This window comes from Seriola dumerili, unplaced genomic scaffold (genome assembly GCF_002260705.1).
Source record: "Seriola dumerili isolate Sdu_G_001 unplaced genomic scaffold, Sdu_1.0 BDQW01000052.1, whole genome shotgun sequence".
NCBI classification, from domain to species: domain Eukaryota; kingdom Metazoa; phylum Chordata; class Actinopteri; order Carangiformes; family Carangidae; genus Seriola; species Seriola dumerili.
Genome location: NW_019174307.1, coordinates 13,629,342 through 13,773,520, shown reverse-complemented (window position 1 = coordinate 13,773,520; position 144,179 = coordinate 13,629,342). Strand labels below are relative to the sequence as shown.

The following is a 144,179-nucleotide window of genomic DNA, read 5'->3' as shown; positions in this document are numbered from 1 at the left end:
TCCAAGGTCACAGCTCACATACAGCATACAAATGTACACATCTTGAAGAGCACTTAAAGCACACACACAGGAATTCTTTCCTATATGAAATCAACACACCCTTCCACCTGCAGATTAGCAACTGTAATATGGGAGGTTGTTTTTCAGTACGTGCATCAGTAGTTTCTTCACTGGAACTGAGCCGACCATTTATTTACCAGATAATTAATTCATACTTGGCAAATGATGCACTTCAAAAGACTTAAACATTTTAAACATGTTTAATACACACTGCTGTGTAGCTGTTAATTAGCCACAGGTAAAGTCTACATCTAAACCTCCAAGGACTCAATTGAAAGTGTTTATGAAGTCATATGCCAACTTAGGGAAAAAGTGCCGAAACCCTGTGGGAACACTTTAGGGTGAAAAAAAAAATCCATTTAAAAGAATACTCTCACCGAAAAATATACCAGCACATTCATTTCCATAGCAGCTCAACAACTTGAAACTCCTCAAAATGACAACAGCTAATATATATGAAAATGAACACAGGCTAATTTAGTAAGCTGGGAATGGAATTGATTAGGTGTCAACTTTTATCAGCATCAGCTCATATTTGTCCCAAAGTGTGGATGAAAAGAAATTTTTTTTTAATTGTCTTCACAGATGACTGAGATGCAGGAACGCATGTAACAAGAAATCCTTTATCCACGAGCTCATTAGGATCACACAGCATAGATTTCACAAGGCATGAAGAAGTAGAAAATGTGCAGTACACACACACACACTTATGTATCTTGATCATCCAAATAAATTCTGAATGTTTTGCCATTAAATCTGCAAAGGGGCTTGCCTTCTGTCACTTCAATGTAAAGTGAATAAGATGAGATGGTATTACAAAAGTGGCAAGACTTAAAATGCAATACACAGTCAAAGGCAAGTATGCTATTTTATGTACTGTATTGTGCAGTATAAAAAGAACTCATACATCTGGGAGTAATGAAAAACTTGAGTGACAGCATAAGCATTATATGTATTCTGGGAATGTTTATGATTTATTTTACAATTCATATAAATCCACATAGTGCTTCATCGTGAAACAGTGACTACATTTGACAGTACAGTGCTGGTATATTACTGGTTATTCTGGAGTGTATTTAAACTGGGAATATGTCCACAATGAGCAATAGAGAACAGCTTGATAGCATCTTGAAAATGATTGCAAGTCACATTCCTGTGCTGTTCCTCCTCTACTAAACCAAAGGTGTCTTTAATGGAGACCTCTACTAAACAAAAGCCTGGGGTTGACTGAAATCAGCGCTTAAGCTGTCTATAGTGGGTGAGGAATGTGTCTTAGTGTCAGCTGAAGGAAACAAAGAATGACCCCTATTAAAGACGAAACACAAATGCATCAGCCATGTTGGGCACTGCATCAGTCCAGTGGAAAAAGACTATCTAACGACGCTTATATGAAAATATTGTCCTGTTACATGAGATAAGGATACAACTGTCACTGAATGAGCTGCAGTGAATCCTCCTTGGTCCCCTCTCCCATCAACCCTGCCCTCAGGAATCAGAGAGACACTTTCTTTACACAGAGGTACCATGAGGGACTTCTGTATGGACAGACGTAAAAAACACTGCCTTGCAGCTATGGCACTGGTCCATGAAATGACTGTCAAAGCCTGCGGCTATTTTACTACCTTCCTTGGAGACTCTTGAGGCCCCAGTTTTCTGTGACGCCAACTTACTCTGCTTCAACCTGATGGAAAAATTGCATATATCATATCTTCCTGTCTGCCAGAGTATGCCACGCCATGAGTGTTTTCATGATCGCTGCAGTAATGCAAGACGTGGGCAGAACTCATAAATGTCAGATTCTGTTTAGCCAATCTGAGTATATGAGTGAGGCTCTTTGTGGGCTGAGCCTTAGCAGAGTGCTGCAGAGAGACTTTTTAAAAGCTCAGCCTCCTGCCCCTGCTCCTTATAAATAACAACAATTTGCACACTCATATGAAAAACATTCGGCCCATTTCAGTGGACTGTGGCCAAGATGATGATGCTAACAAACAAATTAGACAAAGAAGAACAACTCTGAATGTGTGGTAAAGATACCACACACGTTATCAGTGAAGAGCATTAATGACACCAAACTGTATAATACCATAACCTATAAATTATTCAGATATTATGAGACACCTGGGGACTGATTCCAATTCACATATTTCATTATCTGGAAGGTGTCCACACAATGATCAATGACATCACAGCCAACATGATTGAATGTAATTGGATTATTAATGACTAATTTGTTTGTTTTAATTAGTATTTTATACAATTGAAAGATTTTCTATTTGAAGTGTATTTTCTTGTTTTGTCTGTTTTATCATTTGTTCATTTTTATGCTGATGCAGATAACATACGGGCATTAAAGGCTTTTCAAATGGTAAGAGATCTTCTGGTCTTTTTTCCATTTTTGTAAGAGGTTTACTTTCTTTTGAGGGATAGATTCATCACAAGTCTTTGGCAAACAATAATAACCCTGCAGGCTAACCTGTCCTCCACCCAGCTTGGGCAAACTGCTTGAATCAATAAACCCTGTTTTTCTAAAGCCCATACAACTTTATATCACTGAAAGCCTGTGTCCTCACACACCATCTGTGAAAAAGTTTTCCTCTGAAGCCATTACACTATCTATCTAATGCATATTTTAAGTAACGACGTTGCAGAATGACAGATGGAGGGAGGTGGCTGACAAGAACAAGTCTGTGAAATCTCAGGGAGACATTAAAAGCATGAAATCAATGGCCAAACACAAAGAGAAAATAGAAGCAAAAGCATTCTGGATAATTTGAATTGAGAAACAACTCAAAAGATTTGGCAATTTTATGCCTTTTACACCACTTAGTAAACTGTGTCCCACATTATTTCTCAATGTTTACACAAAACTGTGTTGCATATTACCCAATGTGTCTTATTACTGAAAACAACCCAAAATAAATGTTGAGTTTTTAGGTTGTGATCACAGAATTGTTTTTTATGAGTTTTCAGAAAATGCCTTTGTCGTTATTCTGATCACATAATTATCTTTTAGGACTCAACAGAAAATGTCTGTCATTCTTTGTCAGAGCAGAGAAGCTGAAGACAAAGGTTATTCACATTGCTAAAAGTATTCAAACAGTTTTAGCACCAGGAAGAGGCAAGCTGACAGGAGCTTTTATTGCTGTAATCTTTCCCTCCATCAACACCCAGCCATTCAATTTAAATCCACAATGTAGAGCTGAGACATAGTCTATGAGGTGACACACAGACTGTAAATGAATACACACATGAATAACTGTTCTTTACCCATATGAGCTATGCGCCATCTAGTGTTAAAAAGCAATAACTGTCTTATTTTGAAGGCGGAAGTGTGACTGCAGAAGATGGGCCAAAGTGTTATCAAGCTAACCACTGAAAGCTAGAGTAATACCGGAAGTGTTTTCAAAACTTCAAAAGTTGCCTCCAGAAAAAAAAAACAAAAAAACAGAACAAAACAAAAGCAAAAAGCAGTCACAAATTTATTGAGCTATCCCACAGACCTTATAGTTAAATTGACTGACTACACTGCCTGTTTCACTACCTTAATTTTTCAGCCTCCAATATAGGCTACACAGTAGGCTACAACCACCTTTAGGGCAACCCTTCCGTTTTCTGGTAAATATTTTTGCTATCCACATATCAGCATTTCAGCTGTATTTTGGAAGACTACATTATTTGTTGATATATAATAAGAAGACGTGTTGGGGCTATTTGTGGCTTTTCACTATTTCGTCACTTTCACTTTTACTTTGAAAGTTATCAGCGGACGTCGTGCTTTACCTAGTGTTTAACTTGACCTGGAGTTAGCCTCCTGGCTCCATGCAGACAGTAACAGCAGTGACAGCATGGCTTACAGTGCGAAAATCGGTCCGTCCATCCTGAGCAGCGATCTGTCCTGTCTGGGCAGCGAATGTGTGCGGATGATGGAGTGCGGGGCAGATTACCTGCACCTCGACGTCATGGACGGGTCAGTTTATGGTACTTCTTTGGATAAACTAGCATGCTAACGACTAGCAAGCCGGTTGGAAGTTCAGTGCCAGAGAGCTAAAGTTGGCTAACATCAACAAGCTAAGTTAGCTTGCCAGAAGTTAAGCTGACTGGAGCCGATGTTTATGTAACTGGATTTTTTCTGGCTTAAGTGTGTCAGAGGAAGAGACTTTCCAAACGTCGAGATGTCAAACATCATACTGTGTTCCGAGTCATAACAGCTGTAGCCCTTTTGCCTGCTGATGAAGACACATTTTACCTTCCTCTACACTTACGCAAGGCGTTACTGTTTATGCAAGATGAGACGTTTTCACAACAGCTGCTAGTTAAATGTTTGGTTTTGTTTCCTTTTAAAGGCACTTTGTCCCCAATATCACATTTGGCCATCCCATGGTGGAGTGCCTAAGGAAGTCAGTAGGCCAAGACCCTTTCTTTGGTGAGAAATAAAACCACCCACACACACACACACACAGACACACAACACATTCTACAAACCATAACCCAATTATTCCATTGAACTGAATTGAATTATGAATGCCTCTGCTGTGTGGGGGAGTACAGTGTTAAGACATTGTTAATGTTGCAGACATGCATATGATGGTGTCTCGGCCGGAGCAATGGGTGAAGCCCATGGCTGCAGCAGGAGCCAACCAGTACACATTCCACTTGGAGGCCACTACCAACCCTGGAAACCTCATCAAGGAAATAAAAGAGAGTGGCATGAAGGTGAGAAAACAATCCTGCACTCCAAGAGGCAGAGTTGAATTCCAGCTCCAGAGTGTGTATCGTAAAGTCTCACTAATGAAGAGAGTAACTACGTAATGCATCTTTAGATGTATTTAAGAAGTAGAAACCACATATTAGGAAAGCTTGTCTGAATAGACAATGCGTATTGGTACAAGATGATACTGACAGGAAAATTTAAAATATTGGCATCAACTGAAAACGTGAGTCCACTGTGTTTTAGGATGACTCATTAACACTGTGTTAATATTGTAGGTGGGTTTGGCCATAAAGCCTGGTACAACAGTTGAAGAGCTGGCACCTTGGGCTAACCACATCGACATGGCTCTGGTCATGACTGTGGAACCTGGCTTTGGAGGACAGAAGTTCATGGAGGACATGATGCCTAAGGTAAGGACAAACTGCAGTTAGAGGAAATATCAAAACAGGAACTTTAAGCACAACCACAACTAGGCTTCAAAGCTTACAATACAGCCAATCAGCATCAATTTAACATAACAAACATGCCATCGTACTTATGGAGAAAAAAAGGAAATTGACCTCTGTGACATGAAGGGATAAACTACTGGCCAGTTCTCTTTTGAGCCACTGTAATTACAGATTCATGTATCATTCATTGCATCTGAAACAGTTTCTGTAAGGCAATGACAAAGAGATTAGGCAGCTGGTGGATGATCTGCAACCAGGATATGAAGTGCAAAGCAGAGCTCCCTTCAGTCAAAGTAACTGTGGGATAGATCAGATGAGTTTTTATAAACAATTATATCTTAACAAGATGATTATTATGTACCTGTTTCACACAGGAGACGTTCTAAATTAAAGACTAACTTTAATCTATTAAATTACTCTAAAATTAAAGACTAAAATCACATAAATGTCAGGTAAAGTTTGACTTTCACAATGATGTGAGACTCACTGTCCATAAACATTTTTGCTAAACCACAGAAATACATAAAGTTACATTTCAGTGCTCTCTTTTTTCCCTTTCGTCTCTCTTGCGGTGACTATGTAGAAGTCTGTTGAATGTCTATAACTGCTTGCAGCCCTGATAGAAGCATCTGTTTACCAAAGCCTGGTAGTTTTGTCTGACTAGTGTTCCAATCTGGTTGAGGACATCTGTGCTTTAATCTGTAGCACTGTGTCTCTTTGCAGTGAACTAATATGTGAAAAGTTTGTTGTAGAAATGGTGTTAGGTCGATTTTGATCTCTTTGTTTTTGTCACCAGGTGAGCTGGCTGCGGAGTCAGTTCCCTTCGTTAGACATTGAAGTAGATGGAGGGGTTGGCCCCGACAGCATTCACAAGTGTGCAGAGGTGAGGACTACAAACAGTACAGCCTATTCAAATAACCACATAAAAACTCTTAATTGGATTTTTTTTTAGGTAATCTCATGCTGTGTGTATTCTCATATTTGCCCCAGGCTGGAGCCAACATGATAGTGTCAGGCAGCGCTGTGATAGGCAGCGACGACCCTCGTTCTGTCATCGGTCTTCTGCGCACCGTGGTGGCCGAAGCAATCCAGAAACGCTCGCTGGACCGCTGAGATGTCCTCTTTGTGGAGATCCCCACGGCAGCACTCTACCAGCCTGTCCAAGCACCACACCACAGCAGCCAGTGGAACAGACTCAATACGGACATTTCTGGGGTAGAGGTCGGGGGTCACAGTCAGAGCAGTGGGCTTCTGTGGAGGTGTGGGTGCAGTTTGCCAAATCTAAAACACTTTAATATGAGTGAAGCTGCATCGTGCCTCTACAAACTGTTTGAACTTCATCCTGTCCTGCTACAGTCTCTCCTCTCTGAACAGTTTAGTCAAAGTGAGTGTCATCATTTTGAGACTGGAATCTTATGCTGATTTCTCATCTGTAAACATTCCTGAATATTGTTTTGCCTTATACTGTAAATTGTGAGTATAAATTAATCATGGCAATAACATGGCACAAGGAGCACTGTGGCAAATCATTTTTTGAATTCCATCTGAAATGATGTTTCATACATCATAACTGTTTTTGCTCTTTCACTGTTTTGTTGAAATGGACCATTCCCAAAAATCTTCCTGTGCTACTGAGCAAAAATATTGTACACTACTAAATTCAATGAGATTTTGTTTTTGCAGATTAAAGAAACTCATAGGAAGTGATGTGTATATTATTTGCAGTTTGACCTTCAATGTGATTGAGACCAAATTTGAAAAAAAAGGGTGCAGAAATTAAACAAGACAAATTGTATATAATATATACACAGCAAAGTACTGAATTACACCTGGAGATCATTTCTCTTTAGGTTGGTTAATGCTAGCGTGTCTGTGTTACAGGCTACTGCTAGTTCTGACTGGATGAGGTAGACTGATTATCTATTGACATTAAATAATCTTGATAATATAATCCAGAGTAAGGATGTGTGTTGGAAAATACTGTATGCAGTATTAAGTAAAAATGACAAACAAACCTGCCTAATTACATGCAGGAAAGATTTAAGAAAACAGTAAACATGAATTATATGTTATCTGCATGAGTACTGAGTACAGCCTCTCTGTTCTCAAAACAGCCTCAGTTCTTTGTGGATTCAACAAGATGTTGGAAATATTCCTTTGAGATTCGGGTTCATGTTGACACGATTGCATCACATCATTTCTGCAGATTTGTCAGCCGCACATTCATGCTGCTAATCTTCTGTTCTACCACATCCCAGAGGTGTTCTATTGGAGTCAGATCTGGTGACTGTGGAAGCCACTGAAGTACACTGAACTCATTGTCATGGTGCATTATCGTGCTGGAAGTAGCCATTAGAAGATGGTAAATTGTGATCATAAAAGAATGCACATAGTCAGCAGCAATACTCAGATTGAGGCTATGGCATTCAAACAATGTTTTGTTAGTATTAAAGGGCCCAAAAATGTGCCAAGAAAACATTCCCCTCACCATTATACCACCACCACCAGCCTAGACTGTTGACACAAGGCAGGTTTTCTGCTCACCACAGTACCCACTCTGTCAGCCCAAACCCTTCTGGCCATTCTCCTCTGACCTCTCTCATCAACATCATTCTATACATCTAACCTGTAGCATCAGAGGTAAATATTGTGCATAAATACTTGATTGCATTTATTTGTAATCTATATTGTAGTAATATAGTTCATTGATATATTTTATTTAGAAAACATATAATGATCTTCTAAAATATAATGCATAGCCGTAGATTAAACTGCCCAGCGGAATGCTGTATGCTCTATGAAGCTGTGTTGCAGACTTTTAGCGCAATTTCCTTCTTCATACACTAGATGGCGAATTTGGACAAAAACACCAAATAAGGGGATTCCTAATCAGAGTAATAAATCATAGAAAGAATTCGTAAGCATATATTATTAATTTGTAAGCATGACGAATATTACACAGCACTAGATTTTATAAACAGGTGTAATGTATAACGCATCCGCCCTCCATGGTGTGAACAGCGTCACTAACATTGCAACAGAGAATTGGCCACAGAATGAGTGCTACTGAGAAAATGGTTTTGCCAAAATAATTGAAAGCAAATGGTCCTGTCTGTCTATGTGCATACTTACACATGCCCTGTTTTACATGTTCTCCCTTTTCTCACAAACTTTTACCACCTAGTCAATTTATATTAAAACATTCATAAAGTTGTGTTGTTATTAGTCACGCGAATCACGTGCGGTAATGGTGTCACATTGAGTTGGAATAGGGAGAACTGCAAGTTTATGAGCGGGTCTCATTTTGAGGAATCAATATGTAATATTGCATTTGTTGAGCCAGACTGGGATGTGGAGCACTCTTCCTCAGGACACCAAGGAAGACTAAAGACATATCTACAGTATCTCTCATGTCTTTGTCTGCTGAAGGAAACCTTCGTGTCAATGAGAATCACCCATGACATACTTCAAACTGCAAGCAGCTCGCTCTCAATAATGCAGTACATGTCTTGGAGGCAGTTCACAGACTGTTGAAATATTGATGCCTAAAATCTGTATTTTCATTTCAACGTGACATATAATGGCGATAATGTCATCATTTTAGGTCATTGGATCATTGCATATGTGCACATATAGGTTCACAAAGGGTATGTGCACATGGCAACAGAGTTTGTGTATGATACATGCATTTGTACATTGTGAGGCAATCTCCTGTGACCGATTTCTGTTCTAATAGATGATGACAGCCGTTTTGTCTGCCTGTGTCACTGCTGCTTTGCACAGACAGGGACACAATTCAGTGTGCGGGAGTAGTCAGCACCTACACATGCTCCACACTCCTTAAGCCATGTCGCAGTCTCATTATCAGTTAATTGACAGTTGCTTCACTCTCCAGATTATCTTGCACTGTTTACACACCATTTGTTGATTGATTTAAAAAATAATAAATCCAGAGAGAGAGAGAAAGAGAGAGAGAGATGTGAGTAGCAGCAATTGTGACAATGAAAGAATTAGTGTATGGAAGATGCTTACACCCGCACAGACACACACATGCATACTTCACATGCTGGGCACTAACTTATACATCAAAGTCACTCGAGAGACTTCCTGCTCTAATGCCATGACAACCACATCCACAGGTACTGTCATTTGTGGTTAAAAGCAGTAATACATTGGGGATGGCAGACACTGAGTAAAATGGTTAGAGATCCATCAGCACTTGACCTATTCTCACTGGTCAAGTGTATGAGTTGCCTACATCATTCACAGCCTGTCACGGGGTGTGTCCATAAGAAAGCTTAGAACACACATGCACACACACACACAGGGGAAAGATAGAAAGAGAGAGAATGAGAGGGAGAGAGAGAGAGATACTGAAAGTCCAGAAAAGATTTTACACCAAAAATGAATCAGACAGCCATCATGTAGAGCTTTTGATCTTCAGAGCGCTGCCTTCAGGGAATGTCTCAGTCCCTGGCAGAGGTGTGTGCAGACTTCAACAGAGTACTACGGTGTGTACAACCACGCAGTAGAGGCAGTCAGATCACCTAACAGCAGGTCCCTCCAGAGTCCGCCTTGTTAGACTGCAGGGGCTACGTCTCACCCACAGGAACACAAACCACTACAGGGAGCAGCTACACTTAGTTTGAATAGTGTAAAATCCACATCTGCAAATTTTACACCAGGGTCTCAGTGAGCATTATGATACCAGTACCCTTAACCATATTCATGATCATGAGAGATGAATCACTGGATAAGGAGCACTTATATTATATGCTGTCAAATATTCAATGGGCTCATCCAAAGATACTATGTGAAGCAGCTGTCCCAGAGGAACGTGGTTTTTATGTTTCCTCTCTTTTTTTTTTCTTCTCTTGCACTTGCTGCCATTTATTTGGTGCCATCTATTCCCTGCTGCATTCTCTTTGCCTCCATGATTCACCCTTCCCCCTCTCTGGAATCATTATTTAGTAGAATTATATCTTTCTGCTTCTCTCCTCATCTTCAGCACTAAAGGCACATTAGTGAACTCGCTTTGCCTGCTCCTGCTCATTCATAATTACTTGGCATCCCACAGGAGAACAACATGCACATCACTGATTAGCTCGCTGTTTTTACCACCTTTACTTATGCATAAAGGCCTCATCTGATTGAGTGTGCATAGCCTTATTAACAATTAAAAAACAACTTGCTTAGAATAACATTACAAAAGATCTCTTTGCTCTTCCCTGCAGCAAGGTGGTTGACTGTACAGTACAGGCTGTAGATTGCCACATATTGCACATATACCCATGGCGCCCAGAGAATGATCCATAAAGCTTAAGTGTAGCCTCACTATAAGGATCACATTTGTGGCTTTAAATCATATTGGCTTGAACTATCAAGTTTCAATACTTGAGTACAAAAACATGACACTGTACCTACTAAACATCAGCATATTAAAGGAACAGTGTGAACGATTTAGTGGCATCTAGCGGTGAGGTTGAAGATAGCAAACAAAAGAATACCCCTCCCCTCGCCTCTCTCTTTGAAAACGTGTAGGAGAACCTACGGTGGCCTTCAGGTAATGTGAAAAAGAGAATGGCCCTCCCTAGAGCCAGTGATTGGTTTGTCCATTCTGGGTTACTGTAGAAACATGGCGGTGCAACATGGCAACCTTACAGAGCTGCTAATGTCACTGTGGACTAATCTTGTTTAGAAATGACTTCAGGACTAGTAACTTCCCTCCATCCGCTCTTGTTCACAGAAGCTACATTTAAAATTACCACTACTCCCTTAGATGTTTAAAAGTCCTACTTGCTTTGACCAAGCTCAAGATTAGCTTTAGTAGAACAGGTCAAGATGAAATGGACTTGGCTAAACTTTCTTGAGTAATGATGAATCTTGCAAGGTTAATGTACCTATCGGGTATTAAATCTTCATTTAAATTCTCAATAAAACAAATAAAACAACAAATGCCAGGAACAGTTTATTAGGTTCTTGTGAATCTCTAGGCTTCTGCAGGTCCTCAGAGACTAGAGAGACTAAATGCAGGGGTCCCACAGGAATGTTGCCGTAGTAGCAACCTTAGCATCAGTATACTTCATCTTAGACAGAATCAGTGGAAGTGAACACACACAAATTTTGAGTATATCAATTATGGATGAGATGAGAATAGTCCAACGTGTGTGTTTGTAAATTTGTGCATGTTTTTAATTCATAATGAATGATATGGGACCATAGTGTTTTTGTTGTTTGGATGTCAGTACGTGTCTTGTGTGTTTTGTGCTGCATGTGAATCATGTGACTTGCCTGGAGTTTCCATCATAATTATCAGCAAGCTCTTGACAATTTTTTTCCCTCCATAACCAGCTTTAACTAACAGGCCCTTAATATAAACTATTGATTCTCTTCTTTTTTCCCAGTAGAACTTGCACAGACCACACTGGTCCAAAGATTACTGACTGCTGCTGATACATCAGTGGAAAATTGTAGTGTCATTTTCTGCAGTACAGGTGGTACAGTGCTTCTCCTCCTGCATTTATTGCTGACTTAAGATTACCTCCAAGGGTGTGGGTTTGAACATGGATGGTAGGTACATGTCCCTAGAAATGTTTTGGGAGGATAAAATTGCCCCTACCAAAATATGACTAAACTCGTTTGCAATATGTTTGGAATTAACTCATATTACATCATTCCAATGTGCCCTCCAAGAAGCAACTGATTTAGGCATTCTAACATTTGATTGCCTTACTATACTATAGCTTTTTATGACTTACTATACTATGACTTTTTAAGATGTACTATACTATGACTTTTTATGACTTATTATACTATGACGTTTTATGCATTACTGTACTATGACTTTGAATGCCTTACTATACAATCACGTTGTTATGCCTTACTATATTATGATGTTTTTTCACATTTTTATGCCCTACCATACTATGACGTTGTTTGATGTTTTTATGACTTACCATACTATGACATTTTGATTACATTTTATGCCCTACCATCCCATGTTTTTATGTCTTACTATACTATGACGTATTTTTTGTCTTAATATACTATGATACTTTTTAATGTTTTGATGCATTACTATACAATGACGTTTTTATGCCTTACTATATTGTGACGTTTTTTCACATTTTTATGCCAACTATACAATGAGATTTTTTTAGTATTTTTATGCCTAACTACGCTATGACCATTTTTGCCTTACTATACTATGATGTTTTTTAATGTTTTTATGCCTCACTATACTATGATGTATTTTCACATTTTATGCCTCACTATACTATGACATACTTTCACATTTTTATGCCTTACTATACTGTAACGTTTTATTGACTTTTTCATGCCTCCTGATACTATGACATATTCTTGCATTTCTATGCCTTACTGTACTATGAAGTTTTTTTCACATTGTTATGCCTTACTATACTATAATATATATTTGTATTTTTTTTTTACTATACTGTGACTTTTTTTTAATGTTTTTATGCCTCACTATACTATGACATATTTTCACATTTTTATGCCTTACTTTACTATGATGTTTTTTTCACATTTTATGCCTTACTATACTATGACATTTTTTTGACATTTTCATGCCTCACTATACTATGATGTATTTTTGTTTTGTGTTTTTTATGCCTTATTATCGTATGACGTTTTTTAATGCATTTATGCTTCAGTATACTATGATGTATTTTCACATCTTTATGCCATACTACACTATGACGTTTTTTGGCATTTTTATGCCTAACTATACTATGACCCTTTTTGCCTTACTATACTATGACGTTTTTTGCGGTTTTCATGCCTCACTATACTATGATGTATTTTTGTGTTTTTATGCCTTACTATACTATGATGTGTTTTCACATTTTCATGCCTTATTATACTATGATGTTTTTTGGCATTTTAATGCTTTACTGTACTTTGACCATTCTTACATTACTATACTATGATGTTTTTTGACGTTTTCATGCCTTACTATACGATGATGTATTTTTATGTTTTTATGCATTGCTAAAATATGATGTTTTTTTGGCATTTTTATGCTTTATTATACTATGTTGTTTTTTCACTTTTTTGTGCTTAAATACTATGACCATTTTTGCCTAACGATACGACGTTTCTTTAAGTTTTTAAAGCCTGTCTATACTACGAAGTCTATTAAGAATTTATGCCTTGCTATACTATGACGTGTTTTGCGATTTTATGCCTTACTATACTATGACGTTTTTTCCCATTTTTATGCCTTACTATACTATGACGTTTTTTGCCTTACTATACTATGACATTTTTACACATTTTTATGCCTTACTATACTATGACATTTTTTCCCATTTTTACGCCTTACTATACTATGACGTTTTTACACATTTTTATGCCTTGCTATACTATGTTTTTTGCGATTTTATGCCTTACTATACGATGATGTTTTTTCCCATTTTTATGCCTTGCTGTACTATGAAGTTTTTTCCCATTTTTATGCCTTACTATACTTTGACGTTTTTACACATTTTTATGCCTTACTATACTATGACGTTATTTGCGATTTTATGCCTTACTATACTATGATGTCTTTCCCCATTTTTATGCCTTACTATACTATGACGTTTTTTGCGATTTTATGCCTTACTATACTATGATGTTTTTTCACATTTTTATGCCTAACTATACTATGACCATTTTTGACTTACTATACTATGACGTTTTTACACATTTTTATGCCTTACTATACTATGACGTTTTTTTTGCGATTTTATGCCTTACTATACTATGACGTTTTTTCCCATTTTTAGGCCTTACTATACTATGACGCTTTTTGCCTTACTATACTATGATGTTTTTACACATTTTTATGCCTTACTATACTATGACGTTTTTTGCGATTTTACGCCTTACTAAACTATGATGTTTTTTCCCATTTTTATGCCTTACTATACTATGACATTTTTTCACATTTTTATGCCTAACTATACTATGACCATTTTTGACTTACTATACTATGACGTTTTTACACATTTTTATGCCTTATTATACTATGATGTTTTTTGATGTTTTCATGCCTTACTAAACTATGATGCATTTTTGCGTTTTTATTCCTTATTATACAATGACGTGTTTTCCCATTTTCATACCTTACTATACTATGACGATTTTTGGAATTTTTATTTCTAACTATACTCTGACCATTCTTGCCTTACTATACTATGACGTTTTTTCGCATTTTTATGCCTTACTATACTATGACGTTTTTTGACGTGTTCATGCCTTACTATACTATGACGTTTTTTGCCTTACTATACTATGATGTTTCTATACATTTTCATGCCTCACCATTCTATGACGTTTTTTGCGATTTTATGCCTAACTATACTATGACCATTATTGCCTTACTATACTATGACGTTTTTTTCGATTTTATGCCTTACTATACCATGACGTTTTTTCCCATTTTTATGCCTTACTATTCTGTGATGTTTTTTGCGATTTTGTGCCTTACTATACTATGACGTTTTTTGCCTTACTATACTATGATGTTTTTACACATTTTTATGCCTTACTATACTATGACATTTTTTGACGTTTTCATACCCTAGTATACAATGATGTATTTTTGCATTTTTATGCCTATACTATGACGTATTTTAATGTTTTTATGCCTCACTATACTATGACGCATTTACACATTCTTATGCCTTACTATACTATAACCTTTTGTTGGCATTTTTATGCCTAACTATACTATGACCATCCTTACCTTAATATACTATGAGGTTTTTTGCGATTTTATGACTTACTATACTATAACGTTTTTTCCCATTTTTATGCCCTACTATACTATGAGGTTTTTTTGCGATTTTATGACTTACTATACTATGATGTTTTTTCCAATTTTTATGCCTTACTATACTATGACGTTTTTTTGCGATTTTATGACTTACTATATTATGACGTTTTCTCACATTTTTATGCCTAACTATACTATGACCATTTTTGACTTACTATACTATGACAGTTTTACACATTTTTATGTCTCACTATAGTATGACGCATTTTCACATTCTTATGCCTCACTATACTATGACCTTTTTTTGGCATTTTTATGCCTAACTATACCATGACGTTTTTTCCAATTTTTATGCCTTACTATACTATCATTTTTTTTGCGATTTTATGCCTTACTATTCTATGACGTTTTTTCCCATTTTTATGCCTTAATATACTATGACGTTTTTTGCCTTACTATACTATGACGTTTTTTCCCATTTTTATGCCTTACTATACTATGTCGTTTTTTCCCATTTTTATGCCTTGCTATACTATGACTTTTTTACACATTTTTATACCTTAATATACTATGAGGTTTTTTGCGATTTTATGACTTACTATACTTTGACGTTTTTTCCCATTTTCATGCCCTATTATACTATGACGTTTTTTCGCATTTTTATGCCTAACTATACTGTGACCATTTTTGACTTACTATACTATGACGTTTTTACACATTTTTATGCCTTACTATACTATGACGTTTTTTGCGATTTTATGCCTTACTATACTATGATGTATTTTTTAGTTTTCATGAATTACTAAAATATGACATTTTTTGGCATTTTTATGACTTATTATACTATGACGTTTTTTTCGCATTTTTATGCCTAAATACTATGACCATCTTTAACTTACTATGCTATGACGTTTTTAGACATTTTTATGCCTTACTATACTATGACGTTTTTTGTGATTTTATGCCTTACTAAACTATGATGTTTTATGACTTACTATACTTTGACGTTTTTTCCCATTTTCATGCCCTATTATACTATGACGTTTTCTCACATTTTTATGCCTAACTATACTATGACCACTTTTTAACTTACTATACTATGACAGTTTTACACATTTTTATGTCTCACTATACTATGACGCATTTTCACATTCTTATGCCTCACTATACTATAACCTTTTTTTGGCATTTTTATGCCTAACTATACTATGACCATCCTTACCTTAATATACTATGAGGTTTTTTGCGATTTTATGACTTACTATACTATGACGTTTTTTCCCATTTTTATGCCCTATTATACTATGACGTTTTTTCGCATTTTTATGCCTAACTATACTGTGACCATTTTTGACTTAATATACTATGAGGTTTTTTGCGATTTTATGACTTACTATACTATGACGTTTTTTCCAATTTTTATGCCTTACTATACTATGACGTTTTTTTGCGATTTTATGACTTACTATACTATGACGTTTTTTCCAATTTTTATGCCTTACTATACTATGACGTTTTTTTGTGATGTTATGACTTACTATATTATGACGTTTTTTCACATTTTTATGCCTAACTATACTATGACCATTTTTGACTTACCATACTATGACGTTTTTACACATTTTTATGCCCTTTTATACTATGATGTTTTTTGATGTTTTCATGCCTTACTATACTATGATGCATTTTTGCGTTTTTATTCCTTATTATACTATGACGTGTTTTCCCATTTTCATACCTTACTATACTATGACGTTTTTTGGCATTTTTTGCCTTACTATATTATGACGTTTTTTGACGTTTTCATGCCTTACTATACTATGACGTTTATTCCCATTTTTATGCCTTACTATTCTGTGACGTTTTTTGATGTTTTCATGCCTTACTATACTATGACATTTTTGGACGTTTTCATGCCTTAGTATACAATGATGTATTTTTGCATTTTTATGCCTATACTATGACGTATTTTAACGTTTTTATGCCTCACTATACTATGACGCATTTTCACATTCTTATGCCTCACTATACTATAACCTTTTCTTGGCATTTTTATGCCTAACTATACTATGACGTTTTTTCCCATTTTTATGCCTTACTATACTATGACGTTTTTTGCGATTTTATGCCTTACTATTCTATGACGTTTTTTCCCATTTTTATGCCTTACTATACTATGTCGTTTTTTCCCATTTTTATTCCTTGCTATACTATGACTTTTTTTCCCATTTTTATGCCTTACTATACAATGACGTTTTTACACATTTTTATGCCTTACTATACTATGACGTTTTTTGCGATTTTGTGCCTTACTATACTATGACGTTTTTTCGCATTTTTATGCCTAACTATACTATGACCATTCTTGCCTTACTATACTATGACGGTTTTACACATTTTTATGCCTTACTATACTATGACCATTTTTGACTTACTATACTATGACGTTTTTTCACATTTTTATGCCCTACTATACTATGACGTTTTTTCACATTTTTATGCCTAACTATACTATGACCATTTTTGACTTCCTATACTATGACGTTTTTACACATTTTTATGCCTTACTATACTATGACGTTTTTTTGCGATTTTATGCCTTACTATACTATGATGTATTTTTTAGTTTTCATAAATTACTAAAATATGACATTTTTTGGCATTTTTATGACTTATTATACTATGACGTTTTTTTCGCATTTTTATGCCTAAATACTATGACCATCTTTACCTTACTATGCTATGACGTTTTTAGACATTTTTATGCCTTACTATACTATGACGTTTTTTGTGATTTTATGCCTTACTAAACTATGATGTTTTTTCGCATTTTTATGCCTCACTATACTATGACGCATTTTCACATTCTTATGCCTCACTATACTATAACCTTTTCTTGGCATTTTTATGCCTAACTATACTATGACGTTTTTTCCCATTTTTATGCCTTACTATACTATGACGTTTTTTGCGATTTTATGCCTTACTATTCTATGACGTTTTTTCCCATTTTTATGCCTTACTATACTATGTCGTTTTTTCCCATTTTTATTCCTTGCTATACTATGACTTTTTTTCCCATTTTTATGCCTTACTATACAATGACGTTTTTACACATTTTTATGCCTTACTATACTATGACGTTTTTTCGCATTTTTATGCCTAACTATACTATGACCATTCTTGCCTTACTATACTATGACGGTTTTACACATTTTTATGCCTTACTATACTATGACCATTTTTGACTTACTATACTATGACGTTTTTTCACATTTTTATGCCCTACTATACTATGACGTTTTTTCACATTTTTATGCCTAACTATACTATGACCATTTTTGACTTCCTATACTATGACGTTTTTACACATTTTTATGCCTTACTATACTATGACGTTTTTTTGCGATTTTATGCCTTACTATACTATGATGTATTTTTTAGTTTTCATAAATTACTAAAATATGACATTTTTTGGCATTTTTATGACTTATTATACTATGACATTTTTTTCGCATTTTTATGCCTAAATACTATGACCATCTTTAACTTACTATGCTATGACGTTTTTAGACATTTTTATGCCTTACTATACTATGACATTTTTTGTGATTTTATGCCTTACTAAACTATGATGTTTTTTCACATTTTTATGCCTAACTATACTATGACCACTTTTTAACTTACTATACTATGACAGTTTTACACATTTTTATGTCTCACTATACTATGACGCATTTTCACATTCTTATGCCTCACTATACTATAACCTTTTTTTGGCATTTTTATGCCTAACTATACTATGACCATCCTTACCTTAATATACTATGAGGTTTTTTGCGATTTTATGACTTACTATACTATGACGTTTTTTCCCATTTTTATGCCCTATTATACTATGACGTTTTTTCGCATTTTTATGCCTAACTATACTGTGACCATTTTTGACTTAATATACTATGAGGTTTTTTGCGATTTTATGACTTACTATACTATGACGTTTTTTCCAATTTTTATGCCTTACTATACTATGACGTTTTTTTGCGATTTTATGACTTACTATACTATGACGTTTTTTCCAATTTTTATGCCTTACTATACTATGACGTTTTTTTGTGATGTTATGACTTACTATATTATGACGTTTTTTCACATTTTTATGCCTAACTATACTATGACCATTTTTGACTTACCATACTATGACGTTTTTACACATTTTTATGCCCTTTTATACTATGATGTTTTTTGACGTTTTCATGCCTTACTATACTATGATGCATTTTTGCGTTTTTATTCCTTATTATACTATGACGTGTTTTCCCATTTTCATACCTTACTATACTATGACGTTTTTTGGCATTTTTTGCCTTACTATATTATGACGTTTTTTGACGTTTTCATGCCTTACTATACTATGACGTTTATTCCCATTTTTATGCCTTACTATTCTGTGACGTTTTTTGATGTTTTCATGCCTTACTATACTATGACATTTTTGGACGTTTTCATGCCTTAGTATACAATGATGTATTTTTGCATTTTTATGCCTATACTATGACGTATTTTAATGTTTTTATGCCTCACTATACTATGACGCATTTTCACATTCTTATGCCTCACTATACTATAACCTTTTTTTGGCATTTTTATGCCTAACTATACTATGACGTTTTTTCCCATTTTTATGCCTTACTATACTATGACGTTTTTTGCGATTTTATGCCTTACTATTCTATGACGTTTTTTCCCATTTTTATGCCTTACTATACTATGTCGTTTTTTCCCATTTTTATTCCTTGCTATACTATGACTTTTTTTCCCATTTTTATGCCTTACTATACAATGACGTTTTTACACATTTTTATGCCTTACTATACTATGACGTTTTTTGCATTTTTGTGCCTTACTATACTATGACGTTTTTTCGCATTTTTATGCCTAACTATACTATGACCATTCTTGCCTTACTATACTATGACGGTTTTACACATTTTTATGCCTTACTATACTATGACCATTTTTGACTTACTATACTATGACGTTTTTTCACATTTTTATGCCCTACTATACTATGACGTTTTTTCACATTTTTATGCCTAACTATACTATGACCATTTTTGACTTCCTATACTATGACGTTTTTACACATTTTTATGCCTTACTATACTATGACGTTTTTTTGCGATTTTATGCCTTACTATACTATGATGTATTTTTTAGTTTTCATAAATTACTAAAATATGACATTTTTTGGCATTTTTATGACTTATTATACTATGACATTTTTTTCGCATTTTTATGCCTAAATACTATGACCATCTTTAACTTACTATGCTATGACGTTTTTAGACATTTTTATGCCTTACTATACTATGACATTTTTTGTGATTTTATGCCTTACTAAACTATGATGTTTTTTCACATTTTTATGCCTAACTATACTATGACCACTTTTTAACTTACTATACTATGACAGTTTTACACATTTTTATGTCTCACTATAGTATGACGCATTTTCACATTCTTATGCCTCACTATACTATAACCTTTTTTTGGCATTTTTATGCCTAACTATACTATGACCATCCTTACCTTAATATACTATGAGGTTTTTTGCGATTTTATGACTTACTATACTATGACGTTTTTTCCCATTTTTATGCCCTATTATACTATGACGTTTTTTCGCATTTTTATGCCTAACTATACTGTGACCATTTTTGACTTAATATACTATGAGGTTTTTTGCGATTTTATGACTTACTATACTATAACGTTTTTTCCCATTTTTATGCCTTAATATACTATGAGGTTTTTTGCGATTTTATGACTTACTATACAATGACGTTTTTTCCAATTTTTATGCCTTACTATACTATGACGTTTTTTTGCGATTTTATGACTTACTATACTATGACGTTTTTTCCAATTTTTATGCCTTACTATACTATGACGTTTTTTTGTGATGTTATGACTTACTATATTATGACGTTTTTTCACATTTTTATGCCTAACTATACTATGACCATTTTTGACTTACCATACTATGACGTTTTTACACATTTTTATGCCCTTTTATACTATGATGTTTTTTGATGTTTTCATGCCTTACTATACTATGATGCATTTTTGCGTTTTTATTCCTTATTATACTATGACGTGTTTTCCCATTTTCATACCTTACTATACTATGACGTTTTTTGGCATTTTTTGCCTTACTATATTATGACGTTTTTTGACGTTTTCATGCCTTACTATACTATGACGTTTATTCCCATTTTTATGCCTTACTATTCTGTGATGTTTTTTGATGTTTTCATGCCTTACTATACTATGACATTTTTGGACGTTTTCATGCCTTAGTATACAATGATGTATTTTTGCATTTTTATGCCTATACTATGACGTATTTTAATGTTTTTATGCCTCACTATACTATGACGCATTTTCACATTCTTATGCCTCACTATACTATAACCTTTTTTTGGCATTTTTATGCCTAACTATACTATGACGTTTTTTCCCATTTTTATGCCTTAATATACTATGACGTTTTTTGCGATTTTATGCCTTACTATACTATGATGTATTTTTTAGTTTTCATGAATTACTAAAATATGACATTTTTTGGCATTTTTATGACTTATTATACTATGACGTTTTTTTCGCATTTTTATGCCTAAATACTATGACCATCTTTACCTTACTATACTATGACGTTTTTAGACATTTTTATGCCTTACTATACTATGACGTTTTTTGTGATTTTATGCCTAACTATACTCTGACCATTTTTGACTTACTATACTCTGACGGTTTTACACATTTTTATGCCTTAGTATACTATGACGTTTTTTGCGGTTTTATGCCTTACAATACTATGACTTTTTTTCCCATTTTTATGCCTTACTATACTATGACGTTTTTTCGCATTTTTATGCCTAACTATACTATGACCATTCTTGCCTTACTATACTATGACGGTTTTACACATTTTTATGCCTTACTATACTATGACCATTTTTGACTTACTATACTATGACGTTTTTTCACATTTTTATGCCTAACTATACTATGACCATTTTTGACTTACTATACTATGACGTTTTTACACATTTTTATGCCTTACTATACTATGACGTTTTTTGCGATTTTATGCCTTACTATACTATGATGTATTTTTTAGTTTTCATGAATTACTAAAATATGACATTTTTTGGCATTTTTATGACTTATTATACTATGACGTTTTTTTCGCATTTTTATGCCTAAATACTATGACCATCTTTACCTTACTATACTATGACAGTTTTACAGATTTTTATACCTTAGTATACTATGTTTTTTGCGATTTTATGCCTTACTATACTATGACGTTTTTTCACATTTTTATGCCTAACTATACTATGACCATCCTTACCTTAATATACTATGAGGTTTTTTGCGATTTTATGACTTACTATACTATGACGTTTTTTCCCATTTTTATGCCTTACTATACTATGACGTTTTTTCCCATTTTTATGCCCTATTATACTATGACGTTTTTTCCCATTTTTATGCCTAACTATACTGTGACCATTTTTGACTTACTATACTATGACGTTTTTTCACATTTTTATGCCCTACTATACTATGACGTTTTTTCACATTTTTATGCCTTACTATACTGTGACCATTTTTGACTTACTATACTATGACGTTTTTTCCCATTTTTATGCCCTATTATACTATGACGTTTTTTCCCATTTTTATGCCTAACTATACTATGACCATTTTTGACTTACTATACTATGATGTTTTTACACATTTTTATGCCTTACTATACTATGACGTTTTTTGTGATTTTATGCCTTACTATACTATGATGTATTTTTTATTTTTCATGAATTACTAAAATATGACATTTCTTGGCATTTTTATGACTTATTATTCTATGACGTTTTTTCGCATTTTTATGCCTAAATACTATGACCATCTTTACCTTACTATACTATGACGTTTTTAGACATTTTTATGCCTTACTATACTATGACGTTTTTTGTGATTTTATGCCTAACTATACTCTGACCATTTTTGACTTACTATACTCTGACGGTTTTACACATTTTTATGCCTTAGTATACTATGACGTTTTTTGCGGTTTTATGCCTTACAATACTATGATGTTTTTTCCCATTTTTATGCCTTACTATACTGTGACGTTTAGTCCCATTTTTATGCCTTACTATACTATGACGTTTTTTGACGTTTTCATGCCTTACTATATTATGATGATTTTTTTTGCATTTTTATGCCTTACTAAACTATGACTTTTTTGGCATTCTCATACCTCACTATACTATGACGTTTTTTCCAATTTTTATGCCTTACTATACTCTGACGTTTTTTGCGATTTTATGCCTTACTATTCTATGACGTTTCTTCCCATTTTTATGCCTAACTATACTTTAACCATTTTTTACTTTACTATACTATGACGTTTTTACACATTTTTATGCCTTACTATACTATGATGTTTTTTTTGCAATTTTTTGCCTTACTATACTATGACGTTTTTTTACCTTACTATACTATGACGTTTTTACACATTTTTATGCCTTACTATACTATGACGTTTTTTTTGCAATTTTTTGCCTTACTATACTATGACGTTTTTTGATGTTTTCATGACTTACTATACTATGATGAATTTCTTTGCATTTTTATGCCTTATTAAACTGTGATGTTTTTTGCGATTTTATGCCTTACTATACTATGAAGTTTTTTTGCATTATTATGCCTAACTATATTATGACCATTTTGTCCTTACTATACTATGACGTTTTTACACATTTTTATGCCTTACTATACTATGACGTTTTCTGACGTTTTCATGCCTTACTATACTATGATGAATTTTTTTCCATTTTTATGCCTAAATACTTTGACATTTTTATGCCTTACTATACTATGACATTTTTTAATGTCTTTATGCCTCACTATACTATGACGCATTTTCACATTTTTGTGCCTTACTAAACTATGACGTTTTTTTGGCATTTTTATGCCTAACTATACTATGACCATTTTTGGCATTTTTATGCCTTACTATACTATGACGTTTTTTGGCATTTTTATGCTTAAATACACTTTGACCATTTTTGGCATTTTTATGCCTTACCATACTACCACGTTTTTTGGCGTTTTTGGCATGACTATACTATGACCATTTTTACCTGACTATACTATGACGTTTTTTTGACGTTTTCATGCATTACTATACTATGATTAGTTTTTGGCATTTTATGTCTTGCTATACTATGACCATTTTTGCATGACTATACTATGACATTTTTTAAATGTTTTTATACCTTACTATACTATGACGTTTTTTGGCATTTTAATGCCTTACTATACTATGACTTTTTTTTTAATGTTTCATGCCTCACTATACTATGACCTTTTTGGCATGTTCTTGCCTTACTATACTATGACCTTTTGGCCTACTATACTATGATGTTCATTAATGTTATATAGTATGACTTTTTTTGGCATTTTTATTCCTGACTACGCTATGGCCATTTTTGCCTTACTATACTATGATGTATTTTTGCGTTTGTACGCGTCAATATACTATGGCGTTTTTTTCACATTTTTATGTCTTATTATCCTATGACATTTTTTTACGTTTTTATGCAGACGTTTTGGAGGGGTGGCAGGGTTGTTGCGTCACTACCAATATTAAGACCAAACCTACGCCCTTGGTTACCTCTGTGTATAAACCATTGAGACAGAATCCAGCGCATTACTTTGAAATACGAATGTTTCAAAGTAGGTGACAGTATTAAGGTGGTTCTGGCTGACTCACACATACATCACTAAGTGAGTCATACCACACTAAGGTGAGTGCAACAAGCTTTGCATAGGCCTCAGTAGACCAGTCACACTCTACAAGCTGTTGATTTTTTTTTTAGCTCCCTTATGTCTTTATCTCTAAGAACAGAACAACCTGTCTATCCAGCTTTTATATATTGGTTGCTGAGTATTGTGAGTTCAGTGAACACATATTTCTACACAAGTAAATTTTCCCTTTTGCTATTCACACTTGTATGCTGTTGATCTTTACTGACTTTCATGGATTTTTCTCTCTGTCATTGTTACTATGAATCCAAGCTCACCACAGTGAAAGCAGCATAAGACATGTTCGGTCTTTGCATTCTCCTCAGTGTGACCTCTCTCACTGGTAATAAATCATAATCTATTTGCCTGACTGCTGCCCTGCTGCTCTGGATCGTTAAGTACTGTCTGCCCATGTGTGCCCTCTGGTGTCTGCATGTTCAGCGAGGACTTTAGATTTGTGAGTGTTGCTTACTTTTATGCAAAACAGATCTTTCCTCATAGGGTGTGCGCTTGACAAAATGGAGACAGAACAAAAACCAGGGAGAAAGTGGGACAGGGAGTGCTCAAAGGGGGAGGATTTGGTGTTTTTGCACCCTGTGAAGTTGTGACGGCGCTGGCTGACAATAACATCAGCAGTATCAGTGTGCCTGCTATCAGCGCTAGCAGCATCAATAGATCTTTGAGTGTGGGGGCTCTTTCAGTCAAGATAAATTGTTTTGTCAGGAGCTGACCAAAAACTCTTGCAGGGGAACCTGCATGCATCACAGAATCCAGAAAATGATCCGGTAACTCCACAAGCAAACACCAAACTATGATTCTTGCAGTGAATGCTGTTTTCCCTTTATGTCACCATGATTTATGGAGTGGGTGGCAGCATTTGTCCTTGGTTTCATTGGGTATGTGTGCATCAATATGCATTAATATGAATTCATGGGAGAGGGAGTCAGAGAGAAGTTTATGAATGGCATGGATTGGCGGAAGACTGCAGTTTACTGCTGGGGAGTTATTTGTATACGTGAGAGGGAGACGGGGAGAGGAAGGAAGAGTGAGCATGTCCATCTGCATTGGTTATAAGTTATGAATGCTGAGATGTGATTTGATGAGGCTGTCAAAATAGTGCCTGGTTAACTTACAGGAGACCCTCTAAGCATCATTTATCCTCTGACTTGCTGACCCAATCCCTCTTACTCCTCCACTCAAAAAGGCACACATACACACAGAGACCGACTGCACATGCGGAGTAAATAAACCTTCACGATGTTGAGGGGCTCAGAGGTTAAAATCCCACGCCGACTTAACAAGACCCTGCTGCCTGCAGCGCATTAACCTTTGGCTTACAGTTAAAGCAGAACTAGATGTTTGGGAAGGGTGCTGGTAGCATTTTCGTACTTCATGATTGTGAGAAAACTGGATCAATATGTTGTTTTTACAGTCCATCTCCAAATACTGCAAAGAGCATATAGTTATAGAAAGAAAACAGGAGGATGCACTGAATGTATTTTATTGCAATAAACTGACAATAGCAAAGTGCCTTTTTAATGGTCACGATGGCAACTATTAGATAGAACAAAAAAAAACAAAAAAAAAACAAAACAAAACAAACCATGGTCATATAAAAATACATCACTGAAAATAAAGCATCACTGGCTGAACTGAAAACATCACCACAAACTATTTTACACCTAAATCTGGAGCCAGCACACAGCCAAAACATGCAGCCCTCAAAACGCAGCTACAACACTGTCAGAACGTCTGGAGGAATCTTGGGAGGCCGCACTGGATGGTATTCATATTATTACTACTACTACTACTACAAAAAAAGTTTGTGTACAGCTCCAATGATGGCGGCGGCAGCACTGTGACTTCACACACCACAGCCATGCCCTGCACTTCCTGGCTCAAGTCTAGAAAGATGTGATGGGTTGAATTTTGAACAAACTAAGTCTAGGATTATGTGATTTTACTCAGTGAAGCTCGAGCAGCTGTTCAGTGGCACCATAGGAATGTTCAAGATTTATAAAAAAGATCAATTTTTCAACCAACAAACAACCTCCTTTCGCTTATAAAAAACTGAAATCAGCTTCATATTAGCATTTACTACCAGAGCAAATGCAAGTCAATACGATATGCAACCATTACTTTCAAATCACACCTTTCCAACAGCTCCATTAATTATTCCTGGTGATACTGGGACCTGGAAATGCACAGAATGGCTTTCCTGCTGTTTTGATGTATACCTTTGACTTGCACTAGAACTGCATCAAATAGCAACAGAGGGTTAAAGGTTTTTTTTATCATGAGAGAGGTAGTTCACACGTTGATTATTGCAACTTAATGAGGCAACATTTTGACCACCAAGGTCTTTGTTAGGCAAACACCATGTGAGAGAAAAACTGGACATAGTAGACACACACACACACACACACACACACACACACACACACACACACACACACACACACACACACACAGTATTAGGAGGACAATTAGATATTTGTAGATGTATCTTCCTCATGCACAATCACAACATTGTACATATTTTCTATGACTGCATTTTTCAGAAATGTGTATTATATATTATTATATACACACACACACATATATCTATACACACACCCTGGATGGTCTATTAGCTAGTTTATGAATGAATATAGTGAACAATGTTTTTGTTGTAGGGTTCTGTAACAGGTGTTCTCCTAATTATACTTGGACTTGTCATCTTTTTTTTCCTCTCACATGGGTATGAGTAAGACTTTTATTGTTGAAATGTTGTCTAATCATTTACTAGCTTACAATATTCAGTGTGTGGACTACTTGTCTTTTTTCAAAGTATGTTGCTTTTCTCCGGCACCTTATGCCGAACTGAGGTCAAGTGCGCACATCACCCAAATTCTTTGCTAAGGATTACTAATTCACATCAATATCTCTCATATGAAAATAATTGTAAACATATGGTTAATAATGAGCAGACAGGCAGCTAATTAATTGGCCTTTTCTTTGAAGATATCTATCAATTGAGTTGTAGCTGAATTTGCTGCACATGCATCACATTTCTGACTCCCTTGACTTAATAGCACCAGCTCTTCTCAACCTGAAATAGTGTGGTCTACTTGAAATGGTCTGGTTAACTAGAAAAAACAGTGAAGGAAGTTGAAATCTTAGAAGTTGGTGGCTTGTGTCAGTATCAGCTACGTAGCTTTTGGCTTTAATGAAGTGCTGCATAAAAGCAAAGCCTTAAAAGGACAAATATGAGCAATAATATCAAACACAATCTCCACAACACCCATTCTTGAAATAGATTACTTCACAGGTTCAAAGGGCATAATCGGCAGTCAAATATTGTAAATGACGAGGGGCTGGGCTTTGTGTTGACTCTTGGCTCAGGAAGTTGGGGAGAGGGAGGGGGGGTTTGGGCACTGCTCTGTCACACAAACACGATGCTCAAAGAGTTCAAAGTTTACAAAACATCAAAATTTCTCCTTCAGTATTGTCATGCAATATACATGTTGACACAATTGAGACAACAATGTCAAGTTTTTCAAGAGTTTTCAAGTCCAGTCTGGCAGTGAAAGGGTTAGGCCCAGGTGGGGTGGAGGATTTCTCACCTCTCCTGGCTGTTGCATTCCAGGGAAGGTGACACAGATTTTCAACCCTTCTGCCTTGCGTCAGGGGAGCTGAGGAGATGCGCCTTCAGCTAGAATCCATGATTAGAAGACGTTTTAACAGTTCGGTTTCGGCTGTCTTTGATCAAACATCCTATCTAGGTGTTACATCACATTTCACTAAATAAACGCGACTCAAGCAAAAAAGCATTAAGTGAATCCATTTGTGTGACTTGTCTGTTCAACTACTGTACATGTAAAGCCACAGTAAATTCCATTATAGATATAGATATACAGTGTATTGACACTGACCAAACTTGACAATCTGGTATGAAATGCTACACACTGCAATGCGCAGGACAAATCTAGCATTTCTACATCTACCACATTGCCAACACACAGGCTATTGACATAATCTGCTTGGTGCAGTTGCCTGGCAACACAAGCAGCACAGTTTTTAGAGAATTTCAAAGCAAAAAGAAAATTTTACAAAGCTATGCAAAGTAGTATAAAACAATAAATAGAAAAATCTTTAAAATAAACACAAAAGTCAAACATTTGCCCCCATCCATCAATTTGCTTCCTAATAATGTGCAGATTACATTTTTAGAGTGTTTTACTACACATCTACACATTAGTAATATTCAGTGTGGCTCTTAACAAATCAAGTCTTTTTTTTGAACTAATATGCATCTTTTGAGCTTCTGATATCTTTTAAAGACAGGATGACAGAGTGGTCATACTGGGCAACTTAAAGAAATGTGCAAGAATTTAATTTCAGTCAGTGACCCCCACTGTGCAGTTTAAGAAGGGCAATTCAACTGACTTAACATGAGTGTAAAAATTTGACCTTTTGCCCACAAGGCCCATAAACCCACAGCAGGAGGTAAGCAGACATATTTACAATCTGCCTCAGAACCAATCAGCTCTCCCCTCCACTCTCTTTAAAACTTCAAATATTGGCTGCAGACGACAGCGTGGAAATAAGGAGGACTTGGCACTGAAAAAAAAAAATCCCCTGTCTTAAAGGACGTATATCCTCAGCAGGAGAGAGAGCTGTTCATTTATTCTCCGTCATTTCCGACCTCCCTCCCTCTCTTTCTCTCGCTGTCTCTTTCGGAGAGGAGGAGGATAGAAGAGAGAGCGGAGCAGTCTCTCACTAAGGCCAGAGTGTCTGGCAGTGTTTAAGCGGCGCACCAGGACCTGTTTCTGTCTGCCAAGGCAAATTCATTGTGGAGGCAGGTGGGCCAACACACATACACACATCCTCACTTAGGACACAGACTTGTGTGTCCTTGCCTTTGTCTCTATGCAGGCTGGAAACCAAGTCATCAGCTACGGAGTCAGTGGGCACAGAGCATCACTATGGCAACCAACATAGTGGGCCAGGCTGTGGCTGCTCTTGGATCAGTGCGGAGACTTTTTTTTGGCATCCGCTCAGTGCCGGAGTTGATTATAGAGTCCCTTCTCTTAAACGTTCCTCACGGATTGGCCAATGATCTCATGTGCGCAGTTTTTTTTTCTCTTTTGAAAAATAGACAAATATTCAGTGTAATAAAAATCAAAATGCAGCTATGAGAAGTTTCACAGAGACCAAAAAAAATAAAAATAAATGAGAGAGGCTCATGATACTCTCTTGCCCTTCAATTTGCACTCACACAATTAATTGTGCTAACATGGCACACTCGTTCTAGTCCACACACCCAAACACACACCCAGACACACACACACAGTTGTTAACATAAAACAGGCAGCCACCAGGGTGGGAATTTTTAAACTGATCAACTGATTGACTAATTCAACACAGCAGTGAACGACAGTAAGGTCTGAAGGTGTAGTCCAGATCTGCTCCCTGGCATCGTGTCGGTTAGATCCGCAATGTGTGCGAGACAGGAGGGGAGGACCCTCGCTTAGTCAACAGAGCCAGGGTGCAGGCTGAGTGCAGGGGGGTCCAAACAGGTGGGAGAGTAACTGAGGTGAGGTTCTTTAATCCACAGGAGGGGGGCGCCGTTCTTGCCTTCTTGGCTCTTGCTGTTGTTGCGGCTCTTGTAGCGCACCAGCAGCACGGCGATGAGGAGGATGCCGAAGATGGGGAAAGGGTAAAAGAAGACAAAGTAGAAGAGGGAGTCGTTGGAGCAGACCACTGACTGGAGGGTGGACACTGTTGAGAGAGTATAAACAAATCAACATTTTTTAGTCGAAGAAAAAAAAAAAAACAATTTTTTTTTTTTAAAAAGCCATCTTCGGTGTTGTCCTGAAGAAATCAGTCACTGAAAAACTGATTATGACGGAATGAAATGGGCTTTTTGATTGAATTTAATGACTTTTAACATGGTGAAGGCGCTTCTCACAGCTACAGATGATCTTCCTCTAGTTGTTGACACTGGTGAATGAATCTGTTTGAATTCTTTAGATCGCAGCACTGCTTTTGACGCCATTAATCGCTCTGCTTTAATGCTAAACAGTGGGCGGCCATGTCTGGCTCTGCTTTTAACTGGGGTTGTTCCAATCTTCAAAATAAATGTTGTGACTGGGGGGGGGAGCAGATCATCCAAGGCAGGGATGACATTCAGAGTATCTGAGAGCTCCTTAATTGGACTATTAATATTATCTTGTTACATATACTGTAACAAAGAGGACACATTAGGATTGGGCAATATGACAGAATATAGCACGAGACAAAACATTCAAGGGAGCAGGAGTAAAATGAAATCCTATCTTGCTATCTGAGGACAGCCATTGATTCAAGTATTGCTTTGTCACTGTGTTCATTTTCATCTACACTCAGGGAAGCTCAAAGGATTTAGTTAATTAAGGATTTACCTTGCTGCAGCACATTGACGATAGTGAACCCAGAGTTGTTGGTAGCCAGGCGGTACCATGCGTTGCGGGGGTTGAGTAGCCACTCCTCTACATGGCAGTAGTATCGGCCTGCGTCTGTTGGCCGGGCTCCTTGGATGGTCAGGCTGTACTGGTCAGAGGCCATCCTCTCAAACTGCAGGCGGGAAGTAGGCCCCGCCTCCTCTCTGGGGCTGCAGTTTCCATTTCCAAAAACGGCATCGTGGCCGATGGAGAACACACACTCCCGCTCCCTTTCTTCCTCGCCTGGCTGGTCCTCGCTGTCCTCATCTTCGTAGTGCTCCACATACCAGGACACAGAGAAGCGGGAGTCTCGGGACGACTGGGAAGGAATGCTACAGCCCAGCCGGATTGAACCGGACTCTGCCACTGTCACATTTGACTCCATCTCCTCAACCTGCAGTCGAACCTCTGCAGAAGACCAAGAAGATGAGACAGCGAGAGAGAGAGAGAGAGAGAGAGAGAAAAAGATTGGGGCAGAAAATTATGATAAATATTGAAATATACAGTATTGGTTGGAGCCTCGGCAACAGAGCACAAGTCACAAAACTCACTTAAAGTAACATTAACGGCTGCTTTTTGATAATGTGTCTGAACTAGAGCTCAAAAAATTAGTCAATTAATGAATAAGTTGATTGAAAGTTAAATAATTTCATAACCAATAAATGATTGGTCATGATTGGTCATGAAGTCATTCAAGTGAGTTTACCATCTATAATAGTAAAGTATTATATGATAATAAATTAAGTCTCTTTTGGAAGGTTGGTCAGACAGAAAAGGTCATTTTAAAATGTAATCCTTGCCTCTGGGTAATTATGGTTTTTGGACTTTTCACACACAAAACAATTAGTCAAATATCAGCTGATTGATTGATAATTCAAATAAGTCTTAGTTGCAGCCTTAATGAACTTCAAGTTGCACCATAAAAACAGCACGATTATGCATACAGGGACACAGAACTTTGCGACCGGGAAAAAAAAAAGAAAAAAAAAAAGATAAAAATAAATAAATCCCACAGTGCTGCCCACAGCTATCACCAGTCTTTGAGCTTTTCAGCAAGGTTTGATCCTACCCCAAGGCTAGTGTATCTTTCTGTATAAGTATGTGACAGCCCTTCAGGGGTGGTACAATGACCCAGTTCCACTGCAGTTAAAAAAATATGGCATTAAAGACCTGGCTTGCTTGGGTTTCTCTTGCACACAGTTTGGAACAGTCTTCTTGTTAAAACAAAATGAGAAGCAGAGAGGACAGCGGGAGAGCAGGAAAATCGGCCGGTGCTGGCACACATCTCCCCTCATCTTTCCTCTCGATGGGCAGATTTCTGGATGATTTCCAAGGTGAATGCATTTTTTAGCTCCTGATGAATATCCATGATGTTTATACTGCATATGCATATTCTATTTATCTTATGGACATGTTTAAATATCATTAAAAGTTAAAATCTATAAAAAGGTTATTAAGAATATACTTCACCCAATGCAAGATACACATATGCATGTTGCAGATCTCTGCATTTGTACGTTTGCTGTAGCCTCATTAACTGTGGGGGCAGTGTGAACTTCGCTATCTACATAAAATACAGGCAGTTTTCCTTGCCACACTGGCTTATGACCAGACGTTTGGATCCTCACGGTCTAGTTGGATGGATGCCATATCATGGCTTTCACTCTGCATTATAAACAGGACACCTGGCAGAAGAACCCTGCTCTCGGAGAGGTCTGAAAAAAGTCACCTTCAGCTGGTGTGTGGAATAAAGTCATGCAAACAAAAGGGACTGTCATGGATGAATAGGATGTTATTATTTATTTGTATTTGGGTGCATTGAGTTTCACTGTGTATGAATGGAAGAAAGGTTGTGGTAAGAGAGTGATGCAAAATTCGGTCAAGGAGAGAAAAAGATTTGAGGTGGCGTGTACTTGAGATAACTGTCATAAAGTGGGACGTGAGGGTCTGGCAGTGGGTACATCATGGCTTTGAGCTCTTTGAGTACTGGACATGAGGATTTGGTTCTCCGTCTGAGCCAGGCTTTGCCCTCTGGCGTGTCATATGACAGCTGGCATGACTTCAACCCATTTTTTTTGCCACCTGAGCTCTGCCCAAGGCAGGTGTAAGGTCATCAGAGCGAGAAGGCCTTGAGGCCTTAAGCAGAGCGTGTTGCGGGAGGCAAGGTGAGGGGAGAGCGGATTGGAGGAGGGATTAGCTAAACTATGTTCAACTGATCTAAAATAGGACAATATGTGGGGCTAAACTGGCAGCTGTTGCTTTCCTGCAGTGGGAATAAAGATGCATTTTGTTGAGGAGAAAAGCAGTTTTGACCGCTTGCTCACCTGGCTGTCTGACCAGAACCTCCGTGAACCCTGAGGACTCCCGGGAGAGTCGATACCAGGCTCCATCTGGGTCGCTCAGCCACTCCTCCACCAGGCAGTAGTACGTCCCAGAATCGCTGCTCTCTGCCCTGTTCAGCGTCAGCACATAGGAACGGGGCGACAGCCTCTCAGCCTGCACACGACGTCGCAGTCTCTCTTCATCTGCGTAGGCGCCGTACTCGAAGGCCCCCGAGCGTTCAATTCTCAGGAGGAGCTCATCAGCTTCTGACCCTGACGCGCGCCTCACGTACCACAGCACAGCATGCTGGGAGTCCTGGCTGGTCTGGGAGGTGATGGAGCAATTGATCCTGACACGACTGTCCTCCGGGTACACCTGCGACTGGTTGGTCTTTTGCACTCGCAGCTTACTCTCTGCAAAGAATTAAGGGAGAGGGGGTTCAGAAGGGAAAGAGACAGAGCAGACAGTCATTCCTTTGGGTGCAGGAAAATGTGAGCACTGGTGACAGGTACACAATGCAATTTCTGTTTTGTGACACACGACCTGTAGCTGGATTTATTTTTGGTGGCAGCAGGGCAGGAAAAGATAGTGGTGTGTGGGTGGGTACAGCAGGTGACAAAGAGAAAGAAAGGAATACGAGGGAAAGGAGGTGGAAATGTCAGACAAATCAAAGCACAGGGGAAGGGGGGGAGTTGTTAGTATCAAGGTAGAAATGTATGATAAGATACAGAACAGCAGAAGAGACAGGGGTGAAGGAGACGGAGCATGTTATTAGGTAAGATACAAGACAAAAGCAGGGCAGGGGGTCTGTCACTCAGCCAGAAACAGAGGGAGGGAGACGGAAGAAGGAACATGTTTATAAAGTCAAGCAAGGACAAGGAGAGAACAGATAGGAAAGGGAGGAGATGATAGAGAGGTGTGACTGAGATGTCAGGAAGGAGCTGAGGCTGTCCTCAATGCTGTGACAGAGTTGGTTACAGTGACATCGGTTGTGGGATAGGATTAGCTGCAGGTACATCAGGTGTGACCGCAACCAGCCCTGCTGTCAAACGCTTGGGGTTGGGTGGGGATTATTACAGCACAGAGCATGTAGAAAAACACACACACACACACACACACACACACACACACACACACACACACACACACACACACACACACACACACACACACACACACACACACACAGGATTCATAAAACCACAGAGACAATAAGTAAAAAAAGAATTCACACCTTATAATTCTCAAGCAAGAGCAATATATGTTTCATGCCATAAGACCTGCTGTAAATTACATTTGGACATTATAAATTATGACAGCTGCTTCATCTTCAGATCTTAAAATAATTGCTATTATTAATAGATACTGGAAATTTGTCTCAAACAATCATAATCACAGGGGTATTTACCTGCACTCAAACAAAGACCCTGCAGCTTGAATAAACATCAAATTGTTCCATGTACATACAGTTTGTATTTCTAAAGTGTATTTTCCAGCTTTTTTTTTTTTTTTTTTTTTACTGGACTCATCACAGACCATCTTTATCACCAGCTATAACCATCTTTAACATAAACCACGACTATCTGATTGGTAGCACTTTCTAGTGTTGGCACACAGATAGCAATCCAAGATTTGTTTGTTGGCTGAACACAATTTGGGCAAACAAATTCCCTTAATTGATCTCAGCAGCAGACATACACGATATGTCATCTTTTCCCACCTCTTCCCACCAGAATGAGCCAGGAATTTCTGGATGAGGGGAATGATGTCTGCCAGAATTTTCTACATAACACACTTATCGGGGGATTTGTTAATACACAAATGACAACCAGTTAATACATGGGAAACATTTATTATTATTTATGTTAATATGCCCCAAGAAACACTTCAATCTTTTTATATTGTAGTTTATAGTTCATAAATCTAGAAAAACAGACTTCCAATTTAAAATAAAAAAACCCACAAGACGAACTGTTTGACCTTTATTCAAATCAGTTATTAAGTCAGGTATTATTCATTATCCAGCAGGAATAGGGATGGGTATCAAATTTGCATACTTTTTGGTAGAGACTGAAATGTATCCATAGCACAGAGTTGAAAAACTGTCAACTGAAAAAAAAAAAAATGGTTTCATAGAAAAACAATTTTATATTCCTCACTGTAAGAAAAATATACTGTATAAAAAGTATAAAAACTATCATTTTCATATGGTAGCGGCACAAATAACAATAATAAACCCTAATTGGGAATATACATTTGTACTAATAATGTTTTGTTAATAAGTTTTGATAATGTAATCGTTTTCTGTTTACTGACACCAATCTGACCCCATATGAAGCGCTCAACCCTCTACGTTTCTCTTGCATTCTTAAAGAGCCCCGTGCATCTCCAATGTCACCCTCCTAGCTCCGGCTAAGCTCCGCTACGACTGACTGACTGATTGACTGCCTAGGGTCACAGCCATCTGCACACAAAAACCACACCCTCATCCACACAGATAGTCGAGCATGCTCAAACGCGATGCTTTTTGTGATCCCGCACATTCGCATTATACGTACAGTATGTTTCACATTTGGTTGCATCGAAAAAGATGCATGGCTACGAGGCATCACCAGACCACCCTGTTGTGCAACAGTATTTCAAGCTAGCATCTCAAATTAGTCATCATGGTTGCCTCGGTACCCACTAGAGACTTGGTAGGAAGCCTGACAATCTCCCCATCCGGAATTACTGCCGAGCCCTGCGGAATCCTGGCAATCATTTTTTTTTTCCAGGAGAATTACCTCCCAACCTCCTGAAGTGGAACCATGCAGGATTGGATTGGCACAGGACAAAGCAATTCTCTGCCATTCCCATTTGAAGTTTGAATCTGCAGCCAGGAGAAAAACTGGGGGCTGAAAGCCTGTTGCCATACATCAGTGTTTACAGAAATGCTTTTTCAAAGCTAAGATAGGCTAATTATTCAAGCCTTATTAGGTAGCATCATGAGCTATTACAAGTTATTATAACTAAGCACTCACTCAAGCGAAGAAATAAAATGGAGGAGCAATGAGCAGAGAGGCGGAAGAGAAACAAAAGGAAGAGAAATACTGTCCTTTTTTTTTGTCCCAAAACAACCTTAAAAGGCTCCACTCCCTCCAGAATCCTCTTGCTGAGAAATGTCTCGGCAAGAGAACAGCGACTTCACAGACCAGCCTGTCACATCCTCTGACACGTGTCCATTCCCACAGAGAGCAATGCTTCTTCCTTCAGCTACAGCCATCCTACCACAGTTGCATCAACGCATCTGCTGACGCAAGTATTAGTAAACGGGCTAAAAATTCTATATGGTGCGTGTACAGTGTTTGTGTAGAGGGCAGATTCATGATGTTGTGGGAGGAGACCCCACACAAGGAGCCAGATTAATCACACATCGCCAGAAAGGCCGCTCATCATGTATGTGCAGTCCCTTAACAGCAAGACGGGTTCTGTGTTCCTTTGTGTCAGCAATGCTGTCAATACCTATTTTTAGTTGTGATCACATGTTCTTTGCTACTGTGTTTCTTTAATGAGCCTCAAGGGTGCATCTACAGAGTAAGACAAATCCGTAATTGGAAACACATGTTCTCACTGCTCTGCATTAGTTCATGTGCCAGTCAAACCTGGTCTGAGTCAGAATAAAAGTATCCTACACGCTTATTTAAAAAAAAACATTTTTTTTTTGCATCATCCTTTAACTTGTTTTGGTCAGTTTACTTTCTCCACAGAGAAAAAGATGCAAAAAATACATCCCTTTATAATCAGGGAGAAGGAGAAGACAAAATAATTTTGAAGTTAACCTTGAGCACAAATGTTGATGTCTCCTCGTTCTCTTTACCTGCCTCTGTGGTTTCCAAGGCAACCCTGTCTCTATGAAGAACACGGAATGGCTATGACACCTTTAAGGACCTCACTGATCTCACTTTTCTTTTGTCAACAACACTAGGCAGGATTAAATAAAATCTAACGAAAAAGCTTGATTCTTGTCATGCAAAGTGTTTAAAAAATACTTTACTGGGCAGAATAGAGATGTAATGATATGAGCAGTATCCCACAACTATCTCAGCTGCGCTGGAGGTATTTGTGTTGCAGCAGTTCGCCGAGCATGTACTGTCATTACAGTACACACAAACACGCACACAAAAACTGCACAGTACAGTCACTAATTGGCTCGTTGAACCCCTGTCTCACCCCTTTCCCCATGTGTGCCCGATGTGTCTGTTTAATAGCTAGAGAAAACTGCAGAGTTGAGACCAAGCTGTCTTCATTCCTTTTATTTATCAGTGGAGGTAAGTACACAAAGTCTACAAACAGCACGGTTTTGATATGGAAGAAAGATAGCAAAGTGCACCCCAAACGCTGCACCACACAACTGTTGTTTATGGAGCAAAAGCAGATGAAAACAAGTTTGAGTCCAGGGGGAGGAGAAAGTGTACCGACAAGGATGCCATTGTGGCATGTCAGCGCACACTAACCACAGCTTGTAACAAAATCTGAGGATAACTTCAAAGGAACTAGGAAAGTGCCTGTAAATGAAAGAAAGTTATCCTTTATTCTTTGGCTACAGAGGAAATTCAATCCATTTTCCATCTCTGTTTAATAATGCTGCTCCAGGTGAAGTCTTTTACTACAAGACAGGATCTAAACGTTAGGGTTGAAATGTCTGCTTCACTCGTCTTATTTCCCTTTCATCACAGCCGCTTTTTTGACCACTCATCACCTCTTTCCTCCCTCCTGTATTGCTATGATCTATGTCTCTCCTGATCACATTCTGTCTAATCACCTGACACATAAATATTCAGCACCTTCACCTGTGGATTAATGAATTATTAATGAGGCATAAATGAAGTGCGAATAGCAGAGGTGCTGGTGGGGTCTCTGCCCAACATTTTTGCTCTTTTTTAGATATAGTCTAGTCTAATATGCACTTAATGGCCGCTGAGCTGACAACCCATCCACTGGGCCACAGATGTAATGCTTAGCTTAGCTGGAGGAATGGACAAGAGACGGGAAGAAAGAGACATAAAGTGAAAAAATGGACGAATAAAAGCAGCGAGGCCGACACAGAGGAGAGGGATGAGATTTTTTTTTAAAGAAGACAGGATGAGAGAAAAATAGGGAGAGTTAAGGGATATATCACCAAACTGAACAGATTTTCACAAGCACCTATCAACAGAGCGCGGAGGAGTGAGAGTCAGTGTGCAGAGGGAGGCAGAAAGCCTGGAAAAGATGAGAGAGATGTAAAAGACAGAAAGTGAGAACATGCTCCTGGGGGGATTTTGGAAAGCAGCAGGCAGTCTCTCCAGCTGCACTCCAGAGGACTTAGTCTTAATGGCTGCCTGCTCCGCCTTTAGCATTAGCATTAGCACAGCCCTGGGCTAATCCACGGCCAGGACCCCAAACATGTCAGGACTGAGGGGCTTAGACATGCCCTGATCCCCTGCAGAACAGCTCGCTTTGGCTTGCCGCTCCTTGCCAGCCTCTGCACAACCCCCCTGCCCGTCTGGACCTCTGCCCCAGGGGGCATAGATCAGAGCAGGGTGCCAGGCTGAAGCAATGAGGGATGGGGTTTTCCTGACTGAAAAAGTGGCGCCTCTGCCAAACTGGGAGCCTAATTTCTATGCTAATGACTGCGATGTATCTATGATCCCATTGTGTCAGAAGGATATTACCACTCCTCATCCCTCCCCTTTCCAACTCCCTCTACAATATCATTAAGACCGGGCTAATTATGGGGATCTGTGCACGTTAACAGCAGCCTTGAACACACCCAGACATAGGCCCGTGCACACACATGCAGCCTCCATCCATATAATTCCTATTCTGCACCAACGGTATGAACACACTGATACACTGACTGCACTTTCCTCTCTTCCTTCCTGCCTGTCTCCGAGAGTGATTGCTGGACACAGGCTGGCCCGATGGAGAAACAGATGCACAAGAGGGGGTAAGACAGGGGGTCAGGGCACGGGAACTCTGGGAGATTAATAGCCCAAAAGAAGCTGGCACGGAGGGGAGAGAATAAAGACATATCACATTGAGCCGTGCGCCTGTCTGGATGTCTGTTTGTGTTTGGGGTCTGCCAATAAGAATAAAACACATTATGCTCATTAAACCGCAGAGAACAGTGGTTATTCAGTTAGTGCGGGCTAGAGAATAGCTAGTGTGTACGTGTATGCATTCAGGAGGCGGAACTGCTGAGCCTCTCCTGCTCTGCTCCCACTATTAGCCACTGATTTACATGGGGAGCAGCAGCACTGTAGCTAGCTCTGAGTTACGACTTCAATTACATCAGCAGCAGGACACACAAGTGTGCTTGTGCACATGTGCGCACACACACACACACACACACACACACACAATGTGCTTAAGAGAGATGGAGAGACGCAACACAGAAAATCTCATTGTGTCTGCAGATTGGGCCAAACAAGGAAATGAGGCCTCGATTGGATTGGATTTGACAGAAAAATGTGCCTGTGTTCGTGCATGAGAGTGAGTGTCAGGGTTTGCTCTTGTGAGGAAGACGACGTGTGGGGAAGGAGTTTGACCTTGAATGTCTGAAACAGACGTGATTAATCAAAAACCTTTTATGAAATTATTTTCTGTTTCAGTGCACCCCTCAAAGGCTCTTCATTTATCACCCATTATGACCCTGTGTGTTCATGTGTGTGCGCGACACAGAGACAGTCCGTGAGTGCACTCTGACTATTTGTGCAAAGCAACATATAAACTGTCTGCAAGAGAGGTGGGTGGCGTGTTGCAGCCATACAGGAAACCCCATATGCAGAGTTCTGCCTCAGGTGAGCTTATGGGCAAACCCACACTTTATCCACTGCAGCTGAAAAAAGGGCACACAATAGATTTACAACGTTGTCACCAACAATAACACTGTGATAAAGCCTCTATTGTGTGCAAACAAGCACAGTTGCCATATACTTATTATTCATGAAATACTGACAATGGTGGAAAAGCTATTTGAAGAAAAATGTAAACATAACGGAGAGAATTATGAGGAGGAGGAGGGAAGCAGGGAATTATAAAATATTGAAAAATCACAAGAGTGAGAAAGAAGCTGGGGGCGTGCGTGGTGGGAAACATGCAGCTAAGTGAGAGTGAAGGGGAAAGAAGACATTAAAAAAGACTTATGGGGAGCAGCGCGAACAAAATGAAGGAAGGCAGAGATGAAGCGGCAGGGCGATGGGCCGGGCCTTAATGAGGATAGACAGCTCCCATCCATGCCCTGATAAGCAAGAATCTCCAATCACTGCAGTGACACCAACACTATCAACACTATCAATAACAGCTGGGTGGCGAGCACTTCACTGGCATGAAACGAGAGCACGCACGGCATCTGCTAGTGCCAGCCCATATTAAATGGGAAGATACCCTCAAGTACAATCTCAGAAAGAGAGAGAGAGAGAGAGAGAGAGAGAGAGAGAGAGAGAGAGAGAGAGAGCAGATGAGGCAGGACAAGAAAAAGTGCGAGAAAGTAGGAGGCATATATCCTCTAACTCAAAGCGCAACCACAAGAGAGCAAAACAAAAAGGACAAGAATAAGCAAAACAAAACAAAACAAAAAAATGGCATCCATTCGTGCGTCGCGATGTTTGATCATGTGAGTGCATGGTAGCCAGGCAAAGCGTAGGTGTGTGAGGAGAGATGAGGAGAAACTCTAAGTGGGACACCCCCCCACCTCTACCCCCCATCATCATTCTAGCTCAGCCAATAACCAGACGGTCTTAATATCCCGCTCCTCATGCCAGACACACACGCACAAATGTGCACATGCACACACTGAAATGATGAGAAAAATGTATTGAACTCCCAAAACCATCATTAATCTAAACTCCGGTTCCATTAGAGAAGATTCAGCATAATTAGTTTTGCGTGTTTTCAGTGTGTGTGTGTATGTGTGTGTGTGACGGGGAGATGGAAAGTGTATTTGTGTGTGCGTGTACGTGTGTGTGGTTTGAGTTATGAGTCGATGATATTAGATTGTGTCGTAGAGACTGAGGCTTCCCTGGCGATCTGCCATACTGAACATGTGTTTACCATTATTGCGTTTCAGAAGGAGACAAAGCGAAAACTCAATCAGGTGAAATATTATATTACCACCTCTGTATGTGGAACTGTATACCGTGTGTTTATGTTATTTTTGTGTGTGTTTGTGGAGATCCTCTGCTGTGAGGGATAATATTGAGTCGTGTTCTACCATAAGATAATTACACTTTTGCTCTGGGAGGTAACACCCCCACCCCCGCCTACTCGTGTGTATCCGTGTACTGCATGTTTATGTGTAGACCAGAGCATGATGTTATTTGTGCTCCTTTGTGTGCAGTGGGGTCTCTGCATGAAGCCTATGGGGGACAGTTCAAGCCAAAGTACTGCGCAGGGTTCCCCTTACAATGAAAATAAAAATACTTTATGTGTGGGTGTGTGTGTGTGTGTGTGTGTGTGTGAGAGAGCAGATATAGCAGTGAACTCCTCTCATATGACCCAGGGGACTTGGACACAGGCAGTGTGCTGCTAATGCAATCTGGAATAGGAAGTAGGTCTGGGCTGGGCTACAGGCACCTCACTCGTTTGACGAAACATCACGTTGACCGGCTGACTGCTTCTGTTCCGTCCAGCTTTTATCCACATCCAACTTTTCTCTTCTGCTGATCTAAGATCTACATGGAAGTCTGATCAAGGGCACTATTTCTGATGCTAGTTTTTATTCTCTGCTTTTGAAGTTCCGCAATAATTTAATGAGGAGTGTCATTCCATCTCATGTCACACACACACACACACACACACACACACACACACACACACACACACACACACACACACGCAAATCTTTCCTCTGAATTTAAGATGGTCGTGGAATGGACCCTCGGGAAGCTGAGAGAAACTGTTCGGCTGTTGTGCCACCAGGTATCAGGGGTGAGGTGGGCTTCTGTATATTATGCAGAGTAAGCGTATGAAAGCTCTAAAAATGCGCACCACAAGAAACACAGCTGCAGGGTCATTCATGCAAGAACTTACACATGCCCACACGTATGTGTATGTGCACACACAACGCAGGTCAGGCAGTCTTATACATACTGAGCAGGTACCTCTGGAAGCACAATTTAGAAGCTCTCAATTATGTATCTGGTCAGATGCTGTGTTGGCTCACACCTCATTACACACGCTCGCCTTTATCCCACTTCTTTCAGAGAGGAACTGAAAATGCCAGCCGCTCATTTAGCCAGGAGTGGTTAACATTTATGAAAATAGAGAGGAGAAAGCAGATGGGCGGGAGAGGCGTGAGGCAGAGAGAGACGTCCTACATTCTGACAAATGAATCATCAGTCTAAATGAAGGTCTGACAAAAAAAAAAAAAAAATTTAAAAAAAGTTTTTAAAAAAACAAAAACAGGAGGTGCAGTAGATGAACACGGCGTGTCCAGGGCTGAACTGGGCCTCCGCAGCCGAGGAGATAAAGGAATAACTCACTCGCCCTCCCTTGTGAGATAGTGCCCTTACACACAGAATGATTGCACCGTTACGGTTACTGATTGGCTCTCAGCCTGCAACTGATCCCACCGTCACGTTTACTGATGGCATTACCAAGGTAACTGATCACTTTGTCATGGAGACGCCACTACACAAGAGAGTGGGAGGATGACCCAGTATTTATTCCCCCAAATGTCTCTGAGTGTGTGTGTGTGGGGGGTTTGTTTGTGTCCTCAGATTTTTCTGGGTAGTTGGGAGGGGGGGGGGCAATGAGCATTGAGGATGATAAGTCGATTTCCAAATATCTTCTGAAAGGCCCGGGGACGCTGTGTGTTCTGCGTGAGTGGTTAAGGTCACAGCACGGTCAGTCGAGCGAGTAAAGCACCGTCTCTGCACTTTGGTGCTTCTGCGTGTGTGCGTGTGTCTGTTTACATCAATTCGCATTTCTGTGTGTGTCTTAATCAATAGCAGCGAGGAATGAGAGACTGTGTACAGTATACTGTACATGTGACTAACTTCCACAGGCTCGCTTTGAAAGTGTTATTGACTACCGCAGTCTGCCTTTGACCTAAACACAGTGTCTTACTTTCACGTGAACATGCAGGAGGCTCGCAGGCGTTTACACCTATAATATAACATTACATACAAACACTTAGCATTTCAGAAGATGCTGCATGATTGCTGATCTTATTACTGCAAATTCAAAACCTACTTCTCATCACACCCACACACCTTGCTCATATTACACCTGCCAAATCCAACAAATCTGGACCCCACTGGTACTTCAAGTACCACAATGCTTTGCTGGACAACTGTGAAAGCCAGACTAAAACGGAGGGTCTTTTTTTCTTTTATCAGCAGGATGAGTGTTTGCTTCAGGCACATCCACCTGAATAAATGAAGTATCTCACTGTTGAGGCACACCACGATGGCGTAAATTGGGCCAACGTGTGTTCGCGTGTCTGTCTGTGTTTGTTGTTTGTGTTCAGCCACTAATTGGACTGTGTCTGAATGGGTTTTTTCTCTGTGAGTGTGTGTGGAGCACAGAGGGCCAATGAGGGCGGTGTAGACAGTCTAATGCCTCCGCTGAGGAAAAAAGGTTCAAGGACGGATCGCGCGCTCTCTTTATCACACTTTCTCACTCTCTCTGTCTTCGTCCTTTGCTTCCCTCTCTCCCTCCACTTTCGCTCAGTTTTCTCTTCCTGTGGGATATTTAGCAATCCTTTCACTGCTCTCCATTAGGAGACTCCACCTTGCCCTGCACACACAGACATACACACGCACGCACACACCCATGTCCACACAAACTCCAATTAGTGGCTAAACCAGAGACTAAGAGCAATTAGAGCAGGCAGAAATCCTATAAGCTCAGCTGAATTCACTGTGAGTGTGTCTGTGTGAGTGTGTGTGTGAGTGAATCTCTGTTTATCCCTGTTTGTGTGCTGGTCTGTGTCTGTTCCAATTAGGTGTGTGTCTGTCTGGCAAGCAGCCATGCGGCTTTACCTGGCTGTAGGACACTGATGCCAAGCAGGTTGGACGTGCGGTTGGCTACTCTGCTCCAGCTGTTGTTGTAGTTTCTCCTCCAAAGGATGGCGGTGCACTGGTACTTGCCCGCCTCGCGACGCCCTGCCCGGGTCACTGACAGCCGGAAGTTGGTGTTGGAGTGGGAGCGGTCCACCGTGGTGCGGGTACCCAGCCCGAGCAACTGCTCCCCCCACTGCAGCGTGCCCTCGCGGGTGAAAGTCACCAGGTCTTTGAACTCTCCCTGATCCTCGTCGTCGGTTTCTGTGCCAGCCGGCATGAAGCGCCAGGTGACCGACGTGGGGACGCGAGGGTTGTGACGGGGCTTGACCAGGCACAGGAGGTCAAAAGAGTCTCCGAAGGTCACAGATGGTGTCCGTGATGAGGCCGACACCATGAAGGAGGACTCTAGAAGGTAGAAGGAGAGAGAGTTGATGTTAGGATGATGCACACAGTACTGCCAGTTGCATAATAATAGCACACAGCTTGAGTGTGTGATTGAGCCTGTTCTCTAAAAGCTTAAAATTCAGCAAATGATGTGGGGGGTTCATAATTGTTAACCGGAAAGAACTCTACTTTTAAGCACAGCCACCAAGAGGAACAAAGCCCCCTGCTGGAACAAATACAGATAGTGTTTACTTAAAGTGCACTGCCTTATTTTTTGTCAAAGCAGCTCTCAAACTTCACAAGCATTTTCTTCCATCATGGCCATTACAGCCTAAAGAGAGCCATTTTGCTTATAACATGTGCATGCATATGTATATACCACTCCTGTGCTTGTGTGCGAGTATGAGGTTGTGTGCTTGGCTTGGTTGTGAGAGTGCGCCTCAAAATTAATGGTGATGCAACAAAGAAAACCCAGGGGAGAGATTTCCTCTAAGCGCTGATGTTCGATCTACGCCCAGCTCTTTGCCAAGTCTAAACTATCCTCATTAGGCTAAAAACATTCACCCAACTCCATATGTTATTGCCAAGATACACCTACACTGGAAAGCAAAGGAGACAAGAGAGCGAGAGATAGACTATATAAAGAAAAAATCCTTTTTATCCGTGGCCTTTTAATAACCTGGCCCTGCTACGCCTTTTTTGGGGCATTTCAATGAACGTGAATGATTGAGTGGGAATATGAGAAAGACAGTATTACACAGATAAAAAAAAAAAAGGAAGTGGGTGGTGGAATGGAGAGATGTTGATGAAGTCAGATTTTTCCCAGACCCGATAATTCATTTCCTTGAGACTTCGCAGATTTCTCCATTATGTTCTTGTCAACAGCCCTGTCGCTTTCTCTCTGTCCCTCACCCTCTGTCTTCCTCTGACAGCCGTCATCCCCGGTGTCCTTCAGGGTGTGTAATCAATGGCTTTCTGTCCAGACTTGGCTACTGCTGGGACAGCCGCCTGGGGCCATAATTCTCTAATAGACAATAACTCTCCCCTCTCGCTCTATCTCTCATCTCCCCTGCGCCCCTATTCCATCCATCCGTCCGTTTCCCTCGCCGTCTGCCTGCCTCTGTGACAGAAAAGAGGATTTCACGCCGACCCATTTTCCCATACAACAATTTGTGTGAATAAACACGAATGCGTTTGTTTCCTTCACTGTACAAAGTGTGTGTGGTGGAGTGCCAGAGTGTGTCAATGAGTACCTCCTATGTGTGTGTGTGTGTGTGTGTGTGTACACATACTTTGCCACCCCAGACACCCTGAGGGCCCCCACTAAGAACCTTTGTCTTCACCGTGACAAAAAAACGAAACAAAAAAACACAAGATTCCCTGAGGACATCCATCTCCCACCCACTCCATGTCTTGTCAGCAAGACGAGGGAATCAATAAAGGAGGGAGCTATGAACTACATTAGGATACAGTGATCATATGTAATATCTTGGGGCTGCTGTGGTAGAGTGGGTTGTCCACTAAAGGTTTGATCCTTGCCTCCACCTGAACCCCTAGTTGCTCCCGAGCTGCTGCTGCGCTGTGTGTGTGTGTGTGTGTGTGTGTGTGAGAGAGAGAGAGAGAGAGAGAGAGAGAGAGAGAGAGAGAGAGAGAGAGAGAGAGAGAGAGAGAGAGAGAGAGAGAGAGAGAGAGAGAGAGAGAGAGAGAGAGAGAGTGTGTGAGAGAGAGTCGGAGGCAAAAGGTTGTAAGTGTTTTGTAACCACTAAGGTAAAAAAAGGTGCTATATAAGTGCATCTATCTTTAGCTTCTGCCTGTTGTCTGGTTCACTCAGAGGACAGGTCAGGGTGAAGCTCAATCTGAGCTCAGAGGGGAGATAGAGATCAAGTTTCTTCTTCTTTATTTATTAGGTGCTAGCACTAAAGAAGCAAGGCGAGGGTTGTAGAAGAAGAAGAAGAAAGCTGAAACACAGGAGTGCTCTATCTGCATGGCGGGTTTAGCTCCAATGATACTGCATTTGGAAGCTAAAGTGAGAAAAATGAGGATCCAAAAACAAGTCTGAGACGAAGTTAAACACACACACACACACACACACACACACACACACACACACACACACACACTGGCCGTCACACAACAGCGCACATTTGGAAAATCCTTTGATCAACAAGCATGGAGGAGAGGAGGAGGAGATGTCGAGGAGTGTAACTGAAGAGAGACGAGCAGCTTTGGACTTCTTTTCCCTCATTTGCATAATACGTCCCTTGTTCCTCAAACTAATGTTTTTGTTGTTGCCCGAATATAACAAATGGCCACTTAAAAACTGACATCTCCTCTCTGCAGCACCGCTGTGTGTTGCTGCAGGGAGCTAATCCGTTGGTTGGTGTGTGTGTATGTTTGTGTGTGTGTGTGTGTGTGTGTGTGTGAGTGAGTGAGAGAGAGAGAGAGAGAGAGAGTGTGTGAGAGAGAGTCGGAGGCAAAAGGTTGTAAGTGTTTTGTAACCACTAAGGTAAAAAAAGGTGCTATATAAGTGCATCTATCTTTAGCTTCTGCCTGTTGTCTGGTTCACTCAGAGGACAGGTCAGGGTGAAGCTCAATCTGAGCTCAGAGGGGAGATAGAGATCAAGTTTCTTCTTCTTTATTTATTAGGTGCTAGCACTAAAGAAGCAAGGCGAGGGTTGTAGAAGAAGAAGAAGAAAGCTGAAACACAGGAGTGCTCTATCTGCATGGCGGGTTTAGCTCCAATGATACTGCATTTGGAAGCTAAAGTGAGAAAAATGAGGATCCAAAAACAAGTCTGAGACGAAGTTAAACACACACACACACACACACACACACACTGGCCGTCACACAACAGCGCACATTTGGAAAATCCTTTGATCAACAAGCATGGAGGAGAGGAGGAGGAGATGTCGAGGAGTGTAACTGAAGAGAGACGAGCAGCTTTGGACTTCTTTTCCCTCATTTGCATAATACGTCCCTTGTTCCTCAAACTAATGTTTTTGTTGTTGCCCGAATATAACAAATGGCCACTTAAAAACTGACATCTCCTCTCTGCAGCACCGCTGTGTGTTGCTGCAGGGAGCTAATCCGTTGGTTGGTGTGTGTGTATGTTTGTGTGTGTGTGTGTGTGTGTGTGTGTGTGTGTATGTTTGTGTGTGTGTGTGTGTGTGTGTGTGTATTGAGCCCAGTGCTCCTGGCCTGCCAGCTCCTAACTGCCCCGCTCCAGTGGCTTCCTCAGCCTGTACCGAGGATGTTAAGCTTAACTCAGCACTGACAGAGGAGACCCACAGACTGTGAAACACATTGCTGCTGCATTTCCATTCTAATAATTCTGGCTAATCCATATGGGTGACTGTGAGTGTGTGCGCCTGTGATGGGTGTCATGGAGGCCTTGCTCTTGATGTGTGGCAGGTGGTGTGTGTATGTGTGTGTGTGTGTGTGTTTGTGTGCGATAATAGCTCGTTCCCCTGGGCGGGGCATGAATAAACCATTGTGTATTCTAATATGTGAACTGCATGTTCCTCCTGAGCCATTCATCAGTCTTAAGCAAGTCACACACCACATGCCTCTCTCTCAGGGTGTGCATTCGTGCAGACACACTGTCTTGTCCTCAGCGTTTACATGCTTTACTGACTCAGAGGTATTCCAATGTGCACAGTGTTTGAGTTAAATTAGCCTTCTAAAACTTACCAACAGTCTTGACAGTGACTGTCTTGGTGGCTGACTTCTCTCCCATCTTCTCCCAGTTTAGCTCTGGGTCTGTCTGAGACCAATCAGTGACTGTGCAGCGGTACTGGCCCTCGTCCCCCGGTAAGGAATTGTACAGGGACAGAGAGAATGTGTCTTCTCGAACCTTCTCCACACGTATCTCCCCATAACTGGAGCGCTCCCTGTAGGTGGGGCTGTGCCAAATCGTGCCGTCTCGGTCCACAGACGCCACCTCCTGGGCCGGTCCAGTCGCCTGCTTGTCTGTCCACTGCCAGACAACGGACAGGGGGCCTGTGGTCGACTGGACTGAGCAGATCAACTGGATCACGTCGCCCTCTAGGACCTCTGAGGAGTTACTGGACAACGACACGGTGATGTTGCTCTCTGAGAGGGAAGAGAAAAGAGACAACGAGGTGAGCGTGAAAAGCACATATCTGAGAAAGGATGCATAAAGACAGGAGACAGGGAAGGAGCTTGAAAAAGTTCCTCAAAATCTCAACTCCCTCTCACGCTGGATCTCACAGACAACAAAAATCACATTCTCTGCGTTGAATCATTCAGAAGGCCAGGGGCAGTAAAACAAATTGTTGAGCCTGTTCCCGGGAGTATAACACAATCCTGTGCAAGTGCGCTGTGCAGGTGTGTTCGCATGCTTGCGTGTGTGTGTGTTTGTAAGAGCGTGTGTGGGGAGGACGATAGCGCAGTTTGTAACTGGCCTCGGGCACATCAGAGTGACAGCCAGAGAAGAGGCCCTGGTGAGTTTGTGCGTGTGGGTTGGGATTCTCTCTATGAACCTTGTGTAGCTTTGCTGACCAAGTCCACAAGGGCACAGGAAAGAAGACTGAGATCACAGGGCTCAGTGGCACTTCAGAAGAAGAGGAGGATAAAAGTCTTTACTGGCTCTCCTGCTCTGTTTTTCTGCTTTATCTCCGCTCTCATCCCTTCAGCGTCCATCAAACATTATGGGGCTGTGGTTGACCCAAAGGCTCTCTTAGCTCTGTGGGGCCCGACACTGCCGTCTTCTGGGGGTGTGGCTCAAGGTTTCTCCTTTTTTTTTTTTTTTTTTTCTTCCTTTCCCCTCAGGCCAAGCACTGCTGCTTCCCTCTTCCCTCCTAATAAGCATGAGCTCTCTGTGAATACGGAATAAACTCGCCTCTCACTTCTATCACACTCAAATGAACAAAAGGAAAATCCTTCCTTTTCTTGTTCTTTTCTGCCTTTCATTTTAACAGCTTCATATTTTTTTTCCACGGCTAAAAACATACTGTATTCTATCACTTTTTGACACTGAGATGTGAAGAGACGAGTGTTAGACAGACATGTTGATACAAACATCCTCGCTCCCTTAAAGTTCTCTAGTTTCTGGACAGTTTCTCTAACTTTCCCTTTCCCTTCTCTTTGGACTTACATTGCAGTTTATCCCCTCTCTCTTTTTTCTCCCCCTGCCCTTGCTCTTGACATTTCTGTCTATATGATAGAGATTCAGTATGGCATGTAAGCTGTCTCTCCCTTTCCCACCGCAAAGGTAAACTCATCCATCAACACCGATTTGTCACAAGCGTTTACCTCTGTTTTTCCTTTCCTGTCACCTTTGCCTGCCTCTGACTGATCAACTTTAACCCCTGTCGCACCCTATTACCAACTCTCACCCAATTCCCACAATTAGAGTGATGAAGCACATCTTGAGACTCTGTGTGTGTGTGTGTGTGTGTGTGTGTGTGTGTGTGTGTGTGTGTGTGTGTGTGTGCGCAGGAGGTGAGAGAGGGCAGACAGTGGAGGGCAATTTGTGCATGAAATAAATGCTGCCTGACCGCTACTGCTGTGCTTCATGGAAGTTCTCGTCCAATAACCATGGCTATTATCCTGTGTAAACACTATAAACATCTTTTATAGGGCATTACGGTCTTTTGTTGGAAAAACAAAACCTCCCGTACAGAAAGGCTCCCAGGAGACTGCTGCAGGCTTGGGGCCATTGTTTTTGGGCTGATTTAGCAGGCGGTGCAGAGCGGTCAGGATAAGGTAGCGTTGGCTGCCTGAGAGGAGATACTACTCTGTGGTTATCATGCTTTATTATACTGGTAGCAGCTGGCTCCTGCCTATTCAAATCCTCAGAGACATAGGGGTGCAAAGAGAAGAGGGAATGGAGCATATGACCCACACTGATGTAAGGCTGTTTTTTTTTTGTTTTTTGTTTTTTTACTGCTGCCACTGACAGCAAGAAGAATCTCAGTGGCAGATGAGAGGATTGGCAGCAAGGTTTTGAAGGTTTGACCGTAAATTTGCATCACTCGGCTTGCGAGCCTGACACGACTGCACCAGCCAGCTCCTGCTTAACACAGCTGAAGAGGACTGCCCCAGCAGAGCACATTAATTTAGCCAGGGGAACCACTTATAGGGCCCTGGAGAGCTAGGCCCCTTTTCTCTGCTTCTTTTCTTTTTCCACGGTTTCATTTCATGGTTGTTAGCTCAGCCTCCTTGAGTCTGGACTCCTCTGCTCTCCATTATCCCACTATAGTGTAACCCCACCCCACCCACCCCCCACTCCCAGCTAAGCCAAGGAAATGGGAAGGACCATAATGCTGCATTACCAATCCTTAGCAATCCACTCAAACAGAAAATACATCAGGAATAAGAGCGCCATTATCCTTTCCCCGCTTACTCACAGCTAACAATAGAGGCTGTGCAGCTATCTGTTATAGGCCACCTTGTAGAGAGCGCGAGGGGGAGGGAGAGAGAGAAATGGAGAAGGAGAGAGACAGAGAGACAGAAAGAGAGAGAGACAGAGGGAGAGAGAGAGAGGCTGGAGAGGAGCACAGTATGACATTCTCCACTGCCTATATGAAGATAAAAGTCCTATTATGAAAAGCTCATCATTCTTAGTGTAATAGACAACTAAAGACGGGACAAGTAAAGCAGTGGCGTCGTGAAACAGATTATTACTCACTGAGCGGCTGGACTGTGATCTGGACATTGCGAGACCTCTTGCTGCGGTCGATGAAGTCTCCCGTGGGTGTCTTCTCCCGCTCGGTCACGCGACAGATGTACTTCCCGGCATCTTCAAGGCGTAGGTGCTGCAGCTTGAGCAGGTGCACGTTGGTGCTCTCTTTGCGTACGGTCATGTGACCAGCCGCCTCGCGGGCGACATAATCGGGGCCCAGGACAGGCACGGCACTGGGGCCCACCACGGCCACCGGTGAGCTGCTGAAGACCCACGACACCGAGAAGAAGCGCTCGGGGACATTCTGGGCCTCAATGGTGCAGCGAAGCTCCAGCGGCTCACCGGCCGTGAAGGACCGTCGCTCCGTGCTCACCTGGATGCTGAAGTCCCGATCTGAGTGAAAGAGACACAGAGGGGACATCAGGGTTAAGGGGTTATAGAACAAGTGGCTGAAAACAAAAAGTTATGTACTGCATGGGAAAATATGATATATGAAACAAAAAAGAAAATCCCTTCCCTCTGAACGTTGCACATAATTGTGGCTTAGTAAGATAAGATATTTATGCACAAAACTCCTTGAACACAGTACTACATTTTAAATAAAATAGCAGAATGGAAAGACTATAAGTGTGTGGGGAGGGGAGGAGGGGGTGCGTTTGTTTTGTTCCCAAACAACTTGTTTCTGATTTCTAAAACAACACTGATGTCTGAATGTGGCCTACAAATGGAATCCATAACACTGTTGCGCTTTCTTAATTTCCACAATCTGCGACTCTAAAGGAGAGCCAGTGAGTGGGTGGGTGGTGAAGGTGGGAGTTAACTTGGTCAGGGATGCGTGGGGGGGGGGGCAATAAAATAGCATCGGTTAGTGCCAATGAGAGGATAGAATAGAGACTAAAGAAGGTTGAGGTCATGCGGTGCATCACTCCGGTAAAACGCTGATCTTTCAGGAGGCCCTGCTCCCTCTCTCTCTCTCTAACTCTCTCTCCCCCCTTGGTTTCACCTCTGCAATAAAAAACACATCTAATTAAAATTCTTTTCAGCGATCTGAAACAGAGTCAGGCGCTCCCTCTTCCTCCTCCTGCATGGTCTCAGAGAGAAGCGAGTAAACACTGCTGCTGCTAGCTCCTCCACTTGGCCAAATTACACTTGCTGTCTGCGCATGTGCTGCTGTGTTTGCGTGTGTGTGTGTGCGCGCACACATGGCTGTGTGTTCAGTCTTATTTGCTGTATTAATTTCCACATGATGAGCACGGTATGTATCAGAGACGGCTGCTTTGCCTCTCAGTGAGGTGGTAGCCGTGAGCTGTAATTACAAAGACTTTAAACAGACTTCCTGAGAAACACGCTCATGGAAAAGTTCAAAGCCTGCCGTTGGTATAGGGCTCATTATGCGGGGGAACGTTCTGATGGGGAGGGAGGGAGGGAGGGAGAAGAGGGGGTATTGTTTTGACATACACAAACATGAATGCTCACACATACTAAATATTGACATACAAACGCATTAAGTGTGTTTGCTTGTGCAGAAACAATCATCATTGACCAATAAACAAGAATTTATTTGTTGACAATTTTGATAAGAAATTCTTAGTTTTCTCATTGATCTCATAAAAATGCCAAACATTCTGCCTCCAGCTCTTCAAATATGAGGATTTGCTGCTTTTTTCAGTTTTTATATTTGGGCTTAGGACTGTTTGTCTCCTTGGTGCTGCATTTTTTTTTTTTTTTACTATTTTTGACATTTTATAAACTAAACAAAAAACCAATTCACAAAAGAAATCATCACTAGATTAACTGATAATAAAATAATCATTACTTGCAGCCCTTGTCCACATGCACATATGCACATAATGGCAAAGGCGTGAAGAGAACAACCCACAGAGGCCAAAACAAAGAACAGCCATGCTATAACAAGGCAGCAGGACGGCAACCCACTGTATTATGACATTTGAATTAACTGTGAATGGAGAGGGAGCAAAGCTAAAAAGAGCCATGACCTGCTTTGACAAAAACTGGTCACCGCTCAGCATGGAGCTCCATTAGGGCTGTGTTTTACAGGAAGAGTTCAACTGAAAGGAGACTTGGGACAGAAAACAATACTCAGTGCAAGTAGCAGACGGAGAAAAGAGAGAGTGGGTGATGGAGAAAAACTGAAGGAGCAGGACAAAAAAAAAAAAAAAATGCAGTGATGAGACACGACTACAATGGAGGAGGTGAGAGAAAGAGAGAAAGAAATAGAGAGAGAGGAGAGAGAGAGAGAGAGAGAGAGAGAGAGAGAGAGAGAGAGAGATAGTAAAAACAGAGAGCGAAAGGTACATTAGGATTCTGTCCATTGCTCCTCTCTCTGATGCCGGCTGTGGGTGATTAGCTAGTGATGGGGCTGTCTTGAGATCCACTCTATCTTTTATAATAGGAGTCTAATGGAGGAGCTGCTCCCTCTCTCTCTAAATTTTTTGTGTCTCTCTGTCAAATATGCACTCGGACAGGTGCACACATCAAATACAAGTTCAGCCTGAAGCTATGCAAGCTGTGGCCTCATCATGTAATAAGTATAAGCACACAAGAAGAGATCAAAATGCATTCACACGCGCACAGAATTGAGTTTGAGCACACAGCCGCGCACAATTCTGCTGTATTCTCTTTGTCACGCAACAACACCTCCATCCATTATAGATTACAGAGAAGACAAAGAGTGACGAAGGGTGCTGAGAGGGGAGCTCTTTGTGCCTTTTGTCTCCTCCTTCAAGTAGCAGGAACTCATCTGACAAACCTGCTTCGCATCTGAGTCACCAGTCTCCTTCTCATCCACCCATCCGCTATCTGGGGCACTATCAACTTGTATTGGTCCAGAGCGGATCTGATGCTTAACGGAGAAAGGCAAAACGATTCCACTTTGAAGTGATTTACTGGCATAAGACACTTGCCACTGTGTGCTGCCTTTGTAATTGAGCTAATGTCAAAACAGTTTATCATACCATCTCCGTGGAAACTTTCCTGGAAGCATGCAAAGAGATTCTTGTGGAGTGCAGCATAGTGTGTGTGATGGGGTCGTGTCGGGTCAGAGGTTATGGGCACATGCAAGTCGGAAGTCGTTTGTTACTGGTCCATCAAGTCTAGATGCTGACAGCTTATTAGATCATTATCATATGAGGCATATTCCTCAACACACTCTTTGTTTCTTCCATGTACTTCCATGATGCACCCATTGTCACTTACTTGACCCCATGTCTCCCTCCCATGCCTTCCCTCCCTCTTCGTCTTCCTCCCTCAGTTGGTAACTCCCTTCCATTAGACAATCTCCTCCTTCAGAGCTTGCCCCAGACCAGCATGGATTCTCCCACTAATGCACTCAAGCACAAACTAGACTGGTGTGATTGTTGACGAGGAGTGATTGAAAAACCCATTCTTGGCTCCTGCTCTCTGGGCCACTCATTGCCTGGAGGGATTGTATATGTGGAAGTCATAGGTCTCCCATGTCAAACACCCACGCTGTTTGGAGCTGGTTAAATTATTCTTGGATATGCTTGTAATGTTGCCCATCAAACAGACACAAATACAAAAGTGGGGAGTCTGTGGAGGTTTCGTTAAGCCCTTTTTAGTACACTAATGAGCTTAGTGCGAGATACTGATCAGCAATCAGAGGAAGCCAGCCCACATGCGTGCGTGTGTGCTTGTCAAAAGGACAGGGACCTAAGAGTAGAGCAGCCTTTACCCTCCCTCCCTCCCTCCCTCCTCTTTTTCACAGAATCTCTCCCCTCTACTCACCAGTGGGCTGAATGCGGAGCTGAGCCTTGTCGCTCTGCTTGCGGGTCATGGCGAACCAGCTGCCGTCCGGGTCCTGAATCCACTCAGCGGCCTGGCAGTAGAGCAGGCCCTGGTCCACCGGCTGCAGCTTGTGAATGGTCAGCCTGTAGGCCGTAGCGCTGGTTTTATCCAGCCTGAGGTCCCCCGCTGTGATCCGCTGCCGGTACGGTCCCCCAGAGCGGAGAACAAAGTCCCTCGACAAGGTGACCAGCTCCTGGGGTGGGGCAGCCGCATCCTCCGGAGATCGAAGGTACCAACCAACTGACAAGTGAGTGTGCTGCAATGTGGTCCGAGACACCTCGCAGGTAAGCTGTAGTGTGTCGCCTTCCACCTTGGACAGAGTCTGGGCTGGAGCTGCTACTGTCAACGAGTCAGCGATGACTGCAAATATGAAGAAAAGAAGAAGAAAGAACATTAGCACTCGGAGTCAGAAGATGTGGAGGTTGTTGGGGATCTGAGGGCACATTAGAAACCCCCAGCCTGTATATAAAAAAAAAAAATCCTCAAATACCATGTAATTCTGTTGTTTGACGGTGGCAGACTAGCCATAATAAAACAGACAATTTTGGTTGACACTATTATGGAGGTGAAAATAAACAGGCATTCTGGGTGGTTCAAAATCAGTTTTACTCCCCATTGTGAGGAAAAGGTGTTAATGCAAACAAGCTTTTGTTCCATTTGTGCTCTCTATTTCCTCTTTAATACATGACTTTCACATGTCACCATGCGTTGATGGCATTTCCTCTATCGCACACACACAGATGCCTCCTTAGACCCCTCTGGCACTTCTTTCAGTCTGATTATATCCCATGAGGATAGCAAACAAAACAGCTCCACACTGGCAACTTACAGCCACGCTCCTTCTCACTTAACTTCTCAAACATTCTTTTTTTTGATCACACATACTAAAATTACAAACTGCAAGTTAAAAAAAATTGCTTTCATAAATTCAGCCCAGCCCTTCTATCTACACTACAATAGAGACGGACTTCAGGCCAGATGGTTGCAAACAGGGGAGATGAGAGAGAGGGACAGCCGAGTGCGAGGAAGCAACAGAGACATCAAGATTTGATCATTTGATGGAAACACTCCAAACATCGACAGAAATAAACATGTAGAGCTTTTAAAAAAAAAAAAAAAAAAAAAAAAAAGGAGCCTGTATTAGCTGAAGAAGTATTTTTGGATGTGTACCAGAGCGGTGCTGTTTGTGTGTGTGTGTGTGTGTGTGTGTGTGTGTGTGTGTGTGTGTGTGTGTGTGTGTGTGTGTGTGTGTTGTGTGGGGAAGAGAGACAGAGAGAGACTGACAGATAGCACTGGACCTAAGATTCCAAAATGTCATGCATTAATGCCAACCAAAAAGAAAAGAGGTCTTAAGGTCATAAAAAGAAAAAAAAAAAAGTAGTGCCAGTATGCTGAGTGTGAGCTCTCACAACTGTGTTTGGATGTGTGTGTCCTCACAAGACAGATCCTGGTTGTCTCCCTATCATTTATACAATCCATGACTTGAGGCTGCAGACACATACACACACACACACACACACACACACACACACACACACACACACACACACACACACACACACACACACACACACACAATGCCTAAGATGCAAAGAATTTACTATGACGTTAGTGTTCAGCGTTCACAACAGACAGCAATCAACCATTTAAGCTACGCTGGGATAAAATGAATCCAGTGAATAAATGCTGAGAGATGCTTTCTTGCATTGCCATGTGGTGACTGGGAGCCCTTCTTAGAAGCCAAAAAAATGGAATTGCTTTGTGCGGGTATATGCTAGTGGAGTGCTTTGTCAAGATGTTTGGCTATTTAGGCTCTTAAGGGATTGTCATTGTGAAGACTACAAATCAGCACGTTTCAGATCTGTGCTTCTCCTCAACTCACCTGCTATGTGGAAGAAAAAGCTTTATTCCCACTTTCTTCAGAATGTACGCAAGTGCGCACTACCTGCATGCATTCAAAGTAAACACGTGGCTCTGTGTGTGTATGTGTGTGCGTGTCCTCATGTGTCTTGTGTGCAAAAACATGAGTAAAATGGAGAGATGGGGATTGCAAGAACAGAGAAACAGACACCACTAATGAAACAAACTAGGAGGGGAAACAAAGGCACAGAGATCAGAGAAAAAAAGATGGCGGGGGCGGAGAAAAGAGGCTTGACATCTGGTTACTGGAGTTTAACAAGACACTCAAAGAGAGGAAACAACGCTAAAACAGAAGTGGCAGGAAAATAAAGTGAGTAATCAGGTGGGTCAGACACAGTGGCACTCTAATGAGATGCTTCATTCGGGAGATATATACAGTAAGCCCAGACAAGAATAAACAGTTTCCTGCAATATTTTGAAGCAATCGTGAAAATACTGACGAGGTCTGAATGAGTAATCCACTTCTAAATTACCTTCAGTGCTTGATAAACAGTCTAACAGCAAGGGAGGCTAATGGCAGTCATGGGCAGCAATAAAACCATTCTGCTGATATATTTGTTTGTTGGTTGTATGGTAAAATGACAAACATGGGAATCTTACTGGGCCTGTATCAGTGTTTATATTCAGAAGTTTTATTTATAATAGGTTAAGGCTGAGCAATCTGTCTCTCCTAACGGCTCTAAATGCTTTCGCTATTGTTCTATAAATCTGTGTTGTCTAAATGAAAGATTCAGTGATTACAAATAAAGAAGACTGACAAGTGAAGCAAAGTTGTCCAGATATGAAGTGGTAGTTTTCATGTTGCCATATTTATATTACATGCACCCACACACACACACACACACACACACACACACACACATATACATATATATATATATATATATATCTATATATATATCTATATATATATCTATGAAGCCCTTTGAAGATACAAGTTACTCTTAGCCTAATTGTAGTCTAATGATGACATTAAATAAAAGGTCATTTTCATTACACAACAACATCTGATTTTGCTCTACAAGGACCTGATGTCGCCAAGTCCACTGACTCCGACTCTCCAGTCAACAGTGAGTGAACGGCAGCCTCACACAGACACACTGTTACCACAACAACACACCTACGCTACAACCTGCAATTGCCATAGCAACCCTCCCACATGATGATGTGGGCCTCTGAGAACACCCGGGGGTTACTATAACAACCGCACCCCCACCTTCCCCAACACCAACCCAATCTTGAACCTGACTGCTGTCACCTCTGTGAACACCACCTGGGGAACAGAGCGTGAAAACAGCAGGCTGACTCTTCACGACACTTGGTCCGCTTCTTATAGAGATATTTAACACATAAAATCCTCTGGGCCAATCAGATCCCTACGCATAGATATATCTGGGAGACAGAACCAATCAGATAGCACCAGCCAATCTCAGCATTTCCAAGGGTCGAGCCGAGGTTGTAAACACACCAAGATCCTCCAATAGTCCCACTGACCTCAATCTGGGAAGGATTAAGAACAGCATGAGATGGCATTCTCTGGCACACACACAAAAGTGAGTGTGTGTGTGCGTGTGTGTGTGTGTGTGTGTGTGTGTGTGTGCTTGTGAGGACCATAACCGCTGTGTGCCTAATTACAACCATTACATTACAAATCTGAGAATATTCAAGAAAATATTCTTGTAATATTTTTCTTGCACTCAACCAATCCCAAAACCAACAATGGATTTATTCAACCATTCATAGCCATAGAGAGTTCACAGACCACAATTATTATCAAAAAACCATTACAAACATTAATGAGCTACATCGTGCCATTGCATGTTTCTTCATTATGATGAAAATGGGCACAGTAGTTTAAGTGAATTCAACATCCTGCAGCATTACATTCTCACAATCACACCAAATGTGTATCAATCCCTAGCTGAAAATAGTCCCTTCCTAACCTTATATTTACCTCACTAACACCGACAAGTCTGCCAGAGAAAGTGTGCTGAGGGTGATGGGAATGGGGATGGAAATGCGTAACATATTCAAAACATTTAGCATCACATTTAGTCATCTCACCGCTGCAAATAACTATGCATGTGTTCACTGCAACTCAATGAACCAATCTTTATTACCATAAAATAAACAGCTCAGGGAATTCATGACGGTTCTGAGATAATTTTCCTTATTTGTACCACATTCGTAGACACTGGAATCTCTCAAGTGCTAGTGATTAAAAATTTTTTTTTTTTTTTTACAGATAAATCAGGTAATCTTTTGCAGCTTGAGATGCAGGTTCTCGTGTGGATGTGAAGAAAAACATGTCTCTGTTATTCTGCTTTTGACACAAAAGCTGTCAGTCCTTTATAAATCTTTAAAACTACTCTCTTCCTGCTCTACCTCATCTGCAATTTTTGCTTTCATCTCTCTCCATTCCTGATCTTCCCCTGCTCTCTCAGCCCTCTGAAGTGAGTGACGGTTGTCATCCCTCAAGCTGGCCTTTTAAGTCCAGTCACACAGGGATAGAATTGTGGGGGACACGAGGACACAAAAATGGAGGAAAAGGGATTTCGCAAAGACGACACAAGAAGAGAAAAAGATGATAATTTATGAAGTCTGATCTCTACATTCTGCATGCACCCAAACTTCTCTCTGCAGTGTCTGAGATGGCTATTGAAGTTGCAGAAGCAGAAAAGATTCTTCACAGAGAAAAGAAGTAACAGGAAATCAAATAGCAGTGTTTGTTTGTGTGTTCAGTGTTTTCATATATGGCTGTTCGTGGGGGGACGTGGTTTTTAAAAGGTGGGAAAAAAAAAAACCCAGCAGATAGTGAAGATCCAACCACCCGACACTTTGAGCTCGCTCTTGTGGTCTTGTCACGGGAGAAGATGATTACATGAGGAACTGGAGAGAATCACAGTACCCTCTGGATGTTGCCACTGCTACACATGTTCTTGCTCACATAAACATGCGCTCTCTCCTTCCACCAACACAAACAACACATGTATGCACCCACACAGATGTCGTTTCACTGAATTTCTCTGCATTTGTTTGCACATGTGCATGTTGATGTGTTATGTGTTTGTGCTCATTTAAATGCTTAAGTGTTAAGCATGAAGGCAGCAAGTTTCTGGGTCTGTTTATTTCTCCGAGAGTCTGCTGGTAGCTTAGAATCAATTTGGAAATGTCAAACTTTTGCCACTAGCTGCTGGCCAATGAAAATGAGGGAGTAGATATGAAAAGGTGTGTAACAAAGGCAATATCCATGAGGGAGCTTTTCTCTCACATATCTTTGAATTCATTCATGCCTGTTGACAAATACTGCAACAGACTGTACGGTGAGGCAGTCAGCAGAAACTATGAGAGCTGATGGGCTGACCCAACTAGCTACACTACATAGACAAATGTAGGTGGACACCTGAACAAAGTATCTGGACATCTTCATATGTTTATTATACATTTTACTCCAGTACCACAGCTTATTAAATCTGCTACTCTCTGCTTTTCTGGGAAGGTGTTCCACAAGATTTTGGAAACTGGCTGCAGGGGTTTGCTCTCATCCATCCATCCATCCATCCATCCATCCATCCATCCATCCATCCATCCATCCATCCATCCATATCTGGGGTTGAAGTTATGTGAGGACCTCCATGGAGATTGTGCCCAAGGACATTGTGTTTAGCTGAATGATAAAGAAGTTTGAAATACCTCCAGCAAACTTCCTGGTGAACCTCCACAAGTTATGACTCAACATCGTGTAAAGCTGGATGTGAAAGAAGTTAGCAGTAAACGTTGTCAAGTTGAAATTGCTAGGCGTCAGGCTTTGTGTAAAGCTGACCGTTAGCCTGGTAAATCTTGACAGTCTAGCAAAGCTTGGGGTTTGTGTAAAGCTGGATGTGCAAGAACCCAAACTGATGACATCGACCCTGTCGAGAAATTGCTCAGGCACATGTGGAAGAAGAGCGTAGCCACCTGGTGGCAGAACAGCTGAACTGCAACCCAAACCAGAGGAACAGCTTTACACCTAGTTAAGTCAGATCTGAGTAAAGATTATTCAATTGAATCTTAATGTTATGGCTCTGTGCAGGCCAGTCAAGCTCTTCCAAACCAAACCCAGACACCCTTTTTTTGGCTGTGCTTCTGCTCAGGTGCACTGTTTCGTTGAACCAGGAAAGGCCTTCATCAAACGCTGTAGGCCAACTAAGATTTTCCTTAAATGGAACTAACAGCCCAATCTAAAAGCACACAAAAATATATGGACCAGGGTAGTCCACATACTATTGCCCTGTAGTGTATGACATTCACAACACTACTACATAACACCACAGATGTTAGGCCACAGCTGAAGTGGCTACTCCTTTTCAGTGTATAATGGCCTTAAGTGTCTGTTTGTTTGTGTGTGTGTGTGTGTGTGTGTGTGTGTGTGTGTGTGTGTGTGTGTTGCTGCAAAGCAAATGACCATTTGGCAAAGCCAGTAGGGTAATTATTGTTAATTACTCTGTGAAACTGAGAGTACTGCTGAGAGGAGAACAGAGAGAGTGGGCGATCCTCAGCTCCACTTCATGTGAGCCCGGGCCTCATCACCAAGCAGACGTCACTCACTGACCCAGGATGCCTGCAATACATGCAGGCACATTGGGTCAGGGAGTGATAGAAAGAGAAATAAACAGAAACTGTGCCTACACCTGTCTTTCTCATACTTATTATCTATTATCCTGCCCATTCACATCCTCCGGGCTTTTGTTCTTCTCTGTGAGAGCTGTTGATGAGTCAGAATGAGGGATGAAGAGGTTCAATTGGGAAACTGGGCGAGAGGAGGGCAAAGTAGGAGGAAGGGGGAGAAGGTGAGCATATGAATATAAAGGAAAAGGAAGAAAAGAGGAAAGCTGAACAACAAAGAGGCAGTGCTCTTTCGCTTGCTGCATCCCACAACCTAACACACACATACACACCAACTGTTCATGATTCCTATGCAGGAAGTGGAAAATATACTTCAGATAGATTATTATTATCCTGTTGTAGCCTATATATAGATAGTGTACTTGTCAGTCTTCCTTCACTACCCTAAATTCATGCACGCACGAACACTAACACAAATCTGGCAAGCAACACTCAGGGCAACCACTTTCTCAGGAGACTGGGAAATCAAGCAGGTCTTCAAACAAAACAGTGTGAGCAACCAGTAAAGCAAACTCTGACAAACTGAGGTCTACACACCATTCTCAAGAGCTTGTACTGATAATAAGGATAGGATATGGAGTAAAACAAGAAAAAAAAAAGGGCAGAGTGAGGATCATGTCTTGGAGCAAAAAAACAGACATGTGGGAGCCCTCTTTAACATAGAAGAAAGGGGTGAGGAAAAAAAAAAAAAAAACATAAAAGATGGGAGCTGATGGCTGCAATATGGGATCTAGCTGCACAGTGGGGGATATATACATAATACAACACACACGCATGATCAGATGAGCCCTGCACCTAATTGAGTCTAAGATAAAGAACACGACTCCTTCACTCTGTGTTTTCACACATTCATGCGTTATGTAAAAAAGGCACAAAAGATGTTGTGCATTGCATGAACCCAGGGAAACAATAACATGTTTATGAAGTTCTCATGTCAAAATGTGGTGTTTGTTAATTTAATGTTCTCCTGTGAATTCATCACAATGTGTTGCTATTAGTCAGGCAAAATGTTTGTTCTCACATGGTACATTTGCAGTTTACAATGAGAACAGTGGCAGGTTTACCAATCAAGTCTTAATAATTCTTAAAACATTGAGATGAGTTACTCAAATCCAACAAAAAGGGGGACATGCTGCTGACATCACCTTGCTATACGGTAACAGCAGCTTATCTTGGCTAAAAAAAAAAAAAAAAAGGCATCATCCTTCCAAATGCTTTAAATGCTGAGCATTGCTTTTATTAGAGCCCCCATGGACACTGCTTCTGCATCTGGGGAAAACTAGTTTGACAGATCTACCATGTCTAGCAATGGTTAATAAGCTATGATTGGAATACCAGTTTTAGGGAAGGGATTTAGAAGACTGAATTATGAATTATTGACTTTTAATCAATTTTCCATCAATTTGTAACAGTCAAAATGAATACTATATTATAATTTTGTTGTTAAAATATATATAAAATCTATCACATACAAAAAGTCAGATTCAATTACTCAACGACTTCTTCTACTTTATAATTGTAGTTCATATGGCAAGAAATTGATGGTAGAGGTGCTGATGAAGCCTTGGAACACGACTTCTTAATAAGGAAACACAATGGGAAACATGACAGCACATTCATTAGTCTGTATGTGGATGGTGCTGTGGAGTCTGGATTAATTTGTAGCTACCTAACAGCTCTCAGTTTGGAAATCTGTCAAACATTTGACGTTGACACAGCTAAGGTCTTGGTCAGAGGCAAAAATGCTTTTCACATTGCCGAATACATTTTGGCATAATGAGTAAATGCTTACAATAACACACTGATCACAACACATTCATCGATGCAACAAAAGCAACTACTATATCTGCAAAATGCAGGATCTTGATAAGATTAATTCATAGCTCATCAGCAGTCATAGAATTTTTTTTTTCTTTTGAATAATCAAGTAGTTATCTTATAAACAATCTTTTTGTTAAATATTATTTTCCCTCTCCAGATCAATGAAGCCACATAGTCAAGCTGTGTGTATTAGAGCGCTGAATCAGTTTTCATTTCAGCTTTGTGTTGAATGTCAACCCTTACCTCTCTTTTCCTTAAAATTTCAGGGATGATAAACAAGAACAACTTGTAAGCAGATTTGATCAGGCCAAAACAAGCAAGATACAAAGTTTTAGCTAAGTGTGTACAGAATAAACAGACTCCTTATGTTATGAATGAATTAACAGTTGTTTATTATCTGGATCACAGACCACAGACTGAGCATAAACCCCAGTCATACTGCTCTCAAAGCGTAAATTGCTTGATTTTGAGATTTTATAAAACAAACTGGTACAAATTAAAATAAATTTGTCTATAATTTGCTTTTTAAATGAGGCACCATGAGTTGAATGTCTCACATTATCCTGTCTGATCAAAGAGGCTTCCACACAGTCCTATCATAACACAGCACCTCCGATCTTCTAAAAATGTGAGGGTAGATGAAATAGAAATAAAAAGGGGATACAAGAAAAGGCTTGAGAGGATATGAGGGATCTTACAAATGCTGTTATGAGATTTTCAGTTGGGAGCTGCTGAGGTCCCCTGTTAATGGAACATCACTCTCAGCGGGTGTAAGTGTGTGTCCTGTGCTGTAACACAGAGGTCACAATGACTGAAAGGAAGAGGCCTCTTCATTTAATAAAAGGGGTCTCTGAAGCAATCTTTCCTGTCTCCTTACATTGTCATTCCTCTTCGGGCTCTGTCCTATTTTTCTCCTCACAATTTTCTCCTCACCACCGCCATCCACGCCGCCTCTCTCCACCACATTATCTGGTGAGTTTCCTTTTCGTTAGACAAGTTGCTTGTCAGCACCCAATTATCACTTATTCTGTTTTTCTCAGCCTCCTTCCTCCTCCAGCTCGTCCTCTTCGTGACTGTCTTTGAACACAGGCAGGCACGTTTTATCGAGCTGCTGATCCCTCTTTAACCAGCTTATACGCTACATGTCAGTCAGACAATGACCATATTGAAAGTTGAAAGCTTAAAGTTTTTATCCTTGGGGGTCATAAAACTAGTAAAGGGAGTAACATCTGCTGTGTGTGTGTTAGTGTGTGTGAGAGGGAGACCGAGACAGAGCCAAGCCCCTGTGGCTAACACAGCTCATTATACCTAAAGGTAGGAGGAGAGGCACATCACAATTGGGCTCAGTCTCTCTGTCTCTCTTACGCACCCACCCAAACACACACACACACACACACACACACACACACACATACAGTCAATCCTGAGGGGACAGCTGCTCTCTGACACACACAGTAGTATAACTGACTGTGGTTCTCCCCTCTACTCACCCAAGTATTTCCTCCAGAGCTGTGACTCAGCCACGCTGGGTCACTGAATTACAAATAGTCTTCAGGGGTTTGATGCTTATTAACATTATTTTTTTTTGAAAGAACATACACAAGGTTAATAACAGAACTTACTGGCACAGCATTTTTTTTTACTATAGCAAGTGCTGCATGAATTTAGACAGCCATTAATTATATAATAGCATTTCAAAATTCATTTGCACCAAACTTGGTGGAGGGGTGGGGCATGGGGAGAACCCATTAAATTTTGAGGCAGATCCGGATCATTTACTATAAAGTGAAATATTTTGTCTCTCAAGTCTGGTGTATGTTGTTTGACACTAGCCTAGATGGAGGTCTGCGCTCTCTGGGTGGCCTTCTAGTTACTACATGTTTGGAAGGTTTTCATGTAGATGTACACTTTATTTTAATTAAAATAATTTTAAAACAAATTCTGAACAATACAAGCTGAACTTCCACTGAGGGTGGCAAGGGATTTAAGGAGAGATGCAAGGAGACTAACTGAATCTCTGAGTCTTTTCAATAAGGAATATAATGAATGAAGGTTGATTTGAACAGTTGGGGAATTAGCAGGTTAACATGCTAACATCTGTCCTAATAAAGTGATGCATACTCTCTGTCCCTTGGACTCTAAGGCGCCTCTTGCCCTCCCTCAGATGTTTGTATCCTCCTACACTCACTATCAATAAGAGGCTTGATATAACCTTGGCCACTGCTGAATGGAGAGCAGCTGCACGGTCACTAAGCTAGAGTTAAACAATGGGCTATAGTGACTTGTGACTGACCTTGTGTGTAGACATGTTCCTTCACAGCACGTGCAGGACAGTGTGCTAGCATGCTAAGCTGCTCTGATCACTATTCTAATATCAACAACAGATTCAATCACTATGATGCGAAAGGATGTCGCTCGTAGTGACAAACCCAGAGAAACAGTCACCCAACTCAGCACTCACCCCATCGGCTCTACTGAGCATTTTAGCTTCTCTCGGCTCATTGTTTTGGTTTTACGTCCAGCAGCTGCTTCTTTTGTTTCAGTTTCACCACTCTCAACAGCCTTGTTTCCAGCTGCGTCAGGCAGCTGCTTCCAGCTAAAAGCTCCTTACTATACACTACCTGCCCAGCATCAAACAGCAGACAAAGTTAGCAACTAGCTGGTGAACACATCTTTACACCGGCACAGAGCTACAAGAACCGTGAATAGTCCAGTTGGCTAGAAATGTGGCTCTAAATGTCTGCTGGATGTGTATAGGCAACTGTTTGCTATCACTTTAGAAAGTGTTATGTCAATGTTGTGTTTACAACTCTTTGTGTTGCCCAGAGGTGGGCAAAAATAGATAATATAATGAAATAAAATAACTCATGCTGGTTTAAAAACTCTCTAAAGAGATTAGACAATTTCTACAATGTCTATCAACTGAAAACTTTCACTTGTCCATAGAAGTATGCAGGATTAATAAAGCATTTTTCACTCCTCCTTTAAGTTGCACCACTTTGTTTTATTAGAATTATGTGCATTTGCCCATGTTTTCATGTTTTCTCACTGGACAGCACAAGCAGAGAGGGAGAGGCATAACAAAAGGAGAAAGTGGGAGAAGAAAAGAAAAGAAAGATGGGCAGCGGGTGAAAGAGTGGGCTTTGTTATTGTAGCAGGAGAATGGTGACGTGGAGTTAAAAGGCTGAATGTTGCGATAAGAGAGGGATCCATGGTGAGAAGAAGCTTTCAGATATGAGACGGTGTTTACACAAAGGCAGAAGAGGAGGATTTAACACTAACTAAGACGCACGCAAACACATATGGGCACATACACACACATTTACACAATATGACACTACCTCTCACTGAGGCCCAGCCAGGAAATGAGCCTGAGTGAGTGTGTTGGGAAGATGGAGAGTAAGCGGCAGATTAAAAGGCAAGGCGTGAGAGGAGGGGTAGTCTGAAGAGAGGTGGGAGTATGAAAGACAAATCTTCCTAAGAGCGTTTGAGAAGAGCTGTGTGCAAAGCTATCGTTGACTGAAATCCTTTAGAGCATCAAAGATTTACTCATCATGCCTAAACACATGAAATATTCCATCCACCCCCCGAGCCTCAAACCCCCATTCAGAATTACACTCCTCTTTCTGTCCCTTCGTTTCTCTTCTCATCTTCACCAGCTTCAGACCCACTTTCTCCATCATTTTATCCGTCATACACTTTCTTTAGCATTTTCCACCTTCTGTCTGCTCATGTATCCAAATAACATGAATTACAGCAAACACTATGTGTTCAGGAGGAGAGAAATACAGACAGACAACCAGAGTGTGTGTGTGTCTCCTTTGCTGCTGTCCTGGAGGTTGTTAGCACATGTGCCGGGTTTTGCTCTGTCTGCCAACATCAGCACAAACACACACCCCAGAGTCATCTATACATACACACACACACACACACACACACACACACACACACACACACACACACACACGGACACTGCCATGCAATAACCCATCTACCTACAGGCGCACAAGAATGCACACAGGCACACCGACCCACCGTGCACAATCACTCGCATTCATGAACCTTCCCATATGTGCTCTGGAAACAGCATTTATCAAGTATATTAGGATTCCAATATTACCGTAGGTGCAAGTATTAAAACTAATAAGCTCCATCCCTGTGCTGCACTTACTGTCTCCTCACCTCTTTCCTTCTCTCTATACCCCTCACAGGAGCTCCCACCATCTCCCTTCATCCCTCCCTCCATCCGTCGCTCCAGCCCCAGATGGTAAAGCACTGTGACCAATTAAAGACTTCCCTGAGGATAGAACCAGTTATAGCCCCAGCCATCTGACCATTTCTGTGAGTGTGTGTGTCGTGTGTGTGTGTGCGTGTGTGCATGTGTGTGCGTGTGTGTGTGTGTGTGTGTGTGTGTGTATGTGTTTCTACACGTCCACCTTACAAACCATACTGTGTTTTTATCAGTCTACAAAGCATTGATTTTTGGCTAGTTCCACATGCCTTCTTCCCTAAAAAGGTACATTGGCATATGAATAAAGTCATATCTAAAGCCTTTTGTGTTGTGCATTAACACAAAATAACAGGATCTGGAGTGTCACTTCATTAGAGGAAGTATTAGCAGGTGTGCATGTGTGTGTATGCTGTGTTGGTGTATGAGAAACACTGTCATTGGGGGACAGAGGGTGAAAAAAAAAAAGAGCAAGTAGAGTGCAGTGAAGGGAGGTGGGCAGCGCTCAGTCACCAGGCACCCATCCAGCAGGGCAGCAAATGAGGGAGCAACTGTCTGTCTGAGCTGCCAGCACTGAGGGGAATCAGGCATATGCCAACCCCACCCAACCCCTCTCATGCACACATGCACACACAAACCAATCTCTCTACCCACATCCCAGGGTGGCCACCCTGGCATGGGGGCACAGGTGGCAGCATATGTCTGCTGTCTACCCCCTCAGTCAACTGAGAGAAAGGGACCAGTCATGCCTCTGTCTGTTTGTGTCTGCATGTGTGCGTGCGCGGTAGGTCTTTTCACAAAGTCAAAAGTCCTTGCTAAAGCTTTTAGGTATTTGTGAGTGCACGTATACATGATTAGATCCTGTACTACAGATTTTAGATAGTGTTGTGTCCCTGAGCTGGAGCTTGAGGGTCATCTGCTAGCTTGCTTTAGTGCTGCTTCACCAAAACGAGTTAAGCCTCCCAGGCTTCTCCCACTTTTACTTTTCACTTCTACTACAGCCTCCAGCTAGCTCTACAGCCCACACTCAAATCCATTACATAAGACATTTTAACTAATCCTCTGTTTCCCATTGCAAATAATGAGGCTATGATTAGCATGCTAATGAGGTGGGTGCGATGCTAATCTTTAAACTATATCAGCAGGGGGCGTCGTGTGGCGTAGTGGTCTAAGCAGGCCCAAGCTGGTCTAAGCAGGCGCCCCATGTGTAGAGGCTACAGTCCCGCATTGGACGGCCTTTACTGCATGTCATTCCCCCTCTCTGCCTCCCCATTTCCTGTCTCTCTACTGTCCTGTCGAGTAAAGGCATAAAAAGCCCCCCAAAAAAAATACTAAAAACCAGTATCAGCAGTCCTACTGACAGGCCCATGCCAAGAAAGGGACGAGGAGGTGCTGACTCCAAAATGGAACTTGTACGGAGGAAAAGCATTGCTGCACTTAACAACTGAAATCTGTGGCATAAACCATATATCTTCTGAACCCACCATAATCACAGCTAGGTAGCACAGTGTTGGTTAGCACAGTGCTGGTTTGAGACAGGTGGGAACTCCATTTCAATTTGGCACACAAAACATGTTCAGCAGGGGAACAAAATACCATGTGTAGCAACAGCGTCCACCATGGTTTGCTGTGGCTAAATCTAAATGAAAAAGACCCTGTATTATCCCTACCAATGCAGAGAAGCTGTAAATATTACATATATTTGACTTTACTACAGCATTTTCATGACTTCTGTTTGATTGGCAGTGGATTGATATTTGGCATCACACATGCTGTGTGTGTCCCCTGCTTTTCATTTAATAGTTGCTGCTATGTAACAATCGACATATTGGTACAGCCAAATCGAGCGGGCCAAATGTGCTTCTGACCATAGCCAGCTGTGTTGCAAAAACAGCTAAAATCGGTGCCACCCACAACTGGTATTGCAAGAAAAATAATTTTCCTGGGTGCTATACTTTAATGATGCCAGTTGTCTACCTCTCTACAAACAGAATACATCAGTGAAGAGAATTTCTGTCTCAGCATCCTAAATGTCTATCAGTGATTGAATAACCTGCGTGAGGGCATGAGTGCCAATAGCTGTACATATTCTTGTACATATGAATGTGTGTAAATGGATTCTGATGCCTGTGTACTCGTGTCTGTGTCAAAAGGGGTTATCATATGTGTAGTTTGAACCAGGAAACACCTCCTGCCCCCTTGTGCTCAGATAAGGCTTCAAAGCAAAGCTGCCAACATCAAACAATGCAGCAGCAGCCTGAGTGTCCTGGACCACACTAACAACCGCATGAGTCCTGGAGGCTATTATACTGCACGTTACACTCTTTACTAACACACACTTTAACGACATGAACACAAACACTCATTAGCAAATCCATTCACATCCATATTCATGCCGAATTCATATTCAAACTGTGACTGTGCTCTGTTAATCTCCCTGAGAAGAGGTAGCAGGCCCTTGAGGGTTAGCGCTTAGCTAAGCTAATCAAATCAACTTGAGGAACACTGGTGCATCTTTAGCCCATTATATAAAACATTAATAAACATATACACTCAACACACACACATACACATGCATTTGTTAACATTAAATCCTTTCTCATTAACCTAGTTCAGTAGCGTGGGCAACAAGCTAAATGTAGAGCATCTCTGACATCATTTATATTTTCATAAGGGTAACAGCCAAAACTTGCACAGCCGTGTGTGTTTGAAAGTGTGTCTGTAGGCTATGAGAGCATTCAGATTCATGTTTAAAGGCAACAGCCTCTTAATTGGCCTGCCATACTCCTTAGCAGCAATATTTGGAGCAAGAGGCAGGGCTAAAACACCATGTGGCCTTATCCAGAGGTCTTTATGGATCTCCTGGGCTCCTAATATCCAAGACCTGATCTGGGACCTGAGTTGGGTTGGGTACAAATTATATTCGGTCTAAATCATTAGGCCTGAGTCCCACTGTGTTACCATGAGTTTTGGGTCTGTGTGTTTTTATTTTACAGAGAACGTGAACTGTGAAAGACAAGAAAAATGAGACATAATGCTACTGTTTTTGACCAAGAGATGCTCATTAATTGGTGGTGCGTCATGCTGCTGTCAGCACTGGCATTCTCTCTCTATTTTCTCCATTTGGTTGTTGAAAATGCTTTCAAAAATAATGCCATCAATAGTTTCTATTTATTAATTATTTTCACATTAAGTGCAGTAAACAGAAGAAACACTGAATCAATTATATTTTCAGTGTGACCACTCTTTGCCTTTCGAAGAGCACCACGTCTCCCTGGAGGTACTATGTGATGGATAAGAATCTAAAAATATAAAGTGCCTAGAAAGTTCAGCACAGCACTGTACATGCAGTACAGTACAGCTTGCCTTACTGACTGACTACAGAGTGCCAAGGCAACTGGTTCGCCCTGTTCAGCAAAGTTGTTTTATTCACAGTGCAACAATGTTGTATTCAGCAGATGTATTGTCTACCACAGTGATCCGCTGGGTTGTTAAAGCCCTCTTCAGCGATGTTCAGTGGGAAGCGTGTGTTCCGATGGGAGCACTACAGCACCGTTCCTCTCAGACTCAATTATGGGTGCGACATCTGTCCTGACTGACAGCTCGCTACAGTGTGTGACTGCGACTGCGTTTGTGTTTCCTGTGTGCGTATACTGTATGCATGTGTCTATGTATGGTAGGTCCTAGAGGGAGCAATGTAATCGAGCAGGCAGCCCTGTCCAAAGTAGATGAGATGTGCAAGAAAATGGCAAGCCAGACATGGTGATAAAATCACTTTCCATTTGGAGTCCTGCCTGGTCTGCAGCTTTGAGCCATGATGCGCATACACACACATACACACACCAAAGGTGGAGAAGGGAATATAATTGTAAATGAAACTGAGAGGTGATTGTGAGGCTAGAGAGAGAGCGGGAGAGGAAAAAGCTAGAAGTGTTACTGTGAGGAGAGACGAGGGAGATGAAATGATCCAGTCACACACGGGCCTCTGCTCCCAATCAATACCAAAAAGATACAGAGATACAACTTCCCTTGTCTATTTATCTACATTTTCTGTCCTCACCTTTCCTCCAGCACATCTTAAAATATGTGTCTTTGTTCTCACCATTCAGCCATGTCTTCTCTAATAAAGATTCCTCTCTTCATCTATTGTCTTCCCACTTTCCTCCTCTGCCTTATTCAATCACTACTTCCCTCCACAGTCTTACGCTATGTGGTTCAATCACACTCGTGCCTTTCTCCTGTGATGCAGCTCAACGAACAGCTGTATTGACAAAACCATATACCTGCATGACCAACACCAGCCGGGGGCCGAGGCGGGGACCGGGCTAAAATCGAATCCGGGGCTCTGGATTGATGGGGAGAAAACATGGAGAACATAGGGAATGGAGAGGTGAGGGCGGGGTCTTGGTGTCACCCAGTGTAAAAGATAGAATGTGAGATAGCATCTCCCCATTCAGTCTATCTCATTAAGTAAAGTAGGGGAGTGCAACTTGGCAGTGCTGACTCTCTTGTGTAAAGAAAGTCAGGGGAGACATACAAATCAGATGCACACTCACAATGCTGAGCTCAGCAGAAGCATCATTCAGCCACTGTTACTCTGTATGTGTGTTTAACGGTGCACGACCCCAGCTAAGCTAGGGAAAAGTCAACAGCCCTGTTCTTTGCCCTCGTCACAAACACTCGTGCTTGAAGGTTGCACGTGTACAGCAACACACAAACAAAAAAAGATAACTGCATTTTGACCTTGGATAGGCACTGCTTCACAGATTACTAGCTTACCATAGAGCCACGGTTTTAGCAGGTGAAAGGATTTTTTTTTCCTCCACTGAAAATGGAAGAAAAAAAATGTAGAGCATAAATATAATGAAAATGAAAAGTGTGACTAGAAAAATGTTCTGAAAATGATTCGCCCAACAGTTTTCTTCTTCCTTAATTGAAATTCCTGGTTCTCATCTCTAGCCTTTTCCTTCTTTCTCTTTCTTTCCCAGCTTCCTCAATTTGTACTGGCTAATTGCGTTTAGAACTTGGATGGCGGTTGGCAACTGCATTAACCTTAGGAGTCACATCAGGCAGAGACTATTTAAAGTGCACCCCTATAGCGCCAGTTGTATTGTGGGTAATGCCTCGGGGAGGTGTAACCAATCACATTGGAGTCGAGAGGAAGAGCTCATCATTTATTGGTCACACACTCTATTCAGCATCACCCCACTACCCATCTCGAATACTGCCGCTTCTGTCCCCATTCCTCTCTTTTCCAATTTCCTCATCTCTGCCTTTTTGCACCATCCATCTCACTTTCTTTTCTACAAACCCACTCGCTGCCAAACTTACATTTTTTTCTAGTCACACATCTGAAGATGGACGTTTTCTTCCTGTGTCTTGTCCCGTGGCGGTGAATAACAGAAAGGAGCAGGAGTGCCTCTTTCTGAGAATGTATCAAGGCTTTGGGTCTCCAGCTCCATTACTACATTACTACGGGACTGGGAATGGATGACGACTGCCAAATGCGGAGGCTAGAATCTGTATATCTGCCAGCACGGTGACTCTTATGGTGCTTTCTATGACAGTGAGGCTATATGGCAGCTTCATAAGTAAGAGCAGTGTGATACTTGTCTCAGCGAGGGCTTGTTGTTCTGCTAGCTTTTGGACTCGTTCGCGCACAGGCTGGTGCGTAGGATAAGGACAACCATGATGGCCATGTCAGGCTGTTGTCCTTTTCTTCTGCAATCTGATGTGTAGGAGGAAATCCAAATACACACATACATACACGCACAAACAAGCACACAGAAACACACACACTCAAATTCAAGAGACTAAGATCAGAGAATAGAGGTGTGTAAGGAGAAACCACGGACGACCTTTGACCTCAAAGAGCTTCATAACACCCAGGTTGAATGCATGCCTTGTGTAACAACAAGGACAGTGCAGCACAAAAAACTACTGCTATAAAAAGACACCATCTAAGAGTGTGAGAAATAATGGCTGTAGAGAAAATACAGTTGACACATCGACCTCCACTGAAAAGTGTTTCATTTATGAGACAGCAAGTTTGGTTTACACCTCTCAACTTGTCAATCAAGTAAAGCGGACATCGGGTCACACCTTTGAGCATGTATGGTACCGTTAACCTGACCCACAGTTACTCTGTAGACGTCCAAAATGTAAGGGCAAAATAGCTAAACAGACAGTTCTTGTTAGCAGTGACAATTTACTGTTGGTTGGGGGTTTTAGGGGCAGTTTGTGCCAAAAAAAAAAAAATTTTTGGCCACTTGGAGGCAACAAAAAACAAGCTCTAAAACACAGACCAATCATCACCTTACAAAGCTGATATGGCTCACCTTTTAGCATACATACTCCTATTCAAACATCCAGCACACATGGACCATCTTACTTTTAACTCTGTTTTTGTTCTCCACCAACTCCTGAAGGAAAAAGGTGGCTCTTTATCAGCTTATTGCTTCAGTTTGTTCACCAGCTGGTTGCTAAATGTTTGTCTGCTGTTTGGTGCTGGGCAGGTGGCTAAGAGTGGGTTTTAAGAGCTTTTAAACTGAACGAGTTGGGTGATAAATCTCTGTGGGTTTGTCACTTTGAGATTTCAAATACATGGATACTCATCCTTAATATAAAGTAAGAAGTAGTAATTGGCGTTCTGAACATGTAGGCTGATATTTCAGTAACAGTGGAGATCTCTGATTGGACCTTACCAACCAGCACACCGTCCTGCCTACCAGTTCAAAATCTTAGGAGGAAAATAACGAAAGAAATGTCAAATCTAACCTTTCTCTGTGTTACAGAATAATGATTTTTCGGCATATCTGTGTCACTCCATGATTTTGTGGACATAGTCCAGTATATGTGCCATAATGGCCAATTATTCTTGACACGTGTAATAATACCACACTGCCTGAGGCAGTATTGGCAATTGGGGGCTGAACAGAGCTACATTTTCATTTGATCAATCTAAGTTTAGTATCAGAGGGTATAAAAGACACACACTTTCTGACTGCTTACTCCCTTCAAAAACAAAAGCATCTCAGGCATACAAAGACAAATGGGGATCAGTTTTCCAGACAATCAACCACACGCACAGCTGGAGTGTCCGATTCTATGTGACGGGCAATACAACAATAGAAAACACTGCATCATAGTATCAGGGAGAGCGGTGTCCAGGTGCACTGCTGAAACAGTTTTCCTCTTCTAGCAGCAGGTATTAAGTTCCACGCTGAAACCAGTTGACAGTGGGTGAAATGCATCCCTGTGAGTAAGCCTTAATGCAGCACTCAGGGCACAGATTACTGCGTGGCCTTCTACCCTTTCAATTAACCAAATCACTCCACCGCCAGACACACCCCCCCCCCACTTCTGTCTGCCCTTCTATCTGATATCCGTCCTCCCCATATTTCCTCCATAATACTCTCCTGCTTGTGGTTGTCCTTTCACATGAAGCACACATCCTCAAGGGCAGCATCTACAAAGGACTGTTTTTAATACAACAAAGCCAGCGCAAATTAAAGAAAGAGGCCAGGGCTGATGAATGTGACAGACAGATGACAGAGTGAATGACAGGAGAATGAGGAAGAGACAGGGAGAAGGGTGGAGGACAAGGTATTGTTTGCCCACATCAGTCCGAAGGGGCGTGCAGCTGCTGGGGGACTCAAGAAGCTCAGCAGAGAGGAAGACGGTGGGGCCCCCGCTGCGTACCCTTGACCTCTGAAACTGGGTTAGGAGGTTAGAGACACAGAAAGAGGCTCAGATAACAAAGTCCCTCAACACCTCTGCTTGCATACTCTTGTCTAGCTTCCTCTCTCACACAGCTCTATAAATACTGTGTGCTATCATCAGTGCCGTTTTACTGTGCCTTGCGCCTGAGCCCTGCCCCACATGCAGATCATACAGCTCATGCTAGAAAACACAACTGTTGAGGTCCGAGTAATAAACACCTATTGAATGAAAACCCAAGCCTATTGATCTGTGAAGTGCACAATAACTTTTGTCTCTCTAAGCATTGATCACTGCCTGACCTGACGCTGACCAAAAAGAAACAATATAAACACTGATATTTCTCAGTCAATAAGCACTTACAGCCACGTCGAGGATAAAGGCATGAATGTGTGAAAGACATGGAATTGCAAAGAATGGCAGCCGAGTCCTCAGCGCTGTGGGCCTGTTAGGCGGATCAGGAAAGAGGAGAAGAGGGAATCTCGTGCCATTGTTTGAAAACACTCTCACATCACGCCAATTATTCAAACAGCTCAAAAAAAGGATGGGGAAGGAGGAAGGTCAGCGTGTGTGTGGGTGAGACTGAGAGAGAGAGAGAGAGAGAGAGAGAGAGAGAGAGAGAGAGAGAGAGAGAGGCTTGGTTTTCCTGGTGAGAACAGGTGGGACTCTGTGTGACTCTGGAGTGCAGCACTTCCTCTCACACTCCTTCCAAAGGGTGCCCAGATCATGGCTGCTTTTTGGAAGGGATCTGGTTATTAATTTTGTATTTGTTTGTATTTGATTAAAAAAAAAAAAACGATTCAAAAAGAATCATGCTGTAAATGTGTCTGGAATATGCAGCGCTAAGGCACAATATGTACTGAAATAACTCCAGGCAGGCTCTGCATTTTTTACTTAATCATGAGGCGCCGTTTTGATACCTTGCTAATTTAGGTGATATCATGCTTATATTGTGCCTGAATAAATGCATGTTTAATAAAATTACCACAAGCTACTGACACACGGCAATCCTGGGGCAGGATAATATTCCAGAATAGGATTGCTGGTTGTTTTTCGGGGGCTCAACAGGGGCACACAGCTCCACTTTGCCCTGCCTTGCCCCCCCTAGAAGGTTACTGACATAGTATAATCTCAATGACACAGCTTCAAAAGTGTCACTTTAGATTAGCATTACATTAGCGTATCAATTGTTCTTTAAAAGATGCTAAATCAATAAACTGGATGCCAATTCAACCTATAAAATTCCAATCATGTTTGCATTTGCGTATCACATCACCTGCATACCTGTCCTTGTATGACCATGTGTGTCCTCACGTTTGCTAGTAGAAGCACAAGATAGAAACTAGATGGGGATCTGCTCATCTAAACACTGCTCCACCAAGGACCACTCATAGTCAAAAACTCCACAGGGTGCCTTTAAAGAATGGCCAGCAGGATTTCTGTTATTACAGTAGGAGGACTGTACTCATTCAAGTTATCAAACAATAAATAAACATAAACAAGAAATATACTCAAAGGATGTATTTAGGTAGCTGGAGAGGTAATTGTCTGGTATTTCCTATTCAGAGGGTTTATTGGCTGATTACGATTGGTTGCTCATCAACCATTATTATTGCTGATCAATAATTACTCACTGTTCACAATTCATCTATACAGCAAACTGACTACGGATGGATTCATGTTTAACACCTATAACACTGGCGTGTGTGGTTAATTTGTACATTGACAGTGTGTTTGTGTGTGCGTGCGCACTTAGAGACTCACCAGTGAGGTTGGTACGTGCACTGTAGGACCCAAGGTATCGTCCGTCTGTGTTGGGTGTGTAACACTCAAACAGACCCTGGTCCTTGGCCTGCACTTTGGTGATGTGGAGCACAGCTGAGTCTCGGCTCAACCTCTCCACAAAGATTTCTTTACTATTCACCCTCTGGGCGTACACGGCGTAGGCATAGTTTGGCTGAGCCGTGCTCACAATGCGGATCTCCCGGTCCGGTGCTGATGGCAGGTACATGGACCACTCAAAGTCCTGCTCCAAGCCCTCTTTGTAGCCTGTCACGTTGCACCAGATGGTCACGTGGGAGCCCTCGGTCCGTACCAGCGGTCCACTCTGCACCGTCACCACTCTCTGAGCCACGGCAACACCGGCTACAGACAGAGGTGGGAAAAGAGAAACAGAGAGAAGAAAAAGAAAGGGAGAAAGAGAGAGAGAGAGGGGATGAGGTGAAGGCAGGGAGAGAGGAAAGAAAGAGAGCCTGGGTTAAAAAACTGCTGTTTAAATACATAAAGCATGGGCACCCAACATCTCCGACAAAATACAGAAACAGCATGACATGTGCAGCTAAGCATTCTGGAGAGCGCTTACTGAGGTTGAGGTGTGCATACACACACACACACACACACACACACACACACGGTTCTTGAACACCACTAACAACTTGAAACGTTCACAGTCACTCTATTTAACAGCCATCATCCAATCACGCTCACTGCTATTACAGGCACTCGCATGTTAACCCCTCACCACAAGGACAGTGCTGCATCTGTACAACACTGAGGTGAGAGGCAGCCATCTGGGACTTAAGAGGGAGGTCAGTGTGAGCTGGTAAAACACAAGCCAGCCGGGCATTTGGACTGTGCCAAGCTGTACAAAGTACAGGTGTTTTTGAAATGGATGATAAATACCGTTTTGCCTGACGCATCCATAATTTTTGGTCCTCATCATCATTCCTGAGCAGGGATGAGCACAGACTACTTATTAAAACTCAACTGGGCAATTCAGCTGGCCAGATATATTGGCCAATATTGCTTAGTGCCGACAGATCAGCTTTGGCACATGGTGGCTGAAATAAAACAGGAAATTTCAATAGAGAAATGCCAAATTGGAGGTCATGGGTTATCAGTACATTCAATATTTTGTCCACCAGCAATGACAACTTTATTTTTCCCACTGTAATTTTCTCCCTCTCAGTTCTCAGTGTCTTGATCACATTAAGGCATCGTAATCAACCACATTATGGAGATGAAAAATAAACTGAACCCTCTGGCATTTGGACATAATTGCTAAGATGTAAAGGGAAATTACAGTTGAAGTACACACATTACTGTTAAAACTGCTACCTGAAAAAGGCGCCGTACTGATGTATCAAATACCTCCATGTCCTGGGCCAGACATACAAATTCAGTTTGCTTAGTCACAGTTTTATGAGTGTTTGTACCAGCGCTGTTATATTTTTCATTTAAGAGTCTATCATTTGCATTTTGCAAATAAAAAGCATATAAGAAAAAAAATAATAAAAATAATAAACCTAATAAATAATACCTATTCTCATATGTATGTTCTCATGTAAATAAAACATGTAATTAGTGAAGTATGGACCACGTGTTGAGCACTGTAACAAAAACAGCTGATTGTAGTGTTAAACCTGTTGTTCAGACTGATTATTACTCTTCTGTATACTGCTTTGTAGCCTATATTTAGGGCAACCAACATATGTGAATCTTGCCTCAACCCCTTGCATGCACACACACACCAAACACACACACAGAGCATTCACCATTCAGGGAACAACTACAAACATCCCTCTCATTGGGGCCGGAGACAACAGAGCACTTACACATACACCCACCCACCCCCCACCCCATCCACCCCCCGAATCCAGACAGAGCGACAAGTACGCTGTTTCCTGTCTGCACAAGCAACTGGGGATTGCAGCTGGGTTTGTGTGTGTGCGCACGTGTGTGTGTGTGTGTGTGAGAAAGAAAGTCTGTAAGAGGCTGTGTCTGTGGGCACAATGCTTGGCATTAATAATTCACCAGAACAGCTTTTTAACTTCAACATCCTCTTTCCTCTCATAGTAACTTTCTCTCACACTTCCACTACACCCCCACCTTTCATTCACTGTTATAATTTGAGTCCATTTACGCCCGTGTACGTGTGTGTCCATGCGCAAACATGCATGAGTCTGCGTGTGTGTATTACAATGAAAGGTTATCTTGCTGAAAAATGAAGTCACCTTCGCAGATTGTGTTCACTGAGTCGGCAAAATGGAGGAAAGCGGGAGGAAGGTTCCACATTTACTTCAATGTGCGTACATACATTTATGAGTGTGGGCTTGCGTGCGTGAAAACATGTATATCTGTCTATGTTGATCATACATCTTATTTCCTTGCTGAGCTCGGAGCGTCAGGTCTTTTGTCTATTGCTTGGTTTATGAAACACATCCCTCTTATGAGCTGATAAAATCTTTACAAATCTCTGATTTACAGTCCCTCGCTTGGATGGCACAACAAAGAGAAAACTGATTTAACTAATCATTCCTTATGGCTTGATGTCTCCTAAAGGACCCCCAAAGGACTGATCAAGATGTAAATTCTTAAACCATAGTCATAAATGTCTTTATTCTAAAAATTAAACATGGTAATTATGTTTGTGAAGAAAAGAAAAAGAAAAATAGTTTATAAAAGAATATTAAGTATGTTCATGAAAGAAAAGTATGTCACTGTAATGTCACTGACTCATAATAGTTATGTGCAGGAATATTTCACAAGGCCTGAAACGATAAACTGATCCAACTAATGAACCAAATATCAGTAGCTACTTTACTCATCTCTTCCCAGCTGCACATACCGCCATTCCACTCCAGTGCAATAACTAGAGGCCATAACCTGCGAAAACATTTGGCCACATTGACATTTAAAACATCAGTTAACATGGGAAATCACTTCCACAGAAAGTCTATAGTGAAGGGTGCTGACTAAATCTGGGATGCGTTAGGTAAGAGAGGCAGCCATCTATTCTGACTCAGACCCTGTTCCTTGCTAATCTGGCGGCGCCCAGTCTACCCACATCCAGCTTAGATCAGCTCAGAGCTGTACCGCTGCATCACTGCTTCTCATGTTGCAGCGACTCATCTAGAACTGCTGGAAACATATTACTCATACACCCCCCCTAAAAAAAAAAACCCCATACTACTCATATGATGGTGCACTAAGAGCTTTCCTCCGCTCGCCTGTCTCCTGTCCTGTCATCCTCCTGAAACAAGCTGCCTCCTTACTTCTGATTACTCTCATTCCCTTCCACCATGTTTCACCCATCATCAATCCTTCCCTTCGTCCTGCCCCTCCAGTCTGTCTCGCTCTCTCTCTCTCCCTCTGTATATTCCTGTCTGTTCACTGTGCCTCGCGGTTCTCTGCATCTTTTCAGGCAGGATTTAAGCAGCTCTGCGAAACTTCAAAGTGCCCATCGCTCTGCAGGCTGTTTAGAAAGGCTGACAATGACATACCAAACCCTGCAGACCTTCAACTGATTGCTCTATTCCACCACCCTTCCACAATAATCCTGCGCCCGGAACCCCCCCTATGTCTTCACCTCTGGCCGCGCTGCCTCGATCACCGAGTGCCCATATTTGCTCAACAAGGCCTCAGATTTTCTATTATTAACACTCATCTCCATCTCTGCATACCGTGGACGACTTCCTACCCCACTTTTTCTTCCCACCCTCACTCTCCTCTGGCCTCCCTCTCCTTGTGGCTCATCTCTCAACTTTGCTGCCAGTTGCTTCCCACACAGCTTGTTGAGTGGACGCAGGAAACATGCGTCCCATGTCAGATGATGGCGATCATGGACAAGCTATCCAACTGACCTTGCTGTTAAACGGCAGGAGCGTGCAAAGCAATGGGAGCAGATAGCTACACACACACACACACACACACACGCAGAGAAAGAGAGAGAGAGAGAGGAAGAGAGAAAAAGCTGCAAAGAGGATTATGCTAAGTGGAGGGGGGTTAAACACTAATCCAATCATTTGTGGCCAGTGTCTTATTCTCAGCGGAAATGGCAGCAAGGCCACTAGCATTCATGTCTACTACTCTCATCATCACTCTTCTATGACACATGATAATTATACACCTAGAAAGGTGTATAATAAAAACACAGTGGGGGGTAACTCATATATAGGGCGTTCACAGTGATGCAGAGATGTGCTAATGTGGACTTTTCAGCCATCCATCTTTTCTTCTCACTTTCGCTTTCATTCCTAATTACACACCCACCTGTGCGCGTACTGTATACACATATATACGTATATGTATATAAGAACACAAAAACAGAAGTAGTAAGAAAGTTCAGCTCAATTACTAAGAATCACTACTTCCAAAAACTAAGCCTTATTGTGAGCACGAATACTAGCGACAACCGGAGGGATATGAAAAAAGTATGATATGGATCTGTCTCTCTCTTCTATGTTGTAGAACATAAAAACTGTCTCTGAAAATAATGCTTCTTGTCATCTTCTAACATGAGTGACATTATATCATGAACACACTTTTTCATACAGGCACGCTCTGTTTTTCTGCTGCTGTTCTGTGCATGCACGCAGTGATCCCGCTTTTTAGGTCAGAGAAGACAAACACACACACACACACACACACACACACACACACACACACACACACACACACACACACACACACACACTAAACGGAAGAGAATCATCTGGAGTTATTTCTCATGCATGTGATGTGAAGTAATTAAAAGAGAATAATAAAAAAATAGCTTAAGGTTTGGCACATTACTTGGCGGTAACAAACGACTTAAATCATGACACACTGCTCTTCCCTATGTGAAAGTCCATAAGCCACTTTCCAAGGCCCTCCCAATCATACTATGAGCCATTTGGTCCTACATAAACAAAAACTTTTTTGCCAAAGTTGTTTTAGATTTTTCAATACAAAAAAGAAATTGAAGTATTTCAGTTTTTCCCTGTGCTCTTCTCACTGGTTTGAAGTGGGCAGGGCTCAGTTCAGAAAAGGTCAGAAAAGGTGGTTGTCAACATCTCACTTCCTGCATCGACTGAAGAAGGTGAGCCTCGCTCCACTGCATTACTGTCTGCTATGGGAACTGCAAGGTCTCTGACCGTCACAGTGGGGAGAACCATCAGTGCTTCTCTCCCCTCCATAAAACAAATCCATGAAGCATGGTGAATCATCGAGGCCCTCGGTATTGTGAACGACCCCACCCACCCCGGCTTCATCCTCTTCGCCCCTTTATGATCCAGCTGGAGGAACCAGAGCATCAAGAACTCCTCTGCCAGGCTGCACAAAAGCTTCTTCGAATAGTCCAAAAAAACAATATTTGGGTTATGACAACAATAAAAGCTTGAACCTCATGAATTTCCATGGACCAAGCAGGATTTAGGAGCAGAACGCCTGGTGGCTTAATTATTAATTATTAATACCAATACTACTCCTAATAGTTTCTAAACTTCAACTTGTTACTTAATTAGTCGTTAACATTTAATAACATAGAGAAATAATTAAAGACCTGAAGGTTTTCAGGGTCTTTGATAATAATAAATATTGGTTACTATATCAATAGTGGCCGTAGCTTAGACTGTCTGAGACCAAACTTATTGCCGGTATTGCCGACCCCTAATGGTGTGAATGAACAGCCGCCCGTCACCTTGACTTCTCTGCAAAAACTTGAAAACTTGGAAAGTTGAAGAGCTGGGGAACTGAAGTAACCACAGCCAGTGAAAGATGAATTAATTATGAACATGCTTGGACCCAGTCAATGTCCTATCTCCCCAAGGGAGGTTGAGACTCATCCCACAGATCTGAAAACGTGTGAAGATTCTCAGACAGTGAGGTAGCAATGAGGCGAGTTGCATGGAAGAGGAAAAAGAGGAAGAGGGAGGAAGCGAAAGAGAAAACGGCATCTGCCTTCAGGGTGCTGAACACCACAAAAATGCACAGATTTGAGTGAATATGTGCTCCACATATATGTATTACAGAGAGAATTAAGCGCTGGAGAGAGATGAAGAGCATAAAAGTATTTTCCCCTCCACACTTCTCGAGCGCTGGTTAACCGTTCTCCAAAATCACTCCGCATCTTTCTCCCTCAAGGCCTAAAAAAGCATTTGACCCTGTTAACATCATTACCAGAGAAAGCAAGAGTGCGAGGGAGACAGAGAGATTCCAAGATGTGGGAAAAGTGGAGGGAAAAAGATGAAAGCGGTAGAAAGGAGAGAGAATTTCTTGTAACGGAAATGTTAACGTTTAGAGAGGATGTGGCATCGGTGCAATTCAAATTGTGCTCTATGCGCTTCGTTTAACTGTGGTCCACAAGAACATAACTGCCTATTTTTTTTTTATTGACATCAATGTGCTTAGCCTATGTCAAAATTAAATTTGACACAAGAATTGAATTTGTGCCTGCGTTGATGGAGTGGTGGAGTAATATTGTGGTATGAGAAAATTTTCACATTATCCTTTAGCAAGAGGGTGAATATTTGGCTTCTCTTTGTACATGGCACTGAGTAATCATATCATCCTACTGTAAAGCATCTAATGGACAGATGAATCCCCGCTCCTCCTTCCCTATAGCCTTCTCACAATCTAAGATCTTTGATTGATGAGCTCCACGCAGCATCAAACATTACAAAGGCCTTTTCCTCTCACTCTTTTCCCACTCCGTATCCTTCCCGCAGTGATAATCATCACCTGTGTCAAAAGCATTGCAGCAGGGTTGTCATTAATAACCTCTGACCCTTTTATCAGAAGCTTAAACAAATCAACGGCTTGATTTACTAACTGGAATATTTTAAAGGCAGTTAAGTTAGACGGCATATTTCTTCAATACCGAGGAGAAAGCTAAATGATTTTCAGTGTCCAAGCGAAAAAACGTTCTAGCTGCTGCAAGCCAGTCAGCTGGGAAACAGGTGTGACACTATGTGCGAGGGTGTCACAGAGAAATAAAGCAAGAAAGAGAGAGACTACGTGTTCTAACTTCCATTAGAGGGCCAGTTATACATGCCAGCAGGCCTCTATAACAGCTGACAAACACTTACAACAACTGCCCATTACACCCACGGGGCTTTAATCTGAGGAGGAACAAGAGAGTACAGGAGCGTTCATGGAGTGGGAAGATGAAGTGGATATATCGTATGTCATTGCATGGCCCAGGTAAAGAGAGGCAGGCATTGCTAGCAGTACAGATGCAAGGATAACAAGATGGGTGCAGTTACGTGGAGCGGCAAATTCGCTTGGCAAGTTTTTGTAAGCCAGCAATGTCGAAGAGGACTCGCTATCAAACTTTTCAATGCGTTAGAAAGCAGGAAACATAGCCAAAGGGCAGAGAACCAAACATAATGAAACAGACACATACAGTATATGTATAGTATATGAATATACTGCACATACTGCTCCCTCTGAGACTCATTCTATCTCTAGCTGGAGTACAAAGAGTTCAACTTGCAAAATATCTTACATAGTCCTTCTTTCTCGCTCTCTTTTTTCCACAACTAGGACAGGGCTGTTTTTTAAATAGTTTGGCATTTTGGGAAATATATCCCTTTCCCTTTCCTACCAAAATTATTGACCAGATTGATAAACATAAGGCTAGAGCCAGTAGCTGGTTAGGCTAGCTAGCTTAGCTTAAGAGACTGGAAAGAGGAGGAAACAGCTAGCCTGGCTCTGTCCAGTGGTCCACCTACAAGCACTTCTAAAGCTAATTCATTAACACACGATATCCTGTTTGTGTAATCCGTACAAATATGAAATGTAAAATCAACATGTTTTTACAGAGGGTTATGTTTTACCATTCCTCATGTCAGTAAAAAAGAAAATTTTGCTGTTGAACGGAACTTCTTCCCTGTATTTTCTGTCTTTATGATATTCTAAGCTAACCAGCTGCTAACCGCGGTGTTGTATTCAGATGTTCAGAGTCAGATGATCAAGGGAAGGATTTTTAAAATGATTTTAAAACATAGGACATAAATGTTTTTGCTTTCAAGTCAAGTAAGTCAAGTCTTTCAGCAGTCAAGTCTATGCAAAGCCTTGCATCTCCATTTTCTGTGACTCAAATCCAAACAAGGCTCGTGTGTATGGACTCCTGCTTTGTGTCACACCTGGGTCATGTTGTCCTCTGCACTCACCATGCTAACTAGTCCTAATTTATGGGCCCCCTGGGCTACAACAGTCATGAACCCACCTGCGCTGTTGCTCATAACAGCTGGTCAGACCAGGATGGAAGCAATGGGGGGTTTCAAGGCTAATTCTTTCTTCGGTGTCAATGTGTTACTGTACACAGTAGGTGTCTGTGGCCACTAGGCTATAAATGTAATGTAAGTGTGGGGGTTATACATGCTGAGCAGAAATGTGATTTGTCTGCATGGGTTAATTCATTTTTTCTCCTTTCCACTTCCGGTGCCTGTAGTATTTGTCGATAGTGTGAACAACACAGAGAAGATCATAATCTATCCTCCCCTGCTGAACAGCTGCCTCTTCATCCTCCCTCCCACACCCTCAGCTGCTTTGCCTTCCTGCTGCTGGACCACAATGTAATAGCTTTTGAATTTTAGTGTTTCATCATGAGTGATCATTTCAAACACATAACCAGCAGTGATTCCTCCTCATCCTTTTAAATAACGTTTTCATCAAACATTTTCGATCAAAATTGTCATTAGTGATGCCAGACAAATTGTTTTCCTCCTCCTCCTCGTCTTGCAAACCTACTTTTCCTCAAATGCTATGTGTTGCTTTATCGCTCTGTCCCTCAGCATGAAAGTAAACATGATTACTTTAAAGCTTTGTTAGAGAGTGATTACGTGACCCTGCTGCAGGAGTCATCGGGGAGAGGCTGTGCAAAGCTATAACTCAGTTACTACACCATCATCACGGCTACAGCAACATGACGACCTATAAATACAATTAAAGCCTAATCATTGCAGCTGGATAGCTATGTCTCACTTGCCTCTGTCCAGAAGGCCACACTAAAAAAAAAAAAAATATAGGTAATAATCAAATCATTGGACCTGCAGTCACAGGCTGAGCCATGCCAGACCCAACCAGGTCATTCACACACAAAGAAACACATCGTATATAACTATAACGTACTATATATAACAAAATATATTAAGGCTAGGATATTATGCTCTATTATACTATAAGGGAAAATGAGAATTTTACTCAACCCAGTAGTTACAATGTGACCACTCAATCAACAGATTGACATAAATGAGGAAGAAAAAAAAAAAGAAAAAAAAGAAACCCAAGTGCTGTATAAAGGAAGTAATTACAATCTCCATCCTTTTCCTCATGAATGCTGCTGTCAACTTGCTTTTAAATTCTACATCGTAGATCACTGAAATGACAAAGGGGCAATTTTTAAACCTACACTGCACAACTCTTTGTTTCTCACCATCATCTGAACAATATCAGGACATGACACGGAAAATATCAAAATAATTAGATTAAAACTGTATGTGTGATATGGTTGTTTGTATATTGCAAAGAGGACTCTTTGCTCTTCACTTACAAGGTGACACACGGTTAGAGTTGGTCTGTATGTGAAGAATAGCACTTGAAGGGCCGTCTGTGCCACATGGAAATCAACCTATCATGGAAATTTTCCTATCTACTGTTTATGTCTGTCCATGGCAGTGGGGGAGACAGAGGTCAAAATAGGGGACAGACACAAGTTGTCAAACTGGTTCTTTCATATCAGCCCATGCACACACAAGCACAAACACACACACACACACACACGCACACAACTCTAGTACATTAAGCGCCTCCATCGCCTCCTTTGCCAGATCCATTAACTCTATAAGGACACCTGCTACCCCACTAACCTCATCTTCCCAACCCCCAATCCAAAGCAGTCTTACCCCCCCATCCCTCCCCCGAAACATACACATCCCCCACTCTGTCTGAATGACAAAGGATTGTGGTCTCAAGTCTGCCGCAAAAAAAACTTTCACACACACGCACTCAGATAAGGAGAACAAACCAAAAAAAAAAAAGCGCAACCCATTATATCCTGTCATGAGCAACCGTTAAAGCGGAGCTGAACGTTTGCGTTAACTGTAAAAAAAAAAAAAAAAAAAAAAAAAGGGGGAAAAAAAAAAAAAAAAAAAAAAAAAAGTGAGGCAAAAAAAAACAAAACAAAAAAAAACACTCCTCTATCTTCGGTCATTATCCATCTTGTGCTTGTGGACAATTAAGCCTGACAGCTGTATCTACTTTGTGTACAGTGGTTAGTTTTTGTATGACTGGCAGCTTGCTATCACTTCCCACGTTTGCGCATTAAGCTGCAGTTTGGAAAGGAAACTAATTAACTATTAATTAGTCTACTTCAAACAGACTTTTTCTTCCATTGTCAGTCGTTTTGCCTTTCAGGCAGAAAAAGACATGCGCTTGTAAATTCATGCATTTATGCATAAGCAGTTAGACACACAAACACACACATGTATCCCTTTGGTTTTAGGTGTAAAGCGGCAAACAAGCACACCAACCAAACATGATGGCAAAATGAGTGAAGTGCTCATCATTATGTAAGAGGATTTTTTTTAAATGGGGGGGGGATTTAACATGCATATAGACATATTTATTCATGGGCGCACATGCATCTTTGAACATGCACACCACTGAATATGGATCAGCAGTGTGCAGGTGGGGAGCAGTCGCCATAGTTACAGCGCCTGGTGTGTATCCCACCAGCGTGGGATCTGCTTGGGTTTAGGAACAAGCAGGGAGCAGGAGAGTGTGGCTGCACTGAAGGACAGCAGCTCTGAGCACTGTGGGTGCCTCTCTGGAGGAGGGTGTGTGTGTGTGTGTGTGTGTGTGTGTGTGTGTGTGTGTGTGTGTGTGGAGGAGTAAAGTGGGATCCTCTTGTTGGCCAGTCACCGTCTCCCCCAACACAGAACAGCAGAGGTGGGAGGAGCAGATAAAATCCCAAGGGGAAGGGGGGCTGGGTTGGTCTTTTAATTGGTCAAGGAAGAGGCTGATAAAACAGTCCAAAGGTAGATGAGGCTGTTAAACACAGATTCTTTCTCTGACACTGTAAGAAAGATGAAAATATCTGGCTTGAATCACTTGAGGGCAGTTTCTAATTAGTGCTCTTTGAAGAGGAGGTGGGTTGGGCATAGTATTGTTTAGGAACGAGTGGGGGAGGGAGGTCAGGGGCTATTCACTGGAGGAGGAAGAGGAGGCAGCTGGAGTACCTTTTAAGTGTGTGAGTGAGATGAAGCAGAGATCTATGCAAATCAACCCTAAAGAACACTTATAAACGGTTTACAAACTAAATAGCTAAGGGCTTGTTGCTGGGTTGTTATCACAAAAACATGGAGATACAGTTTGAGGCGTGAAGAGATGTGCCGGCACAGAAGTGCGATTCTGGCAGAGAGTTGTGATGTGGGACAGTCCTGACAGTTAACAAGAGGTGCTGTTGCAGAGTCAAACACAAAGCAGACGCTGCCTCTGCTCTGTCTCCAGCTACAGCCACTTTCCTGATCCACTATGGCAGGCAGGAAGTCTCCCTCAAGAACTTTTCTTTCACTTCACACAGTCACTCATCTCTCCGTGTGAAACGGAGAGAGACTACAGCTCAGATCTGGGTCATGGGGGGGATGGCTCGTCATTTAAAAAAAAAAAAAAAAAAAAAAAAAGAAAAGTAAAACGGACACTGCGTTATACTGCGTGATTATCAACAACTGACTTTGGTTTTTGATTTACTGCTCAGCTAAAAATAAAGTTCAGTCAGTTCAAACTCAAATGTTTTCCTTGATCTCCTCTTAAAAGCTCCACTGGGGGAAAAGCTGTTTTTATTCCCTCACACTGAGTTTTTACCTTTGAGAGGACCGAGCGAGGAGGGCACCGGATAACAGGAGACAGTGGGGCTGCAGTAAAACTGCAGTGATAGTTGGGTGTGAGTTTCTGTAGCTGACTGCGATATCTGTATTACAGGGCAATTACTTGCCCTTTAGGTAGTACACACTAGTAACCAGCATTTAACTTGTCCACAAGCACAAAAAACACACGCATTTAAGCACAATCGCCCAGCCCTCATACCTGGTCCTATTGATCCATGACTAACAAGACATCTCAGTCTTCACAAACAGCAGAAAACTGACCTACAGATGGCCTGTGTTTTCATTATGCCTCCCAATTTTAATGAATATTTACTGGAATCTTACCACACAGTTGGTGGTTGATAGCCAAGCTGTCAGTCTTCCTTCTGCTTTTCTATTGTTTTTTTTTTTTTATTTTGTCAGTTGAGTCAACGATGTTATGATATGAAAAAGACAATAGCAAAAAAAAAAAAAAAAAAGGCATCTTGTCATGGGTATACACAAAGACGTGGGTCTAATGCTTATCATGCAAACAAGCCTGCGTGCAACTACAGAATATAGCAGGCACAGAAAATAACAAGGGGAGCAAACAGCACCGCAGTCAGACAGCTGCACAGGCCCATATTTCCCCGAACAGAGAGAAGTAGGTCCTCTGTTTCTGGTGACAACAACAGACAAAAATAATGAGAGACAAAACTTGGGACAATCACATGCGCGCGCGCGCACACCAAACTTTTCCAACGTTGCATATACAAAGAACAGCTACACTAAACAGCTAGACGGTGAGTTACTGCGTTTCGCTTCACTGTCTAGACAGCACGCTCTCTCTCGTGTCAGCTGAGGCTTACAAACACATGGAAAGCATTCCCAGTGTGGCAACAGCTGACTCGAGATGCACAGCGAGGAGACACATGGGTTGACCACACACACAACTTCAAATCCCTGTCATTTCAGGTCGGGGGCCCTTCCAGCTGTCATTCTTATTTGGGACAGAGGAGAGGCTGGGGTGGGCATCAGGGAGTGGCAGTGCAAACTTTGAATTCTAACAAAGTTTGAAATGCCTCCGAGCTGACCTCAACATTCCCATGACCATTAAAGGTTGAAAAGAAATAATTATGAGATGTGTATTTAACTTATTTTAAAAGCATGTGCTTCTCCTCTTTTCAACCTCCATGCAGTTAAATGTTTTGGTTAATATGATGTGATTAAACAAGGAGAAATTCTTTTCTTTACATCATAATATCGAAAACCCAGACGGCATTTAGTGAAGCTCTATGCAGTTATCTAGATGAGTAAATTCCATACACCAGATTTCTAATTTCTTTCACCATTAATCATAATCTTGTTTCACATTATGCAATGCACACATTTTAATGAGTTTGTCTGAAATGGAAAATTGGATGATTCAAATCCTAACCACTCTATGCATTTGTGACACTAACTATGCATTTGTGACAATTGTCACAGCACCACATGGACAATCAAATCTAAGTGGCAATAAGTGCTGCCCTTCCTACGTTGTGCAAAGGTTTCGAGAAAAAAAAAAAGCACAGCAGTTGTGCCTCAAATGGAAATGAGCTCTTAAGTACCTTTATGTTGTTTGATTGGGGCAATTATGCAAGGCTGGCTTTATACTCTGTCTGCTGATAAGCACAAAGTTTGACAACTACTTAAAACTTTTCTCTTTTCAATCAATAACACTGTAATGAGCCAGGATAACATACTATTGTTTCACATTCTCCTCCGAGTTGAAACAGCTGATCAAAAAATAGCATCAAAAATCTCACTAAAAGATAAAAGAAACAAGAAAACATCTACCCACACAGGCAGAGTGAAAAGGAATGGAGGTGGATGAAGGAGAAATAAGATGCTTAAAGAACATCAGGGTTTATGCAAGGTTTACTTGACTAAAAAGTATGTATATTTTATATTACTGCTGACCATTTTCCAAAGTGTGTGTATCAACTTTTTGAATGTAGCTTTTTTACTCTCCAGGTAGTCCTTGCTCTTCATGTATTTCTCAATGGAGTGAGTTGTGTCTTCCATCAAATCTGCAGTGTATTTTTTTTTTTTTTTAAATTTCACTTTCAGTGAGGTTTAATTGTTGTTGTGTCGTAATGCTTTTTAACTGCAGATTGATTTGAAATAATATAAAAAAAAACATGAATCCACACAAGAGTCATGCTTAAACTTTGCCAATATAATTTCATACACTAGAGATATGAATGAAAAGCTGACATGCGACAGCAGGGTTTAGAAAATTATAGGCAGTGTTGTAGTGTTAAGTTCAAGCAGTGTTAAGTGTTAAGTAGTGTTACAAGGCCCCACCCACTGCCACACCCCACTTTTAAGCATATCAAAAAATGTCCAATTCTCTTCCTATCTCCACAACCAACCCTCTCATGTACTTTTGCGCAAATTCATTCGTAACATGTTCAGATATTGGATCAACAGGGTGAAAACAGCACCTGTCCTACTGAGCTGGCAGAGCTAATCAAGATATATATATATATGAAAAACATCACATTATGACAGATGCATGAGTAACTGCAGGTGGCAGAATGTGCATCTTGTCAAACATAAGCTCATAAGATTTTCCTCTGTACAATGTGAAGCTGCTCTGAGACCAGCTGATAAACCGGACTAGTGGCAGCTCATCAGAAGCCGGGTGAGTGCAGGCTGCTCTCCTGTCAGCCCAGTAAATGGAAAGCACTCAGGCATTTCACAGTTAAACCAGCCAGCCTCACACATATTACAGTTTCAATTTACTTATATAAACTGGGATGTCTTGGGTACTTTACGTTGGCGCCCCGTTTCAAAACGCACTCTTACACAAGAAGAAGCATAACCCAAAAAAAAAAAAAGCCCACACCGGTACACCACACCGAATGCATGACATCTTTCTCACTCTCTGTGGGGGAGAAGGATGACATCCTGTTTGTAAAACTAATAAACAGCCTTCAGGCAACTCTTTTTATATGCCTTATATCATATACCCCGATGCCACAAATAACCACACGCACGCTCACTCACACCTGGTTGCAAACTCAGCAGCATAAATAACACCGATCTAAGATTTGCCTGCCAAAATTGTGTAAGTGGCACCTCCGTCTCACACAGCTGCCATCCACCTTTTTTTTATGATTTTTTTTTTTTTTTTTTTTAAACAAACAAATGCAAATGCAAACACATGTGCCAGCTGACACAAAAATCTGACAGCTGATCAGATATAAAAGACGCACACAAGCACATCTCACTTAACACAGATGTTTGTGCCTGTGCATGCTTCTGGGAGAACGATAAATAATTGACATAATATATTGCCATACATTCTGTTGTGATGTGAAATTAATACATAGCACCGATATTGCATTACTGGAGCTTAACTGTATCCTAACTTGAGACAGAACAGCCTTTAAGTAGGGTGATATGACGGTTTTAGAGAATATTAAGATGGCACATGTGCACAGGTTACAGTAAGTGTTAAATACAGCTTAAGATTCGTGCCATACTGCAGCTTAATTCGAGTCGCGTAACACTTTAAACTGAAAACTTTTTAGTCTAGTGAATGAAAATAATGTGACTGGTTCTTGCTTTTGAGAAACATAAAAGGTACATTTTCCCTTTGATAGTGTGACTCACAGCTGATGATTTTATGGCTGCAACTAATGATTATTTTCATTATCAGGAAATATAAATTCATTGTAGTTTCCATAGCCCCAAAGATGTTCAGTCCACTGTCAAGAAAGACTCTACACCAGATGATATTCACGTTTGAGGGGATAGAGTCGGAGAATCTTGCTTAAAAAACAGGGATGCAACATGTCTCATATTGCAGAATTATCAGCTTTATGTCACCAATGATTCTGATAATAGCATTAGATTAAATATCACAAGTTCCTTTGTGATTTGTGCCAATGATCCACAGAGACACACACCACATAAACCAAAACCTACTCTTTCCTAACACCCGAGATGTTTTCTTCACCACCTCAAACTGCCTCCCATTTAACCACATGATTCATGATTATTATGCAATATAAAAATAAATAAAAAAAACTCTCCATTATCCAACCTACACTGTAGATAAGAGCTGTATTGTGACGGTGTGTGGTCTCCTCCACTCTACTGTGAACAATACATGTCACGTTTTCATTGGGAAAACTGATTCACAGCCCCCCATCCCAGTGAAAGTGACTTCTGATGCACAGAGAGGGGACGCGAAGCAAGGCGCAGGCTGGTAATCCTCTTGGCCAAGTGGGGGCCTCCAGCGGGCCGACTTCCACCCCACCACCCCCACCATCACCCCCCACCTCCCCTTCCTCTGTCCCCCAGCAGCACTGACAGGCCTCCCAATCCAGGAACAGAAAAGCCATCTGGTGTTTGTTTGGGACAGTTCACAGGCAGGATGTGCGTGTGTGTGTCAGCACAGTCATGCCTGTATGAATCTTTGTATGTGTCACCGAGTGTCATCGGGTGTGAATGTTTGAACTCACATTTGTCTGTGAAATCTCGTAAATACAAGGTTGAAGTGACAAAGATATGTGAGAACTGAGCACAGTGGGCTTCACCTGCAGGGATGACTTACTGTACAAGAAAGCTGGTACTGGGTGTCTTCACCCCGACTGGATGACTTCATACCCTGGGGTGCTGGGGATGTGTGATCCAGGTGTATCTGTGATGTGAGTGTGTATAGCCTAGTGTGCATTTATAGCCTGTGTGTGTGGGTTAATTACAGACTATATCAGGTTGACAATAGCAGCCCTTGAACACAGGAGATCAGACTACACAGGGTTAATCTGTGACTAAAGTCCAAATATCACATTAACCTAGTTCAGCGCGCGCGCGCGCGCACACACACACACACACACACACACACACACAGCTGTTCACAGGCATCTGTTATTATTGCAGTGATTATCAATGCAGCCTACTTTCACCTGACTCATGATGACTAGTAGTTGCTCTCGCAACAGACCCGTTCAAATCCACATGTCTCATACAGGTGTGCCGTGACTGAGAGCCAGCAGATGCCGATTTACCTCGTTAATAAAAAAATAAATTAAAAAAACAGACGGGGAAAATTTCACTGCAGAAATTCAGGCTGACAGCCTCTTCAGATGACTTACCAAGCAGCGCACAAGCTAAAAGGAGCGCACCGGCTGCCATTGTGTGTTGCCCCGCAGATTCACTTCCAATATTCCCCTAAGATGAGGAGGCGATGTCTTGGGGTTGTCGGGTTTGTTGTGGTTATCCGCTGGTTCTGAATCAGGAAGAAGAAGAAAAAGAAGAAGGTCTACGAATCCCGGGCGACAAAAACAGCCAGGGTTTGTCCTGAGAGTCAAATCCACCGCCGGTGAGACCGGCGGTTTGCCAGTGTCCGACTCACCTCTCCGGCGTCCTCCTGCTTAAGAAAACCTCGGGTGGTGCTTCCCCTCGCTTTCACCCTCACCTATCTGCTCTTATCGCTGACGACGTGTGCGTAGGCTCTGCCAGGCGCCTAGGCGACCCAACCCACTCCCCGTTTACGCATCCGAGACTGCGGAGGCGATTCACCCTCCTCGGTGAAAGACAAAAGTCCAGCGCGACTTGCGCGTATCCGGACAGGCCACCTGATTTAAGACGGGAGACTAAATGTACACAGGGGATCTGAAAGTCCTGGCGCTATGGAGTCAGACTGGAATAAGTCCTTGCTAATTTCCCTCCCCTTCACTGATGGGAGAGCAAATCGCAGTCCAGGCAGGCTCCGGCTTTCTCCACGGCAAATCCCGGAGACTGTAATCAGTCCCCCACTATCGCTCCGCAGAAAGCCCAGTGGGCGGGCGCTGTAGATGAGGCAGACAAGGCTTTGTGCGCTGACACAATAAATCAGATTAATCAATACAACTACCAATACACCTGAGCGAGTGTGTCCTAGTTCACAGCACTAAAATACGCACAAAATCCTTCGACTTAACAGCCCAAAAAAAGCTACTTTACTCAAGAGTTCAAACACTGGCGTGCTCATTTAAAATCTGTCTGACAAATGCTTTGATCTGGTCTCAGAAAGAAACAGTCCAGCGCCGTTCCCCTTTCACACTGACTTCCCTGTTTCCTGCCTCTGTTTGTCCTGCAGTTTGAAAACTTATCAGCGTGCTGTCTGCCCCCACCCCCTCCCAATGACCACGCCCCGGCAGTGTGGGACACCATGCACTATACGGGAGAGGCCAAATCTGCGTTTCTGAATTTAAAATCTAGGACAAGACGTTGATGGTTTGAATAGGTGAAGTGAAGTGGAGGGTAATTAGGCCTCTTAAACTACCACTTTTCTCAGCTGTTTTATTCGCAGGGTAAAGTCTAACAACCCTGTGAGGCTGGCATGAATCATTATGGCACAAAATCAAATTATAGGCCTACTGCATATTAAGCACAGGCTTTTCATTGATGGTGTTTACTTGTCTTGTGTTGATCACAAAAGTCACCTTCTCATGCATAATTTACTCAGCAGTCTCTGTGTCATAGGAAGAAATTTTTCTATCACTCCCACCGCCTGTTTTCCCCTTCCTCACACTGCCATACGCACTTCTGGCAGTCAACATAATGAGGTGCCACTCTGCTTGGGAACTGTATCAGAACAAACACTTTTTTCCCACCCAGCCCAAACATATTACAGTTCACCTTCCAGGGGAAGTAGCAAGTTGCAAGTTTCACCTTTCTTTGATTCAGATCATATGCACAGATTTATTGATTTGCACGACTCTGCTGCATTATTAGGAGGTTCTCAATATAGACTGGGTGAATGGGAGTTTGCAGGGAGACAGAAAATAGCACAATGAGATAATACTCCTTTGGTGTGAAGCTGAGAAAAGAGTGCTGCTATTGGGTAAGGACAGAATCCAAAAAGCTCCAAGTTAGTGAAACTCAAAGCTTTCTCCTGTGTAATACATGAATAAATGAGCAGGCCTTTGCAGTGCATACAAAAAAAAAGTAATTGCAATAGACCCATCTGGTAGTCTTTTTTATCAACTGGGAATTGCAAGTTCCGAACACTGCCTGAATGCAACATGAATACCATTTTTTTTTTTTTTTTTGGAAGCAGTAAAGATGATTTTTCTCCCTTTGCTGTGTTCGTGGATTTCAGCTCAGATAAAACTTCCTGAACAACCGGTGAAACGAGCGTGAGCCCTGAGGCATCAGGAGAGATGTTTACAGAATACTGCACGTTAATAAACTGGAACATCACATCTGAATAACAGTTAACCAAACTGTTAAACGGGGGTAAAAAAGAAATGTTTGTCCCTCCTTCTGTCTACAACTGTGTTACGGTATTACCAGAAAAGACGGACAGCTTTTGGTATGTTTATATAGAGAAAACAAAGCTTTAGCAGGCATTGCTGCCAACAAAAAAGCAAGCCAGAATGGGATTAGACACTGGTATGTAAGTATGTGGGCTATTGCTTCAGCTTCTCCAAAGGTCTATCCAAGTCCAACACTGCTGAATTAATACACAGCTAAACAGAGCTGCCTAGGTAGGCCATGTGCATTACACCTGGTCTACATATTGCTGCACCTAAAATTAGCTCAGTTCTCCACTGACTCCTTATTGCATGGCCGAGTGATGGCACAGTTTGCTCAGGCAGGCAGCCAGAAGCCAGCAGTAATGTTGTTTGAGCCCAGCATCATGGTAGCGCTGAAGATGAGATCACCTTTGACCCCTCACGCCAAGTTTGGCAACTATCCACAAGCATGTTTGTTTAGACAAAAAAAAAAAAAGGCTTCTGACAAATGTTTGCGAGCACAGTGGATGCCGGGGATCACAATAGGTCTCCATGGAAACAGAGAAGTCTGCATTGTGGGCACTTCATAACAGGGTCCATCACCTAGATAAGTCTTGATTGCCACAGACTTCTTAAGAGTGTCCTTTGTAACTTTGAATTTAGGACCCTAACATCACTCATTACCTGTTGGGATGGTGTAAGCAAGGTTACATAAGGTAACTGAGAGAGGCTCGATGTGGCGAAAGAGAGATTTGTTCACTTGTTTCATCATACACTCATTTTCATAGTATGTCCCAAAAGTATATGAATGATTTATTGGATTTCTTTATGCATTTCAGCTCTAGTCTCAAACACGTCCACATACACAAATAGATGCAGACATTAGCACCAATGCACACACACACAGAGCGTCACTCCAAATGATAGAAACTTGCACATGAAAACACAGTATGTACCACACAAACATGGAATCACATTTGCACTCACTTTGTTGATAAATCCTGAATTTCAACCGAGGTGCACACAGGATACAATGAGGCCTATTACACAAATGATATCTGAAACAAATGATGAAAGTATAAATAAGTAAACAAAAGCTCTTTGTTTTGATGGAGTCAGAAAGTGAAATAAACTTTGAAACTACCCCTGGCCATGTTTATTCTAAGAGGGTTCTCTAAGAGGAGGGAGACATAACAGAGACAGAGAGCAAGGCAGGGAGAGATGGGAAATAATCCAGATGGGTAAAGATGGAGGAAAGATAAACAGAGAGCAGAGAAAGTGTAGCATTTTATTGTCTAACAAAAGTTATGTTGCAATATGTGGGACCTCTGAAATAAACATGAGTGCAACTGAGGTTATGTGGTAAAAGTGATTGGGCATCGCTTGTGGGGAGAACAACTGTTGTGCAAAGCTACATCAACAAACAGGCTCACATTCACAGTCAAAACTAACATCACTCCTATCAATATACGTGTGACATGCTCTGATTCTATATAGCCTCTGCTGGTGGGCCTTGAATGCACGAAGGAAGTATAGTGACAGGCACCAGCCTGGCATATTGTATATACTGTGGGTTTTGACAGTCAGCAGACTGACAGACAGCAGGCAGAAGGCACAACACTCCAGCTGGGACCAACCAGATTCAAGAGTGTCACTCTTCTATCTGGGAATGTATATTAAAATGTGAGCTGAGTCACTACACAGTCAGAGCAATACAGTTCAATTTCTCTCGCCACGCTTCGCACTGGCGCAGAAGATTACACGCTGCATTGTCAGATAGATAACCTGTGATTATGTACAGCTGAGGCTGGTGCAGTCAAAGATGTAATTTTATCTTTACATTATGAAGCCATGCACAAGCTGTTTTTTTTATTAAGCTAAAAATCAAGCTCACTTATCCAAATCTATAATACTACATTTATGCTGTGTAAACTTATGCTGTGTGCATTCATAGCAACATTGACAAGGCTTTACTTTACAATGCATTAGCCAGCCAGGACCACAAGTCACTACATTTTCCAGCAGATTAATTATTCATCATAGGGGCTCTTAATGTAGAGTATTAATATGAAATGACTGTCAAGCTACCAATTTTTTTGCCTCCTATCTGTCTGTGTCTTCATCTTCATCCCTGAGCTCTGATGGCCTTTTTCTCTCCCTCACTTTGTCATGTCTGTGCCATGTGCAACCCAGATTTTATGTCTTTATCTCTTTTTTTCTTCTCTCCACTTGAAGACTCAGATTACCATGATTACTTGATAATAATTGATGATACTGGTACTTATGTGTGTGTCTGAGTGTATGCTCATTTTTGTATGTGCATGCGTGTTTTTTTTCCATTGTAAAGAATTGTAAAAGATGTTATTTTGCCTTAGATATCCATTCACATGAATGCAAGCATGAACAAAGGCTTTCAGTGAAACACAGGTTTTGCAGGAATGAAAAGATTACAGTAAAAGTGTCCACTCTGTCTTCCACTCCAGGTAGGTATCATGACATTATGTTCATCTAAATCCCCTTTATTTTCAAATTACAGCAGGGCTGAAAAAAGGCCCAAACACCACAAGTAATTTTCAGAATCATTAGCTGACAGGTGGTTGCCAGAAAAATTCTGTATTTATTTTTATTGCGAATGATTACTCTTGCTGAATGTGGCAATTAAAGGCTTTTGAATGAAGTGAACAAATGCTTGAACATCTGAGTAACAATAGATCCTTTCACCCAGTCTGGCTAGACTTACTATAGGTATCATTACACTGTGTTGCACCAGGTGTCCATATACACACATTGTCAGCAGCAGAGCCGCATGGCCACACTGAACAGAACACGTCAGATATAATTATGACAGTTCCTGGCAGCAGTGTGGATGAAATTCCTCCTGTGTCGTGAAGAAGGACAGCTGTGTACACTTGTTCTTTCACTGCGTGCAGGCGAACTAATTTTCTGGGAGCTTCATTAAAAATAATTTTAGCGCGGTTCATGTGTTTGTGTTGCATTCATCGCCTCTCTCTGTCTGTCTTTGTCTTTCTTTCTCATCTTGATTATGTGGGTGTTGCCCAACGTGCAAACACAGCTGAATGTCATACATTATTCATCTGTAGTGTAGTGGACACACAAATGACATACACACACACACACACACACACACACACACACACACACACACACACACACACACACTATTCTCTTAGGGAATGAAAGCAAGGGCATCAAGGTGAGCTTAGACACCCTGTGAAGATTGTTCGACTTTACACCCAAAAACACCGACCACGTTACACAACACACACACACACACATCCCTCATCATCCCTCACAGGTACAGGCTTGTCCTTTTTGCTGTTGGGTAACAACAACAAAGCAGATGCTATCTATCAACTCCAGGCTGTAAAACATCATTTGCTTTTCATGGTCACACTTAACTGGAGCTTTTGCTTTGTGTGCGCGCCGAACAAGGTAACTCTTGCTCACCACACACCAATGTAAAACTGATGTGACTCATGGCTGGAAGAGGAAGTATGTGGGCAAAAAAGGCTTTTGGAGGCACAGTTAATACACCACCAGATTACTGAATCATGGCATTATCCAAGCTGCTAACAAAAGAGGGTCACTGCATGTGAAATGCTTTAATAGATTTTAATAGAAAGGTGATGGTGATGATGAATCACACTGAGTGTTGATGTTTAGTTGTATTCACCTATATCCTTTACTTTTACATTGCGTGCTTCACTACATAATTTAATTAATTTAACTAATGAAGGAATGGGGAATATGGCATTGTTGTGGTTGGTTGTAGTACACGTTCATTTTACTGAGGAGGCAGTGAAGTGTGGAGAAATTACAGGGTAGTTGTGACTGTAATTGTAGCTGTTCAAGGGATTTGTGCAACCAGAGGGTCAGTACCAGGAACATGTCTGTTACCCCCCGTTCAGATCAACTAAACACAACCACGCAACATATGTTATCCAACCTGGGAGCCCTGCTCCTACTCACCAGTGTTGAATACAGGTTTTGTATGAAAGGCATTAAAGAATAATTATAGGATTACAATATGCTTTTATCATTGGATTACTTAAACCACAAGCATCAATTTTGGTGTTGTTGCTCTCTTAAAGATTATTATAGGCTGTTGCATTAGTATAAGATGATCAAAAAGAAAACTGCACAAGAAAATCTAAACGAATAAGTAAATAGAAATCCTGTCATATTACATCATTTTATTCATGCCCTCTGTTTTTGTTGAATAGCCAGAGCAAATTGCAACCACCAGTGTCAATTAAATGAAAGTCTACTGCTCTGTTTTGTAAATATGGGTCTGGTGAACCTCTGTAATTTCCCAGTGATGTACAGCGACAGTGGCCATTAGACTGATGTCATTAACTCGTGACCCACTTGCTTAATAGACTCCAGTATCATGAGAGGATGGAGTTTATCCCAGGTGCAAGGCACAGAAACACAGCGAGATGTGAAACATGAGCCCATAGGTGAACACGATCACCAAATCTCCAGTCTCTGGCAGGGACAAGACACAGACGGAAAAAACTTTTACACTAATCATCATATGGGCAACAATCCCTTCTAATACTTCTCCATTTAAAGGAATAGAGATAAATGCACTTGCCAACAGTTAATATGAAGCTAGAGCCAGCAGATGGTTAGCTTGACTTAGCATAAACACTGGAAGCAGGGAGAAACAGCTTGCCTGGTTCTGTCCAAAGGTTAAAAAAAAGAAATAATAATCACCCCACCAGCACCTATAAAGCTCACTAACATGTGATTTAATCCTTAGGAAGCTGAGATCCAAAAACGTGTTCATTAGTGAGCTTAGCTGAGCCAGCTGTTGCACCCTGTTTCAAGTTGTGATGCTAAGCTAAATAAATCACCTGCTGTCTCTACCTTAATATTTACTGTGATGACATGAGAGTGGAAAAGATCCTGTCATTTAACTCTTGACAAGAAAGCAAACAAGCATATTTTCCAAAGTGTGAAACGGTTGCATCATTCGATTTAGTCAAATCATATTTGGTGATAAAATAAACAAGGAAACAAGACATCATATGACTACACAAACTACAAACCAATAAATATATTACAATCTGGATAGTTGGAATTATGTTATGTTGAATTCAAACACTGCAGAACAAGGCAAACCTTGCGGTTACCAGCAGGGAGTAATCATTTCTGTATTTGACCGTGACTTCTGTCCAAGTGTTCTTGAGAAAGTTCCTTAACATTAAATAAAAAAAAAAAATTGCAAGTCCATGAACTGACACTTGTATCAGCAACAGCACTGAGATACACTGTGACTGTGATTGTCATTTCTGACAATGAAATCTGAGAACTGAGAGTGCCACAGTCTCCAGGACACAAGTCTTGTTAAAGGTCATATTGAAGTATTGATAGCACTAATGCACAATAAGTCATACAGTAAATTTGGTCTACACTGTGTGACTCAGATAAGAGCTTGTTAATGTAAGATCTAATAGTAGCCATGGCAATGCTACCGCCAACGCCATTCTCTTTTACTTTTAACATGTGTAGGGTACAATGTTGTAAAAATAGTCTATCTATCTATCTATCTATCTATCTATCTATCTATCTATCTATCTATCTATCTATCTATCTATCTTGGGGGGGCATTTACAGCCTGCAGTGTTCCTTACATAGTTCATTTGAAACAAACAGTGTGGTCTCAGTTCGGTTCACTGAGACCACCTCTTGAGGTGCACTTCAAGTCCTCCTTGCTGTTCGCTTAAACCGTGCATTGTCAACACAAAGCACTCAAGGTTCGCTTGACCTTTTGCCTTTGTATTTCAGTCCTGCCACAGACACATCACATGCTACTGCACTAGGATGCTCGAAAATTATTGGTTATTTCCTTCTTTGATCCAAGGAAATAACTACTGTATTACATCTCCAGATGTCGAACAAACAAGTCAAACAGCAACTGCCTACTACAGACAGAAACTTACGTGTATGATGGTGATTTTGTAAGATGAAGTCGCGGTTATAAAATCAGGATTTTAGCAATGCAGAGCAGCAGCTTGGGAAATGGCTCGGAAGTTAATATGTAGTAGCCTAGTTTCAGTCACTATTTCATACTTGTTCCTTTGTCTGACAACAGAAAAAGAAAAACATGTAAATGAGATGAGCTTTATTGGAAATTTGGCTGTGTTAAAGTAAAACATTGTACTGTATATGTGTGCACAGAGAGTAGGAAAGAAGCAAACCAATAAAGAGCTGAAACCGACTGACACTGGGAATGCAAATAGTTTACGTTGTTGTCCAGCCACATACTAGGTTTTGACCAAGTATTGTTGGAAGAGGTGGAGCCCAGGGGTCCTTAAATGATTGGGTTCATCCGATCTCAACTCTGCTGCCTGCCAAGCAGAAGAAACATGAGCTGCCTGCCTACCCCGGGCTGAGTCATGCACTTTCACTCTCTTAAACAAACACACTTGCATATTCATCATGCACGGACACACACAAAGAGACGCGCACGCACACACAGTTTAGGACACACATACATACACCTGCTGTGAAAAACACCGCCTCTGATGCAAACACTATCTCATGCCAGAACTCCCATGCAAAACACTTTCTCTGACATGCCTTTGAGCCTGCTCTTCTTTTTCATCTCACCTGCATTCATCAGCCACATTCATATGTGCCTTTCATGTCCTTCAAAATTCATAAACAGGGGTTCACAGTGCTATAGCTTCCCTCCTAGTGACTCACTGCCTTGCTGGAAAGATACTGTTCTGTAGAGGGAGAGACGATGCGAAAATATCTACATGTAACCAACATGTGCAGACCCGCAGGCAGTCATGCATGCACACATGCAAGCTCAAGCAAGCATGTGTTGACTATGCAATTGTGCCCACACAAACTTTGACACACCTCAGTTCAAAAACTTTCCAAGCCCTTCATACTGTGAGCACTTGTGCAACAGCTAGTGAACCCTCCATCCTATGAGTCACAACAGTTTGCAAGTCCTGACATTCTCATTTTACAGCATGAGGCCAGAAATCATTCTTCTGGGTCCATATTGGTTTTTGGGCTCAAAGTTTGGCCTGAAATGTGTTGAAGAAATTAATTACAGCTTGTAATGTTGTTCATGTATTAGCAAAAAAATATATATATATTATGATCTTAAATCAATAGGATATATGGAACCAACAGGATCAAACCATGTGATATTAATTCAAGCATATTAAATGTTCCAGGGGGATATTAGTTCAAGGACTTATAAATGTTACAGGAAGTGCAGGGAATCAGATTGTCGTTGACAGATTTGACTTGGATTGCATGGATGATGAGCATTAGCTGCACCGAGATTCAAAAGGATCAGGCGGAGTAAGAGTTGTATTTTTATAAAATCGCCTTCTCTTTAGTTTTTGTCAGAGGAAATTACTGTGAACAAACAGTCTCCTCATTGCGTATACACTAAGTGAAATACATATATCTGAAAAGAAGAGATGATACAGGCTGAGTTGGCCCATGTCCTGTGCATACACACTTTGCTTTGAGCGTGCTGTAAGCAGCACACATGCAGCAAAGATAACATTGCAGCTGAGCTATCTGAATCCAGGACTTACTCTCTATCCCTCAGGACTCCACATTTCTCCTCTTCTTGGTCCACATTCTTCAAATGACTGAGGGAGAGAGGGCGAGAAAATTAGTTTTCCTCCTTCTGAACCAGGCAGGGCTGTTAGCAAAAAGGTTTTAATTGATTTTGAAGAAGTAGCTGTTGGGAATGCCTCTCACCGTGAAAACATGCTTGACACACAGAAATCAAAACAGCTTATTACCACATCAAAGTGGCAACCACCCTTTGCCATTTGTGTAAACTGAGCCGCTAATTTTGATGACACAGGCCATTTTTTTAAAAAATGTTAATTTATGAACTTCCCCTTAGTTGTATTAGGGTCATCTTACTGCATATGCTCAGGATATTCAACCACTTATACTTTTAGTGGAGGGATTATCATACACAGAGAGGTAGAAGGGAAACGTTTATACACCATAACTGCATACGGAGCAAAAACCAAACAGGCCAAATCATTCCCAACAAAATGTGCGACTGAATTTTGTCTGTAAAGTATTGGAGTGTGTTCATCCTTGGAGGTATATATCTGAGTGATATGTACAGGTTCATGTGTTCTCCGCAGCTCTGATATCAGGCAGTTTCCAGCACAGTGTGAGGCTCAGCTCTGGGATAAAGAAGCTGCTTACCAACAGAAATACCAATTACTGCACACTGCATCATGACGCCTAATGGTCCTGCTGTGGCAGAGAGATCCTGAGGATGAAAGACTTGTAAGTTCTGTTACAGTAAAACCTGTATCTCAGCCCTCAGCAGCTTGTTTTAAGGCCGCTACCAGTACAGTCTGAAAGCCCTAATGCCAACACCATAAAGTTTTATCACTGTATAGCTTTCTTTATTCAGCTCACATGAAATGCTAAATATACGATATATGGTTCATTGAAAGGACCGCATCTGCATTAAACTTCCGTAAATCAGCATCTACAGCCATGTAAGCTTCATTACTAGTACACTTTCACACAGAAGAGCGAGGCTAAGCATGACAAACATTACACCGGGGAACACACTTGTCTTCTGTTTGAGGTTTGCCAGGGGGTAGCCTTTCATGTTAGCTATGTCGGTAGCAGATTTGGCTATCTATGTTGTAAAGGGATTACTAAATGCTAAGGATATATTCATGTCATAAAAGCATTAAAAAGTAAGAAAAACAGCAGCATCTTCAGTGAGTTGTAACCTGTAAATACCTGCATGGTTTGTATAGGATCAGCATATTCAACTCTCATTACTCTGAAAAAAGGTGAATTTAAAAGATGACAGAATTTATTCCAGTGCAGGGAAACGCATAACGCATTTACTGGATGATCTCTAAAGGATAAAACTTCAAAAGTAAATCAACACTGAACTACTGAGTAGAAAACTGGTGCTGAAAATCTCTCTATGGGTGACACTGTCAAGCATGCTGCACTCTTGACCACACACCAATCAGTGATGTTTTCAATCAGCCACTCATAAAAAGAAGAAAAAGAAAATCACATGCTTTTACATCTCTGATTGCAGTGTTGCTAGAGGTGCAAAATTATTCAAACTTTCCTTGCACCATCAATTTTCTGCCCTATTTGAATCAGTGTGGATTTTTCCTTTGAGTGGAAAACAAGATAAAGAGAGGAAAAACTGATTTATAATAGTGTTCGCAGTAAAGTATGACAGTCACCCCTTCAGCACTGCATCAAATGCTATGAACAGTGCCAAATATATTATGTATATTTTGCTTGTGCCTGCGGGGTCATTTTCTAATTCAAGGTTGCAAACTATAAATGAAATAAAAAGAGCAACGTCTGTGATGTCTTCGTCTGTACTGTATGTAATTAGGCAGAGACTGACAGATGATAAATTTAAAAAAAAAAGTGTCATAAAAGTATCATGGGACCTCTCATTACCTCTATTATCACTTTGAGTCTGGCTGTGCTCTGGACTAGAAAAAAAGAAGATACACCTACATGTGGATGTGGATCAGACCATCTCTCTGCCCTAAAGGCCTACTGTGTCACACTGTAAGACCCTGATGATGTGCGACAGGCCTGCCTGCCTGAGTGTCACATCAACCAGCTGCTCAGAAAGGGAGACAGAGAAAAGCTGCAGAGGGAGAGAGCGAGAGAGAGAGAGAGAGAGGGAGGCTTAAAGTCTTTTAGCTTCATATTTCTCCATATACTTACCTGATTTGACCCCCCGATGGAACAGATACAAGTCTCACAGAAAATCCACTAATGAGGATCATAAATTAGATATAATAGAGATTAATGTCACTTATAAGTGGTTCATTTACATTAAAAAACTTTTTTTTTTCCCACTTTTACTGTCATTTCTCTCAAGGAGTTGGTTGCCATGGTAGCCACATTATTATGTATGATTTGAAAAAGGAGATGATAATCACATCCTCTATTTTAGTTGAAATGATTATGTACACATTTAATATCAATAAAAGATGTATGCTACAGTGTGTTTTTGATTAGAAATTATGAGGAAAGATGTAAATTATCTAGTATTTTTAATTAGTAAGTGTAGATTAATTGGCAACATGTGAAATAATGTACTAACTTAATATGAGCTGAGTCTGTAAAATAAACGATACACTGAGTGAAAATGTTTGTTTTATGTGAAAGTGTGTAACGTGAATGGCCATATGCATGCAACTGTAGATATGTATGAATGGGAATTTGTGTGTGATATGTGTGTGTATGTGTGTGTGTGTGTGTGGTTGCAGATGTGGTATACAAACATGAGTGTTGTAAATGTGCCAGGTCCTTGGTCGAACTGTACAGTGTTTGTCAGCTAATTAGCAACATGAATTAGTGCAACAGCAGTTGGGGGAGCTCCTCACACGCAGAGAAAGGCTGATGGGAGCTGATGGGCGCAGCAGAGCATCGTTGCTGGTGACTGAAGAGGAGAAAGAAGAGGGTGTGTGTGTGTGTGGGGGGGGGGTGACAGCATCTAAACCACTGCTAATGAAGACGTCAGCTCAGTAGCATACAGTAGCTATCTTAGTCACAGGCGAGGCACCCGTCAAAACTGGCATAATGGCGTGAATAAATTGCTCAGGCAGCGCAAAAGAATTGTCAGACATACACATGCCAGAGCAGAGAACAAAAACATTTGTGCCTGTGAACACACAATTATCTCACTGCAGTAGGGATGGTGGTGTCCTGGTGGCATTGCACAGCTAATCAAATGTGCAGAACTAAACTAAAGAAAACAGCAGATTGGCTCTGTTTGTTTGACGGATATGTCTGATTTGAGCTGTACTTCATCTTAGTCTTTCCTGTGTGAGTTGGCAAATACAGTAATCCACGAAGGCTGCAACAGAGTGGCTTAAAGCGACAAAAGAAACTGAAAAGTTTTATTCATTTACAGTTCAGGTTGCTATCATGGTACTAAAGGTGTTACCGTGACGATTTGAGGGTTTACAGTATTGGAAAAAGAAAATAGATCTACATGTGCAAATCAGAGTTTCACAGGGGTGTAAATAATGGCAGAAAATAATCATCCCTGGCTAATGAAAAAGGTTTTCTAGCTGCCGCAAAGAGCAAAATAAAGATATATGCAAGACTGAGGTAAAAGGAGAGATATATATAAGGTTAAATAGAAAAATAATAGGTGTCATAGATAATAATTAGGTGAAAGCAAAACTGTGCAGACATGCTGCAAATGAAGTGTGTAGGAAGATGCAAAGAAAGGCACTATACATTCTTATGCCAGATTTTTCTATTAGCTTTGAGACAAGAGTAAAACTCTCAGCAGTCTCTTTCTTGGACTCATTTCCCTCTCACACAGTGCATACCAACAAGGTGCAATGTGGGTAAAGTCAGACTCACCATGACATTTCTCCCATCTCTATGTTTCAGGAAAACATTTTGGAAGCTAAACCCTGATGGTCACTGGGTGTGAGGAAAGCCTCAAGTGCCAGTGGCTGATGTATTGGCTGATTAGCAGCATGCGTGGCCTCTGCTGATAGACTTCCCTGATAGCTGCAGGGCTATAGCTATTGTTGCCCTGCTCTGAGATACCAGTGAATGAATGTTTTTTTTTTGGGGGGAAGCAGCTGACATTTTCCTCTACTCTCATCCCTCAGCTCAAGAGGCCTCTTCTCAGCAGCAGCTCTGTCACTATCAAAATCAGATAACGTCAAACTCTACACAGACCGCGCTGAACCAGCTTAACTGTTGTTTTCCCATATTCTCACCCAGGAAAGTTCACAACGACAACTTCAGACAGAAATCAGAGTTGTGCTAAATTAAAAACTCCTGCTCTGGCTGACATCTCAGACTTCATGCCACTTCTGTTTCCTTGGTGATGCTTGATTCAGATTGCCCTTGGCAGCGTGTCGTCTGCAAGCCAAATAGATGCATGGTAACTCCCACTGTATTAGTTAGATATGTCATCAGTTATTCACATTGGGCACATGTTGCTGTCACTGATGTTTCTTTGATATAAATGCCCAATAATTTATTAAAGAGAATTTCTGAATGATTCTAGCATGGATGATGACAGCTGTGATAATGACCAGTAGCTGCAAGGCTCGCAGCAGTCTCGCAGTAAAAGCCCCTGCAGTCCTATAAGGCACCAACAGTGTGTTTGTTATCATTTTATCAGAAAGTATGTTGCATTTAATCCTGAAACGAAAAATCTAGTGGGATGTAAATGTCCTTGCTGTCCTGTTGAATACATTCCTCTGTGGAGAATAAGAGAGAAGGATTGACATGGGAGGAATAGGTTCAATGAAGACTCATTATTTTATTCATGTGTCTACTGGCACAATACAAAAAAACAAAAATGCTGGATTGATTTCAGTTTGACACATGAATCAGTAAATACTCAATGGTGCTATTATAATGACATCTACACTTGTCATCATCATCCTCTCTATTTTTTTTTTGTCTGTCAGGGGAGACACAGCGTACTGCAAATATGATTAAAGGTATCGGCAACAGCATATGCACATGCACAAGTACACTGACAGGCACACAAACATGAAAGACAAATGCATACTGTACATATTGGTGAGTTACATTATCATAACAGGAGGCACACAGATAAAGCAGTTTTGGGATGTGCATCTGTGCAGTTCCAGTATGTGAGAGTACAGCTGTGAAAGAAAAAAAATAAAAAATAAATAAAAAAAACGGGAGCTCTGAGTTTGTTGAGAGCTCCCTTGACAGGGAGCAGAACAGGCTATTACTTCATATTGCACCATTTAAGCTGTTTTTATTTTGGACTCTCCAGCTCCGTCTACCAACCGGCAACATCTCTGGGGATAACAATCAGGCCTGAACAAGAAAAGGCAGACAGCTCTTAACAGTTTAGAGACTTGTATACAGTCTGTGTGTCTATATATTTATGTGTTGAAGTTGGGTTGGATAAATGAGGGAATTCTCTCACCATGTTTGTGTGAAGAGGCCGCGGCTTATCACTCACACTCAGTTTGCTTTGTCTTTTCTCAAATCCTGCTATTCTAGGTGACCATGTGCAGTCTTGAGGCGTCACCATGACACCCTCCGAGACCTTAGGCTGACTTTTAGACTCTCCACCTGTGCTGTACGTCTCCTTCCAACTGTGTAGGCCTCTATTCCATTACACCCACAGACACCGACTTGCTCACCAAGCTGCGAGGGCCGAAAGAGTCAACAAGTCAAAGCAGAGAAAGAAATTCTCAGACTGGGTGCTGTGATGACAGGCTCTGAAGGACTCTGACTCATGTTAACCTGGTGAGTTTTGTATGTCTCTGTCCTTCTGGGTAACAATAGCTCCCTCTAGTGCTGGCAGATAATGAGACTTGCATTGTGGAGAAACAGAGAAGAGAGTGAGACGAACGCAGTGAGAAAAGAGAAAGAGAGAGTAAAACCATGTAGCTTTAGGTTCGGGTGAGGAACAGAAGGCAGTCCTGTCAGGCCTGTGCCCTAGCCTTGTGAGAAAAGGGAGTATCAAAGGCATTCAGGGCCGTGAGGGAGTAGAGAGGGGTTGAGGGTATAAGCAAAGAGATTCAGTGAGCTGAGGTGAGAGGAGGCTTCAGAGAAGACTTTCAGATTTCAGGAGAGGTATTACATAATTCGTGCAGATGGTAGCTTGAGTGTCTCTCGCCCCTCGTGTCATCTCTACCTCTGCCAGGACACATTATCCTCTTGTTCAGGAGGGTGTTTTAGGGCAAACTTTGATCACTTGTGCTGTTTCCTGTGTGTGTGTGCGTGTGTGTGTGTGAGTCATATAGGGAGTCTTTGCTACAGATGACAGTAAGAGAGACACGATGGATAGCAGACCAAAGAAGACCTTTCTCCCAGAAGACATTTTGACCTCTCATAACAAAAGGAGTCAACAGTCAGCATGCCACCATCTTAGTTTCGTGTGTTAACGTTCCAGCACTGATGGGAATGCCCTTTCTTGCAGGTATTTGCTCATGAAACAACATTTTCCCCTGATGATGGCGCTAAATATAAAGTCAAGGGATCATCAAAGTTATTGCAATTCATTTTAATGGGGAAATGAATGACTGCCAAAGTTCATGGCTAACCATTCAGTAGTTAAGACACTTCATTCTGCACCACGGTCGTCAACCTCATGGGGGCGCTAGAGGAAAAGTCAGGGGATCACATGTGTTGGTTGATTCAACTCCTGGAAACCATGAATGTCTGTACGTAAGGTTGTGCCAATCTGTCAAGTTAGAGTTGAGGTATTTTCAAGTGAAAATTGTGACCTGCTGGAGGTGCCAGATGAAAAGTCAGGGCATCACCAGGGCTGAAGTGAAACTATTAACACTGATGATGGCATGGTGCCATTTAGGTGTGTCAGTAAACCTGACAGACAGTGTGCACAATGTCACTTCACACTGGGAAACTTGAATACAATGCACTGAAAGAATGATGTTAAGCCTGCCGGTATGCGAAGTAGAGATAGTCTTGCTTTCACATAAGTATATTAAGCAAACCTTCTTTCACTTTAATTGCCCATTAACTGGCAGCTGTTGCTTTAACCACAGATATACTGCTGGGATATTACTGATTTACAATCAATGTGGTATAACTTTCCTAGTAGTGTTTGTAATTATGTTCACCCAGTTCAAGATGTTATAGCAGACAATAGTTACAAAGTTTTCATAAATCCATTCATGGCACATGAAGGACAGAGCATCAAATTGATGCCAAATCAGATCTGGAATGAGATCACAGCATTAGAGATAACCAGCTTAAAGCATCCAGCTACATGCTGGCAAACTGGGAACCAAAATGTCTTCGAACACATGTGGGCTTTTGGAAGAGAAAGATTACAGATGTGGTTTTGTGAATCCCACTTTTGACTATGCACTGCATGCAACAGTATCACTGTGACAAGAACAAAAACTGATGATATGACTGTTTAATATGTTAATGATCAGATTTTAAGGCAGAGCATCACAGGGAAGTTCTAGCATGGCTGCCCTTGCACTCGCTAGTTTGTCCCCGCAATGTCTCGTCTTTGCTGCGTAGACTCAAGCATTGATTTGCCTTCCAAATTCAATGTTTCTTTGTTTGCTCTGACAGGCATTGCCATGGAAACACAAGGGAGTGGAATTACAATAAAGTTAAGAGGGAGCTAGTCCACCAGACTGTGAAGGGCTGGTATAATTCAAGACTAAAGACGGTGCTACATCATCTCTCTGGGGCCGAGGGAACCACAGCCTACATGAAAGTTCCTAAGTGTACTTTTAAGTTGTTTTTTTTTTTTTACGTCTTTCAGAAAACCAGTTAGTTTTACCTTAACTGGAACATAACTGGTATGCACTCATCGGACAAGAGTCTTTCTCAGTATGGGAGTATTTCAGTGTCCAGGCCTGTTTCCTCAAAAGTGAAAGCAAGAAATGGATTCTATTCTTGCCTCTTTCATGAATGGGGAGTTAAACATTGATAGGGCTGATGCAGGGAGTAATGGGGAGATGTGGAGGAGAGATGGAGAGAGAGAGAGAGAGAGAGAGAGAGAGAGAGAAAGAGAGAGAGAGAGAGAAAGAGACTACTTTCTTCTTTAATTTTGATTTGTTAACTCTCCGGTATCCAGTTTTGTTGACTAGGGACATCTTTAAAAATGCAGCTGCTGCAATGTGGCAGAGATTCAAGATCTCACATTCACATGCAAACATATACATGTACAGTGCAGCTCATTGAGTAACTGCATGATGTTTTGTTGTTTTGGCACAGTGGATTTTCTACAACTCGATGACACCAGCAGAAATTTGGTATCTTATCGGATGATGGTCTTTCAGGACTGTTCTGCAGTCATCTCAGCTTCTTGCTTGTTTTGGTGGATTTCAGCTTCAGTCTGGCCTTGAGGAAGAGCGAGGCAGGCTCAGCTGGATTGAGGTTATTGACTTGGCAAGTCAAGAACATTCCTCTCACCCTAAATGCTCCGACTGTGCATTTAGGAGCACAGGCCTGACGCACTGTTCCGAAATAGGGGGGCTATGTATGAAAAAGTCTGCAATACCTAAATTGCACAAACATTATGACTATGAACACCTTGAAAATGAGACATTGTAATCTCAGTTATTGTTTTATTTCATATCCAATGTGCTGGAGTTGAGCCAACGTAATAGAAAAATGGAATGTACATGCACATACAGCCTCCATGTCTTATCTTAGAAGTGAAATGACTGAAATCACATTTAAATTAAATGTGCTTATCATCTAAAACAATGTCTAACCTTTAGCAAGACAAGTATGTAAAACCTTGAGCAGATCTCTACTTCTGCTGTATGATTGTAACCTGGGCACAGTTGTGTTAGACAGACACAAACATCAGCACATTTGTTGACCACACAGACATCCGGTGTTCTTACAGAACCACAAAGCACTTCTTGGTTGATTCATCACTGTCATACATTCTGAGAAACTTTTCAAAATCTTACCACATTGCATGCTTAGCCACTCCTTCAGACACACTAAGCTTTGACTTCGTCTCATCAAAGACATAGAATCAAACCACCTGGTATGTTGCTACATAAAAAGGAATCTGCCAGTCAGAGTATGTTGCTTTGTAGGTGCAAAGCCACAAAGTTAATATGCTGCCTAGCCTGACTGTCCATCGCAAGTAAGCTGTAAGAGGCTGGTGATTATGCAAATATGTTTTAGCTGTAAAATGAAAAGTGCCTGTTTAATTTTAATGGTTTAATGAAATTCATTAATTCATAAAGGCGAAATTATTCCCAGCTGCACAGAGAGTAAAACATTTAAACATATTTTTTTTTCATGGAGCGTTATCAACAGATTTAGAGAAGAAGAATTATTTAACTTTGAATAACAAATGAATAAAAACATATGTAAAGTGCAAATTTTTAAATGATAAAACATTATTAAATAATACTACATAGCGCGTAAAAAATATGAATAGATTTTTTTATCCTCAGTTACTCTGCTCTGCTGTCCTCTCCAGTTCTAGCCTGTTAGGTTCAATCCTCTGCACCGGGTTTGGCCTCCAGGGGGACTTTCTCTGCCCACAGAGACTTGCCTGACTTCTTTCCTCCTGAGCCCTTGCTCCGGCATATCTTCAGCACCAGTAGGAAAATCACCACCAGTAAGCAGATGACAAGGACTACGAAAATCCCTATCCAGGTACCTAACTTACACTGTGGCTCAGAGACAGCTCCTCCTGCAAAGGGGGCAAAGAGGTGCATTACTTGTGTCCACATACACACGAGTTCACATAAATTTCAGCACCTGATATTTGATGAGAGAAAAGTGCTAATCACATTACACCGTACTTACCATCTGTATAGACATTAACAGTCAAATTTCCTGACTTTCCCAATGCAGACTTCCTCCACCCGTGAGACAGAGATGGGAGCCACTCTTCTACCACACAGAAATACAGGCCGCTCTCTTCAGGATCTGGCTTCATGACTGTAAGGCTGAACTGGTTGGGTAGGGAGTGGCCAAATCTTAGCCGATCACCCTTCCCAGACCTGTCTTGTAGGGTAGCGTTTCGGTAAACTGTGAATATGGGATGCTGTTGAATTTCTGTTTCCTTCTGCCAAAACCATGTGACCTGGAACTCAGATTCACTGCTGGACTGTTTGACGATTTTACAGGGGATAGTGAAGTCCTGGGATGTGCTCACATTCTGCTCCATCTCATCCGTTAGAATGGACAGGTTTTTCTCTATGAAAAAAGCAAACAGGTAGAGAAAGACATTTTATTTAACTTAAGTTTAAAGAGCTGATTTAAATTAAATTCCTAGGTACATGGACAGATGAGGGAGAAGTCTGGGAAAGGGGGCAAAAGGGAGATTAAGAGGCTTTACAAAGGGCAGAAACAGAAAACACATCTGTATCTGTACTAAAAGAGGCAGTGAAGAAGAGCAAGTGGCATAAAGCATAATACCACCAACAACATTGCTAAGAGAAGCATTGGAAAATGGCTATTTTTCAGAGAACATGTGTTTTTCATTCTATGATATTGGGAATACAAATGCATTGCCATTTGTCTGCCAAAGTTTTTAAAATGATAGTGCAACATTTCGGGAAATACACTTATTTCATACTGAGAGTGAAACGAGATGATTGATACCACTCTCTTCACTATAGTTATTATGAAGCTGCAGCGTAGTTGTGGTAAGCTACATTAACCAAAGTGATATCAATCATCTCATCTACATCTTGGTTAGAAAGCAAATGACAGATTTCCCAAAGCTATTCCTTTAAACACCCATGCAAACACACAAACACATTTATAAAGCTACCTATAGAGTGCTCTAAATGATGTGATCATACCGGCAACGTTTATCGTGACTGCGATCGGGCCAGCGCTGTCTAAGGCCTTTTGCTGCCAGTGACCTTCATGATCCAGCTGATATTGCTCCACCTGGCACTGGTAAGTTCCGCTGTCCCCCTCCTGGGCCCTCTGAATTCCGAGGCAGAAGCTGCTTTTGCTGGGTCTGGTGAGACGAAGCCGCCCCTGAAGGCCTGTGGTCGCCTGGTTCTCTGGGTACCTCAGCAGGCCCGTGTGATCAAGCTCTACTAAGGGGACATTCATGACGGAGGAACTGTTCCCAGTGTAAAACCAAGTGACTTTGTAGAAGAAAGAAGGGATGGATGCACCTGAGATGATGCTACACTTGAGCTCTACCTCGTCCCCCTCCCTGGAAATCAACTGCTGCTGCTCCTTCATATCTAAACGAAGATCGTTGGCTGTGGGCAGAGAAGAGAAACCTCAGTAAAACAAGTCAACATTTTGTTATATGATTATTTTTTAAATGGTGTGGGATAAATTAAAGATAAACTTACCAGGCTCGATAACTTTAAGCTCTGTGATTTTGGACACTGGCGAGAGCTGATACCAATCACCACGAGGATCTTGTAGCCACTCCACCACCTCACATATGTATGAGCCACGGTCTGATATCTGAGCTTGCCGAATAGTCAGCTCAAAACTAGGGCCCTTAGTGCGCCTCATGCTGAGTCTGTTGCTCAGCTCCACGTCGGTCCCAAATGTTACTAGGGCATCCCTGTCCGACCTTAACATGGTCTGATTTTCTGCCAATTGCTGATGCAGCCAGGTGACGGCATAACGAGAGGATGGAAAGGGTTCTGAGGTAACAGAGCACTTTATTTCTACGTCCGAGTTGAGGTTCGTCATCACGTTGGGGGAGGAAGTCAGCTCGAGTTTGCTTACTAGGAAAGAGAGACAAATGTTAAGTCGTATATGGTGAGAAACACAGAGAAATAGAATTCACAGAGAAGCTTTCATCGCGCCAAAGATGGCATGTAGCCCTCGCAAATCTCAGTAGTACCTGGGTTCCGCACCATCACAGCCAGCAGGTTGGATGGAGGCAGCTTCTTGTGTGCATTCTCCAGGAAGACAGACACACTGCACTGATAGCTTCCTGCCTCCCTGTGGCTCGCACCGTTGATGAGCAGATAGTGAGCAACTTCATTTGATTTGTTCTGTACTTTCACCTGGTAGCCTTGCTGTTCTCCAGACCAGCTGATGCCGCCATCAGAGTACATTGTCAGGATGGTATCTACTGCCGACACATCGCGCTGCAGGCTCCATGTCAGTGTTATTGGCACACGTGGACCTTTGACTCGGCAAATCAACTCCACATCTTCTCCAACAGTAACTCTGTTGTTGCGACTTATCAGATTCACTTTCACAAATGAATCTGTGTCGAGTAAGAGAGGAGATGTTAGTGATCAGACAATCGTCATGCATTCATGAGTGTTCTAAATATATTAAAAAAAAACGAGATGTAGGTATGTGACATTTCCAAAGTAGTATCTGTTTCTTCTCTTACTTATTCTCAAATGTTGTTTTGCAAACCATTTCCCAAAATCACTTCCTTCTTTAAAACAAGACGAGGTTAACGCACATGTAGAGTTCTATTTACATCTATGAAATATCAAGTACTTCTGTGTCTACTTGTCTTCACATAAAACTTATAACTTAAAGCATTAAGCAGTCTTAACACTTTTGGGAAAATCAGTCTTTCTGCTTTAAATGCAAATGTATGCAGTGAGGTACTCCAAAGTCTGTGCTTTTGTGTCATTTTAACAAACGCATGTTAACAAGACCTCCAAGTCTAAAACCCTGGAAGTGAACCCAGCAATATTCATTACACCCTACATCACAAAGAATATTGAACAGAACAAAAAAAAAACATCCTGAATATTTTTTGTTTTTTTTCCTCAGAGCTTTACTCGCAGTCAGGCTCAAAGTGCAACATTTGTGCTGATTAAAATCAAAAAACAATTTTCCTCTTGGAAGCATGATGATGCAAATGTCACGGCAATCTGCCTGTTGGGTTTTGAGATTTATTATGTGGAAACTTGTGTATAAACAAGACGTGGTGAGCACATGCAATGCTGGAAAAGGGAAAAGGGTGCATATTCTGCGGAGCATGAATGTGCTCAGTAAATTTCTTCCGTGGTATTTCCTGATGGTGGTGCCACAGTAAAGATCAGAGGGGCTGTAAACAACATTAGGTATAATCTTCTGAGAACCATAAATATCAGGCTTATATTTCATGGCAATCTGGCCACCAGTTGTCCAGATATCTTATGGATGGAAGTGCTGACAGAAACACCAATTGGCAGACTGACCAACGTCCACGTCCTTATTCTTTGCCACTTCAGCAAAATCTGACAAATGTGTTTTTCCTATGACGTGACAATGACACAGTCTTTTTAAAAGAGGAACCAAACAACTTAATATAGGGAACCCATTGTGTCAATATGCAGGTTTCATCATTCATGTGTCTTGAATAATTTGTACTCTGCAGACGGATGGAGACATATCTTACCTGTAGGAGCCACCGTTACACTGGTGGTCTGTGACTGGCTGTTGGTCTTGCTGTTGGTGTTCCATTCGGACACAGCGCACTGGTAGACGCCTGAATCGGAGGGTGTGACCTCATCAAGCTCCAGAGTGAAAGAGTCAGTAGCTGGTCGCGTTGCTCTTACTTTGCGACTCACGAACTTCCTCCCTATCTCCACAACACCCTCCTGACTCAGACTGACGACATTGGTAAACGAGGCTGTAGATGTGGATGTCGATTTGTGTTGCCAGGTAACGGAGAGCTGACCTTTAATCCCATCCACTTTACAGGTGAGCCTCAGCCTGTCGCCTTCGTTGACACTCACATTGCGTTGCATTTCGACTGACAGCCGACTTCCTGTGATGAGACAAGGCAACAGAAAGATGGCACAACTGCGTTTGAGAAGATAACATTAATATTAATATTATCATAAATAACCACCTTAAACTTGAGGGTAAATCATACAGGAAAGGAAATTAAACCCTAAATGAATGCCTGTGCATGTTTATCTCAGTCAGTATGGCTTTATCTGCTGACTGACCATTGGCTGAGATGCTGATTGGCTGGTGGCTGGAATCCTGGGCTGCTCCCTGTGTAAAGGCACCATCCTGGCCTCTGTCCTGAGGCCAAGCCCTACAGAAATATTCTCCCTCGTCCTCAGTTCTGACTGGCTGCATTATGAGATGGTAATCTCTGTCACCCATCCGGGCAGCCCTGAGCTCTCCTTGTTTCTCTCGCCCACTGTACTCGGACCCCACAGACAGAACACCCGTGGGGCCGATGCGGGCCAGCTCAACGCTCCCCCGGAGCCAGGCCACAGAGAAGAACCTTTTCTCCAGATTTTGTGTGTCTATGTTGCAGGACAGCGACAGCTCCTGCCCCTCCTGCAGCGTTGTCTGCTGCGTCGAGATTCTCACCACCAAAGACGACGTGTCTGGCGCCACCTCTATTCAAGGCAAAAAATAGCCACAGTGAGACAAACACAGCACACAGGCACACACATGCTGTCAAGAAGTCACAATGACTGTGAACAGGAAAAGCAAAGATGAATGTGTCAAGTTTTGCTATTAATAGATTATACCAATTAAATGATAGCTGCTTCTAACCTCTGGCCTTGACATTCAGCGTAGTCTTCTGTGCATCCTTCTGTGCGATAGAGTACCAGGAGCGGTCAGGATCTTGGATCCACTCCTGAGCATGGCAGTAGATCCTACCTTGGTCTGACAGCTCCAGCTGAGCCATCTGTAGCCTGTACGTGGCTTCTCCCATTTTATCTAACCTGATGAGTCCAGCTTGGTGACGCCCTTCAAACCCCTGGCCCGGGCTCAGAGTGAAATCTCTGTCCAGAGAAATGATAGGCTGAGCGTTGTCCTCACCGTCTTTATGGAGTAACCAGGCAAAAGACAGATGGGTGTGCTGGATGGTGTTGCTGGAGGCTTGGCATGTTAAAGTGAGAGCATCACCCTCATTGTAGCGCAATGATGTGGGGTCAGATGATGAAACACTTAGGGAGTTGTCAATCACTATGGCAGCAACAGAGACAAAAACATGAAAGTCATTTACATTTTTACCATCTTACAATACAGCGATGCAGTTACATTGAAACATAGCTCTTAAAACTGATAAGTAGAATGGTGACTGATTACCTTTGACTGTTGTCTTAGCACTGTAGGTTCCCTGGTAAACAGATTCTGAGTTGATTACAGAACATTCATATTCCCCCTCATCACTTTTCTGTAGCCTTTGTATCTCAAAGAGGACTGAGTTTGGAGACAAATGCTTCAGAGTTATCTCCCTGCTCATCACACGCTGTGTATACATGGCATACGCAAAGTTTTGGTCGCCGGTGCTGATGATGTTGATCTCGAATGCTGGATTTTCAGGCTTCTTAATACGGAATTCAAAATTTTGTTGAGCGAACTTATTGGAGAAGCCGCTCACATTGCAGGAGATGGAGAGCAGAGAGCCCAACACACGATACAGAGGCCCAGCCTGTGCTTCAGTGTGCACTTTAGCTTCTCCTGATTGACACACAGACAAAACACAGATGTTGAGGTCAGTTGAATATTGCAACTTTAAATGTTAGTCATGTTTTATAAGGGTGCTACACTTCAACCTTTGTCTCAGTATTGCATGGATATGTGAAAGATAACTACATAGCATGTGAGTTGTACTGCACATTACAAGAAATGTAAATCTTTTACGGCATATATTATGGAGTATGTATTCATTATAAGTATCCATGGGAACAACTGCCTGCAAATAGTGGAAAAGGTCTGTTCCGCGGCAGGGGAATTAATTTTCCCCCAATAGAAAGCAAGCAATTATTGCAGCTTTTTCGATTTCATGAAAATCATTTGCAAGTAATTTGTTTGTCTACATCAATAAAAATGTTATTAAAAAAAGGCAAAGAGAATAACATAGGTGAATCAACAGTCTGAGTTTAATCACATAAGTCTTTGCTAAATGCAATTTTATGAAATCATAACAATGAGTTGCCAGAAGCACATGGGAATTTTACATATCAGACACATTTATAGTGTAGCTTAATATACACATGTATTAGTGGCTATTATCATTTCTTTTTATTTATGAATGGTATGTATATTCATGACGGACCTGGAGTAACGACAGATGCTTAAATATGTTACACTCAACAACACCAAGGTTCTTGGCTCTACTTATTACATCCATACTGCAAAATGGACTTGCATAACCTATAAAGCATCACCTATATTTTGCCGCAGGAATTTTGCTGTAGGAATTCAGTGAACTACTTACCACAGTGTGGAAGTAGATAGAAAAGAAAACTGGCCATCCAAAGCGAGCGCAGGGAACACCTCATCCTGAACCTGCTTCAGAGTCAACACTGTTCACACCATAGCAGCCCCCAGTCGGTCTCCCTGTCTGCAATTCAGTCTGTGTTTAGTAAAGTGGGTAACGTTTCCTGTAAGTACACCAAGAGGAAGTCTGAAATATTTCCTGCCAACAGTACATGCTCTAGCAACATATTTTACTTGTAAATGTATTGGTAGCCTCTATTTTTGGTGAGCGTATACATCTATATCAAATGCGCAGGTGCAGGTGCAGGTGGCTTGTGGTGGAGCTTTGTGTTTAAAAAATAAAAAATAAAAAATTGTTGCACTTATGGTCAACGTACTCGATGTGATTTACAACACATCATAATCAACTACACACAAATATCACACCAATGACAAACTGAGAAAGGTGGTGGTTCTCTCGACTTTACCTGAAATAATGTGACGTGAAACAATGTGGTGCTCAGTGCTGTCTCTGCTGCAGGCAGGTGACTATGGGCATCTTCGGAAATCGACCCGCTTTTTGCATTTGGAACCAACTACATTAACTAATTCCTCTCTCATTGTAATTGAGCATAAAACATGTGTAACTTCTGTTTTACTTGATTTTACGACATAGGCCTACCGTGATCCGATCATACAGTAGAGAGTATTTAGTTAAAGGGTGTGCAGTTGAATTGTGTTGCTAGGACACAGCCTGGGTCCAAGTTTGACCCATTTCGCCAAAACACTGAAGTAAGTCTGGATTCGTTGATATCGTCTTGAAATGTGTCGCAGATCAATCAGACAACAGTGCCACCTGGTGGAGCAGACAGGGACACACACGTCTGCTGCAGCTGTGTTTTTTACTTTTACTTCTCGGCTTTCAGCCTATAGCTTTCGCTCTGACTGAGCAAAAGCTAGGGGATTTTTCTTTTCTGTTCCTTATGATGATAACCAACATTTCTGAGGTGTAGGACAATTAGACACATTCACACCTTCCCAGTAAAGTAATAAGGTAGATTCTGCCCATTTAGCAGCTGAGCTCCAGTGGATAGGATAAGATAAGATAAGATAAGATAAGATAAGATAAGATAAGATAAGATAAGATAAGATAAGATAAGATAAGTTGATTGATCCTTGAGGGAAATTCTGATTACAAGTGCACAGAGACAGACTGAGAGGTAAGAAAACCAGATAATCTATTACTACTATATGAATGAAACAGTGAAGTAGTGCAACTCTGGAATGATGTGTAAATTATGATATAAGTATGGGCTTAAAGATGTAAGTATGCATAGTAAAAACAGCATATATTCACACATTATACAGAATTAGTACAATATATGAAATATATGTAAAGCAAATAAATAAAGCAATGTAATATACATTGTTAGATAGTTACTATGGTAACTAGGCATAAGCACCTCAGTGGTGAAAATGAGGGAGGGGCAAAAGCTGCTCTTACACTTTCCCACCCACATTCATCCTGCCAGCAGCCTTCTGGTCACAAGCTGCTTCTCATGATTACAGTCAGTTCTGTCCCAGTGAGGTGCCAGAATGATGGAGTGATGTACGACAGTTAAACAAGAAGTGAGATCTTGTTTATAGCAATTCATAGGAGCACAGGAACACATAGTATATAAAAATGTATTTTTAGATATAACACGTTTAGATGCTTATTGTTATTTGGTGCTTTTTGATGAGGTCGTGTGGTGGAAACTTGACACCTGTGGGGATCCTGGAAAAAAAAGAAGAGGAAAACTAGGTAACTTAGGGGAAATTTACTCAACACAAGAAGAGGAAGTGTCTAGAAACAAGCATTGCTACATACGTATGCTCCTCACAGAACAGGAATAGGAAGTATGAAGTATGAAGGGGACAGGAAAAAACAAATCCACGTCTCGGTGCGACACAAATGTTGCAAGCACAAACCACACGGGGTTATTTTCTGTCTTCATACCCATGCAGGTGCACCTACAGAAGTTGCATGCTGTTCCTCCGAGGAGAGCGAGTTTCTGAAGAACTTGTGGTGTAAAAGATGAGTGACTCACTGGAGAGGACTACAGACTGTCCCTTGCCGTTTCTTGGAGATGACTCCAGCCCCAATGAGGAGAGAGAGAGCCCGACAGGAACAAGTGAGATACGCTGGGAAGATGGAGGTCTACCTGTTGAGCTGCAGAGAGGGATGGAGACTCTACGAGTGAACAGAGAACTGACCGATGTGATACTGAGTGTTCAAGGGCATGACTTTCCCTGCCATAGAGCCATACTTGCTGCTGCCAGTCAGTACTTCAGGTAAAAAAATAAACAAGCATTGTTTCTTTTTTGTATGGTGATGGCATTGTCGGTTTTAATAAATGAACATTTTGTGTGTAGGGCAATGTTTTGCAGTGGTCTGAAGGAGACTCATGAGGAGTGCGTGCAAATAAAGGGGTTGGACAGTGGGACAATGGCCTCTCTCCTGGAGTATACCTACACCAGCCGAGCCCTCCTCACACACTCAAATGTCCAGAGAATACTTGAGGCTGCCAGTCAATTTCAGGTAAAATAACAATATACATTTAAACATTTAAATATAACATACTTTGTTCGTTTACATAGCACAAACATCCTCTGACACACACACAGTTCATTGTAAATCTTGAGCATATTATTAGTAGCAATCACAAATTTTAAGCATTACAATTTCATTTCCAGTAAAGAGAAAGTGTTTTAAATAATAATTATTAATAATGTGGACTGTAATTACCAAAGCACTGGACTTTTGTTATGATGTTACCATGTATTATACATAAAGACACTAACTTCAAATACTTAATCCTAAACCATAAAAAGTCATTTAATCCTAAAACACCCTCAAAACATAAATCCACCAGTAAAGTTTTTTTTTAGCTTGATCCATTCAACAGGGTTTTATTTATTTTAAGATTTGTAACATTTTCTCATTCTGTGTAGGTGTGATCATGTGATTTTTCACTAGAGGTAAAAAACTAACTAAACTAAGATTACCAAAATTAGAGTCATGAAGAATGTAAGAAAACACTTTCCCTCAGAACATCTATCTTTCTATTTTGATGGTAACTTTTCGCAGCATGGGGCTGCTGTGGTGTAGAACCACATTTAGCATCTTGCAAGTCTCATGATCGTCTCACTTCAGACAGTATAACCCCCATTCAGTGGAACAAACATCTCACTGCGTATGAGATGTATCACACTAAGAGGGAAGTGAAAGTTGCCCAGTTGTTTACACTCAGGATCAGTTTTCCATACAGGCTTAAATTAACTACACAGCTGTGCAACACAACAAATGAGACAGGTGTTCCCATACCTCTATTTTTGTGACATGCGGTTTGAGTTTTAAAATGTCATTTGAGGACTAAAAAAAAAAAAAAAAAAAAAAAAAGTTCAAGCATTCTGATTGGTCCTCACTTCTTCATCAGGCTGTTGGGAGTCGGTTTTGGACTGAGGTTAGAATTAGAAACAGATTAAGGTTTAGGATACAGTTTGAGGAAACACACGTAAAGGTGGCTGTTGTTAAGGCAAGGCTTTTAATTATTTTTTATCTTTTTGGGTTTCCAAGACAATTTTCTTGTCAAATCCTCATACAGCTCATAAATCTTAGAAATCTGAAATAGTTGTATCATTCACCACGAGGTCCTGACCCCAATATTGAGAAACCCTGTATGTGTACATCAGAGAGCTTACTCAATTTTCAGCTGAAAAGTAAGTGATTCCTATGCTCACCTTGTTTCTCTTAGTTCCTGCGTGTCGCGGATGCATGTGCTGGCTTTCTGAGCAAGTCCCTGCACCTGGAGAACTGTATCGGGGTCCTGAATCTGGCTGAAAGCCACGCCCTGTCAGACCTGACAACCAGGGTTCAGGACTACATCACCTCTCAATTCTCCCAGGTGGTCCAGCAGCAGGACTTCCTGGAGCTGCCGGCAGAGTCACTGGAGACCATCCTGCAAAGAGACGACCTTGATGTGAAGTTTGAGGAGTGTGTTTTTCAGGCACTCATGCGCTGGGTGAAAGCCCAGCAGGAACAACGCTATCCTTTACTGGCCAGGTTGCTCTCGCATGTGCGACTGCCACTGCTGGAGCCAGCATACTTCGTAGAAAAAGTGGAGTCGGATGAACTGATACGCCACTGCAGTGAAGCTTTTCCTTTGTTGCAAGAGACCCGCGCTTATCACCTCTCTGGCAGGGAGGTTAGTATATAGGCGAAGCCAAAAATATGTTTCTTGTGTGACATGATTTATTTCACAAAATATTGGTAGGCTATTTTAAATTTTTTATTCAATATATCTGAAACCCTGAGGCCGAAACACTGAGGTATTAATGGTCTAAAGGTGTATCACTTTGCCAGAGGCAAAAGCTACCTGCTATCCTTAAATATGTTCCATATTTACTGCAAAAAGAGCAATCACCTTTTTCATGCCAACTCATTCTCTGATAAAATGATCTGCTGCATTTAAATGTTTTATGTTTAATGTGCTTTGTACATGTTTGTAGGTGGTCTCTGAACGAACCAAGCCCCGTTTGCGGCACTTTCTCTCAGAGGTATTCTTGATCATCGGAGGCTGCACTAAAGAAGAACGCTTCATTTCCACGGTTACCTGTTTGGACCCCCTTAGACGCAGCAGATTAGAGGTTGCCAGGCTGCCAATGACAGAGATGGAGGATGAGTCCCAAAACAGAAAATGGGTTGAGTTTGCTTGCATCACCTTCCGCAATGAATTGTACATATCTGGTGAGAAAAGTAACATATTCACATTCTATTTTCATAGAAAGCCTTAGTTCCTGTAAAATGTGTCAATCTCTACTGATGAAAGTGAAATTGTTCAGTCAGCAGATAATGCATCTGAAAAGTTAAAGTTTCCATGTCCTCTTGTCATGTATTAATTTTTCTTGCATTTCCATCATGTAAACAGGTTGCTGTAAATGTTTCTAGGCCTCTCTTATTCAAATGTAATGTTGTTTTAACAATTAAATGAAAAGCTAATCTAATGTAATGAACAGCTGAGCAAAACAACAGGAAGACACGTTCTCATCTGCAGTAACAGTTGTTGTGGTTTTAGGTGTTTCCCAACTCAGGAAATGACACTGTGTCTGTGGTTACTTGTTGCTAACTGTTCAGCAACATGTATACTATGAGAGTTCAGACTCAGTCATTGGATTTTACATCTTTAATCAGACTAATAACTCTGTGTCTCAATGTCGAACAATAATACAGTCATTACTAAAGATTCAGTGATACATTGATGTAGGGATAGAGGCTATAGTGTGTACTGTAAGTGACAGTTTTCTGTAATGCTTCTGTTGTTGCAGGAGGTAAGGAGACACAACATGATGTTTGGAAATACAATGGCGCCCTGGACAAGTGGATCCAAATCGAGCCCCTGACAACAGGCCGCTGGAGACACAAGATGGCGGTCCACGAGGGGAAGGTGTATGCACTGGGTGGATTCGATGGAGTTCAGAGACTTGCTAGCGTAGAGGCCTATGATCCCTTTCACAATCGCTGGACACAGGTGAAAAACAGTTGACATAATAATGCTGCTTTAGTGTAACTTTACTTTTCTTTGTTAGCAATGACTACAAGTATGTGAAAACTGTTGCTTGAAAGAACTACCCCATTTCTGAAGTTTCTCTGAGTTCTACTGTTTTAGCACCTTTCAATGTGTTATTTTAGTTTTATGCCCTGCAACTATACTGATATGATTCGCACCACCAGACGCAGAAGACAGCTATTTTTGGCTAAAAGCTCTAAGCCACCTGTACCAGAGATAACCCATTTGGTTCACTCTCACTACGACAGCAGGCAGCTGTAGATATTATATGGGCATCTACCTCTCACACAAAATTCCAGTCTCTCTCAAAACTCCATACCCTCATTCATTTTTGTTTTACTATTATTGTGTACATAAGGTGTTAAATACTGTACATCTGATGCTCCACAAATAATACTGCTTTTAAACAATACACATTCTCTGTCTGATAGGCTATACTTCCTCACATATTCTTATTCAGAAGCCCGTTTGGCTCTACTTATTGCAGGTGACACCTCTTGGAGTAGGTGTGAGCTCCTTCGCTGCTGCAAGCTTTGACAGATGGATCTATGTGATTGGTGGTGGGCCGAATGGAAAGCTGGCAACTGATAAGGTTCAGTGCTGGGAACCTGGGACAGACTGCTGGGAACTACGGGCGCCAATTCCCATTGAGACCAAATGCACAAATGCTGTTACATTCAAGAACTGCATCTATGTAGTTGGTAAGTTGTGCTGGAATGTTACTAAGCACAGATTTGAGGTATTTATATTTTAGGTGAAATTTTCCAGCGCATACTGCTTTATACTTCTATGCCACTGCATAAATTTGAAAACTTGTGGACAGAATTTAAACTATGCAGCTGTATATAAAATAGTTTAAATTAGCTTGACCAACTTACACATTAGTTCTTCTCTAATAATAATTCAATAGTCACAGTCACAGGTGGGATTTTTCTGCATTGCGGGTGCTCTCACTTTTTTAAAGATTTTAAATACATTTTGCCAAAAAACTTTCATACGTTTACTTAAGTGACATTTGCATTGACATATTGCAGTATTACTACTTTTACTTCCTCCACCACTTGTAATAATAATAATAATAATAATAATTCCTTTATTTATATAGCACCTTTAAAAACAAGGGTTTACAAAGTGCTTTGACATAAAAGCATAAACATACAAGAGAAAGAACTCAAATGTCTGTGTTTGGTTTCAATAATCCTCTATAAATGAAAAGAGATTCTTGCATTAAAAGTGGATCTGCTCATATATGTATATATTTTCTAACCTTATTCTGTCTGCTCCCAGGTGGTGCCATGCATGCCATGTACTGCTACTCCCCTCTGTCTGACTCGTGGTCCCTTGTGACTCGTCTTGGGGAAAGGGCAAGCTGCGCCATCGCTGCCTGTAACAACAAACTCTTCATCACCGGAGGTCGGGATAACAAAAACCAAGTTATCTCCACAGTGATGTGCTGGGACGTTGCCCGAGGGGTGCTCACAGAGGAGTGTGTTTTACCTATGGGAGTGTCACATCATGGCAGTGTGACACTCATGAAGTCCTACACACACATACACAGAATAGCACCTGCTTCAGAGTGCCAATGACACAGACCTTGGTCACAGGACTTTATTGTTGACGAGAGTGGGAGTGAGAGGATGCCTAAAAAGTAAAATAAAATGTGTTTAAAAAGGAGCAAAATGTTTTAATATGCATTACAATGCTAATTTAATGTGCCACTTTCCCTTATTGGAAATCATTATGTTTTGACTAAAGTAAGGATTGCAAACCTTTTTACAAAACTTTATTTTTATACAATGTTTCTGTCCTTTATTAAAAAAAAAGAGATATGTTGTTGGTTCTTTCCATTCTGTTTTAGAGAAATAAACTAGTACAATAAATTAGTACAATATCACAACCAAGCAATTAAGGTGCAATAATACAAATTAATTAATAAATAAATAAAAAATAAAGTTTCAAAAGAAATGAAATGAAATTAGTCCAAAAATGCTGCACAAATAAATACAGAAACATCAGGTAAATCATGCAGTCTTTCAGTGTTTTCTTATAAAGCCAGGGAGGCATTGCCTTTCTTCTAACTCACCACCAAACAAAACCATAATATCAGACCTGTTTCAATGTCACAATCATTCATCCAGTGTAATATATTACAGAAGCAATTGTTTAAACCTAATTTGATATGGATAAAAAAAAAATTAATACATGACAAACCCCTGAAAAATCACTGAAAATAGGCTACTGGTTTTACAGATAGACATAATCATTAACTTACAGGTAGCCTACACGTCGACGGGCGACACCCATATGGACACACCCCTCAATACCGTAAAAGAGCTGCTCAATTTCTCCAGCCAGGTCAACAGTCACAGGAAATAATAGAGCTTCCGGTAATTTCAAACTAAAATATATTTTTTTTAAAACAAAGCGTTTTTGGAAAACGTGTTGACGTTTTTCCAAAAACGGACATGATTTGTTTATTTACAAACTTCCAAGGTAATTGCTACTACTGTTATGTTGAGGAGTAGAAACAATGGTCATATGTTTAGAGTTTATTGTGAAGGTCCATAACTCACAAAGACCGGACATTCAGGTGTTTGTCTACACCTGCATGAAGGAAATTACTTTGCCTAAAGAAAGTTGTCCAACTGCGCAGTTTCTGTAAAGAATTATTTTTTTTAGCATGTCAAAACTTTCGACTGACACTAACATAATGACCTTTCCGACTGTGTATTTCGGGAAGGACGAGACTTAAACTTTTTTTTATCAAAAGTGAAAGTAAAGCCAGTGATTTTCCTGCTTTCCTGAAATGGCTCGCTCTTACTTCTTGGCCTGTTGTATCTTAACCTCCTGCTTAGGTGAGTTGATTGTAATTGTGGTGGGTTCATTTTTTTTTTGTATCTTGGCACTTTTGTGTGTACATGCAAACTGCAGTGCAGAGGGCTAGCAGCCTCTCAGGTTAATGATTTATCTAAAGTTGAGACAGTTGAACAGTTCATATTTCCTCACAGCAGGTAAAAACTTTGCGTCTGTGTTACACAGTCATAAGGGTTGAGCAAATGTTTTAGAACACCTTTGGTGTTGGTCTGTTAAAACTAATATGGTCATGTATGTTTGTACTTCCGATACTAAGGGAATACCAAGAAATACACTTGAACTTTATGTCATGTATGGAAATTTGACTTTAGGCCTGTAGTAACACATAAACAATCAAATAATACAATAAGAATCCCAGCTTTCAACTGCTTCACATGGTCTTCATCAGTGTGGAGTTTGCTCAGTTGTCATCATGTTACCCATTTATGTGATAGTTATGTAATGAGGTGGTCTTGAATGGGGCAGCAACTAAAAATTATCTTTATTACAGATTATTCTGTTGATTATTTTCCTGATTTATCAATGAATCAATTAAATGTCAGAAAATGGTGAAAAAAGAAAGAAAAACGAGCAACATCCTGGAGTCTGAGAAGATGCCATCCAATATCTTATTTTATCCTACCAACCCTGAAATATAACATTTACAGAAATGTAAGACCAAGAAGAAATTCTCCCATTTGAGAGCCTTGAACTAATGAATGTTTTGCTTTTTTTTCTTGAAAAATTACTTCAATGATTATTTGACTGTCAAAACAGTTGCAGATTCATTTTCTGTCACGTGAATAATTTATTAATCTACTAGTGGTTGCTGCAGTCTGTTCAAGTATGCCCACCTGTTATCATGTGAACAAAGTTTCATACATGGGTCACGTGATAACAGCTGAACCATCTCCATGACAACTGAACAAACTCTATCAGCTGTTGAACACTGTGAAATGCAGTTGAAAGCTCCAGAAAAGCTTGTAAGTGGACCATGAGTTGAGATTATTATTTTAAACTATATATTTCAAGGACAAGACTGAATCTTCACACTTACATTGAAAGTTTGTAATATTACATAAAAAATATTAGGAACACGATAATGCAGTATAAAATCATATTAAATTGTGCATGTGAATCTAATAAATTTGCAACTTGGTTTTTGCTTGTACTGTTGTCATATCCCGCAATGTTTAAACTACACAAACCTCTTTCACACATTATCCTACATGTCTCCACACTTCTGCATTTTCTTTGTCTAGTTTCTGGACAGCCGCTAACATATCACCTCCAAGGGGAGACCATCCACCTGAAGCCACACGTCACTGGACAACCTGATAATATTCTGTGGAAACATAATGGCAACAAAGTGGTAGAGTTTGATGGCATGGAGGAAGAGGTGTACAGCCAATTTCAAAACAGGGTCACTCTTGACTGGATATCTGCAGAACTATATTTGACAGATGTCAGATATGACGATAGCGGAGACTATGAACTGGAAATATTCATAAATAAAGAGTTAAAAAAAATCCACTATAAATTGGAGGTCATAGGTAAGTTTTTTACTGACTTTTTCAGTTAAGTGGCTATATACTGTTGATCAGTCTTCTAAACATCGGTACTCGCATTCTACAGCTGGAAGTTGATGTGTTGCTATAGCAGTTTAGTAAAACCTTCAATTAAAGTCATTGCTATCAATACAATGGGCCTCATGCAAGAACTACCCATACGAACAGATTTGTTCTTAAGATGCATGTACAACCACTCTAAGAGAATATGTGGCTTTTACCACTTTTCTTGTATTTGGTCTCTCTGCAGTATCATCATCTGTTGCACCCAACAGTGTAATGTCACCTACTGTAGGCTATATTTTTCTGTGGCATTTCTCTGGCAACACATGGCATTTACCAGGCTGAAACTAGCGAGTTATGACAAATTTGTGCAGTGAAGGAAGTTCGTCCAATCCAGCTTGGAACATTTGTATGAGCCAACCTCAAAGAAAAAAAGTAATGTTAATATCAGTCTGTAAGACATGAAAAGGGTTCAGTAGGGACAGATATTTTTACAGTAAAGGCAATGTACATTTTGGCAGGGTTTTGTGTTTCAAGCTGCAAATTTCATCATGGTGAAGGGTTTATTGGGGATTTTTGGAGCTTTTTCAAATTAAGCTTAGAGCTTCTGAATTGCATTTTCACATGAAATTGGCAATTAAGAATATTATTACTGTGCAGCACAGTAATGATTGCAACATTCACGGAGGTGTATTTTGTAGGTTCAAGGCTTTCTGTGTTCAAATCCACTAATACATTCCTTCCATGTAACCTCCATTCGGTAAGATTTGCAGCTTGTCCTAGGGGTCAGTGTGGAAGCCCCACAGACCATTCACACATTGGCCTAAACTACCTAAGTATGCAGTATATAAACTAATTCAAACTTGCTCTTGACCAACAATAAAATGCTACATGCATAATGATGCATGTTATTAGATTAACAATCTAATAATGTTATACATTACATCAGTCACAGAGTCACTTTTATTTTTGCACATTTTGCTGTCAATACTTTTTTTACTTTGGAAGGATTTTGAATTCAAGCCTTTTAATTTTAATGGAGTATTTCTACATTGATGTATAAAAAAAGCAGTGTACTTCTTCCATCACTGTCCACACCCAAAGTAAATCAAGATATCACATATCAAAGCCAGTATTATCTCTTAATATATAACCTATTAAAAGGGAATTTTATTGTTAGTGTACTTGCTTTGCTGTTTAGGATGGCCGTAATATGACATTGTATTTAGTGCCAAGAAGGAATTGCACAATGTCTTATATTGTAGTATAAAGTCAGGGTTTTGATATTGATGTCATGTAGCAGTCAGTGTCTGTTTCCTTTAACCACGGCAGGATTATTTCACTAAAAGTGTTTTAGTCATGCCTTAAACATCCTTTAACAATAATTTGTCATGACCATGAGGTTTTCATAACCTTAAACAAAGTAGTTATAGTTACCTAAACTTATCAATATTTACATATTATTATAATATTATTAATTATTAAGATGGGGGCAGAATTAGTGATTTTCAATAATCACTGCCAGTTAAGTTATTTTATTAATTTAATTCTGTTATAATTTGTTTTGTTGATGCAGGAATGTAATGTTGTTATTGTATAAATCCATGTAACATAAGGGAATCACTCTTTTAGGTTTGCATTCATGTATTTATTTTCATTCATATATTCATGTAGGCAAGGTTTCCAAACCCACTGTGTCCTGTGACATGAATAATGGCAGCCCCAATACAAACGGAGCCCAGGCAACGCTGACGTGCTCTGCAGGTCCTCAGTCCTTAATGAGCTATGAGTGGGACTCGCAAGGAATGATCATGCAGCCTGGCCCAAAGTTAACAATATCTCTGGGGGATGAACATGATGATAAAATGTACACTTGTACAGTGAGAAACCCTCTGACTAATGAAACCACTACATTCAGAGCAAAGGATTGCTACGCCGGTGAGCTATTACTTAAATATCAACTCTACTGTATACTTAAAATATAAGTTGTGGAATTTGTCAACGCTCAGAAACTAATTTACATGGATATTATTAAAATTTACCCACCAAACATCCTCAGTTTCATTAAGAAAGAATAACTGCATTGCAGCACTGACGACAGCACTGAATGTGAAGCAGAGACTTTAAAACTCAGCTGAGCCTTCATTCCAGTGCTGATAAAAAATTAAAAAAAAAAAAAAGAAACATAAATCATGTGTCTATAATGAATAATGATGATAATGGAATTAGTATATTAGATCACTTAAAAAAACAAAAACTTTCACAGCGATTCACAAAATGTTATCCTTTGGTTGTATAGTATCGAGACAGATTGCAGACTGAAATGTTCAAAAATGTAGACTGAAATGTTCAGAGTTATAGCACTATATGAATATTGTTTTAGTAATGAATGTAATGTAATAAGAAGTTGCAGTAACCTTTGTCTTTCTGTGCAGAGGAGAGTTCATCCGTAGCACTCCCTGTTGGCTTATCCTGCGCCTTCCTTGTGCTTCTCCTTTGTGGCGTAATATTCTGCAAACTAACTCGTAAAGGTACAGTTAAACAAATTACTCCTTAGCCAGATACCCTGAATTATTTATTTTTCAGCAATTGAGGAGCACTAGCAGATACACTGAGCATATGTATACTGTATGTATACTTACTCATCTATTCCCAAAGCTGTGTGTAACAGTTGACTAAATGTAATAATGAGTTTTATATGGGGCATTATTCTTTGTTATTTAGAGATCAAAAGTTCATCCAGATCTACCAACAGTATGCACTGAAAGCTATTTATTTGCAATAGTACTGAACACAGGCCACTGCTATTACTGATTCTGATCTTCACGATGAATACAACAAGAACTTACTGTTTGTGTTTCCTCTTCTGTCCAGCATGTTTTGCAGAGAGAAACAAGGATTCTTTCAAACCTGGTACAAGAGGAGGTATGATATTTTATATTTTCAGTGGTCAGTCTAATTAATCTGACAATAATTCTTACAATGAATTGTTAGGTTTACAAAATGTCAGACAATCAGAAGTTTCTTTTTATAAATGTCTTAAACAAAATGATTAATCAATAATCAAATTGTGGTGAATTAAATTTTCATCATAAGACTAATCCTATAAATTGATCAATCATTTCGGATCAAGCAGTTAAAACAAATGTTCATTACTCATGGTAAAGATAAAGGACTGTTGACTGCCCATTATCTAAAGGGTGTGTTGCAGATAAGAGGTAGAAAGCACTAAGTGATCACATACCTCCAAAGCTGCACAATCCTTTAAAAGGAGCAAATAAATAATAATAGACCAAGTTGTGAAAATTGTAATAATTTGCATCGGGTCCAGATGAATAAAATAATTAAAACACACACAGTGATAGTATATCATTAGACAGATATGATGAGGCACATATTTTCAGTCAAATAAGTGCAGAAGTTCATCACTTGTATTTTCTTATTGATGATGGTCATATTGTCTAATATCTCTTTTATCTTTCTCTCTTATAAGTGAGCTGCATTACAGCTTGTATTTTAATCTGTTTCAGAGTCAGATATGGAGACAGCTCAGAATGACACACGTGTACCTCTAATGAGAGAATCCACACGCCGCTCTTCACAGAGACTTCACCATCAGAACCAAAGTGATGGGAACATTAAGCCTGATGCCCATGTTTTCAATCACAAAGAAGACATGGAAGAAGGAAAAGGTAACGCAGACTAATACACTGTTTTGGGGTATTTCATGTAAACTGTAAGCAGGTTTATCACAACTTTTTTACCGTTGCTAAGAAATGTGTTAAAACAGCAGTAAAACCTCAGTTTGAGGGAAATTGATAGTTTTTTCTAACAGTTTTTCTAATAATGGTGAAACAACATTATACATTGTGTTATTTTCTCTCCGAGTGTCAACTGTCCGCGCTTGGGAGTTTAAAAACAACATTTGTGCTGAAATAATTTCATAAAAAATCCACAAATATTTAGATTTTTTTTCTTTTACCTCCTCATTTTGGATTTAAACTACATACATATCCATGTGCATTGTGCTTATATGTCATGAGGGGATAAATAAAGTATCTATCTATCTATCTATCTATCTATCTATCTATCTATATTTTTATTTTTGTGGGTATTTTGTAAACAGAAAATAGACGGATGAAACTGAGATAAATTCAGTGTGCGTCACAAATTATAACTGATTGATTGATTTTTCTTTTTTTTATTTTACAGAACATGGCATGGATATCCAAAAAGGTACACAAACTAAACATTTGTCATCATTGATACATATTACAAAGGGTGCTTCAAATGAATGTTGCTGTTTTTGACTGTTCACTCTTTCCAGGGCACGTCCAGAATCATATAAATAGATTTGAGCAAAAAGGTGGTGAAGGTTTGTTTTGTTTGACCAAGAATTAAGTGACTCAAAGTAATAATTAAAGATAGTGTTGATTAATTTTCTGTCAATCAGTTAAATGATTAATCATGTTATTGTCATAAAAATGGTGAAATTCAAAACCCAAGTTGACATCTTAAGATTGTTTCTTTTGTTTGATCTAGAGTCAACTGACTCAAAATGTTTATTAATAATTAATAATAAAATTAGTGTTGATTAATTTTTCCGTCAATCAATCAATAGCCTAATCATGTTATTGTTTCAGCACTGCTTGATATTAGCATCATTTACTTTCATTTTTTCTGGGTTTGAGGTTTAGAGAAGAACACAGACCAGGTTAAGAGAGCTCTGGTTCCTCTTCCAACTACTCGGGATCAGGACAATCTTCCAGGCAACCACAAAGGAGATGCAGAAGCAGATCAGTCCAGAGGACCGGCAGAGAACAAGATCCCAGAGTGTGATTCTTCAGACACCGGAGAGGCAAATGAACCAGAACCAGTTGGTGTGTTGGACGACAGTGAGGACACACAGCCTGATGTGGAATCATCACCTGCTCCTGAACACCCAGGTTTGGAAACTTCACTAGACACTTTCCTGTTCATTTACTTTCCTTTGCAGACTATTCTGTTTTACAGCAGTAATACTGGATTTATGTCATGAAACACCTTGATTTGTTAAATATGTAATTCACTGAATTGGTCAAAAACAAATATTCCAATCTTATTTTATCTACAAATGGTTTTTCAATTGAGTTGTCAGAAAGGTTGCTATATTTTGACATAACCTCATCTATAAGAAGCCATTAACTAGCTTTTGAGATTTAGAAATGACTTTTAAGATTTTACTGAATGCTTTCAAAGCCCTACGTATCTGAAATACCTATCACTATTATTATTACTATTCATTTATGTATTAGTCCTGAAAACACGCCTTATTACCGAGGGTAACCACGCTTTTCCTGCTCAAGATTCCTGGCTGGGGAACTGCCCTCCTCTCAGTCTAATGTTTGCCAAATCATTGTCAGCTTTCAAATTTTCGCTGAGGCATTTTTTTAATAGTGTTTAAGTTAGGCTATATTGATATCCATGACTTTACTTTCTAGGGAATTTTGTATACAGTAAGGAATAGAGAATGAAATTAAGATAATTTCTGTTTGTGTTACGAATTATAACTGATTGAACCTGTTATGGACTTCAGCAGGAAGCATTCTTTCCTTAATTCTTTCTTTTTTTTTATTTAACTGAACATGACATGGATTTACGACATTAGATTGCACAACAAGTTTACACTAACAAAAAATATGTTTATCACCACTGATACATAACCTACTACAAAGGGTTCTATAAATGAATTTTGCTGGTGGTGACTATTCACTCTTTGCAGGGCATTTCCAAAATCTTAAAGGGAAATTCCAACTAAACTATCTGACTCCCAACTCCTCTGACTGCTTCTTTTTCTTTCACTTCTTTTTTCTGGGTTTCAGGTTTAGAGGAGAACACAGACAAGGATAAGAAAGCTGTTCCTCCTGTTCTGCCTAAAAAACCATCTTTCCGTCGAAATCTGGACAATCTTCCAGGCAACCACAAAGGAGATGCAGAAGCAGATCAGTCCAGAGGACCGGCAGAGAACAAGATCCCAGAGTGTGATTCTTCAGACACCGGAGAGGCAAATGAACCAGAACCAGTTGGTGTGTTGGACGACAGTGAGGACACACAGCCTGATGTGGAATCATCACCTGCTCCTGAACACCCAGGTTTGGAAACTTCACTATCTGAGTTAGATTAAACACAACAGACACTAATCAGCAAGAAAAGGGCAGACCAGTTTCTGAGCCTGAAATGATGAATTAGATATGCAGTGTTTAGTGTTGGGCAATACAACACATACCAGGCAATGATTGTCAACCAGACAATGCTGAAAATCAAGCAATGGGACTGCGTTATGGCAATCATTTTTTCATTAATGTGATTATAAATTAAACAGTTACCGGTTTCGCGCCAAATCATAATCATAAATAAATCGGTTAAAAAACAATCCACTTAGTGTTCATTAATCATGTGATTGTTTCACCACCATTTGATATTAGCATCAAACATTTCTCCTAACTGGACTATCTGACTCCCAACTCCTCTGACTGCTTCTGTAGGGTTTCATCTCTTAAATCCTTCTTTTTCTTTCATTTCTCTTTTCTGGGTTTCAGGTTTAGAAGAGAACACAGACAAGGATAAAAAAGCTGTTCTTCCACTTCCTCCGCCTAAAAAACCATCTAGATGTTGGAGTCTGAACAGTCCTCCGCAAAATGACCAAGGACACGCAGAAGCAGATCAGTTCAGAGGACCAGCAGAGAACAAGATCCCAGAGTGTGATTCTTCAGAAACTGGACCAGACCCAGTTGGTGTGTTGGGCTGTAGTGAGGACACACAGTCTGCTGTGGAATCATCCACTGCTCCAGAACACCCAGGTTTGGAAACTTCACTATCTGAGTTAGATTCAATCTTCAAACCCCAAATCCTGTCAACCAGCTAAAATCGAGTTTTGGACCTTTCTCAGTCAGTGTCCAGCATCGATCCTGTAATCTGGGTGTATGTCGTTTGAGTTTCTATATTTGTTATATATTTGCTATATATTTACTTTATACATTCATCTCATTTGAATGACTCGCATCTTGTTCGGATGTGAAAAGCTAATAAGATGCTGAAATAAAATGTACCTGTCAATTCGTTGTGCTTATTAATTAATTATGTTGGGCATACATGTCAATTTGTCACTGTACAGCACTGTAGTGTGATGAAAGGGAGGGAATGGCATCTATCTAAAACTGTAAATTGAAATTATTTTGTGCAGTACTGAACCATGGAACGCCTCTGTTTAAGAGTTAGTGTGGGTTGTACAGAGCCACTGGATGAAACACCCAAGTTTATGCTTAGTTTAAAATATGTGATTCACAGTGCTTAGGGTACAGCAGCAGTTTCATTTATGGACTGATTATTCTTTACAGTGATCATGACAGTTAGAAAAGATTTCACTGTTTCCTTCCTCATAGAAGAAAGAATTGACCCCAGAAAGACCCCAACATTTCTTAGTTATGACAGTTCAAAATTTAATTAAATGTAATTATAATAATCATATTAATATTGTTAAAAATGTGAAAAGCTGTAGGAAAAGCTATGTTTGATTCACTGTATTGTTCATTTTAATTCAGTCCATTGCTTACATAGGAAATGGTTTCTTAGCTTTGCTCATTACTAAAACTTCGATCGAGGATGATTCTGACTAATTTTAAATGAAAACTGCCTTGATTTAACTCCTTTGCAAAGGCTTAGCAGACTGATGCAGTGTTTGTACTAAGTTCTTTTCTTTGTTTGCTATCTGTTTCAGAATCAGAGAAGGAGGAAGCAAAGTCTCCTCCTGCAGATGGCATCTCTCATCCTACTCCTAGGCCACGTTCTTTTCTGATCCGAAACCCCCCAGAGATGGGAACTAAGGACACTGCTGGTGAACACAAGGAAGATGCCAAGTCAGAACCGGTTGATGGAGAAACATCAGAAAAAAATGTCCGAGAATCTGACTCACCAGGCTCAGAAGAAAGAAATGAATGAGACGACCAGTGAGGAGAAACAGTTGTCCACCGTTTCTGAGCAGAATAGTTCAGAAACGGCTGTAAAAGATTCAAACTTCAAACACACAAGAAAAACACAACCTGCTAGAAATGGACAGTTTCTGAAGATGAAAGTGAATAAGACGACGTAGGTGACAGGGGAGAAATAGGTACGGTCTTTAGACACCTCTCAGCAGCTTCAGAGCCCCACACAAACAAAACCAGACAACACTAAAACCAATACTTTTTTAAGAGTCTCTAAACACTGCCCATGCAGATACAGACGAAAAACCACAAAGCAAAACCAGGCATGACACAGCTGAGTCTTAGGGGCTGTCAGACAGCAGCACACTAGAGGCAGATAAAGGTCCGGGTGAGGGTAAAACTGTTGAGAAAAATGAGGACCCATGTGGCCCAAAAGAAGAAAAGCCAGCGAGAACCTGAGTGAGGATAAAGAAGGACAGAGGAAAGCTGAAGCTGTTGAATAGGCTTTCAAACAACTAGGCAAACTGAAAAGAGAAAAAGAAGCAGACAGAGAAAGTGAAGACACAAATACAACATAGCAAATGGATAAAATCAATTCAAATATGTAAAGGCGGAGTTTTAGGAGTATGGAGGACTTTCAAGGCAGTCCAAAGGCAGACAAATATTTTCTGTGGGACAATAATGGAGAGATTGACATTCAGGAAGAATTTGAGAACAGACAATTTCCTAAGTGAAAAAGGACAGTTTTGAGGTTGAGGCCCAGAGCAGATTGAAAGCAGAAGGGTGATTCATCTTTGTTGCCTTTTTTCCTCTTTCATAAGTCACGTACTGTAACTTAAAGGTTTCATTCAAACCAGTAATACCAGTATTCTAACTAGCTAGCTGACTGAGGAACAACAGAGTCACCCTTATACACACAGAAAGACAAGAGATGTGTGAACCTGAAAAGGCACTACGGAAATTACAGTTTGTAGGAAGTGGCTGCCAGAGTTCCAGACGTTTGAGTCAGAGAGTACAGAAACAGTTGTGCTTTCATTTTTACATGTTAGTATGTGTCTCTTGAGAATTCCTTAAGAGAATGGTATTAATCTTGATCTTAATCTTGTAATGTGTTTTTATTGTTTGTATTTTTACAGGGTCAACACAGTTTCCACTGTTGCTTTGTTTTTAGATAGAAGAAGCTATATATTTAACTGTAAATTTAAAAGCACTAATCTCATGAATGTCATACTGACTATTCATATTAATCTCATACTATGACTTTTGGCCTTGAAGACTGTAATGTAGAAAATAAGATAAATTGAATGTGCAATGACAAGGATCAGCATCAAATATCCCTCTGGATTCATAAAGGACTTATGGGACATATGGGATTTTATGATGCTGTAACATAATGTAAAAGGTGATCCCCATGCATGCAAATAATTCATCATCAGATATCTGTTCTTCATGCAATCACAAAAAAGTTTCATTTTTTCAGAGCTAAGGGTGTATTTGTCAGCACTCTTTAGTCATGCTTTGTTTGTGATTTCCATTTATGATACTACAACTTTTGTTGTAGGTTTTGTTTCCATTCCCTTGCTGTAGTTTTTGCCAATGTTTTGGGAAACCATTGCATTGCCCCGTTTTGGATTCTCATGTCTTTTAATTGTAAAAACAATATTTAAGTAATTTTGTCAGAATGTTTATTAAAAGTTTTTTAAAAGTTGAATGGAGCCAGAAAACTCAGAATTTATTAACAGGAGAAGCCCATGTATCAGGGAGGGAATGATTTTTGACATGAAATTCAATAGATTTGCAATGAAATAAGAGAAAAATAAGGTAATACATTGACACTGTGTTTGACAGCTTAAGACTGCAAATCTATAACTTAAACACAGAAAGAAAGTACAAATACTGAATCAGATGATCTTTGAAGTAACTGTAAAATATTTTTGTGTCAGTAGGGGGCAGTGTTTATCAGTCTTTACCTCTAGTCACAGGCTGATGTTCAAGCTGGGATGTGAGAAATTAGTTCTTTTTAAGACCTCAACACTGAGACGGTTGAAGGACATCCTTGCCTATAAAAGGCAGGCTTAACAAATACAGTAGAAAAATATAATGGTGAAATGTGTGGAATTACATCACTTTTCTACAGAACATTTATCTGAAGTCTGAAACATTCATACTTGTGGTCTTGCCCTGTGCTGAGGACAGGGTGTTGATGAGTTGTATAAATGTGTTATATAGGTACATGTGGGTCAGAACTGGTTCAAGGATATAACTTGAAAAAGATCAGAGACATTGTTGGCACAGCTCAAAGAAACATGTCTTATTGGACACTTGGTCACATTTTGTGTCAGTAACTGAGGCCATGCACAGTGCAGTGGAAGTCTACGGCGAATTCAGTGAGAAGCAACACAGCTGCCACAGTAAACTAGCAGTCACGTCAACCAAACTGCTCAGCGATGTAAATGCATATAAAGCAGGTTGCTGGATGAAAAGCTGTTGTAGATTTCTGAGGGCACCGGTTGGGCCATGAGCGAAAGTCATGCACGATTAGTTTAACCTCTGAGTCACAGGGAAGTCTGTGATCAGCTACCACCTGACCCGTGGGTTCAGGGCACAAGAAGAGAATGAACACTATCACATTTCTGTGGTCGCAACAAATACTGAGGGGATATTAGTGTATTGAATTATTTGTGGAGATTGGGGCTCTGCCATTTCAGACGAAGGTCACAATGTGGTTCCACTGAGACGTTGCTGATGTCTTGATGGCAGCAGGGAAGCTCATGTCCTGGCTCAGAGTCTTCCAGTGAAGCAAGGCTTTGTTTTTCCACGCCAGAACATTTTATAGAAGTATTGTTATAATCATCTCTGGGATGATTGTTACAGCTGAAGGGCTTTCTTTTTTAGGTTTTCCTTGATATTGCAACAATAACAAGTAAGCCCATATTGTACAACTGGCCAGGACATGCCCTTTATTGCATGGTTGTTTCCTTTTCCACATCATGTAGTTACATTACATTACATTACAGTGTAATGTTCTCTCAGATACCGGCCAAATTACACTTTTCCCCTCGGATTGTTTAGTTCCTTTTTGGCCTTGTTGCAATAGGATAGGGGGAAAAAAAAAGAAAAATGGGCCACCCTCCAGAACTTCCTTTTATACCAGGTTGATTAGCATGCTGGGTTGTTTAAATTGCCTCCTAGAGGGCTGACGTGAAATCGAACAATATCCTCTGACTTTAGAGACTAGCCCCATAGCTTCTCATTTATTTTTATGCAGAGTTAGGACAGAGCTCTGGCACTGCTCCACTGCTCTGAGGAAGCAGAAGCAGAGCCCAGGGAGACCAAGTCTGGGTAGTTTAGGACAAATCAATTAATATCAGCTCAATAAAAGTCCTTGGCTCTTTCTGGGCAATACTTTATTGTGACAGTGCAACCTTGGTGCCCACTATAATTATGTGTATAAATTGTTAAATGCGGTTGAGACATTGTAGGGAAATAATATCCCTTTCCTATCTCTATAAAAGACTTCTATTAAATCCTGATTGTCTTTGGACCCTGCTTTTACTGTATGAAGAGTAATGGCAGAGCATTGTTTGTCATAGTTATTAGTATACTATATACTTAACAAGGTTTTCCTCTTGGGTGATGATGTTTATGGCTGTGTATTTGGGTCCAACTCAACCTCCATGCTTTTATTTTTATGCCAACATTTGGTTATCATGTAAAATTCAAGTGTGCCCAAGGCAGAAAGATTATTATACCCACGGCAGTCACCAACACAGTGGAAACACTTAATATCCTACTTATATACCTATGAATGCTGCAAATGGGGCTGATAAAATAGATATAGGGTAGAAGATTTAGAGTTGCTTGACTGTCCTCGCTGAACCAAATATGATCTTAGTAGTCAGAGGTAATTTAAGTAATAAATAGTAGTAAATATATCTCATCTCCTTTATGATCTTAATAATGGAGGCCTTGCTCTGCGGGGGAGGGGGGGGGTTGTCCAGATCATTGTAGAGATTTGTAGAGCTATAATGTTGTCATCATTCCACTCATAAAGACCTTAATTTGAGGATGTTATCTACTGTTTGGTTGTGTCTAAACAACACAGACACACCGCTGTTGCCATGTTCATATTTGGTGACCACAATATAAACACTGGTTATTAGATCTCCTCCTGGCTGACTGAAGGTGTGCACAGTGGCAGCCATGTTTGCGTGAGTCTCATGGTGGATTCTTTCACATCAGGACAGCTTAAAGCTAATTACAGAGTCTTAGACATCTCCTTGTTGCCTGGCAAGACCCTGATGATCAGTCACATCTTTGTGTCTGCACTTTCTGTCACAAAATGTCTTGGCAATAATTTCTGTCTGAAACAGCAACAGCAAAGTCAATAAGTAAATATTTTCTTTTGAATGGCCAGGAAAAATCTTGGAGTATTTACATGTTTTCATTATGGCTTCTCTTGGGCATTTGCTTCAGAGACAGCTTTCATCTTTGTGGTGGGAAAATAGAACCTGGCCTAATTTGTGCATTTTATCTAAACAGTATGGGCACACAGCTAACTATGAAACAGAGCCAAACACTACATAGCATAAAAAAGGCAACCCTCTTTTGTAAAGTATTGGAAAACATTTGTTTGACATTAGTCAGTCCGACCGACGGTCATCCTCCACTTTGGTCCAGCCTGAAACTGTTGGATGGATCGCCATGACAGTTATGTGTCCCAGAGGATACACTCAAAAAACTGCTGGGTTAAAAAATAACCCAACCTTAACTTCCCCGCTGGGTAACTATGGGACAGAAAACGCACTGGGTTGGTTTGACGCAAGTGCTGGGTTTTACCATTTAACCCAATACCCATTTTTACATTACATTTTTAAAAATTAGCTTTTTGTTACTGTTGTGTTTTATCATTTACATTTTTTTGTCTCATTTATTGTTTGGTTCTCTCGTTTACAGGTTTGGTTTTACATTTACAGTTTAATTTGATCATTTATGGGTTTCATTTTAAATTCAGTTTCTTTTTTCCTCTTTTGCTTTCAAACATCCTGGCCCTAAATGACCTTCATAGATATCCAGCAGCACACATGCCCACCCTTACTGAATAGAAAAAGTAAAAAAAGTAAAGCAAAACTTACAGGTTGCATGTCAGTAAATGACCTGTGGGACTCCTCAGTGGTGGGTCTGAAGACTTCTCCTCCTCTCTTGTAGATGGATGGGGGAAACAGAGTTGGCAGGACCTTCAGAGCTCGCTCACCTTTAGCATCTAAACAATTTGAGCAAAATACATAGGTGTTGCATTAACATTTAAATAGTATTCTATATTTGAATTGATATTTTTGAAGCACTTTTTCTTACTTTTCTGCCCTAGTGTTGATGGGTACCTATAAGTGTGTTGATTGTGTAGCCTAAACTAATGACCAGGAGTGTTGTAACATCTTACAATGGACTAAATTCTGTTTATAATCTAAAAAGTAACATATTTGAAGCTGAGTGAGACAAGCCAGAGTGACATTTAAGCTTCTAATCTATAGGTCTGACTAAGAACAAAAGAATAGAACCACACTCATCATCATCATTTTGGACCATTTTAACACTGTATCATTGATAATCTTATAGTCAGAGAGAGGAAGAGTCTGTTGTCTTTCAGATGTCAATACATTTTAATAAAACATCAGTTTTCAGGTCATCATGTAGAAAGAATATTTTGACTTGATATATATATGCATTTTACACTCTCACTAACTATAATGGATTTACAAACAGAAC

General features: G+C 40.7%; 5 protein-coding genes across 12 annotated transcripts; 3 read left to right on the top strand and 2 right to left on the bottom strand.

The window, feature by feature from the left end:
• The first annotated feature begins 3,863 nt into the window (after positions 1-3,863).
• LOC111218479 (ribulose-phosphate 3-epimerase-like) lies at positions 3,864-6,923 on the top strand. The gene is made up of 6 exons (XM_022740806.1): positions 3,864-4,027; positions 4,404-4,483; positions 4,634-4,773; positions 5,047-5,181; positions 6,017-6,103; positions 6,211-6,923. Exons 1-6 carry the CDS (start codon positions 3,906-3,908, stop codon positions 6,331-6,333), a joined length of 687 nt encoding a protein of 228 aa, XP_022596527.1. The 5' UTR covers positions 3,864-3,905; the 3' UTR covers positions 6,334-6,923.
• Positions 6,924-26,380: 19,457 nt separating this feature from the next.
• igsf3 (immunoglobulin superfamily member 3) lies at positions 26,381-95,424 on the bottom strand. Its single transcript, XM_022740238.1, has 10 exons — positions 94,922-95,424; positions 94,662-94,795; positions 77,669-78,049; positions 55,492-55,911; positions 51,733-52,119; positions 48,771-49,172; positions 44,676-45,101; positions 33,675-34,085; positions 31,312-31,758; positions 26,381-30,649 (listed from the first exon to the last, which is right to left on the bottom strand). The coding sequence occupies exons 2-10, from the start codon at positions 94,699-94,701 to the stop codon at positions 30,399-30,401; spliced, it is 3,165 nt and encodes a 1,054-aa protein (XP_022595959.1). The 5' UTR covers positions 94,702-94,795; positions 94,922-95,424; the 3' UTR covers positions 26,381-30,398.
• Positions 95,425-113,702: 18,278 nt separating this feature from the next.
• Positions 113,703-120,954, bottom strand: LOC111218119 (immunoglobulin superfamily member 3-like). Its single transcript, XM_022740237.1, has 11 exons — positions 120,908-120,954; positions 120,439-120,604; positions 119,304-119,678; positions 118,764-119,180; positions 118,199-118,603; positions 117,643-118,014; positions 116,134-116,505; positions 115,628-116,014; positions 115,115-115,531; positions 114,111-114,503; positions 113,703-113,994 (listed from the first exon to the last, which is right to left on the bottom strand). The coding sequence occupies exons 2-11, from the start codon at positions 120,500-120,502 to the stop codon at positions 113,795-113,797; spliced, it is 3,402 nt and encodes a 1,133-aa protein (XP_022595958.1). The 5' UTR covers positions 120,503-120,604; positions 120,908-120,954; the 3' UTR covers positions 113,703-113,794.
• A 1,421-nt stretch (positions 120,955-122,375) lies between these two features.
• On the top strand, positions 122,376-127,932 carry klhl6 (kelch like family member 6). The gene is made up of 7 exons (XM_022740515.1): positions 122,376-122,753; positions 122,835-123,000; positions 124,217-124,666; positions 124,971-125,208; positions 125,787-125,989; positions 126,516-126,729; positions 127,316-127,932. Exons 1-7 carry the CDS (start codon positions 122,497-122,499, stop codon positions 127,612-127,614), a joined length of 1,827 nt encoding a protein of 608 aa, XP_022596236.1. The 5' UTR covers positions 122,376-122,496; the 3' UTR covers positions 127,615-127,932.
• A 668-nt stretch (positions 127,933-128,600) lies between these two features.
• On the top strand, positions 128,601-140,086 carry LOC111218283 (neurofilament medium polypeptide-like). Of its 8 annotated transcripts, none has more exons than XM_022740509.1 (12): positions 128,601-128,883; positions 130,144-130,434; positions 132,127-132,390; positions 132,888-132,983; positions 133,327-133,377; positions 133,983-134,144; positions 134,665-134,688; positions 134,780-134,818; positions 135,150-135,398; positions 136,314-136,583; positions 137,031-137,291; positions 138,209-140,086. In XM_022740509.1, the coding sequence occupies exons 1-12, from the start codon at positions 128,835-128,837 to the stop codon at positions 138,427-138,429; spliced, it is 1,977 nt and encodes a 658-aa protein (XP_022596230.1). In that variant the 5' UTR covers positions 128,601-128,834; the 3' UTR covers positions 138,430-140,086. The 8 variants fall into 8 exon arrangements, with proteins under 8 accessions (XP_022596230.1, XP_022596229.1, XP_022596234.1 ...); XM_022740508.1 differs by having other exon boundaries at positions 134,780-134,827; XM_022740513.1 differs by having other exon boundaries at positions 134,780-134,827; positions 135,144-135,221; positions 136,407-136,583.
• The last annotated feature ends 4,093 nt before the right edge of the window (positions 140,087-144,179 follow it).

What these genes read in the sequence shown, in the direction of transcription:
- LOC111218283 (XM_022740507.1), top strand. Translation starts at nt 128,835, where the DNA reads ATGGCTCGCTCTTACTTCTTGGCCTGTTGTATCTTAACCTCCTGCTTA. An exon ending in AGCAAAGGATTGCTACGCCG is followed by an intron (nt 132,391 to 132,887) that starts GTGAGCTATTAC and finishes CTTTCTGTGCAG; the next exon opens with AGGAGAGTTCATCCGTAGCA. An exon ending in CAAACCTGGTACAAGAGGAG is followed by an intron (nt 133,378 to 133,982) that starts GTATGATATTTT and finishes AATCTGTTTCAG; the next exon opens with AGTCAGATATGGAGACAGCT.
- klhl6 (XM_022740515.1), top strand. Translation starts at nt 122,497, where the DNA reads ATGAGTGACTCACTGGAGAGGACTACAGACTGTCCCTTGCCGTTTCTT. An exon ending in AGGCTGCCAGTCAATTTCAG is followed by an intron (nt 123,001 to 124,216) that starts GTAAAATAACAA and finishes TGTTTCTCTTAG; the next exon opens with TTCCTGCGTGTCGCGGATGC. An exon ending in TTCACAATCGCTGGACACAG is followed by an intron (nt 125,990 to 126,515) that starts GTGAAAAACAGT and finishes TACTTATTGCAG; the next exon opens with GTGACACCTCTTGGAGTAGG.
- igsf3 (XM_022740238.1), bottom strand. Translation starts at nt 94,701, where the DNA reads ATGGCAGCCGGTGCGCTCCTTTTAGCTTGTGCGCTGCTTG. An exon ending in TGCACGTACCAACCTCACTG is followed by an intron (nt 55,912 to 77,668) that starts GTGAGTCTCTAA and finishes TCATATTTGCAG; the next exon opens with TCATCGCTGACTCGTTGACA. An exon ending in CGTCAATGTGCTGCAGCAAG is followed by an intron (nt 30,650 to 31,311) that starts GTAAATCCTTAA and finishes CTCTCTCAACAG; the next exon opens with TGTCCACCCTCCAGTCAGTG.
- LOC111218479 (XM_022740806.1), top strand. Translation starts at nt 3,906, where the DNA reads ATGGCTTACAGTGCGAAAATCGGTCCGTCCATCCTGAGCAGCGATCTG. An exon ending in AGGCCAAGACCCTTTCTTTG is followed by an intron (nt 4,484 to 4,633) that starts GTGAGAAATAAA and finishes TTAATGTTGCAG; the next exon opens with ACATGCATATGATGGTGTCT. An exon ending in TGGAGGACATGATGCCTAAG is followed by an intron (nt 5,182 to 6,016) that starts GTAAGGACAAAC and finishes TTTTGTCACCAG; the next exon opens with GTGAGCTGGCTGCGGAGTCA.
- LOC111218119 (XM_022740237.1), bottom strand. Translation starts at nt 120,502, where the DNA reads ATGAGGTGTTCCCTGCGCTCGCTTTGGATGGCCAGTTTTCTTTTCTAT. An exon ending in TGTAACGGTGGCTCCTACAG is followed by an intron (nt 116,506 to 117,642) that starts GTAAGATATGTC and finishes TACTCGACACAG; the next exon opens with ATTCATTTGTGAAAGTGAAT. An exon ending in TGTGATGGTGCGGAACCCAG is followed by an intron (nt 116,015 to 116,133) that starts GTACTACTGAGA and finishes TCTCTTTCCTAG; the next exon opens with TAAGCAAACTCGAGCTGACT.